The 118,253-nt window shown below is 59.3% G+C and overlaps 15 protein-coding genes across 15 annotated transcripts in view; 8 read left to right on the forward strand and 7 right to left on the reverse strand.

Annotated features, from left to right (window-relative positions):
• Window positions 1–3,041: 3,041 nt before the first annotated feature.
• BESB_001700 (uncharacterized protein) lies at window positions 3,042–8,053 on the reverse strand (the record flags this gene model as incomplete). Its single annotated transcript, XM_029358925.1, has 5 exons — window positions 3,042–3,060; window positions 3,467–3,594; window positions 4,089–4,193; window positions 4,703–4,770; window positions 5,146–8,053. The coding sequence occupies 5 exons, from the start codon at window positions 8,051–8,053 to the stop codon at window positions 3,042–3,044; spliced, it is 3,228 nt and encodes a 1,075-aa protein (XP_029221837.1).
• Window positions 8,054–12,442: 4,389 nt separating this feature from the next.
• On the forward strand, window positions 12,443–22,332 carry BESB_001710 (leucine rich repeat-containing protein; the record flags this gene model as incomplete). The annotated part of the gene is made up of 17 exons (XM_029358926.1): window positions 12,443–12,882; window positions 13,111–13,172; window positions 13,728–13,776; window positions 14,368–14,501; window positions 15,008–15,083; window positions 15,462–15,587; window positions 15,940–16,026; window positions 16,634–17,369; window positions 17,984–18,035; window positions 18,246–18,292; window positions 18,694–18,969; window positions 19,500–19,583; window positions 19,910–20,019; window positions 20,637–20,820; window positions 21,334–21,387; window positions 21,747–21,934; window positions 22,275–22,332. 17 exons carry the CDS (start codon window positions 12,443–12,445, stop codon window positions 22,330–22,332), a joined length of 2,763 nt encoding a protein of 920 aa, XP_029221838.1.
• Window positions 22,333–24,421: 2,089 nt separating this feature from the next.
• On the reverse strand, window positions 24,422–27,268 carry BESB_001720 (putative cyclophilin; the record flags this gene model as incomplete). The annotated part of the gene is made up of 5 exons (XM_029358927.1): window positions 24,422–24,537; window positions 24,963–25,048; window positions 25,485–25,534; window positions 26,008–26,185; window positions 26,667–27,268. 5 exons carry the CDS (start codon window positions 27,266–27,268, stop codon window positions 24,422–24,424), a joined length of 1,032 nt encoding a protein of 343 aa, XP_029221839.1.
• Window positions 27,269–28,734: 1,466 nt separating this feature from the next.
• Window positions 28,735–32,388, forward strand: BESB_001730 (putative GTP-binding protein engB; the record flags this gene model as incomplete). The annotated part of the gene is made up of 2 exons (XM_029358928.1): window positions 28,735–31,212; window positions 31,567–32,388. 2 exons carry the CDS (start codon window positions 28,735–28,737, stop codon window positions 32,386–32,388), a joined length of 3,300 nt encoding a protein of 1,099 aa, XP_029221840.1.
• Window positions 32,389–34,548: 2,160 nt separating this feature from the next.
• BESB_001740 (putative alpha/beta hydrolase) lies at window positions 34,549–36,244 on the reverse strand (the record flags this gene model as incomplete). The annotated part of the gene is made up of 5 exons (XM_029358929.1): window positions 34,549–34,758; window positions 35,062–35,276; window positions 35,523–35,651; window positions 35,825–35,946; window positions 36,120–36,244. 5 exons carry the CDS (start codon window positions 36,242–36,244, stop codon window positions 34,549–34,551), a joined length of 801 nt encoding a protein of 266 aa, XP_029221841.1.
• A 2,497-nt stretch (window positions 36,245–38,741) lies between these two features.
• Window positions 38,742–39,890, forward strand: BESB_001750 (putative dynein light chain roadblock-type 2; the record flags this gene model as incomplete). The annotated part of the gene is made up of 3 exons (XM_029358930.1): window positions 38,742–38,744; window positions 39,440–39,625; window positions 39,768–39,890. The coding sequence occupies 3 exons, from the start codon at window positions 38,742–38,744 to the stop codon at window positions 39,888–39,890; spliced, it is 312 nt and encodes a 103-aa protein (XP_029221842.1).
• Window positions 39,891–41,145: 1,255 nt separating this feature from the next.
• BESB_001760 (putative C protein immunoglobulin-A-binding beta antigen) lies at window positions 41,146–42,044 on the forward strand (the record flags this gene model as incomplete). The annotated part of the gene is made up of 2 exons (XM_029358931.1): window positions 41,146–41,721; window positions 41,949–42,044. 2 exons carry the CDS (start codon window positions 41,146–41,148, stop codon window positions 42,042–42,044), a joined length of 672 nt encoding a protein of 223 aa, XP_029221843.1.
• Window positions 42,045–43,146: 1,102 nt separating this feature from the next.
• BESB_001770 (uncharacterized protein) lies at window positions 43,147–53,702 on the forward strand (the record flags this gene model as incomplete). The annotated part of the gene is made up of 7 exons (XM_029358932.1): window positions 43,147–46,413; window positions 46,869–47,474; window positions 47,867–50,443; window positions 50,958–51,227; window positions 51,711–51,908; window positions 52,327–52,886; window positions 53,279–53,702. 7 exons carry the CDS (start codon window positions 43,147–43,149, stop codon window positions 53,700–53,702), a joined length of 7,902 nt encoding a protein of 2,633 aa, XP_029221844.1.
• Window positions 53,703–56,050: 2,348 nt separating this feature from the next.
• On the reverse strand, window positions 56,051–62,800 carry BESB_001780 (uncharacterized protein; the record flags this gene model as incomplete). The annotated part of the gene is made up of 8 exons (XM_029358933.1): window positions 56,051–56,206; window positions 56,397–56,585; window positions 56,908–57,658; window positions 57,980–58,069; window positions 58,211–58,308; window positions 58,652–58,874; window positions 59,170–59,875; window positions 60,118–62,800. The coding sequence occupies 8 exons, from the start codon at window positions 62,798–62,800 to the stop codon at window positions 56,051–56,053; spliced, it is 4,896 nt and encodes a 1,631-aa protein (XP_029221845.1).
• A 2,550-nt stretch (window positions 62,801–65,350) lies between these two features.
• On the reverse strand, window positions 65,351–69,184 carry BESB_001790 (uncharacterized protein; the record flags this gene model as incomplete). The annotated part of the gene is made up of 5 exons (XM_029358934.1): window positions 65,351–66,920; window positions 67,300–67,491; window positions 67,747–67,886; window positions 68,294–68,431; window positions 68,942–69,184. The coding sequence occupies 5 exons, from the start codon at window positions 69,182–69,184 to the stop codon at window positions 65,351–65,353; spliced, it is 2,283 nt and encodes a 760-aa protein (XP_029221846.1).
• Window positions 69,185–73,625: 4,441 nt separating this feature from the next.
• Window positions 73,626–74,975, forward strand: BESB_001800 (zinc finger, C3HC4 type (RING finger) domain-containing protein; the record flags this gene model as incomplete). The annotated part of the gene is made up of 1 exon (XM_029358935.1): window positions 73,626–74,975. The coding sequence occupies one exon, from the start codon at window positions 73,626–73,628 to the stop codon at window positions 74,973–74,975; it is 1,350 nt and encodes a 449-aa protein (XP_029221847.1).
• A 516-nt stretch (window positions 74,976–75,491) lies between these two features.
• BESB_001810 (4-hydroxy-3-methylbut-2-en-1-yl diphosphate synthase) lies at window positions 75,492–81,543 on the forward strand (the record flags this gene model as incomplete). Its single annotated transcript, XM_029358936.1, has 10 exons — window positions 75,492–75,554; window positions 75,960–76,258; window positions 76,681–76,913; window positions 77,572–78,173; window positions 78,576–79,091; window positions 79,369–79,662; window positions 79,973–80,107; window positions 80,445–80,519; window positions 80,789–80,923; window positions 81,388–81,543. 10 exons carry the CDS (start codon window positions 75,492–75,494, stop codon window positions 81,541–81,543), a joined length of 2,508 nt encoding a protein of 835 aa, XP_029221848.1.
• Window positions 81,544–84,582: 3,039 nt separating this feature from the next.
• BESB_001820 (AP2 domain transcription factor APVIIb-1/ADA2-B) lies at window positions 84,583–96,113 on the reverse strand (the record flags this gene model as incomplete). The annotated part of the gene is made up of 8 exons (XM_029358937.1): window positions 84,583–89,159; window positions 89,762–90,434; window positions 90,826–91,008; window positions 91,339–91,555; window positions 91,926–92,572; window positions 93,095–93,162; window positions 93,678–93,916; window positions 94,324–96,113. The coding sequence occupies 8 exons, from the start codon at window positions 96,111–96,113 to the stop codon at window positions 84,583–84,585; spliced, it is 8,394 nt and encodes a 2,797-aa protein (XP_029221849.1).
• A 3,241-nt stretch (window positions 96,114–99,354) lies between these two features.
• BESB_001830 (uncharacterized protein) lies at window positions 99,355–110,145 on the forward strand (the record flags this gene model as incomplete). Its single annotated transcript, XM_029358938.1, has 14 exons — window positions 99,355–99,430; window positions 100,293–100,401; window positions 100,553–100,644; window positions 101,053–101,120; window positions 101,414–101,857; window positions 102,145–102,425; window positions 102,699–103,535; window positions 104,275–104,403; window positions 104,921–107,498; window positions 107,950–108,056; window positions 108,502–108,617; window positions 109,059–109,201; window positions 109,567–109,670; window positions 110,076–110,145. 14 exons carry the CDS (start codon window positions 99,355–99,357, stop codon window positions 110,143–110,145), a joined length of 5,154 nt encoding a protein of 1,717 aa, XP_029221850.1.
• Window positions 110,146–112,532: 2,387 nt separating this feature from the next.
• The window catches only part of BESB_001840 (lipase), a gene marked incomplete at both ends in the record, with an annotated part of 6,924 nt that continues 1,203 nt past the window's right edge, over window positions 112,533–118,253 (reverse strand). Inside the window, 9 exons of the mRNA XM_029358939.1 lie at window positions 112,533–112,779; window positions 112,978–113,201; window positions 113,491–113,625; window positions 114,001–114,387; window positions 114,636–114,944; window positions 115,308–115,549; window positions 115,938–116,145; window positions 116,446–116,615; window positions 116,798–118,253. The exon at window positions 116,798–118,253 is cut by the window's right edge and continues 1,203 nt beyond it. Coding sequence (XP_029221851.1) covers window positions 112,533–112,779; window positions 112,978–113,201; window positions 113,491–113,625; window positions 114,001–114,387; window positions 114,636–114,944; window positions 115,308–115,549; window positions 115,938–116,145; window positions 116,446–116,615; window positions 116,798–118,253 — 3,378 coding nt within the window. The remainder of the gene's footprint in view (window positions 112,780–112,977; window positions 113,202–113,490; window positions 113,626–114,000; window positions 114,388–114,635; window positions 114,945–115,307; window positions 115,550–115,937; window positions 116,146–116,445; window positions 116,616–116,797) is intronic.

Genomic DNA, 118,253 nt, shown 5'->3' on the forward strand with positions numbered 1-118,253 from the left:
GGTATCATGTCCCCACAAGTCGTGCCGAGAGGGCGGCAACGTAGTCAGCACCCCCGTTGCCGCCACGTCTCGGCGCTGGAAAGAGTTGCGATCTTCACGAATCCATGCAAGCCTCGTTGCACTTGGGTCTTGGGATTTCGCCGATGACAAAACACTCTCTCAACTGTAGAGTGCAGCCACGAGCAGGTAAAGGCGTATCATCACAGCCCGATTTCATACAGAAATGGTGACGCAAGAGGTGACTCCTCTTACCTCCGCCGCTCAGTCTCTTCAAACTCGCTGAGCGACGCAGCCGCTTTCACGAGCTCTTCGGCACGTCCCGCCCACTGCACAACCCGCAGCACGATACGATATCTACGAAACATACAGTCAAACAAAGGAATATCCCTCCTAGCCAGTGACTCATCGATACGCGGGGACGCTCACGAATGACACTTCACGTAACACACAGAACGGAGCCGGTCATGCAAAACGCCCGAGGGTCGGCATGTCGAAAGCACGCAGACAGCAGACGTACCAGAAGTGCACATCTAGAAAACATGGTGAATCACACGAAAGAAACATCCCCCATGGAGATCTCCTGAGACCGGTGTCCACGGAAGATGCGGAGGAGGAAGGTGGCTATGGGGATTCCCGACACAAGCTTGGCTGAGTGCACTTTGCTGTTCTTCATGCGCAACTCTCACTCCAGCGCCCTTTTGAGAATGCGATCTGAATGAAGGAATTCGATCAATCCCAACCTGTGGCGCCAGGCCTTAGGTATGCAGCCTGCCATAGACGGGGAAACGTGCCGCAGAGCGTGCCCCGAATATTAACGCGCAGCCTCACACCTCTGTTAATTTTTCCGCTAGCCGAGCCCTAACGTGCAGAGATCCTAACGCAAGTTCTGTCCACAGTTCGACGGGACTCTCTCTTCTTCGAGGAAGGATGTCCTTCACCTAGCTGCAACCCTAGCGCCGCGCCATAAAAAACGGATCAGATGAGCCCACAAAAGCGACCAGAAAGCATATCCGGCATTCCGCTCAGCACATCTCGCGCAAAACCCAGTTCAATTCTGAAGCTGTTTTGCTTCACGCATGCTTCCCCGCTAACGTCCGCCGCGCGCTTCTCAGATGCCAAAGGACGGCGAGGCACGCGCATGCTAGCATCTGCATTAATTGACGTGTTCGCATTCCATCAGCTACGCAGACGTCACTTAACACGCGCGGCTTTTCTTGTTTCGCTCCTTATGGACCGCGGCTACGGCAGCATTCGTCCTGGCTTTCGAAACCGACAAAACACTCATTTTTTCGCCTCCGACAGTCAGCCTCTTGTCGCAGACTAGGCGAAACGCGACCACAGGATCCTTTCGCGTTCGAAAAGCTAGGGTGCCTCCGGACTCCAGCATGACTTCAAACTACTCGCCAGGTGCAAAATAGTGTTTCGTGAGGCGACACCTCGAGAACTCCTGTCGCTCAGGAGCCACAGCGGCGGGACGGGGCAGTGGGGAGCGGGAAGGGCGGCGCCCGCGCGAGACGGCGCCCCCCTCTTGCGGAGGAAGCCACACCGGAGAACGTTTCCCTCGGTGCGGTCGTTTTGTTCTTCGGCGCAAAATACAAGGGAACAATGGACGCATGGACGAGACGACGCATCAAGTCAAGCACTGAACAAACGAAAGTGGACGTTTTCGCGATCCAGCCCGGAGTCCTTCCGTCGATGCACCTTGAGGCATCTCCCAGCAGAGAAGCTTCACGGACAGCGGAATATCCCTCGAAAACTGCCGGAGAGGGAGACATGCGAGGGGGGGGAAGGGTAACCCGCAAACACAAAGGCGCTTGAAATTCTCAGGAAGAGCAGACGTCGTCGATCGTCCGCCGGTGTGCAGACACCTCGACGAGCACCTGGAAGATAGAATATCGTGCTCATCCTGCGTTCCTTGCATTTTACTACTCGAGGAACCAGCCCCGTTTCCCCGTCTCCGCCCGTATCAACACCTGCTCCACAGTCTCCGCCGGAAACAAAGTTGCTTCACGTTCCTGTTTCCCTTCCCGCCACGCTCCCTTCGTCCTCCACAGCAGGAGTTGAGGGCGACACCCCCTCCTGCCTCCTCTGTTTCACTCTGCGCGCGACACAAATAGACATGATGTGTGTGATAAATGGAGACACGAAACTTTCCTTCGACGCAGAGAAGACCACCGAAAAACTTCACGTGCTTTTTTCCCGGAGAAACAGCCAACAAATATCTTCCTTCTCACTCGCCGCCCGCGCCGCACCTGCGTAGCGGCGCAGTGTCTGCCGGCATCCGCAGACGTCGCGCCCACGCGCGCGTTTCTTCCCGCTTCTTCACTTCCGCCTCTCCAACTCTCGAAAAAGAAGAGCGGCGGCAAACTGGCGGCGAGGGTAGAGACTGACACCGGAGGGCGCCTCGCACACGCCCACACACGAGCCGCACCCGACCGCGCGTCTCAACTTTGCGGCCACGAGGAAGGTGAGAGAGAGGAGCTGCGGCTCCCTTAAAAATAACCGAAAAAAACGTCCGCAGCAAACAAGAATTCAGCCTACACCGTCTCGCGAAGGTGAACGCGAGACGGTGTAGGCTCGCCGGCGGGGCGGGGCTGCTGCAGTGTCTCAGCGTCCGCGATGGGATGGGCGCGCGGACGCAGCAAAAACTCAAACACAGCACGGACTCACACACCTCGCAACAGACTTGACTCGAAAGACTTCGTCAAACGCCGGTAGCAGCGGCCCTCGACTGAGAGCCGAGGGCAGGCTGAAACAAACGCAAACACAAAGCCTACATGCGCCTCCTCGCTTCTGCGCAACGACCGACAAGCGCACCAGCTCCTCGCTCTCTCACACTGCCCGCTCTTCTCCACCTCTTCCCACGCTTCTCTCATTTCCTTTCTTCAAAAACCCGCACACAGCCTCGCTTTTTTTTCGACAACGTGCACATAACTCTACTCGAGAGACAGAGAGAGACGGCGCGAAGACGACCAGGACGCGAACCGCGTGCGCCAAGGCGAAGAGCAGACCTGACGTGGAAGCGCGGTGCACGGCCGTCATCACCGGAAACCAGAGATCCTGTACACACAAAAGACAGAAAACACACCCGAAAAACATGACAGCGAGGAAAATGAAGCGAGAAAAGGGCTTTTTCCCTCTGACGCATAGGCGGCCTCCAAGGTGGTGAAACCCTGCAGCCCGAACGAGGCACCATTCGTTCCATTTCGTGAGTTCGCTTCTTTTCGCTCTGCTGAGGAGATACAGGGAGAGACTCTCAACAAGAGACACCCGAGTCATCTTCTCCCTCCGCAAGTGTTCCACGTTTCGTCCTTGAAGGCGCCGTCTGCCTCCTAGTGCGGCACTAGCTACTACGTGTGGCTTCATCTTTTAGAGCAGAGATACGTTCGGGGATCGTGGAAATCTTTTCGACCGCTCGTTTCCTTTCTAAGATTCTCGCGCGAAGGTCTCTTCATCGCCGCCTCACCAGGGGTGCACCAGGGCTTCGTCCGCAGTCATGCGGTTCCTAGGATTTCGAGTCAACAACCTGGCGATAAAGTCCTTCGCTTCGGCGCTGACGCAGCCCCAGTAGCGGTCGTCGAACTCCAACTCGCCCTGCGAAAAAACGGAAAAAAAAAGCGCGAACTGCCCTCGGATGAGAGACACAGGCAACGCACGAGCCGCCACAGAGAGGTTACGCGGCCACAGAGGGCGATGACACACTGGAGCAGAGGAACGTTCAAAGGAAAGAGAAATACTTTGCACGCATGCGCATGCAGACGACCTCATCGCTAGTCTATGGACAACATGCAGGGGCAGCACAGTCCGCGTCATATTTACAAATAATTATGCAGTTTCACTAATTTTTCAGCAGTTTATTACATTAAAAGATTCTCAGTTTGATTTTCCTTGAGCCCATAATTGTACGTAGATTTTTGTTTTTTAGTGATTCAGTTGAAAGAGGTCTCGACCAGATGTGGACGAGTTGCCCAGACGCCCGCCACCAGATATGCAGGCGCTCACACACTCACATTTGAGCAGCGCGATGAACATCAACCCAAAACGTGCGGAAAACGACAAATATTTGCCTGTGCACGAAGTGAACTTACGTTGATGCACTCGCTTGGAGGATAGAACGGCTCGTAGCCGCCAATCATCGTGTAGACGATGACGCCGACTGCCCAGAGATCGATTCGCTCGTCGTACGGCTCGCGCTGAAGAAAAAAAAGAAGCTTTGTAAGGCTAAGAAAAATCGCTTTCTGAGGCCAACTCAGCACACGATCGCGTGAACATACTTTCTACAGAAGCAGCTATCTCCACGCATATCTATATATGGACATATAGATACATACATATAAACATGCATGCACGCGCACGGATGGGTCGGAGAAGCGCTCATGGATATGTATCTCGCGGTTCGCAGAAACTTCTCCTTGCTTCGAAACCGTTTTCACAACATGCATTCACGAGATCTCAACCAGACCTATGCGAAACGGCAAAAAAGGGGAGAACTGCACTTCGCGCGGCGCCCACGCGAGAAAAGGCACATCATATATATGGGTGTGTAAATAAACATGTATGCACATGGACATGCAGCTACAGGATAACGGAAGAATCTAATTCCACCCCTCAAAAACCCAAGCGGGCACGTCCTCGGCTGCGTTCCTTTAAGATAGAAACACTCGCTTTTGGTCCCCCGCCTCGAGTTTTTTTTCTTCCATACCTGCAGGAGTTCCGGCGCGAGGTATCCGTGGCTGCCGCGAAGCTCGTCGCACCTGATCATCTGCCCGCCTGCGCCAAATGGAGATTCACACGGACGGCGGAGATCAAAGATCACCGCCCACTGATTTCACTTAATCAACGCGAAGACGATCACGACGCAGAGACGCCCGCGCGCCGAGAGTCCGCGCCCATAAAACCAAACACGCTCTGCCGCATAGCGAACAGGCGGTGTGTTGTCACGCTTCGTTCCCACGCAGATCCTAGGTTCCAACGTTATGGGAAGACGCCCAGGGAAGCAAGAACCCTGGGAGACGCGACCCAGGGCTACCGCAGACTACAAGAGGCGGAGACAGAGAGCCACGTGGCACGCCAGGCGGAGAAGCAGCGCAGGAAAATTTCTTGCATGCACAGAAGGGAGACGCGCGTGCGAGTGGAAAGACTTACGCTTGACGTGCTGCGCGAGGCCAAAGTCGCACACTTTGATGACGACTTTATCGAGCTCGTCGGGCACTTTGGCGAGCCCGTTGCTGCAATCGAGAACGGAGACCGCGGCGGGCGCCGACTGGGACTCTGCACAGCTCTCTTCTTCTTCCATCTCTTCTTCTCGCTCCGCTTTGCGGTCCTTGGCCACCTGCGGCGCGTCGCCGTCGTCGTGACTTGCACTGCGCCTTCCTTCTCGGCACGGAACGTCGACAGGCAGCGACCGGGTCGCGAGGGGGGGAGAAGGCACGGCGCGGAGAGGCTCTTCCGCCGGCGGGGTCCCGGGCGCGCCGGGCGACTCGGGGGCGGGGGTGCTGGGCGGTCGGAAGACGAGCAAGTTGTGGGGTTTGATGTCACAGTGAATGATGCCGTTGCCATGGATGTAGCGAAGCGCGCGGAGAATCTGGACGCAGATGTGGCGGACGACTTGCTCGTCGAACGCCTTCATCTTGGTGATGTTGTACAAGTCCCCGCACGTGGCGAAGTCGAAGAACATGAACATCTCGTGCTCATCTTCGCCCGCCAAAAGCAGCGGAAGCACGTTCGGATGCTCCAGCTCCTGCAGCAGAAGCACCTCGTGCCGCGCTCGCAAAAGTTCGACGGAGCTCGTAAGCCGGTCCTTGTGCGTCACCTTCACGACAAGCCGCTTCGCGTCTTCTTCTGCTTCTGCCTTCGCGGCGACTCGGTCTCCCTCCCCTTTCTCTCTCCTTCCTCGCTCCCGGCGCGCTCCCTCCTCCCCCTCCTCAGCAGCCGCACACGCGCTGCGGGGCGACCGCGGGGCGGGCGAGGGTGAGAAGGGCCGCGCCTCAGTCATCTCCGCGTCTTCTTCGCGCATGTCACCGATTCGCGCTTCCTCCGGCTCGGCGGCCAGGCGTTTGTTGCAGGCCTCCTGCTTCGCCGCGCGCGGCTTGGCGTCCGCCGCCACCTCCTCGTCGACGTCCACGCACATCTCTTCCTCTCTTGGGCGCCGCCTGTCGCGGAGCTCGCCGCGGTCTTCGGATCCTCCGCGGGCCCCCGCGAGCTGGCTGGGGAGAAGCAGGTGGCGATGGTTCACATACGACACCGAGAGCGGCAGTTGCGAGATGTCAATCGGCCGCTTCCAGCTGCAGAAGCAGACTGTGTTGCTGAATCCTCTGTGGAGGATCCTCCCAAAGTACAAACCCTCGAAAAGCAACACCCTCGTGCCAGACACGTCGATCAAACGCCGCTGCGCAAGCGCCGAGGCGACAGACACGTCCTGCGTCGCTCGCTCAGCCAAGGGCTCCAGGCAGGGCGACGAACGCGTCGCCGCTCGGCTTCCCGCCGTCTCCCCGCCAGCTGCGGCGCCGGTCGACTCCACGGCAGCCGAGGAGGACCCTGCGGAGCCTCCAGACCCCTGCGAGGCCCCGGGCCTCCCGGCTGCGGCGCCCGCCCCGCCTGCGAGAGGCAGAGGCGGAACGACCGGCGAGCAGAACGAGGTGGAGAGCGGCGGCGCAGGGGGGGGGGCGGCGTGGGAGGGGGTGGGAGAGAGGGCGCTGAAGGGCGAGGCGTCGGCGCGAGCTGGGTCGCAACCTAGCGCCGCGAAAGAGGCGGAGGGAGATACTCCGCGGACCTGCGAGGCAGCGTCCGCCGTCGCTGCTGACGCTCGCGCATGGAAGGCAGAAGTGGCAGCGGGAGAAGAAGAATGGAGAGCAGGAAGAGAAGCGGAAGCAAAAGCGGTCTTTGGTGGCTGCGCTGCCGCTCCATCTCGGCCGCCCAGCGGTGCCCCGGCGCCCCTCCCGAAGGGCGAGAAAGGCGACCTCGTGGAGAGAGGCGACACAGACGAGCCCGACGCATCCGTGGCCGCTCTCGCCTTCTCAGTCTCGGCCTGCAAGAGAAACGAAGACCGACTAGCAGTGGCCTTCGCGCTGAGTTTCCCTCGGTTCAGCCTACGCGCGCCACGCCACGAGGGAACGCGCACGTCACCGCTCGCGACGAGGCCGGCGCCTCCGCTCCCTGGCAGCGGCGGCGCGAGGCAGCTGAAGGGGCAGATTTGAGACGAGACGCCTGCGGGGCTCTCCCCGACGGGCGAGCAGAGCAGCGCACCGGGGAGGAAGAGTGTCGCAGATTTCCTCTCGCTCTCGGACGCGAGATCCAAGCCGAACTCCGCCGCGCCGCCGGGCGACGCCGCCGAGGCCGCTGACCACGCAGAGGTCTGGAAGGAGGAGACTGAGAAGGCCAGCGATGCGCCGAGGTCACCTTCCTCGCCGCCCTCAGGGTCGCGCCCGCCGAGCGGTACGCGGAGCCGATGCGAGAGCGGATACTCGAGCAGCGAAACGTGTGAGACGGGCGAGTCGCGGAGGCAGCAACAGGGCACTGGACAGAGCGCGCAGCTCCCCAGTTCGAGGCGACAGGTGCAGGTTGTCGGGTGACACGCGGGTAGAAAGCACGCCTCAGACGGGAGAGAAGACGCGCAGGAAGAAAACGCAGAGGCGAGCAGCGAAGACGGCGGGGAGAAGGAGTCGTCCGGCGGTCCGGGGGCGTGCGCAAGCGACGCATGCGAGGAGACGACTTCCATTATCTCCGCCCCGCTCTCTTCTCCTCGGGGAAACAAATCGCTGCGGCGAGCGGCCACAGACGCCCCGGACGGCGCCACCAGAGCGGCACGCGACGAGCGAGACGAAGAAGACCCGGAGAACCCGGCCGCAGACGCAGAAGGGGCGGCGGCGGTAGGGAGAGGAGAGGCCGAGACTGGAGACGGCAACGGCGAGCGAGAGACGGAGCGAGAGGCGCTGGGCGACGCAGCTCGCGGGGCTGCACCGGCCATGATCCTGCGCGTTCTCGTGGTCGAGGTCCAGCAGAAGCAGAAAGCAGACTCTAGAAGCAGCCAGAGAGAGTCGACTGAAGTCAGCATCAGGAGGGCGAGACGGACGCGACCTCAAGAAGAGTGCGGCGAAGCGCGAACAAGCGACGAAACGGTGAAGCAGAGAAAACCCCGCCCCCGGGGCACACCGCGAGCCTGCGCAGAACTTGGAATACCGGCGGCAGCATCCCTTCGCCCGTAGCGCGGCCCCGACGGACGCGAAGGCCGCAAAAAAAGATCCGATGCCTGGGCAAGGTCCGAGTTGCGGCGATCACATGTTAGGAAACGGCGAGCCCACCACCCGCTTCGCGAGTCCGCCCCCACGAAGTCGATTTTGTCTCGTGTGTCCCGCCGCCTGCCTGCCTATCTGCACAGAGCCTCACGAGGAAACAGGTGCCCAGGTGAACTCCGCACAGCAACCGCACTTCAAATGAACGGCGGCTGGGAGTGGGAAAAAACTCGAGCAGCGGCGCGCCGCGAGTCGGGGTTCTCCGGAGAGGAAAAAACACGTCACGTGTAGATCCCGCCTTCTCCGTGACAAATGCACTCCCACACTTGCACCACACAAATTGGCTCCGATCCTTCCAACGGCTGTGACGACTGAGGTAAACAGTGCCGAGGCCCCGCTAGAGTCGGCCCTCAGTCCAGATGCAAACGCGCCTCAGCGCACAGACACAGAGATACGATGCGTTCACGAATTCGAGACGAGAGACAGCATTCAGAGAGAGAACCGACACACCGTTGCGCCCAATCTACGTCGTGAGGCTGTCGTTCACACGCAGGGGAATGGGACAGCGTCGCGGCCGCAAGTCCAGCGGCTGTTTAGGCCGGCAGGCAAAGCAAGGAAGAAAAAGTCGCGCAGCGAGCAAGGCAGACCCCCGAGCAGAGAGAGCCCCGCGATTCGCCAGCGCGGAAGCAGATGCGCGGTGAGGAGCAGAAGGGCTCCGCGTTTCAGAAAGGACGCTCACACACTGCGTCGGCACACAGGGCGGTTGCAAATGGCGCACCAGCAGCAGCGGGGCGCGCGCGGCGCAGTGAGAGAGATAAGCATAGGTCAGTGGAGACGGGCACGTCCTTCAGACAGAAGCACGCATGGACGCGGGAAACTCAGAACACGATCGCTGTACGCCGGTTTCAACGGGAAGACATGCCCTCCCCAGGCTCGTCAGGTGGCCTCATACCGACCTAGAAGGCGAGGACTGAAGCAGCGCGTCGGGCGAGAGAAAAAATCGCTGAAAATAGACGGAAATGCTGCAACTGTGAGGAAAAATCGGCGGGCGCCAGACACATGGACGCCACTCCCTTCTCTTCGCTTCGGCTTTCACCGGAAGGAACAGAGGCATCGTACGCTCGCAAGAGGATCGGCATCCCCAATTTTTGGCAAACGAGAGGAGCAAAGGAGCGCAGTCCACGACGAGGCGTCCACTCTTGCATTCAGCCGATTCCCGCGAATTCGCGGTCTGCCCCGTTCGCGCCACAACGCGAAAACGAAACATGCGGAACTGGAGTTCTGGTTGAGAAACAACGTGGACGCTTCAGAGGACCGATCCAACCAACAAATCGACTTCCGCACATGCATCGCTGACAGTGTCCGGGACCTCTCGCGGGAACTCCACAGCGGTGCGGGGGCCGAGGGGAGTTCCTGTGGGTCCTTCCACGAGGCAACGCGAGCTCGAAATATGTACCAGTTCCTCGCAGATTGACGATTTGGCGAACAACGGAAATCCTGCACCACGACCGAGAAAGCGCGGGAGTGTGCCTTCCCGTGACTCGAAACGGCGAAATTCAAATATTCGGCAGGTCCGCGCACACTACGATCCTTTCCCGTCGGCCGTGGCCTCCGGGGCAGCCGACGGGAAAACATCAGCGCGCGTTCGTGGACCGAAACCCTTCCATTTCTCGCTAAAATCACCGTGAAATGTTGAAGAGCACCTCTGGGGACTCATGTGCAGGCGTGATGCCATTCTCCGTTCCTGCATCGGCTCAACGCGTCGACCTCTACGAACCCGAGCTCGGGGCTCTCGCGTTTCAGCCGCGGCCCTCCCGCTGAAGAGGCATTCACCAAGGCAAGTTTGCGCTGGCTGAATTGAGAACCGAAGCGGCGTTGCCAGCTACGGTTTCCGTAACGGAATTGACCTCAAGAAGATTCACCTGAAAGAAATTCCATCGTCTCAGCTCAAAACAGGGGCTTCCTGCCCAATGCGTTCGACGGGAAGCAGGGAAAGCACCGCCGGCTGCTGGAACGAATAGAAACAGGAAAACCGAGGAAGTCAGACGCTTCCTATAATGCCATACCGCCGGCTTGCTTTGCTAGCAACCTCGTCACAAGACACGCCATCCGCTGGACTTCATGAACAACGCCATACGAGAGAACACTACACCTGACTGCGCGGCTGAGACCTAGCGCGCCCGTGTACGGTTGACACTTCGTTCCCCAGAAATCCCATGCACGCCCTGCAGTGCGCTGGGAGAAGCTCCGGACAGTCGTGAATCCGTTCCAGAAAAGACTTGACGCCGCCTGCTATTCGTATGCATATGCTATACGAATCCAACTAAGGGACGTCACATATGCGAGCAGTCTCCACGAATTCACAAGTAAAGGCCCACCTCACTGAAAGCGTGCTGTCTGACAAGAAAACGTCAAACTAACCTAGTGCCAAACGCGTTGTTCACCCGATAGCATCCCCCTACATCAACGACGTCCGGCTGCCGTGAGCCCTGCTTATTCATCTGTCATCTCCGCTCACTTTACCACTGCTGGCTGAATTGACCGGTCTGAAGAGCTGTATGCCTCTCATTATTAAAGTAACAGGCTTCCCTGCGTTGCCCGTTCAGGGATGCGACAGCCAACGAAGTTGAATGCTGTTTCTTGAGGAGACGTCGCTGCAGACATACGGTGAGTGCCGACAGGGGCAGGTTTTGCTGTAGAATTCTGTCTCCACAGCTGTAATATGGGAACGCAGAGACCGTGAGCGTTACTTTATTGTCAAACCATGTGCAAGAGCTGCGCACAGCAGGCAGCGATGATGTCACTTGTTGGATGGTGCAGCGCAGGTGCACGATTTGGCTCGATGCCAACTTGAGCAGGCTATGCACAGTTGGAAGATCCAGAGGGCCTCACACGCGAGACGCGTACGCGGAACTCATGCTTCTGTGAAAATAGCTTTTGTCGGAAAGAACGCCCTGTAGACGGAGGGACCTCGCGAAGCAAGGTACCGTTTACGTGCGGCGAGGTCCTTCTTTCCCGCCGAGAAATATGCCTTATATTGCTCGTGCATCTTCACGCAGGGCCAGCACCCAGTTACCACGGTTTAGGTGTGTTAGCCGTATTCGGGTGCCCATGTCTTGCTGCGCCAGCTGTCTGAAAGGCGAACAACTCCATATCGGCGACAAGCCGCTAGCACTTTGAAGCACCGACCCTCCCAGCCGGGTACCCTGTTCCTGACCGGATTCGTCCAGCAGCGGCCCCCAGCACATTTTTCTGCAGCAAACAGTCGCGTTTGCTTGTACAGCAGCTCGATTTGTTGAGATAAAACGTGTTTCCGCGGAACCCAAATGGCTGCCAACGTGCACAAGTCGGTTATCGTCCGGCATGCAGCCTCAAGCGCATGCGCAGCATCTGTGCGAGTTGCCTTGCCGTCATGGCAAAGGAGAAACTTAAGACAAACGAAGTGACTCTCCCGTTTTTCGACTTGCTCAAACCAAGAGAAGTCTACTGTCAACTGTAGCTTTCCGTTGTGGGCTGTAAGCGCTTGCGGTACATTTCTGTCCGTTTCGACATACACACTTTTCAGGCAGCTGCCCAGACGTCGAGAAACAAGATTCGGGGTGAGAACCCGCCACTGCACTGCACATCTCTTCTCCGTTGTACTCAGAAGCTCCGAGTTTCACATGCCATGCTGTAGCCCGCCGTTTTTTCGTCCTCGCGCACGTGTCTGTCTTTCAATCGTGTGTTAGCTGTTTTACCTGACACCGTGCGGCACAAACGTGGTTGCCAACTTTTGAGGTGTACATACAGCTAAAGTACGAGCCTCCCGGCGTGCGCAAATACTCTCCGAGAAAGACCTCTACTCCACGGGCGCCTTTATTCGAGCCCCTCTGCGCGAGCGAGAAAGAGGAGAGTATCCTTGCTCGACAGCGCTGTTTACAGAGGGAGTTCAGGATCTGGTAAGGGGCCTGTGACGTGGCAGCTCTCACCGTTTTCCCTTCATCCATGGCCGTCCAGCGTTTCTTTCACGTGTCATACGGGTCCTAAGCGGGGCTTGGCGTTTGAAGGCAGAATGGAGGTCCGGCTGTCTCTGACACTTCGGCATCTTTCACGTTGGACTTGCATTCCGAATAGTAAGACCGACGAGAACTATTTGCCTGTGTGCTCTCGACGACCAAGCACGCATACGGCCTTGTCCTTTCCGCCTCATTCCTGCCTCATCGCGCTATCCAATGGTGAACTCTAGGCGGCGAGAGAAGGAGACTCTCGTCTGTACAGTTTCTTCCCGCGAAGAAATGGAGGGAGAAGGTTCCTGGGATCAATCCGCGGCGGAGAGGATTGATGCACTTCGTGGACAGCCTCACGACGAGGAAGGCTATTCGCCAGCCTCTTGTCCCCATCTGCATCTGTCGCCGCAGACAGTGTGCGGAGGGGAAACACGCTCAACTTCCCCCTTTTCGTCAGAAGGGAGATTCTCGAGCCTTTGCGGGGCCACCATAGAGGGCGGAGATGAGCAGGAGGCTGGAGCTCGAAAACGGCAGAAGACAGATGCAGGTGGCGCGTGTATACTCAGGAAACGGAAAGGCTTCTCCGAAGTTCCACAGGAAGTGCTGGAACTCATTTTCTCTTGCGTTGGCGTGGCCGACCTCGCCAGATGCCTTTGTGTAGCCAAGTAAGGAGACATCGGAGGAGAGGGCGGCAAAGAGAGCAGACGTGCTGGCAGCGGAGGGTCTCCAGATCTTGTTGATTGACCTTTGATGCCCAGGTCCTGATGTCTTGGTTTCAACTGGATCCGCTGGGGGGTGCTGGGACATGGCCCTTCGCGCCTCTATGCACTGGGTCGCCCTCCCGACCGCGACGAATCAGGCTCCTCTGCGTTTCGGCTCGGCCCCTTTCGCAGGTCCTGGCACCCGGCGCTCAATGCAACCCTCTCCAAAACAGTCCGTTCCCTGGGCACTTCGCGTAAGATGCTTTTCCTCTCGATCGAATTCTGCTGTCGTTTCGATCGGCACTGCATGTCTGTAGGGCAGTGAATGCGGCGCTGTGGCTAGCTTCGTGGCTGCCTGTGCAGCAACTACGCATTTCTCTGGCGGCTCGAAGCGGTGTAGAGGGGGGGTTTGTGATGCAAGAGCTCGACACGTACTGAAGTCAATTCCTTTCATGCGGTGGCCTTCACACAGTGCAGTCTTCGGGTGGACAAAGACTAGCACCACTGGGATCCCCAGGGACCTCAGGTAGGATAGGCTTCTGCAGAGTGCACCACTGCCTGTTCTAAACCCTTTTTGGCTCTAATGCTCGCTAATTTTCAGGTTTTTGAGCGCACGCAAGCTTTATCGCCACAGCCGTCTTGCATCCTGAGTCACTCGCGCAGATGACGGAGAGCCTCGCTGCGGCTGAAGTCTGGCTGCTTGTAGTCCCTGAATCGCGTAAAAAGAGTCACGTTCCGAGAGGCATTCAAGAAATCCCGGGCGGTATTCATATCATCTTTCGGTGTGTGCCGGATGTGCGTGCTCTCAGGCAGACTGCTGCCTACTGATGCGCAACTTGAGGCCCTTCTCAAACGATGGTGCGCTTTGAGGCGAGAGAAAGACTTGGCGTCTTCTTCTGAGAAGCGAGGAAGTGCCAGACACGGCAAGGGAACGAACGAAATCGAGTGTAGTCTTCCCATTCTTCTGCACCAACCGACGTGCACATGAACAGGACGCATGTGTGAATCCCGAGTCATCCATACCTGCGGTCGCTGTCTCGGCGGGTCGTCCACTTTCCTCGGGAAATCCCCCCACTTTCATATCTCTTCGTCTTCCTCTCTCCATGGCGGATTCGAACCTTGGTCTACCTGACCGGTCTTTTTCAATAAGCAAATGCAAACTTGAGCGTTGCTGCGACGCGCGAACGTGTGCAGCATTCGACTCTGTGCGCACGCGTTTTGAATCTCTGTCCCTTTTTCTTTTTCATTTCTGCATGTCTCCTTCTGGCGTATATTGAGCTGCAGCGTGATCTTGTATCTCTAGTTTTTGGCACCACCAGTCTCGATTCTCTCCACATCTGGCGTCATTTAGCCTCTCTCCTCGTGTGTGTAGACGCGCCCTCGCTCGTGCGCTGCTTCGATTTCGTGCGCTTCTCGCTCTTGCCGGTGCGATTTTTTCTCATCCCACAGCCCGAGCGTGGAGATCGCGGAGCTAGATTGCTTTCTGCTCACGCCAAAGGGTGCGAAGCTACTGCGCTCCCTGCCGAGCCTCAAGACGCTCGCCCTCACCTCTCTGGATCATCAGACCGATGAGTTCTTCTACGGTGTGTCGCCGTCGCCAAGAGGGAGGCCGGTCTTGACAGAAATGTCGCTGCGGATGTCCATAAGCGCGCCAGAGGCGCAGGATCTACGCGGGAGAGACGGCGAATTGCATTAACATATTCGTACAAAGACTTAGTGATATATAAGCATATCTACCTATATACATACATACATACATACATACATACATACATACATACATTCTTACATGCATACATACATAAATTCTTACATACATACGAACATATGCATGCACCTGTAGATGCATATCTGGCTATCCGTCCCCCCTGAAGTGTGACTGCACGTTCTGCCTCCATTCCAAGTCGATCTATCTGTGGATGTCTCAGTCTATTGGGCGACTTCCATGTCTTCAGCTGCCATCTTTACGCAGCCTTTTGCTGACCAGGCTCGTTCCGTCGAGGCCACGTCGCGGCATAAATGGTATTTGGGGCACGAAGTCGAGTTCTGTCTGTATTCATCCTCCTGGTTTTGTGTGCGGATTTCGCAGCGCTGGCTGAAGTCCTCACCGAGCTCGAGAGCTTCTCCATCGCGCTCTTCGAGAGGAGCAAAAGCATCACGAATGAGTCCGTTTTGTTCTGGACTGAGTCGCTCGAATCCATTTCAGTTTTCACTCCTCTACACGCGCAGCCAGTGCCTCCGTGCTTCGCGACAGAACCTCTTCCGCTGCGTCTTTTCTCCGTCTCTTTTCTTCTTTTCCTTCTTTCCGACCTCTATCTGAGAGTGAACCTTCTCAAACCCCGTTGCTTTGTGGACGGCTCTACACCGGGCACGGGGAGTGTTGTAGTTCTCTTTTTCATTCTCCGCTTGGCGGATATGCGGCGAGAAAACACGTGTGCGGCGTTTTAATGAATACCTCAGTCTCTCCTCCCCTGGAGCCGAGGTGATGCATTAAGACTCTTTTTCGTAGGCCCGGCACTCGGTGATTTTTCCTTTTTCTTCAGAGCGCTGGAGCATCTCGCGAGCAAGCTGTGCAAACTCCGGTCGTTTTCGGTGGAATTTTCGTTCCGGGAAAACCTGGATTTTTTCGTCCTCGCGCTTACGAAAGCCTCGAGGCAGACGCTGCGCCAGTAAGCCCGGCGGCGCGAGACTCCCCGCAGATCGCATGCAAGGATCTCCGCTTCTGAGTCGAGAAAACTTAAACCGAGACAGCAGAATCCGCCAAAAACGTGTCTGAAAACTTCAGTTCTTCTTGTTCTTCTTGCGAGCGCTGCGCAGAGCTGCAGCCCTCGCTGCGTCCTCACACATCATATATATATATGGAATGAATGGATATTTATCAATATATCTATTCATGATCGATTGGGCTTTATTCGTGCTTCCTGGGTATTATGCGCCCACGGTGTCTTGACTGAACTAACTATGGAACTCTTTCTAGGTGTTTTTCGTTTCTCTTATCGGTCCTCTCTCTTCGTGTTTCAGCGTCGCCCTTCACGACGTGAGCCAGGAGTGTCTCATCGAGCTCACTGGTGCCGTTGGAAAGAATCTGCTTTCTTTTTCGTACACCAAGTGAGTTCGAGTGTCTTTCTCGCGTCTGGGGACCAGCATTTCCTTTTCAGCTCCGCATCGATTCTTCCTTTCCTTCTCTGTCGGCGTTTTCCGCGTGCATGCAGCTCTATTATCTGTTGACCTTGTGTCTGAGGCGCCAACAGTCCAGTTGCTTCCCGCGACGTTGCATTTTAGTTGTGTTACACATCTTCCCTTTACATTTAACTAGCTCTAGTAATTCTGCAGATAGTAATTCGCCCTTAAAGACTTCTCAGTTCTTCGTTCCAGCTTCTTCGTCTTTCGTGGGACATGCGGTGGACTCTCGCCTCGCGTGAACCTTTTTCTTGTTTTTTGTCTCGTAATTCCAAGTGCGTGCTGCCTGGATTTTTCCGCCTTGGTCTCTGTGCGTTTTCTCTCTTTTCCTCTCGTTTTCTCTTGTTCTTTCTCCTTCTCTCTCCCTTCTTTTTTTCTCTCTCCTTCTGTCTCGTTGCTGCGCTTGATGCTCTGAGTTTCTGTCTGGGTCGCACTCGGTCCACGGGGTGTCTCCTGAGAGGAGACGCAGACTTTTCCGCGCGGGAGGTTGCTGTGTTTGAGCGGCGTGAGCGGCGCCTGGTGAACCTTTATGCAGGACATCGTCCACGTCGCTGCCGATCTCCGACTGGCTCCTGCAGTACGTGCCGCCGCGCATGCCTGCGCTCACCTCGCTGCGTCTGGTTGACGCTGTCACGCCGGGAGTCCTCGCGCAGGCCGCGTCGCCGCTTTCCTCCTTCCTCGTCGCGGGCAGGAGGCGCAGGCGACGGCGCGACACCGAAAACAGCCGAGCACGAGAGCGCGAGAGACTCGTGCGCCTCGAAGCGCGCGCGCGGGAACGCCAGAGAGAGCAAGAGAGAGAAGCGAGACAGGAAGACAGAGACGAAGAGCAAGAAGAGGCGCAAGAGGACGAGCGCGAAGAAGGAAGAGGGCGGCGAGAGGTAGCGAGGAGGCGGGATGAGGCGACCTGGCCCGAAGGAGACAGGCGAGCGGAGCGGTCGCCGCAGGGCGCCTCGGCAGACAGGGCTCGAGAGGCGGAGCGGAGCGGTGCTGCAGAGGCTCGCCGCGAGGAAGGACACGACAGAGCCGATGGAGGAGCGCGAAGGAGACTAGAGGAAGGCCGAGCACCACAGAGGGCAGTAGACGATGCCGTCGCAGAGGGCGACGGCGAAACACGTGGGGTCCGCAGCGAGGCGCCGCGAAACGTCGCCGCGGCGGAGGAGGAAGCCGCGGCCTTTGCGCGGCGCAGACAAGGTGAAGACGAACAAGAAGAGCTTCGTGCGCGAGGCGTCTACCCCGTGACCCGCGGCACACACCGTCTTCGCCTGGATCGGGTACGCCGATCAATAACCCTAAACCCTAAAGCCGAACGGGCTCCGCCGAGCTATCCAGACATACACATCTATATAGTTGTACATATAACTATATGTAGGTATGTGAATATGCATGCATGCATCGGCAGCGCATGCGGACAACTGTGTATGTGGATATAGACGCCATGTGTTTGTCGTGGTAGGCCGCTCATTCGTTTGAAGCCTCCCAGCATTCGGCCGTAGCAGCTCGCCGTACTCCTGTGCATAATGATGGAAAGGATGCACAAGAAAAATGGTTTTTTCTATCATAGGCGCAGGCGCGTAAGTACCCCCTTTTTCTGTACAGAACATCCTCGCACATACATTTGCATGCCTGCAGGACGATGACGGTGGGCGGCCACCCGACGGAGATTGCGATTTTCTGTTTTTGCTTTGTTTTCGTTTACGTTCGCGGACAAAAATTACGTTCCTTGTCGCGCTCGAGCATGCCTCTACCGTCCCGCCGCACTGTTCCATGTCTTCTGGTTTTCTCCGCCGTGACTTTTTGCTTCCTTCTGGCGTGCTTTTATATGCGTTATCGGGGCTTCAGCCTCTCTTTTCACGCGTTGGCCTTCTCCTTCTTTGCATGTGCGCAGGTACCGCCGCTGGTGTCGCCTGCGGCCTTGGGATTCCTGCGGCCTCTGTCAGGTGCGTGCGGCGCGTTGCTTCGCGTCCTCACTCCTCCCGCTCCACGGCGGTACCTTCCTCACACTCGCCTCGCTTCGCGCTGCCCTCAGGCGCACGCGGCTGCCTCTGTCGCTTCGTCTGTTGTGTCTCGCAGGCCAACTCGAGGTTCTGGCGCTCAGCCGCTCCTTCGGCCTGCCGTTCACCCACGCAACTGACGTCGACTTGATGCAGGTTTTCGCGGACTTCTCGCCTCGCCTGCGCGAGCTCGAGCTGAACGGGTAGGAGGGACAACTCGGGCGCCACCGCGTGAAAGAAAATGAGATTCGGGCGCGTCTTGCGCGCAGTTTCACTCTGAAGCCGCGTGCCCCAGCTACGGGCTCGTGTGTCTGCGCGCCGGCGGTTTCTGGCTGTCTCCCCACTTCGCGGTTTTCGCCGGTTTTTGATTCCTCGCGCTCCCCGCCCCGAAGTCTGTCTCTGCCTCATTCTGGCTCCAACCCCATATCCACATATCTTCGAGTACACACCGCACATCAATATATGTCTATATATACATATTTTTTGTATGTATATATGTATATTTATATCGGGGTGCGTAGTGTGTGAGTCGTCGTGTAGACAGGGGACCAGCGGTTGTTATTTCGCCGCGAGACTCGGTTTTCCTTTGTAAACTCCTCTGCAGATTCACGAAGATGTCAGACGGGTTCGTCCACGAAGTTTTGGTGGCCTGCGGCGGGTGCCTCGGGTCCCTCTCCCCGTGCGCTTCGCGCTCGGCGTCTTCCCCCTAGGCCTCTCATCGTTGTGCGCGTCTCCCTCGTCTTTTGCGTCGCCTTCGCTCTGTTTCTCTCCTTCGACTTTTTCTCCGTGCACTGGGCGATCCACGCTGAAGCTGCGCAAACTCTGCCTCGAGGCCGCGGACATCAGCGACCTCGGCCTGCAAGCGATCGCGGCGGCCCTGGTAAGCGAAACGCCATCCGTATTCTCGCAGCACTCATCTTGATTGTTTTGAGAGCTATAGGGTTTTTTTAGTGAACTTCGTCCGGCGAGCCTGGTGCCTGGGCCTGCCCTCTTCACTGCCGAGACACAGATTTGCATAGGCGCGTCTGCTGGCGTCGACTCATCAAGGAGGCGACTGCCAAAGTGAATGCCACGATGTTCGAACAATTGTATACACACGTTGGCTTTTCTAACGTACGCTGCAAATAAATGCACTTGCTGCACTTAACGTGGTGGCCATGAGGGGAAAGAGAATTTCTGTGAATGCAGCACACTCCACTGGACTGCTTAAGACAGCCGAAAGCATTGGATGACAGATCTGGCGGCGCGAAAACGCTCGCGATGCGCAGCTGCAGGCCGAGTGGCAGCGCTGCGCCGATCGCACCCCTCCTTTTTCGCTGCGCACAGAGGCCTACTCGCTTGTTGGGAGCGTTTTTTTTTCTCTTGCGTTTGAACGAGGAAGCGCTTTTTGGTGTGTGTGGGCGTTGGCAGGGGCGCGAGGCTGAGACGCTCAGCCTCAAGCGCTGCGCGAGTCTCTCCGAGGCGGGTCACGGCGCCATCGCCGACCACTGCCCAGTGAGCGTTCTTCGAGCATACAAAAACAGATGCGCAGAAGAAACTTCCACGATACGAATGTCCAGGAGGGGGCGGTCGATTCGGCGTCTCGAAAGCGTCTTTGTGTTAGATTGGTGGGGAGGGGGAGGCCAGGGGTGGTGAGGGGGAGGCCTGGGGCGGGCGGGAGGGGTGGGCGCGGGAGGCGCGCCGCCGCGGAGTCTTCGCGCTCGGATGACGCCGAGGCGTCTTCTGCCTGCTCAGTTTCTGCACTTTCCTTCGCGTTCCTGCCGCAGAAGGTCACGTCGGCGCGTGTGTGTGCTGCTGCGTCTCCTGGTTGCCTTTTTTAGAATTTAACGTCGCTGAATCTCGGATTCTGCTCAGGGGTCAACGACCTCAGCGTCTGCTCGCTCCTGTCCTGCTGCCCGATGCTGCGCACGCTGGTGCTGAACGACGCGCGGTAAGAAAAATATTCAGATAACGATCTGCTCCATTGCCGCCTTGCCCCGCGCAGAGCCCGGGCTTCTCGGCGCGGAGGATCAAGAACTCTTCCGGCGCGTCGCCTCTCCCTTCCCAAGAGACTCGCGCGGACGGGCGGTTGCACGGCATTAGAAGGCCTCTTCTCGTAGGGACGTTTGAGGCGTCTCTCACGAGGCCTCGCGCCCTGTCGAGTTGTGAAGCGCCTTCAGCAATTTTTTCTCGGATTGTTTTATCCCCCCTCGCATTTTTCAACCATGGCAGTTTGGCTTCCGCGTCGCTGTCTCCTCCCCTCTCCTCTGTCTGCGCCGCCTTGCTTGCATTCTTGCCCAGCTTGGAAGGCGCGGCTCGAGGTTCCCAGTGGGACCCAGCGAATACTGGAACATCTAGCATTTGTATACAAGCTGTACGAGTGCCATGGCATGCGGTTCGGGAGTCACGCTTGGAGGCTGGAAGACGGAGTCGTCATTAATCGCCAGGTGGTCTCCGACGCTGAATCCATAAGCCGTGGCGGTAGTTATCGTGCGACCTATTCAGAAGATCTCGTCGAGTTTGACTTCTTGGTCGATCAACTCGTGTCGCGTCTCTGATGTCGCGCAGCATTTCCGACGTCGCGTTGGAGGCGATTGGAAAGTGCCTCGGGGAGAATCTGTTTGAACTCGCTTTGCATCGCAGCGACCGCATCACGAATGAAGGCCTGAAGGCCCTCGCGAAGTTCTGCCCCAACCTCGCGCTCCTGTCGCTCTCCGCCTGCCCACAAATCACCGACGCGGGCGTCATTCACGTAAACGCGCGATGGAGGTCCTCAGGCTCGCCAAGGGACCTGCACATATATATGTATATCTCAATAAATATTTATATTGACATATTTATGTAGACGCATGTATCTACAGGTTTGGATGAATTTGCGTGTCTAGCCAGCGAGAGATGTATACATCTGCACTGATCCACACATACATGTATAAATGTATATATGTGTATGTGCGAGGCTGTCCTCTAGGACAAGAGCAGTATAAAAATATTTCTACTTTTTACACTTATTCGCGTGTGCACGCATTTGACTTGAGAGAGGCGCGTGTGGGTGTTAGGGCTTCGCCGATGCGAGTGCGAGCGCTCAGGCACGAGAAGCGCGTCAATCTCACAACTGTCTCATATGCAACGCTCCGAGTTTTGATGCGCATCTGTCTCCATGTATTTCCATCTGCCGAGTTTGCGTGACGCGGTGTGACTTTCATTCTGCCCTCGCGTTCAGCATTACTTGAGAGTTTCAAACCTCCAAAATCGCTTGTTTCTTCAGATTGCGCTGTCGTGCCGAAAGCTCCTCAAGCTCCGCCTGGACGGAACCCGCGTGGTAAGTGGGGCATGACCTTCTTTTTAGCGACCGTATGCCAGACACATTGTTGCTTTTTGCGCGGCGCATTCATCAAACGTCGCTCGTCTGCAGAGTCCTCCGCTCGTAGCGTTGTTCGTTTCCCACCGCTCCCTTCACGCGACGCATGCGAGCGGAGCGTTGACTCCACAGACGAGTTTTTTTTTCGCAGCGAAGGACGCCATGCAGATCGCGCGTGCGACTCGTTGTCGCGTTGGTTTTTTGCGCCCGCCGCCGCCCCTCTGCTTCGCCTTGGTCTTTTTTTGGCGAAATTCGTGTTTGCGTGATGAATTGAAAGGCATGAGGGCCTTTTGTTCCTTTTCTGTTCGCCTTCGCTGCAGACCGACTTGGCGATTCGCGCGGTTGCACAGAACCTCCACCGGCTGCGGTATCTTCATCTGCAGCGGTGCGGCTCGGTCTCCGGCGACAGTCTCCGCTGCTTCTCGGCGGAAACGCATCCTTGTCTAAAATGCATCGAGCTCTCTGACCCCCACCGCAAAATATCAAAAGAAGAAATTTGCGCGTTCAGGTAAACCTTCCGCGCCTCGCTGCTGTGTCGCTCTCTGTATTTGATAGTCTTCCATTGGGAGGGTGAGTGCATCTTCCATCCATATACAAACATATATCTACATATGTATGAGCATATATGCATCTAAACCGATATAGAAACTTGTAGATTTTCATAGATGGACTGTGTGTCTGCACCTCGCCGCAGTTTCTACGTAGTCTGGGTGCCAAAAAAAAAACTCGATAAAGAACGATCAAAGTCGTCGCGCTTCAGCGATCAGCCAAAAACTCTGCGCGGAAGAAAGCCCCGTCGCGAAGTAGAAAAAGTGCAACGCACACTCTCCCCTTTTTTGATTTTTCAGAGGGCGGAATCGACCGGCGACGGCGCTGCTGCTGGGCGACGCTGCCGGCGACGAGTGAGCCGCGGAGGAAGTTGGAGACACTGAAGGAGCTTTCCACACGCGCAAAAAATGAACAAAGATAAATGAGACAGGGGGAAGCAAAGCAAGGAACATCAGAGTGCAGAGACCGGCAAAGATCCGCTTCACCAGGCACCAGGCGACGCGAAGCACCCGAAAAGGGAGTGAAAGAGGAGAAGAACAGAAATCTGCGGACTCCAGAGGAGGAGTGCTGAGAAAGGAGAAAGACACATGCGGAAGGCGAACAACGCGAAGGGAGTGTTGAGTGCAGAAAGACGGAGGAAAACCGCCAGATTTTTCAAAGGGAGAGAGAGACACCCCAGGGCCGCAGTAGAAGCGAGGATAACGGCGAGATTGTCTCTTTTCTGGATATCTCATGTCTCAGCTTTTTTTTTCTTGCGTTTTCACGCACCTGTGACCAAAACGCGCCAAGACAAAGTGGACGTAGGGCTCGTTGGAATTCATTTTCAAAGCTTAGCGCATGCGTAAGCAGTACGCACATCTAGGCGCTCGTGTTTGTCTTTCTGAACCACTGTGGCATCGCATTCATCTGTATACATGCATATACGTATTTATTAATATATGTATCTGTTTTTTATATATTAATTTAGTCGATATATATACAGGAGCGTGCCTACTTATATATGTATATATTTATATAGAAGTAAATAGAAAAAAAATGTATATAGAGGGGCAAGCCAAGGTGCAGGGCAGCCACCTCGCTGGGTCTCTCCACGCCGCGCAGCACTCCCGACGCCTAGCCGGCAGAGGCAAGGTTGCGACTAAGCCGTGTAAATGCACTGCTTCTGAGTATGAGTACGCTAGAGGTCTGTGGCTTGAGGCAGGAGGATTTATGGCGACCGTTTTCCATTCTGAGACGGCGGAAAAGCAGTTTAAGTGCAGGGCAGCTACTTCTGATCTGTGCCGTGTAGGTCAACGTCCGTCCCAGTTAGCAAATGCACAAGAAGCTTTAGAGGCATATCAAAACGCGAGCAATACTGTAATGGTATGGAGAACAAATGTCGCTGCAGCTCAGAAGCCGAAGTAACGAGATGAATTGAGATTGAGCGCGGCGGGGGCATGCAGGCCAGCGCGCGTCTGGGCGGAAAGCGAACGCGTTCCAACACCGGCGCCTGCAAACTGCGAAGGCGTGAAAGCGAAACGACCTCTTCCTGTAGAAATACGCGCAGTCCAAGAGACCTGGATCTGTAGTTCTCCCTCGGCTACAGCACCCCACTCTGCGTGTGCGCCCCCTTCCTTCCATGTGCAGAGGAGCACCGCAGTTTGGCTGGCCGTTCGCTGAGTCGAAAATCTAAATGCTCCATCTTTTCTCTGTCCCGCACTCGAGCGAGTGCGTGCGCCGGTATGTAGCAATGCCTGTGCGCAAAGGCTGCGCCTCCGCCTGCGCACGCGCGTTCACTCAGAGCCTTTCTGTGCTCTTCGGCACTATGGCGCTCGCGTCTTTTCGCGAGGAGGAAAACAGAAAGCCTCAACAGCCGCAGAGCCGCTGCAGGAGTGAGCAGCGACCTCAACGCGATCTGTTACAAGAACACTTGTTTAAACATATCTGAAGAAGTACGTGAAGTTATCTGTAGGACTGCGTGGGTGACGATCGCAAAGTTGCTGAACAGAGGTCTCCCGCGAAACACCAGCCGACGGCACCTGCCGTGCGCAGTCTCGGCGGCGTCGCCAGCCATCTGCGTAGCCTCGAACTTTGAAGATTCCGAGTCGGGAAACCCACTGTCTGCGTGGGCATGCCGTCCGAGCTTGCCTCACAGAGCCGACAAAGGCTTCCAGAGGGAGCACACTGCCGCCGGCCTTTCGCCTCGGCTGACAGCCCCCAAGCCCCCGTTAGCAGGCCTCAACTCGAGTTCAGGCTGATGTTTCGCCGTCGTTCCCGAGTTGAAACGCTCCACCATCGCATGCAGACTAGGCGCGGGCACGTGCGCCGGCGTCAATGAGGCCTCGCAACGATCTCTGCGTCTCCAGCGACCGACTGGCTCCCTGCGTCGCCTCTCTCCATCCCCCTCCCCGTCGCGCCTCCCAAGGGCGGGGGGGCGACTCCAGTTCTTTTGTCTCGCTTCGCGCCCTCAGGCTCGCTGCGACGCCTTGCCGCGGGCGCCGCCGGCAGGGGCCTTCGACTCCTGGACAAGCTTCTCTTGCTCCGCGGGCTGCAGCGCCAGAAAGTCCTCCTCAGAAACGCGTGCTGCAGAGCCGCCAGCAACCCGAGAGACAGACAAAAGAGTGACCTCCAAGGCGGCAGCAGGATCGCGGCCATCCACGACGGCGGCCCTCTCGTGCTGCGAGTGCCTTTTTCTCTGCGCATTCGTGCACCGCGGAGGCGCTGCGACTGCGGGCGTCGCCCCATGCCTCGCACTGAAGCGGAGGGTTTTGCTCTATGAAGTCGCGTTTGTGTGCATTTTTACGCTTCTCCTTCCAAGCGGAGAAAGTGGCTTTCTTACCGAAGGCCGCGAACACCACCCTTTCTGCATGAGCTACCTGCAGACAACCCCCTGCGGGGATGACTCTCACGTCCCTCCTCTCCGCCGCGTGGCGCTACCCGTTCGTCTCTAAACGATGCGGAGGTTCTGGTCTCTGAAAACTGCTGGTTTCTTGTCTCTCGTGACTTACTTTCTTTGAAGCGTTCCAGCAGCTCGGAACTCGCGAAGTACGGCGGGCCGTCTTCCAAGCCGCGATACAGGCCGCAGTTGATGATCCTGCAAAGCAGAAAAAAAGCCAACTGAAAACCCGTACTGGAGCTTGCCTCCTCCTGAGATGAGACGGGCATCGAAAGCCGCGCGCCTCCCCCTCTCTCTATGAACTCGCGTTTAAAAAAGAAAACGCGCATGCAGGAGACGTCGATCAGAGAGAAAAAATAAAGCATCCCGCGTGTGTTGGAGGAATAGACGCCGCGGCTACAACGGGCCGCGCAGCGCAGAGAGAAGCTGGCGAAGAGGAAACTCCAGTTGCGCTTCAACAGAGGCGCGCCGCGGTTTTCTCTTGAGAAGTGAGGCACTGTAGCAGGGGCACTTGCATCCTCCCCGACGCAGAGGAGCGACGCAGGGAAGATGACCACATGAGAAGCAGGAGGGGATATCGAAGACGAACACCAGATGCCGAAGGAACTCAAGGCATGCCGCCGAAATCACTAACCTCACAGACTGCATGGGGGCGCCTGTTTTGCTCCCTGCCTCTTCTTCAATCTGATACAGTCACAAGAACAAAACAATTGGGAAGATGGGAGCTATTTCAGCGCGCAGGCGCAAGCATGGGCATGCATGCTTATGCATCTGCATATACGCGATGCATTATCTTGACTCGTTCAGATGAAATCTCCCGCCCCGCTGAAAATTCCAATACCAGCACTACTCAAACCGATGCACATACACACACCTGCGTGCATTCTGCGTGCGAGCGCATTGAGAAATCTAGAAAACCACCACAGGCTGCCCCAAAGGCAAGGGGCTGTTACCAATTTGAAAAACGAAGCGAAAAGTGCACGCATCCATATATATGTGTATATACGCCCTACAAGTCGAGTTTGCTGACACCCACCTGCTAAGGGTGAGGCCTCACTGCCTTCCATGTATGCATGTATATATACATGTATATATGTGTGATGCTTATCGGAGCCAGGTACGCCGACACTGGAGCTGAAGCGCTTCCCAGAAGGTACCTTTTTAATCACACGCATGCCTTTGAGGACAGTGCCGATGACGACGTAGTTGCGGCTGAGCGGCGTGAGGGCGTTGAATGTGATGAAGAATTGAGAGTTGTTCGTACTGGGTCCAGAGTTCATCAGCGCGACGTCTCCATCTTGAATGAACCGCATGTCAAAGTTCTCATCCGGAAACCTGAGAGCCCAGCCTCGCGCGTTCAACTACCTCCATATATATATATGAATATATATATGCACAAATATATATACTTACACGTTTGTATATGTGTAGGTCTACAGATGCATATATATGTTGATGCACAGATCTCTCTCGCTCTCTATGTATTTATATGTATACAAGTGTGAATATATGTATGCACACATACATATATGAACGTGTAGAAACGCTCTACGAGCAAGCACAGACATAGTCAGAGGCACGGATAGGAGATTCCCCTATTCCCGCGTCAGGCCACAGAGCGAAGTGGAGCTTCCTGCCGGCTATCTGCTTTTCAAAGCTGTATCCTTTTACCAAACTTGTTTCAGAAATAAAGTAAAAATCAAGTAAAAAAAGATTTCCCGGGTGAAAACTGCCTTATTAAACCGGTCTAGGACCACAAAAAGGGCTACGTATGGTGAGTTGAGCGCGGCAGTCGAGAGAAAAGAGTCCGCCTCACTCAGGCCCGTAGATGGAGAGCTTTCCAGCGCCCGTGCCTTGCACAACGTCGCCGGCAGTCATGTTGTATCCGCGCCTGATGAAATGGACCGGCGAGTTGCGGTAGCCGATGATCCTGTCCTGCACGCGGTACCCTTCGCAGAGCTGAATGAAGTTCTCCACGGAGAGCGGGACCTTGTCCGAATATAAGCCGATGAGCACGCGCCCGATGTACTGGTTGCCGAGAGCAAAGTCGAGGAAGACGCGGTCGCGGATCGCGCTACGGTGTGCCGAGGACAGCCGCCGGTCCTGGAAGAATCGGTAGAGAAAGTAGAGCGGAGGTGCCGTCGCCGCGAAGACGACTGCACCCCGCAGCCCTAAAGGCGCCCGCCGCCACCAGTCGTGCGGGCGCTCAAGCCACTCCCACAGCACGCCGTCGCGCGCAGGCGACGCCCGCGAGGATAAAAAGCGGCGCGAAAAGGAAAGGTGAAACGGGATGTGCGCGGGCGCAAGCGGAGACAAGGACGGCGCGGCACCGCGCAGGGCGCCCGCGTGAGGCGCAGAGGAGGAACCGAGACGCGCAGAGTGAGGCGAGAAAGAAGAGAAAAGGCAAAGACGCGACATCCTCAGCCGCCTAGTCACGACAGGGGAGGGGGGAAGAACGCGACAGGGGAGAGAGGAAGACGAAGGCTGAGGTGAGAGAGGCCTGGAAGAACGCGCTGAGCGGAAGGCGGCGCCGCGGCGGAGACTCAGGAGGCAAGCAGAGGGTGTGGGGCGCGCAGCACCACGAGGCTGAGAGCTGCTCGCCTGCGCGTGAAACTATGGAGATGAAGAAAATAAGAGGGGAAAACAAAGAGCCAGACAGAGGAAAGCGAGATCAGCGGGACGGAGACAATCGAGACAGGAGCAAGGTTCAAACGGCGAGGCGAGAGAGACTATCAAGGCCAGATTCAGACTGTAAGGCGGCGCAGCAGACACAGAGAGGCTGGCGCACCACAAGCAACTCAGAGTAGAGAGAAAGAAAGGACGCGCAGTCTGACTTCAAGTGAAAAGGACTGCTCACGGCCTCGCGCGGAGAAAGAGCCACGCGGCGGGACTACGACTCCCCCCCTGCGCCTGGGAGAATCCGATGAAATGCAGCTACGCAGGCGGGTCACCATGAAGATGCGAAGACACGAAAAAACGGAAAGAAGCAGGGACGAAAGACGTGCGAGAGACACGAAACGTGACGCACAAGGCAGGCGGAGACGCAGAGAAGAGACTAGCTGCGAAAGGGAGACAGAACCGCGGACGGCGCGACGCAGACGGCGTATGTGCGCCGCAGCGTAGACAGTTGAGAGGGAGAGGGCAGACGAAAGGCGAAGAACAACCTGGACAAAACAAATGCGAGTGAGAAGCCTCAACGAAGCCAGAAAATCCTGGCGAAGAACGCATGCAGGTGGGCCTCTCACGCTGGCACTTTCTCTATCGAGTAACGCAGAGTATCTTTCCAGGAAGAGGCGTTTTCTCTCTGCAGCCTCGCGAAGATCGTGTGTGTAGAGTTGCTGCTGTCACTCGGTTTCAGAGAAGCTATTTCATAGGTCACGGATTGGCTTCTTTCGGTTTTCTCCTCGCCGGGAGATGCATGCGCAGACACGCTGTTCACGATGTGCATGTACATCGAGGTCCCATTGCGCGGCGAAGACAGAAATAGAAAAGAGATGAACTCTACCAAAGAGATACCAAGGCGAGCTGGATTCTTTGTTTTCTGTTTTTTTTTTTCCCTCTGTTTGTCTCGTTATCTCATTCTTCTTCTGCCTTGCTCCCTCTTCATGGCTCGTTTTCTCTCCTGGCTGTCCCGGGCCTCGCCGTTGCTCGGGATTGTCTCTCTCGCTCTCATCGGCTGCGTGAGCGCTCCTTGTCGCCTCAGGAGTGTCTCGCTGCGGAGATTGCAACGCTCCAGAGGACACTCTGAGTGTCTCTCTGCGCTCTCTGAGCCGCGAGAATGACACACCGCCTTCCAGGGCCCCTCGCCTCGCGGTCTCTGCGCGGGCGCCCAAGGCCCACAGGGAGACGGTGTGCGCCACTTTTGCGGGCCTCGCCCTCCGACCATGCCACCCGTTCTGCGCATTCATTTCCTGCTCTCGGGGGCTCGTATCGACCTCCGGGAAGGCAAAGCAGCGTTCGGAATGCTCGCCCCCCTCCGCCGCTGTCTCCTCTGTGTCCTCTTTGTCTCGTGTGTCTGGTCCTGCGCCTCGTCTCATTTCCCTTGTCTACCGGCGCCCACCGCGTCCGCGTGTCTCTCCGCCCCTGCCTTGTCTTCCCCGCCTAGACCTGGTCGTCGTCTTTCTCCGTTCCCCCTTCTCTGCTCATCTTTTCCTTCTTCCTCTTCTCCCTCTTCTTCCCCGTGCTCTTCCTCCTCTCCTTCTTCGCTCGCGCCGTCTCGTTTGTCGCTTCCTACTCCGCCGGCGCTCACGCGTCGCTTGGGGAAGGGTGGGGCTTCCTCTGGGTTTTCCGTCTCTGGTTCGTTCTCTCCGTTTTCTCTGTCCGCGCTGCCGTTGGCTCCGTCGCAGGCCGCAGTTCGCTCTCATCTCCGCCTTCAGGACTCGAGTCCCTTCTTCCCTCCCTTGTTCGTCTGCTGCCCTGTGCTGTTCCTGGCGTCTCAGCGTGCATCATGGCGGAGCTGTGTCTCCGCCTTTTCTGATTTTCCTTCCTGTCAGTCCGCGCCTTGCGGCGGATGCCCCTCCCCAGCGCGGGCGCTGCTGTCTTCTTGCTTTTCACGGTTTTCTTCTGAGGCCTCCACATTCCCACGTGCCGCGTCCTCAGCACCGCGACCCTCTTTCTCTGCGCTTTCGGTGGCGTCGCGGGCTGCCCCGGTGTCTGTCTCTTCTCGTGTATCTCCATCTCTTCTGTCTTCTTCAGTTTTTCTTTCTTGTTCTTCTTCCGCGCTGCAGAGCTCCAGCAGCCGTCTGTCGCCGACGCACTCGATCGCAGGCCTCGCTTCGCCTGTGCGCGAGCGCAGCATCTGGAAGCGAAAGAAGGCCAGTTCTGGCGCTTCGCGAAAAATCAAGAAAAATAAAAAAAAACTGAAAAAAATTAATCCGCATCTGCCGGCACCGCCGCATCCCGCGGCGCCTTCCTCTGCATTGCAATCGCCCGCGTCGCCTTCTGTGCCCCCTTCATCCACTCCCTCCTTCCTCTCGCATCTTCCGTCCCCGTGGCTCCGCGCCGCGCTGCCGGCGTCAGCGGCCTCGGCACGGGCCCTCCCCCGCGAGGCCTTCGGCGCGTTGCCGCTTCCGCTCGGGCTGCCGATCGACGCGGCGCTGAGTGTGCTTCGCGGCAGCGCATGCATTCGTCTCCCAGCGGGGCTCCGCCCGTCGCTCGTCCGCGGCGTGCGGTTTCTGGGCTCCTTCGGCCTCGCGGCGCCGAGCGCCCCGTCCCCGCCCCCGTCCGCGGAGCAGGGCGAGGACGGCGACCGCGAGGAGTCAGCGGTCGCGCCTGCGGAGGGTGCGGAGACCAGAACGGGGGCCGCCCGTCGGGCCCGCGGGCAGCGCGGCTGCGGCTCGGACCTGATCGCCTCGGGCGACAGCAGGCGCGAGAGAGCCGCGGCGGCGCGCGCGAGACGTGAGCAGTGCGAAGGCACCGAGGGCGACGAGGAGCTCGCCGCCGGCGTTCAGATCGTCGATGTGTCTGAGGCGAATGCATGTGGAAAAAAGGAGGAAGACGAACAAGACGAGGAGGGCGAAGAAGATGAGGCTGAAGAGGAGGCGGAGGACGCCCGCCCAGACGAAGATGAGGGGGTGGTGGAGGGTGACCAGAGCCTGTGGGACGGCGGCGGCTGTGAAGCGCGAGCCAACCGCGCTGCGGCCCCGTCTTGTTCTTCGTCGGATGGCGGGAAGGCCCGTGGGCGCGACGGCGGAGGCCGCCGGGGGCCTGGTCGGCCCGCTGAGGCGGCTGACGACTCCGGTGTCTCGTCGCCTTCGGCGTCCGCGTCGTTTACGCGGCTCTCGCTGCGCTCGCGGCTGCTGCGGGAGCTGATGTTGCCGAGTTTGAATCTGCCGGAAGTTGCGTTCTTGGGGCGGAGCAACGCAGGCAAGTCGTCGCTGTTGAACGCGCTGTGCAGCTACGCGCAGCGGCGGCGCGCGGGCGCTGCGGATCGGGCGCGCGTCTCTCGGCGGCCGGGGAGCACGCGCAGCATCAATTTGTTTGAGGTCTTTGGGGGCGGCGGCGGTCCCCCCGGGCCTACGAAGACGGCGCGGAAGAGACGCTCGTGGGGCGAGAAGGGGGGGACAGGGGGGGCGGCGGCAGCTGCTGCGTCGGGGAGGCGCCGCGGGCTGCTGGTCTTCGCGGATCTGCCGGGGTACGGTCACGCGGAGGGCCTCCGCGTCCAGGAGACGAAGCTCCTGAGTCGCAACGTGCGTCTCTACGTGGAGAAGCGAAACGAACTGCGACTCTTTCTGCTCCTTGTCGACGGCCGACGCGGCCTCGGGGACTTCGACGCCGATCTCCTCCGCTGGCTGGTCGCGCAGGACATCCCGGCTCGCCTCGTCGTCACCAAGGCCGACGCGCTCACGGCGGCTCACCTCGATGTAAGCAGACGCCCCCCCGCGCCGCGAAAGCTGCCCAGCAGCAGAGTGACCGGCTGCGCCTCCGCTCCCCTCGCCAGCTGGCTGCGGCACCGCCTACGAGGCGCTGTGCCTTGAGGCTGTGCGGTGTCTGTGATGCAGTCGATGTCTGCGTGCGGGTCGCGGCGCGGAGGTTTAGGGTTTAAGGTTCAATCGGGATCAGTTCAGGTGACTGTGGCGAGAGGCCAAAGTGCTCGGGCCTGCGAACTTTCGTCGAGTCTTATCGTGAACGTGAGCTGCGGGTGATGCGCGCGCGTGCGGAGCGTAACAAAACTCCAGGTTGCACTCGATTGTGTGTTGCTCGCTGCCGATTTTCAGAATCTCCTGACTCAGCTTTCATTCTACCCGAAGCTGCTGGGTCTGCCGCCGATTTTGAAGCGCTTGAAAGCGACGCGCGGCGAGCCCGAGGCAGTAAAGAGTCACCACTATGTGTCGCCCGCGGTCCTCGCCTCCGCACGCTCATCAGCCGCCGCAGAAGAAGAACGCGACGACGAGACGGCGAACGAGGCAGGCCAGAAGCCGCCGAGTGCGGCTCCAGCGAGCGAACGCCACCGCGAGGAGGGAACCCCGGCGAGGGAGAGAGGCGATGCGCAGGGAACGAGCGAGGCAGCGCTGCAGTCGCAGGCCTTAGCGGATTCAGGAGATGTCGCACGAGGTGAGAAGCACGAAGGGGCGTTCCGTTCTACGTCGTCTGCCAGCGACAAGCGCGTTGGAGTTCTTCACGGCATGGAGGACGAAGAGGGCACGCGGATTCGCCGCCAGGAAGATGAAGCGAGAAAGGCGCTCGCTCAGCGCGTCTTGCCAGCAATCGAAGGGTTTCGCGTGCGAAAGCGAGCAGCGCAGACCGAGGAGGGAAGCGAGGAAGGACTCATAAAGGTCGTTTTCACTTCGTCGACTACGGGGCAAGGCATCGCAGAGCTGTGGACGCACATCTGCGAGGCTTGCAGCGCCCCGCTGGGGCCTTCCAGAGGCGAACGCGAAGAGGGGAAGGAGGAAGACGACGACGGAGACGACGAGGAAAGCGAAGGAGAGACGACTCAGGAGACACAAGAAACGAAGGAAGAAAGACGAGAGGAGGAACGGAAGAAGCAGCGAAAGAAAGAAGCGAAATACGAGCCTTTTTGGGGCTTCGGTCTCTGAGACCTGCTCAGCCTCGATCGGCACTCTGGCTTCTCTAGGGCGACGAACCAGCTTCTCAGAGTCACCCACTCTGCCGCAAGAAGTGTTTGATTTATTGCGAAATCCTCTGCGCTCCGCTTTTTTGCCAGAGGGACACGTTCGTGCATCGAAAGCAGGTGCAGTGGCGATTTTTATGTCACTTTTGAAAACTCTTTATGCCCGAAATGCGCTCGCCTCCGACTGCCTCTGGCCTCCCGCGGGGCCTCCTGTGACCGCGGCTTTTTTTCTTGTTGCGCCCGCCTTGACAGCTCTTGAACCGACGCGCGTGCTGCTAGACAGACCGCACCCATTCGTTTCAGTCTTGCTTCGCGACCCTCTTGCTTGGGGTAGAAATGAACATCTCGCCTGCTGCATGTCATGCTCGTCCGCATGGCGGCTCTGATGGTGTCAGTGCGTCTCAATACATATGCTCGCGGGTGCATGCATATACTTACACGAAAGTTCTACTTATCCAGCTGTTGGAAGTAATGGACCTCTACGCTCACAAGGTTCATGCTGCCCTACGGAACCAAAACCAAGTGCGTACGAATCCTGCGGCCAGGCAGAAGTTAGCTTCCTTGCCTGCTCTTGCCCGTATAGACAGGCACACAGTTGGTACGCGCCTAGATACACATCTATACATTTATATATGTATTTCCTATGCTTGTGCTGGTGTGAAATAGTTGCGCACTCTTCACCAATCCCCCGCAGGGGCATCAGGACGAGAGACGTCACCTCTGCGTCGATCTATATCCATAGTAACTCTATGTCACCATAAGCTATGTATATATATCTATATATACGTATATATATTTATATATTGTAACGTGCGTGACTTATCAACGCGCGAAAGAAGCCGAAAACAGGGAACGTCGGGAGGAGAGAGAGGCCGGCTGATTCTTGTTGGTTCAGTCGCGGAGACGCGTCCGCAGGATTCGATCAAGTGTTTGACTGACAACCTGTATGTTTTCGAAAACAAAGCACCGAGAGTTTTTCTCAGGCATGTTTACGGAAAAGCGGCTCGCAAGAGCGAGCCCCACAGCCACTACCTTTCACTACAGAACGCGTACGAGAGGCGACGGAATTTGACCTCTCGCAGAAGAAAACACAGCCTACAAAGCATATCTTCGCGAACAAAAACCCTTCGGAACGAGACGCCGCCTGGACTGCGCGCGCAATCGAATCATTGAAACTCAGCCTGCGCGACGCAAAGGGGGGGGGGGGGGAGGCAGTAGACCCCCTGGAACCATGCATGTGCATTGTCGCGGCGGCAGGCCGGCTGAAACGCGCAGATACGAACATCTGGACACATTAGCGGTGAAAAGAAGTCTGCGCTCCCGCTCCACGCAGACTTACAGAGCTCCACACCGGGGAATCGGCGCTTCGCACCTCTACAGAGGCGTGGAAAGAAACGGGGGCCCGGGAAGCGAGAGCCGAGGCCTCTCCATGCCTCACACGCATTCAAGTCAAACATCATGCGCGGCCGCTCGCGCCCCGCAACGGATCTCGAGGCACGCTCGAGATCCAAACAGCAGTCGCAGACCTCACACAGGTTTACTACGCACACGCCGGCACGCCAGCATGCAACCCCGGGCTTCAAGCGGCGCGCCTATCCTCGACACCGAGCTGATGACACGTGGACGCATAAGGATGTGTGTTCAGGGAGATAAGGTCAACAGTGACTGAAAAAAATGTCGGAATCGCCCTGCGCGATAGGAAGCGAGCTCAACTAGACAAGACAACGTGCAAAACTAAAAAACTCGGAAAAATGCCTTCTATGAAAGTTTGCATCCAATTTTGAACGCTCCTGGCTGAAAACAATAAAAACCCATACGTCTTCCTGAGCCCTATTCAGGCAGGAAGACCGAAAAAGCAAAGTCTCCTCGCCTCGCACACCGCAGCGTATGCATCCGCTGCATGCATCAATCTGCAACGAACGCGCCGAGCCCTGCAGAGAGGAGGCTGCTACCCCATGCGAGAAAAAATCAATCAGCACCATGCCATAGATGTGTATATAGATCTGCGTGTATAAATTTATGCAGATGTCGCAGAGTCACGAACAAAAGGGCGACGGCGGGAGACGTTTATACGAGAGTAAGCTCGGGGGGCCTCGCGGCGCATCCCACCGTAGCCGCATGTCGGCTACGCGGCGCCGGTGCTGACAGAAGAGAGGAAGGGCGTCCTGGACTGCGATCGCGTTTCTTCAGGCGGAGGCGTCCGAGACCGGACGAACTTGAGGAAGCGCGCGACGTTCTCGTAGAAGGAGCGGCGGCCGAGGAGCTCCAGGTTGTTGTGACCCCCGCCCTCAACCCAGTAAGGCGTCACGCTTGTGCGGCACTTGTTGTAGAGCTCCTGCGAGGAAAAACCATCCGACACGCAACCGAAGGCTTGAAAAAGGCCTGGAACACGCATGCTGGCTTGGGCCACAGTCGCCCTTCTCGCCCCGGTCTGACCACCGACACATCCCGACGCGGCTATTCACACGCATATATATATATATATATATATATGCATATCTCGATCTGCGAGAAGCATCGTGCGGGCGCAGCTCAGCTGGGGGCCTCGGGAGCATGCGAGCAAGTGTGGAGGCGCCTTATGCGTTTCGCTGTCTGGAGTTTTTGCGTGCGTTCAGCCTCTCGCGTTGCTTTCACTCACCATCCCGTGGTGAACGGGAACGATTTCGTCCTTGGTGCCGTGGATGACGAAGACAGGGCAGTCGACTTTGGTGATTTTGTCGATGTTGCAGAACATGTCGCCGGGGAGCGAGAATCGCGTGTTCAGCCCGACGCGGTGAATCGACGTCAAACCGCTCTGCAGAATCATCCCCGCGAGGCGGTGGCGAGAGGCCAAGTGACAGGACGCGCCGGTGCCTGAACACAACCAAGGCCACAGAGCCGCAGAAAGGTTACAGCAGGGGGGGGAGGAGCGTAGAATCGAAAAAAACCGTAAGCCTGAGAACGCAGCAGCTGCTCGAGTTGCGAGCGTGGGAAGGCGAAGACGCAGACACCGGGTGGAGAAGCAGAGGGCAGACTGGGAGATAAAGTGGCACTGCCTGGGTGGCTCAGCGTCTTGCGGTGTTTATCTCGCGGAGTCCACAGGAAAGGTCGCGTCCTCACCAAGCGACCGCCCATAGGCGACGAGAGACGTGGAAGGCAGCCCCAGTTGCTTCGTGAGGTAGTCGTAGGCGGCTTCAATCGAGTCGTAGACTCCTTGCTCCGAAGGTCTTCCCGAGCTTCGGCCATACCCTGCGACGCGCCGCAGCACAGCGGCAGAAGGGGAACTGTGAGCAGAGACTACACATGAGAAGACGCGCGCAAATCAGGGCGAAGCGAGCACACAGACAGTCGAGAGAGCTTCGGCGGCAGCGCAAGGACGACACAGGGAGTGAGGGCAGAGATGGAGGAGGGCGACGACTTACCGACGTATTCGTAGATGAAGAAATTGCAGTTCCAAAGGGTTGCAACCTCCGTGAAGTACTCGATGACCATTCCGATGTCTTCTGCGTTCCCGTGGCTGAAGATGACGGTGATGCTGGCGCCTCTGAAGGAACGCAGGACTGAGGGGAGAGCGAGAGTGGAAAAAGATCTCTGCACGCCGGATACGGCCGCAGGCAAAGCACGATGACGTCGCAGACACGTTTCCGACGCCGAGCGAATGACACACACCGAGGGCGCTCGCAGGGAAGTGGAGAAGACGAGGGAGTATCTGCTCACCGGTCGATGAAGAACGCAGGAATCCGCTGTTGCCTCCGTGTGGCGAGCCAGATGTACCGAGCGTCACACTCGTACGTCGGCTGCGATGGCGGCTGAAAAACCATACGCTTCAGTGCGTTCCCCATATTTGCTGAGAACTAGAGGCGATCGCAAAGTCGCGACAACCTGGAGGAAAGTGGGTGCGTCCTTCCTCAGTCAGGCCCTCTCCTGCGCCTCTCGCCTCCCAGAGGGTATCTGGGACTCTCCACAGTTGAGTCTGAGCTTCCTCTCGCAGCCTCTGCGCCGAAGGGAGCTCTGGCCGCTTCGCTCCAGGTCTAGACGGGATTCCCTCTTCAAGCCGCTGATGCATGAGCGGCGAAAAAGTCTCGAAACAGACGCTTGCCCCGACGACGAAAAACGTGAGAAAGGATCGCGAGAGAAAACACGTACGCAGGCAAACTGAAACACGTCTATAGACAAAGTAGATGCGCATCCGTGTGCACATACACAGTGGTAAACATACACGGACGCACACCGAGGGCACTGATGAGCAGCGAGCGACAAACGACTGTTTGACGGAAGTTGTTGACCCCGAATGGGGTGTCCAAACCAAAGACGAGACAGGAACAAGAAACGATTCAAAGCGTGACGTTACGGAACGAGACCAGAAGCTCAAAACAACATGGCAGTAGCGCCACAGGCGACTGGCATGGTTCTGATGTGAATGAAAATCGATGCCGCGTTTGTGACGCGGAATAAAACATTGAATAGCGAGCACGCCAGGTACGCTACGCTTATAGGATTAAGAGAATCATTGGAATACGTTTGTGGAAGCGCCGGCGAGAGAGGTTGCCGTCGACTGAAACACGACCCCAGCCGTGCGGAGGCGATCCGGTTGTTCACCTTGAGAACACACAGCGCCCGAACGAGGGTCTGTTACCTTGATGTGCTAAGCGGAGACCCAACTCGAGCCCGTCCTGCAGCACAGAGTAGATTTGTGTCGGAAAAAACGTGGGGTTCGGAGAAAAAATGGGTGAGTGGAAGACCCTCCGGCTGGCCCGAATGCTCGACGGCAGGAAAACCGACGGAAGGCGATTGTGTCGAGAGAAAAAAACGCAAGTAAGGGTGAGTCCCAGCGAAAACGCGACCGCGATTTGGTCAAGGCTGGTGGAAATCGCTTGGATAGGAGAAAAACCGGGAAGGATGCGTGGATGTCTTGTGTATGGGCAGTGCACCGCGGCACCGTAACAAGAAAGCCTCGGAGCGAGGCTGGCGAAACTGCGACAAAAAAGTTCGAGGGAAGCAATTGGGGAAGAGCGGAGTGACGGAGAGGATCGGAGGAAGCCTCCGTCTAAATGCTTCCCGAGCGTTCACTGTTGCGAATTCTAGGAAGACAATGGAAGAAACCACGACTCGCGGATAGCGAGAGGCCGCCGAGTGTACTGGCGGTTGAGAAAGCCGCAGCACTTACGAAACGGCAATGCGCGCTGTCCGCGAGGAAGGAACTCAGCAGTGAAGCCGCTGTCGGCCGCGCGAAAGGCTCCGCCCTACGGAAGCGTACGAGTCTAAAAGGCGAAGAAATCGACGCTTCACGCGTATCCTATTTATGTGTTAAAAAGCGTAGCTTGCAACAGTTGCTGGGGCAGCGACGCGTGCCCACCAACTCTGCGACACCACGAATTCCTAGCGCGCAATTTCTTGCCGACACGCTGGCTTCCCGAACAGGGTGGACAACGAGCGCTAGCAGCTGGCACAACATGTGTCCCTTCGTCCACAGCAAGCATTCAAACAGCAGACTTCCACTTCCACCTATTCCACTCGTGTCCGGCCATTCGACCTGTTGTGAGACTTCGGCTAACGAAGGCGAAAGATAGTTTTCGCTTAGAGAAACTGGAGAACGGATCGCCACATAGGGTTACCTCTAGAATCGCTGCGAGGGAGGGTGGCAGGACAATGACGGGCGGTGCAAAGATACCAATGGACGGCGGCCGATTTTTTGTTTTCGTGGATAAGCCGAATCTTGCGTAGCTTCCGATCAAGCAAACACGGCCGCGCGAGCAGCAACCGCGCCATGCAGTGCAAAGCTCCCGCGACGTTCGCCCCGTGCATCTTTTCTCCGTAGATTCGCTGGTCAAGAGCTGCCAGAGACGACGCATTCCGCTGTTGACTTGATTGCGAAATGTCACGAGAGCTTCCAGAGGGGAAGGCGCAGCTGCATTTTGCAGTTACCCTGCTGGCTGCTGTGAGCAGACTGCATGGAATCTGTTATGCCGACATGACAGGATAGTCCTTCATTCAACAGACGTGTACAGTTTTTCTGTGTGCAGTGGTTAGCCATTTAGAAGCACCTTCGCCACCGCCCTGACTACTTGTAGGCTGGGCCACATTCCTCAAGAAGTTCCGTTTTGGGAGACCCTGGCTTGCGTGACAGTGCTGTCCACAACTTTTGTCCTCCGAGCTTCGTGTGATAGTGTTAAATCACGGATGAGATTGTAGCGTCCAGAAGGGTCGGCCCGGATAGCGACGCTACGTGGCTTGTCTCATGACGCCGCTGCAACCTTACGTGCTTGGTACCGTTTTTGATCTCTGATCATCTGTTGCCCGCGCACGCGAACGGCAATCAGAGGCGGACTTCATTCCAAGATGGTGAGCGCTCGTCTGAGGTCTGATTAGCTGGACGGGTTTTCGTGGGTATCTGGGTACGTGTGTGAGATCTGCGCCCGCGCAAAATGAAGGCGGCTGGAGGGGCAACTGGCTGGCACCAAGATGACCTGGATCATTCAGCCGTGGTCGTTTGCTGAAAGCCTCAACTCTCGGCTGACAGGGTATTGTAGCAATATATGGCCTATTATAGGTGGTGGCCTACATCCATGTGAAACTCACCTTTGATGGAAGAAGTTCGTGTGGTGTTGCGGTGGAGGCGGAGTAACCATCACACGGTTTGGTCGTGAAGCTCCTACGTGTCGTGACAGCACTCGGCTTTTGGGAGAAGGGAATTGCTGGCGATGGTACCGTCAATACTTGCGTGGGTCCAGGTTCCAGTGGGCATGGAAGAAATATCGCGGCAGTGTGAGCACCTCCTGAAGTTTACGTTCGTATCTATGGCATCCGCAGGTTTTGCTAGGATTAGGCAAGTTAGATCGAGCGCCTTTCCTGAGATATTCACGGTGGTGCCGAATGTGTGTATCGCTGCATTCGCCTGGTTTCCACCATAGTATCACGATAGCAGTTTTGGAATGCACAGACTGGATCACTGCTGCTTCTATGTGTGGCGGTATTTCGGTGAGCTCGCGCAGCGTGTCAGTGTTGCGATATCTTACTGTGGGGTGTGCTCTTTGCAGTCAGAGGTAGAGGAAACTTTGAACCGAATCAAGACGCACAAGGGCGTCTGTGGCATCGTCATTGTTAACAGTGATGGTGTTCCAATCAGATCGACCCTCGACAGTCAGACCACTGCCCAGTATTCCGCTCTGATATCTCAGTTGGCTGCAAAGGCCAGATCCGTCATAAGAGATCTTGACCCTCAGGTGAGTGACATTTTGCCGCGACTCTCTTTCTAAGCTTTGCGGAGGAGAGGACCAAGAAGCAATGTTTTTCAGAGCTTCCGACATTGTGTAGCGCCGCTACTCAAGGGTCACTCTCGGCGTGAGTGCGTTCTGGTTTTTGCAGAATGACCTGACATTCTTGCGGGTTAGGTCTAAGAAACATGAGATTCTTGTTGCACCAGACAAGGACTACGTTCTTATTGTTATCCAAGACCCGAGTCTGGAACAGGGAGCTTCCGCAAACTGAGTTCTCCATGGAAATGCCAGGGCATCACTGAGCCACTGGTGTTGTTGAAGCCCACTATTTGTCTTTCTTTTCATGTCGTGGGGCCACATTCTTGTCACCAACCTTCTTTTTAATTCGTTTTCTCGAAGGCCAATGACGGTTGCAAAGTTAAGTCATGTTCCGTAGTCTTTCGAAAGGACACACGCTCTCCACTGCTGAGACGATGCCAGCGTGACTGAGGCAACCGAAGAGAACTGACTGAACTACGATGCTGAACGGGGTCGGGGAGTACCTGCAATGGCCACGATATTGTATTGTACACTTTTTCACCGGCAAACAAGCTGGAGAGCAAGGTATCTCCCCAAGTTTTGAGATGAGCAGCTTCTTCCAATGGAGAGGCAGACAGCGATGACTATATGCTCCATATATGATGTTGTGCACGGCGTAAGCGTCCCGGAAGGGGAGCGGCTGAGGGTGATCGGACTCAGAAGTGACATACCACACCCCTGTCAGAGCGTCATAATGTGCATCACGAAAAAACATGTCACCGGAACGCTCTTGAGGAGCAGCAACCTCTCCGGCGGCGGGTTATTGGTTGATGCGCGCGGATATCAGTGGATCAAAGGATATCAGCACGTTACGAGTACTCAGATGGACGCATGAACCGGTCCCGCGTATAGGAACCTGATGTTGAACTGAGGGAATACATGCCTCTAAACAAACGCATCAGCGCTGGTTGCTTGTGTACTTTTCGTCGCTTGACTATGCCACGGGTGGCCGCGAGTCTTCAGGCAACGAGTCTTGCACTGTGCTCCGCATCCGTACCAGGGCAGCTCACCTATTTCGCACAACTGTACAGACACCGCAGTGCAAGGTAATGTGCTGTGCTGCATCAACTCTACGCCACCGGCCGTAATTCACTCTCTCCTAAACGGCATTTTTGTTGTGTTGTCAGTGAGACGGAGTGTCTGCTGTATAGGCATTGGTAGTCTTTTGCGTTCGATTAGCATTCGTACTTGGCATTGCACTCTGTCATCTTTCTGATATTTGTTGGGTTTTACCACCATGGGACGTCTGGGTCACTTTTTCGTTGTTGCGACAGGCTGCGCGGCAGCTACAGCAGGGGCTAGAGGTATGCAACTTCGTCTTTATTTCCCGAGCGTCTCCTGCCTGAATTCATGCCTCTTCAGGAGCTGAAGTGCCCTCTGAGAGCGCAGTAAAAGCGACTGTAATGGATACGAGCGCACCAGTCAGGGAAACGGGCAAGCTTGCAGACATGCCAGCATTTGCAGATATCCCACCGCTGCCTGAAATGCCCAAACTGTCGGAGTTTGCTAAGATGCCGGACATGCCTACTATCGCAGACATGCCTAGAATCGCGGACATGCCGAAACTAGCAGACATGCCCAGAATCACGGATATGCCAAGGATTGCGGACATGCCCAAACTAGCCGACATGCCTAGAATCACAGACATGCCAAAACTCGCAGACATGCCCACGATTGCGGACATGCCAAAACTAGCCGACATGCCTAGAATAGTCGACATGCCGAGATTTACCGACATGCCTACGATCGCCGACATGCCCAAGATATCTGATATGCCAAAGTTCCCCAATAGCGACTTCATGGCAAAGATGCCACACTCCGGCGAGATGGATTCTGTCTTTTCCGGGCTCAAAGACCTGATTCCCGACATGAGCTCTTTCAGTCTCGACGATCTACCAAAGGTCGGGACGATGTTCCAGGCTTTCCCGGTCGCGGATATCCCGACTTCTATGTCTCAGGCAAGCGAGTTCTTATCTCCGCTCGCCGACCTCATCAAACCGGGAGCTGCTTCCCTGACAAGTCTGGTAAAACCCTCTGGTATTTTTTGAGTGCTTCCGTCCGTGTGCCGGCTGATGAATATTTGACGCGTGTCTCTCCCATGTATACGCGCATCTCGAAGGCGTCGCGTGAAGCCTAAACCTCACTGAACGACTCACACTTAATAATCGTCACCAGTTCGAACGGTCACTCACTCACTCGGAGCAATGTAGCTGGATTGCTGCCTCTTGCTTTTGAATATGCTGTCTTTCAGATTGTCGGATGTTGCGATCATCCAGTACTGCGTTTCAACTGCGAACTGGAACTTTTCCCGCTAATGGATTGCTTCCTTGCACCACCTCAGCCATGAGAAGATACAATAATGAAATTGACTCCTTCGTTCGCGTACCACATTTATGTGACATTCCATTGCCCTAGAGGATCCGCTTCTGCGAAAAGCGGACCCTGGTACAGTGCGGGCTTGGCGCGCTTGCACGCGTGGTGAGTTCTGCTGGAGACAAGGGCACATGCTGATAGAATACATTTCCATGCGTGATCTGGTAATATCCGTCCCTTGCATGCCTTCGGGATGCACTATTGTCGCGATGGTAGCTGTTTAAGCAAGAAAAATAGAGGTTCGGGCAAGCGTATCAGAGTGTTGTGTGGCCGACTTCTGGTGGGTGTCTCTTGAAGACCAGCGCTCGACGAGCTGTCAGTCAAAAACTGCATGCAGATAAACCATTGCAGGACCTTTGCAACGAATGGTACGCCTGTTTTGAATTAGCGATCATTTGTCTCCGGGCAAGTTCAGCGGGGTTGCTGTGCAGTTTCGGAGAGGCACCTCGTCACTGTGTATCTCTTCGAGAGTCTCTCGCGAGGAAGATGTGTCCCTGTCTCAGCAAGCACCGTGGAAGTTGCCGTCTTCGTGCTGTCCGGTTCGCATTTTATCTTGCTCCACACAAAGACATAAGCCAAGCTGCGATTGGAATTGTCGTCCCAGCAGCACCATGCTCTGGTTCCGTTCGCGCGGATGAAAGTGCCGCTCCAGCTGTCTCTCATGGTCACAACGGTGACTGTGCGCAACCTGCGTGGCAAAACGCAAAGGCTTTTTTGCCTTTGTCTCTTCCATATCGACGTGCTCCCTGATAAGCGTCATGCCGCACATGAAGCTAGCCTCTTGCCGCCCAGAAGGGCCCGGATGCTGCCAGTGTCGACTTCCGCTGAGGAATGGGAGCCCAGCGCTACCTGTGGACATTCACATACCAGTTATCTCTTCAGATCGTTCATTTGCGCGTAGTGGCGCCCTACAAAGTCTTCTTCGCTTGTGAAGCCCAACGGCGGTCGTGCAACTCAACTGGTGGGGGTTGCTTGCCGGTTTCGCCTGACTTCGACTGTGCGGGCTGTGTGGCTCTCTTTGTTTGAGCCCCGGCTTTCCCTCCGTTTTCAGATCTGTCGCGCCGCACCCAGCCAGAATGGACAGTCTACACGGAGCCCCCGCATACGCCGACGAGCGGGTGGATGTCGGCGACGAGCAAATGACAGGGCTCGTGGGGAACTTTTCGAGCAGGTCTCATCTCCACGAGTGCGGCACCCTCGGACTCGGCCAGCACATAGACGATGAGGCGCCCCTCCCTTTCGCTGTAACCATTCCACACGCGGAAGTTGTGAACCGCGGCGTGTGGATGACCCACATGTGTTACTTGGTTCAGTTTTCGGATATGGGCGTCGTCTGTACCGTTCGGCGTCGCTTCAGTGACTTCCAGCGTTTGGCTCAGGATCTAGATCGCCTCCTCTCGCATTCATGCACCCACATTTTGTGCGCGACGGCTTCGCCCCCCGCTTCGCCCCGTGGACTGCAGAAGAGATCCTCGGCTCTGGGGCTCATCTGTCCCTCTGTGAAGAGGCCTTCCGACCTCGTGGTGGTGCCTGGCAGCCAGGCTTCCTCTGAGTGTGCGCCTCCCGCGCATGAGGACCGAGGAGACAGGCACGCGAGGCAGCCTCTGGAAGGCGGCCCTGGCGGCCCCTCTGACGGCAGCCAGCCGTTCCAAGCGCCCTTGCGATTTCCCTCGCTGCTGTCGCGCCGCTGCGAGCATCATCGCCTTCGCTCACCGCGGTCTGAGGCGGATGGCGACCGCGCCCTGGGCGCCCGCGGCCCTCGGGACGCGTTGCTCCGCGCGCATGCGTCAGAGGCGCGCCTGTGGAGTCGAGACGACGGCCTTCCCGCCTGCAGGCGCTGCGTGGGGAAGGGCTCCATCGTGTCTGCGCTTCCGCCGAAGCGCGTGTTCGGCAACATGGATCCACTGTTCGTCGAAGACAGACGCTGGGAGCTCGAGCGCTTCCTCCATCGCCTTCTGCTCCGCGAAGAAGTGTTCCTCCTCGCGCCTTTCTGGGCCTTCTTCGAGGCGAGCCACGCGGCTGCGCTGATGGCGCGGTTCTTCGTCCTGACGGCGCCCGCGAGAAGACGCAGCGGCGCCTGCGACGTCTCAGTCCTCTTCGCCACGCAAGAGACTCTCTCGGGACTCAGAGACCTCGTCTGCACAGCACTGCGCGACGCCAGGGAGGCCGCGAGACAACGAGAAGGAGGCGAGGCGCCAGAGGGCGGGGTGGAGAGAGGTTTTGCGGCTGAGGGCTGCGAGCGAGGGTCGCTGGCGGCGGCGCTTCCACTCCCCCGAAATTTGACCTCATGCACGGATGCGGAGCTTTTTTCCGCCGATTCGGCGGCGGCCTTCTTCCCTTCGCCTTTCGCGTCACGGCCTTTGGCGAGCTTGAACGAGGCGCACCCGCCGGCGCACGCGCGGGAGACTGCTCCTGATGACCCCGGGGCGAGCGGCGCGGCCTCCCGCGGGCCGGCTGCGAGGCGATTCGATCCGGAGCTTTGGCGGCTGTGCCATCCACATTTCATTCTACGTCTCCTCTGCATGGTGAGCGACGGCCTGTACTTGCCTGCGTTCATGCAGCTGCAGGTCGTCGACTTACTCTCGTTGCTCCTCGCTCTCTCGCGCCCGCTCGTGCTTCCGCTGCTTATGCAGGCTCGCGCTTTCGTCTTGGTCTTTCGCCTCCTCGAGTACGCGGCGACTTCGGTCCACGCCGAGGCGACGCGACGCCTCAAGCGGCAGGCCAGCGTCCGAGGCGCTGCAGGCGGGCGCCTGCAGCGCCTCGGGCGCCAGGGCTGCTGGGAGGGCGGCTCGTGGAGGTCGCTCTCTCCCTCGTCTTCTTTTCTCGCTTCCGCCTCGTCCACTTCTTCTCGCTCGCAGTCTCCTTCAGAGGACGGAGACGCCGCGCGACGTCGGCGGAGAGATCGAGCCGTGGACTCGCCCGAGGAGCCGCCCGGCACAGATGCGCCTTCGAATTCTTGTCCAGAGGGAGCGTGCCTAGAGCGAAGCGGCGAGCGCCGGACGCCAAAAGGGAAACGGCGGTCGCGAGTGTTACCTCGTCCAGCTGGCGGTGGGGGGCGAGCCGGATGTGCGGAGCGAGGGAGACAGGCCGCCGGAGCCTCGGGCGACCACCTGCGCGTCCTCCTGGACGTCGCAGACGCCTGCATGCGTCTCTGTATCACGTTGGTGGAGGTGTGCCCGGAGGAATTTCTGTTTTTCTTGACCTCTTGCGAAGGCCTTCTGCGGCTGAGAGACCTCTTGCTCCTGCGGAAGCAGAGTGCGCCGACTCCTCTCGGCTCGCGCGACAGCCCCGAGGGGGGGGGCAGGGCGCGAGGCGGGAGCGGCCCAAGTGAAGAGAGAAGACGACGATCTCGCTCGTCGTCTTCTCGCTCGCCGCGAGCGTCAGCTGCGCCGGGAGGCGAAGCGAGCCCGACGCGGGGGGGAGGGAAGGATGGCGACAGACGATCGCGACAAAAACGCAGCGAACGGGCGGCGAGTGGCGACACGGGTCGCGAAGCCGAAGAAGAGCGGGAGGGAAACCTGTGCCAGACTCTGCATGGCGGCGTTGCACAGGGGGACGAGTCAGATGAGGAACTGAGCTCTGCCACCAGCGCGGGCAGCAGCTTGGGGAGCGACCTCTCCGCGGAGGAGGACGACAGCTCTCCGGCGCCGGCTGCGCTTCTCGCTGCGCTCCATCGACGCGCGAAACGCCAGATGCTCCTGTGCATGGTGCCTCTCTCGCCGCTGTCTCGCGTGGTCACGAGGGACGTCGTGGCGGCCGCTGTGCGCATCAAGAGAGACGAACTGGAGCACAAGTCGAGAGGAAGACGCAGGAGGTGCATCTCGCCGGCTTCGAGCGCCTCTTCTGGCTTCGAAGGGCCGATGCCCGAGGCTGCAGATGCCTCCAGGCGCGGCGGCGGGCGTCAGTCGCGAAGGAGTCGAGATGCCGAGGGCCGCGAGAGCGACTTTGGAGCCGAGATGCGGTTGGGCTGCGGACATGCAGGTCTCCCTCCGCCCCTTGACTCGCACGGGGATTTCGAATTGAAGCGCCGTGGTAGACACTCAGCCGGCCTCTCTCCCTCTTCTGCGTCTTCTGCTCCTTGCTCACTGGCGGGGGCGGGCTGCGGAGAAAGCTCCGGAAACACGGACACGAGCAGTGACGCAGAGATTTCGCGAAAGGGTAGCGGTCCATCCGGCGCGCGCGCGCCTCGACTTCGAAGGCCGCGGCCGCGCCGCTCTCGCTCGCCCTCGTTTTCTCTTTCGTTTTACGAGACCGAGGAGACTCGGAAGGCTCTGAAGGGGCGCCTGCACAGCTTCGTTGCGCTGCTGCTGTGGACCGCCCTGCCTTTGGTCGGCGTCGGGCGAGTAAGGAAACAACGCGAGACACACACTTCGGCTTCGGGTTTCTGCTCTCTCTTCTCGCTCACGAACTCGCTTTCTGTTGTCGCTGCAGTCGCAGGGGTTTGGTCGATCCGCGTCCTCGATGCTGCTTTCATCCCGTACCGCCATCCCGCGTTACGGCCTAACACGAGCTCGCCGGCCTTTCCCTCCCCTCCTCTAGAGGCTCGCTCTCGCACTTTCGCCACAGGCGTCTGCGTACGAGGCTCTCTCCAGCAACCTCGGCACGGAAAGACGCGCCCATCGCCAGCCGCGGTGTGGGCGGCGTGTGTCTTTTTCGAATTTTTGCGAGATTTGCGAGGTGTCGTATCTTCAATTCTCCCCACCCTGGGTTTGATGTTGACGCGCCGCGGCTTCTTTGTCTTTTTCGTGTGCACATTTTACACGCGGCGTTGCGTTTTGTGTTTCGCGCTGCCTCTCAGGCTCTGACCAGCCCGCAGTCGCTCGGCCTGGAGATTCTCTCCCTCCTTTACACCTCCCGGTGCGCGACATCCGCGCGAATTCTCTGTGCGCTGCTTCTGGCCTCGCTCCTCCGGTCGACGAGATCCTACTTCTTGCTGCAGCCGCAGGCGCCCTGCAGACGTCTCCGCGGGGCCCTTGTCTCTCCGCACTGGCGCGGAGACCGCAGCCTTCCGCCTTCGCAGGTTCCTCCTGCCCCCCCTGGCGCCCGCGGCGCGTCCGCCTCTGCACACCTTTCCCCTCTGTCAGCGCCAGCTACTCTTCCTCAGTCCGTCGCCTCGTCCTCTTCTCAGTCCCTCTGTGGGGTCTCCTCGCATCCCGAGCTTTCTCCTGCCGCTTCGGCCGGCGCGACTTCCGCGCTTTCTGCTTCCGCGGAGGCTGCGCTGGGCGCCTGCTCCGCTGCGCGCCCAGCTGCCGGCGCGGCGTGCGGCGGCTGGTCGCAGCCGGCCGCGAGAGAAGAAAAGGAAAAGCGCGGGAACGCTGCGCGCGCGAAACAAGCTGCCGAGGCGATTGGCGCCCTGCCTCTTCTGCTTCTCATGCGTTCGCTCAAGAAACCAGCTGAGGCGCAGGTAGGGCTTTTCAAGAGAGAAAATCGACGCACTCAAGGCGCAGAAGAGATAAAGCGGGGAAGAATCAGCTGATGATGAAGCCTAGCCGTAGCGGAGCGTGGCTGTAGAAAGGACTTAAGAGGAAATCAGCGGAGGAAAGGAAAAAGGAGAGGAAGAGCGGCTGAGAGAGAGGACGGAAGACGCGAGAGGAAGGGAGAGGTACGCAGGAATAGAGATAGGAGGAGGCAAAAACAAGAGTGGCAGGGATGTCCTGAATGGCTTCCCCCCGCCTTCCCACATGAGCATCCTTTCCATCAAACGTACGACGCTGTTTGAAGACAACCCGCCTGGCAGAGAGAAAGTGAATGCAGATGAGAGAGCGATGCGTTTGTGGTTTTTCTTTTATTTTTCAGCTGCCGAGCCGTGGCGTCAGTGCGGCGCTTCTCCACTACCTCCTGCAGCCGGGCATGTCCAGTCGTCTCCTGCCTCTGCTTTCTTCTTCTTTCTCTTCGCCTCTTCTGTCTCCTTCCACCTCTCCCTCAGAGTCTCGTCTCTCCTCTTCGGGCTCCGAGTCCCCCAGTTCGCGGCGCCGTCCGCACGGGCAGCCGCCGCCCTGTTTCGATTCTGCTCCAGGGCAGGGGGGGCCGCCCTCTTCTCGCTCGTCGCCCGCCTCTGCGGTGGCGTCGCCTGCGTCGGGTCCTGCGCGCTTTTCGTCTCCGTTCTCTCCCGAGCCTTCGCGGGGCGCGGAGACGCCGGAAGAGGTCAACGCCGACGACCAGAGCGGCGCGCGGGAGGCCTCGGCGATGGAAATCTCCTTCTTCGTTTGCTGGCTGCTGGCGGTCCTCGCGACGCGCGCGAATCCGTTATTCCACGCGCTCAAGCGCGAAGAACGCAGCCTCGCCGAAGAGGAACCCGCCACGCGGCCTCTAGTCCTCTCTCTGGAGGAACAGGACGCAGCCGTGCGCGAGGAAGAAGCGAGCAGTGGAGGGGGTCGCGGGCAAAGCGACGACTCGAACCCGGTCGGTGCATGCCGCGCTTCCTCACTGGCGAGTCCCGCGGAGGGTCAGAAAGCCTCCGGGCTGCCGGTCGCTTCTTCGGCTCCTCCTTCTGCGCCCGCGGGCTGCTTCCCCGGCGACCCTCCTCCGCCTGCCTGCGGGCGAGGTCAAGCGGGCGCTTCCTCCGAAGGGCCTCGGCTGCCGGCGCGAGTCCACGCGCTCGCCGACGCCGCAGAGCGCGGGAATCAGCGGATACGCCTGTCTGTCGAGGCGCTTCTTCCTGTGGCTAGTGTAGACGGGTCGCGGAAGTTCGATTTCAGCGGTGCACAGGCGTCTCTCGTCCCGCCGGTGCGATTGCCGTCTCCGTCCTCCTCTTCTTCGTCTCGCTTTTCGCAGCGGGCGCGGCGGGCGCGCCGCCCTTCTTCGCTGCAGCCGTTCATGGGATCCGGACTCCCATTCTTTTCTTCGCTCGGCCGTGCGCTCTCTGTGTGTTCGTCTGCCTCCGCGTCTTCGCCACCGACCTCGACACGCAAACACCCCTTTTCTGCGCATTTCGGCGCAGCGCCGTCGCTGCGGTTCGACGCAGCCGTCTCGCCGTCGGCCTTGTCTCGCGCGTTTCTGCGTTCAGGCCTTATTCCGCTGCTTTTCCGCCTCAGCCAGCAAAGCCCCAGCGTCGCGCTCCAGCGCCTCGCCGCCCTATCTCTGCTGTGGATCCCTGCGTGGCCCTGGAGCGCGGCAGTTCCTGCGGCGGGGCTTCCGGCGGCGTTTACGAACGGCGTCGGAGGCCGCGACCTCGCCGACGCCGCGCTCGGCGCTGGAAAGCCGCCAGGTGATGCGAGGCGGCAGGCCGCCGCTCCAGGAGAAGCCTCGAAGACCGCGCGCGGAGCCTCGAGACGCGGGCGGGACTCCCGCGAAGGAGGCGGCGGGCGAGGAGATGCTGCGGCTCAGGAGGAGAGCGAGCAAGAGGAGCCGAGACGCGAGGAGACAGGGCCGCCTGCGCAGAGCAGCGACCTGCACTGCTCGGCGCTCCCTCCTGGGACGCTTCATCTGTCCGCTGTTTCGTCCCCCGCGCGCGGGGAGTCCTCGAGTACGTCGCCAGCTGCGTCGTTGGAGGCGCAGAGTCCGGAAAGCGCCGGCGCAGGCGCGCCGTCACGTGAGCTCGTGATCCTGCGCGGGCGACTCGCCGTCATCCAGCTTTTGCTGCAGCAGGTTCAGGAGGAAGGCGAGAGTCAGCGCGGGCGCCTCCAGCGCGAAAAGGCGTTGATGCAGCTGCGCCAGAAACTCGTCGCGGCGCGCAGGAGTCCGCTTGTGTCGTGGGGGGGCGGCGCCCCTGGCGGGCCTCGAGGCCGCGAGGCGCGAGGGGCCGCCGCGTGGAGACAGACGTCGGAAGGGACTCACGAGCCGCGTCGGCGACTGGAGAGGCCCCTGTCGCAGGACCCGGCGCGCCTGCGAGGAGACTGTCGCCGCGGGAGCCTCTGCGGCTGTGCACGCTCGGCCTCCTCGCTGCCAGCGCTGCCTCAGGGGGGTGGGGCGACGCACGAAGAACGAAGAGAGAGACAGCGACAGTTTTCTTCTCTCTCGCTTCGCGACCATCCGAATGAAGTGGGGTGTCCGTTCGCCTGCGCGTCGCCGAGAGACGACCTCGCAGTCGAGTGGCGGCGCGGGAAAAACGGCGACGAGGCGGATGCTGCGACGCGGGGAGACGCCCGCACGTTAGCTAGTCTCCACTCGCAGGGCGAGGGAGAGGCCTGCGGCAGGGACTCTCTGGGGCGAGCCGAGGAGGCGGCAGGCGACTCCGAGCATGAAGCGCGTGCAAGTCGAAACACGGGCAAGAGAGAGAGAATGAACTCTGCAGGCGCGAGAGGCGGCGAGGACGATATGCTCGCAGTTCTGAAGAAACTGAGACATTTGCGGCGGAAAAGGCGAGAGATGAAGAGAGACGCTGCCCGAGCCACGGGTTTTCTCACGAAAACGCGCGTCAGACTCGAAAGCTTGGTATGCCAAAAACACACACACCTGGCGTGCCCGCTTTGGGACACACTTGAGTGTGTTGAAACGCGAGTCTGCCGATGTCGTAGCTGGGGTCGGGTTGTTTTTCTTCTCTTTTCGTGTGCGTTTCAGAGACTTTTTGTGTGGATCTGCATATAGTTGTAACGGTCCGTTTCCGTGGTGCGTCCTCCCGGCCGCCTGTTGGCGACTCTGCTTGCTGCTTCGTGGGGTATCCGCGCTTTTTTCTGAATCTGGTTCACTGTGAAAAATGCGTCTGTCCGTGAGGGCGCCTCTGTGTCGCGTTGCCGGCTGCTCCAGCGTGCACTCTCTCCTACGCGTTCGCTCTCTCTTCTCTGCTGTCTCTCTCTCCCCCGAGCCCCGAGCTCTCTGCGTAGATCTGCGGTCCGTCGCCGCCCGCCCCTTCTCGTTGCATCCACTTTCTGAGCACGCTAGAGTTGTTTTCTGGCTTCTGTGGCGCGTTCCATTCGGCTTCGGTTCGTGCGGGGCGCTGTATCTTCAGCACCTGCGGGCGAGCTCGCTGGAGCATCGTCTCGCGACTCAGCTGGCGTCGTTGTTTTCTTCTCTCTTGGCGCGGGACCGTCACGAACAGCTGCTCAGGGCTGCGCTGCTTGCGAAGGAGGCGCAGGAGGGAGAGGCGAAGCGCGCCGCAGACGAACAGAGCGAAGCGGAGCGCCGCGCGCATGCGCGACTTCAAGAGGCTGCGGAGAAGGCGACCGCACTCAAGCGCCAAGCGACACGGACGCGGAACAGGTGGATGGAGGTGGAGCAGGTGAGACGCGAAGATCTGGAGCGCGTTCTCGCGCGCGTCACGCATGCAGCCAAGCAGAGAGGAGGGAGGTATTCGCGCGTCGACTTCGCGCCCCAGTATCTCCATTTCATGCAAACACAGACGAGTCTATAGGCACGCAAAGCAGACACCTACATGCAAGAAGAGGCATGCTTCCGCAGCGGGAGTCTACGTAGGCAGTATGGGGAGTGCGAGTCTAGCGTGAGATCCGCGCTCTGATAAACAAGACAGACCTTTGTGATGCGTGCGTCTTCCTGGCCATCTACACACGTGCGTGCGCCTCTATCCATACATATATATGACTGTATATTCCACATATTTATACTTATTTTTTCTTTTTGTAATATTTGTATGTATGGGGAGGTGCCTTGCGAGAAAGCGTTGCACGCTTCATGGAGGGCGAGACCGTTTTGGAAGGATTTGTCGATGTATCGTCTCTGTTTGTGGTTTTGCTTGTCTCTCTAGCTGATTGCAGCTGCGCCCCAGCGGCGCCAGAAGCTCGAAGAGCAAGCAGATTTCCGCGAACAGGTGTTGAGGCATCTTCGCGAGGAACTGAGTCAAAAACGAAATCGCCTCGATCGCGCGCGGCTCGAGTACGAACTCAAACAGCAGGCGAGGCGAGAGCTGCAGATTGACGCGCGCCAAACCGAGGCAGCGCTTGAGGTGAGCTCAGAGGATGAAAAAAGTTTTTTTATCTCGTCTTCGCATCTCATCGATTCCCGACTGCGCCAGAGACTTGCTCACGCAGGCATGCAGAGGGGGTCGAACGGACGCATGCCGAGTAGCACTTGGCCGTCTGAAAGCGAGTGCGGAGCAAACATGACGCTTTAAGGAGCTCGTTGCGGCTTCAGAGAGACTGAGTATCCAGGCATCCTCGCGGGGATGTAGCTAAAATCCGCCAGACTCGCGCGCATGCACCCAGAGGTCTGCGCGCGAGTGCGAGGGCGGCAGACCTGTCATCGCGTGTGTTTTCTTGTGCGAGTGATTGTCGCCAAGCCTGTTAGAATCACTGCAGGCCAGTTGTGTCTTGTATGCATTCAAACTGGAGAAAAGGTAGACTTTTGGCTTCGCTCTCTCTCAGGTCTACACGCGTGCCTTGCAGCGGCGGCAAGCGGCGTTGGAAGCGGCGGGTTCGCTCGATGCGTCGAGTGCCGTTTCTGCGTCTTCGCCGGCGTGTGCGGCTGTTCTATCTCCGGGAGACGGCGGCGAAGAGGCGGGCGAGAGGGGGGGCGGGTTTTCCCTCGCGCCCTTCGTGCGCCTCCTGCCGCCTCGCCTGCAGTCTCTCCCCGAGGTTGTCGATGTGCTCTCGCGCGCCGAGGAGGAATCTGCGACGTCAGTCCCCGCGGCGCCGCTGCGTTTCCTTCGTCTTCTCGAGTCACTGGTGGCGGCGGAGCGCGAGGCGCTCGCCGCGGAGGGCGTAGCGAGGGACAGCGACAACGAGAGCGGCGGCGAGGAGAGCGACGAAGACGCCGAGAGCCTGCCGCGCGAGGCGCTGCAGCTGGAAGAGGAAGTCGATCGCAGAGCGGCGGAGGTGGCTAACCACGAGCGCCAACTCGCGCAGCTGCGACAGGCCATCGCCGAGCAAACGGACCGCGAAACTCTCCTCAAGAAAGCCGAGGAACTCCAGACCCACGTGCGGCTGTAAGTCCCCGCGTCTTGCCGTCTGCGCGTCTCACTGCTGAAGAGAAACCGCCGCTCGCCACCCTCCCTCCAAACCGTAGACCCTCCATCTCCGTGTCGCGATGCGACAGGAGGATTCGTCTGGCTGCGTGCGAGCCGCAGAAGCTCGCCGAGTCTTTTTCGTCTCGCCTCCTCTCCACGTCTCGCGTTCGGACGGCGGGTTGCCCACACGCCGCAACAACTTGTCTGGTGTCTCTTTTCCGCTGTCTTCGCGTCCGCGGCCTGTGCTGCCGCCGATTTTTCTGTGGAGGGCCCTTTCTCGGCGCGTGCGCCTCTTCGCTCTCGCCTTGCGCGTGGACTGGCTGCTTCCAAGAGTGAGGTTGTTGTTTTTTCGTGTCCTGCGGCTGCCTTAGGTGCGACGCGGAGGTGTCGCGGCTTGTCGAGGAGGAAAAGGCGCTTCGGCGAGTGTTTTTTCGTGAGAAGGAGGAAAATGAAAAGGCGCGCCGGGCTTTCCTCGCGCAGGCTGAAGAGCGGACGCGAGCATCCTTGGCGCTGGCTGCGCACACGCGGACGCACGACGCAGAAAGGCGACAAATGGAGACTTTGCTGCGTCGCGCCGAGCACGAGCTGCGCATCGCGTTTCTTCTCCTCCAGCACATCGAGGCGAGCCTGACGCAGATGAAGCAGGAACGAAGACGCGTCGAGACCGCCCTGCGGGAGGAACGACGCACGCGCGAAAACCTCGCCACGCAGATCGCCACAGCCATGAAGTGCATGCGAGACTTGCGCGCGGAACTGGCGGGCGTCGAGGGCGATGATGAAGTGAGGCAGTTTTAAAGCGAACCAAGAGACAGGAGGCGGTTTAAAGCGGACGAAGAGAAAGGAGCAGAAAGAAATAGAAGTAGAGAAAGACAATGAGAGAGAGTGGAGAGAAACGAAGACGGCGAGGCGAGCGCGCATGAATAAGGCGGGCGGAGCCAGCCAGAGGCAGAGGCAGAAGACCGGGAGCCTGGAGCTTCGTAAACCCTAAATCCTAGAGTTCGCCAGACTTGCAAAGGCGCGGCAGTTTTGCATTGAAGAGGATGCGAAGTGAAGGAGAAAAGCAGCAGAGCGGGGCAAATGTCTCTGCGCGAAGAGGCCTTGAGTGAGACGGCGGTGGCGTGCCGGCGTAGTCCAACGTGTGCGACTGAACATGTAGCATCGTAAATGTGTGTTTGCCTCGCTATCGACGCGTTCGTGATGTGAGACGAGGGTGAGACCGCAGGGATTCGATTCTGGGAAGGGTGGATGTCTGTAAGGTCCAAGGAATCCGTGTAGGACTTCGAAGCGCGCGAGGCTGCGTTCCCATGGCTGAATTTCTTTTTAATGAACTGCCTTTTCACGCCATGCTGGCGCCAGGCTCGCGTGCAGTCGCACTCAGAGCGAGGCGCGCGATGCTCCTTTTCTGGGAAGTCCTCGCCGCATGCGAGTCTCTGGATTCCTCGCATGCGTCTCCAAAACTCACCTATCCATGCAGGTAACGACACGATCGCGGCTGTGCATCATGCCCGCAGCATGACCAGAGTTGTTATAAATTCATATATATATATATATATATATATATATGGTAGCGCTACTGTCTGCAGATGCGCATGTAAATATGATATATATATATATATATATATGTATATACATATAGACTATATATACTTATTTTTTGACTTGGTCACTGCAGTTGTGCAGCAATAGTAGCAGGCGCGCGCAGATCCTTCCATCTTCGTCCGCGCGTGCTCACACATCAACCTCGCTCGGAATATATATATATATATATATATATATATATATATATATATAAAGGAACATCTACCTATCTCTGTAGCCATATATATATATATATATATATGTATATATATATATATGTAGCATGTAGTATGCGGGCCCTCGGGAGGAGCGTGCCTCTCAGGCAGAGTGCCACTCTCTCATTCGGAAAATCCGTTCGTCATCACACATATGTGAGTATATATAAATATATTTGCTTGCGTGCAAGTTTATGGTCTATTTCTTCAGAGCTCTCTGTGGGGGAAGAACTATTCACAGACGGCTGGCAGGATTCCTCCGGAGGAATCGCCGGAACCCCTTTCGAAGTCTCTCACTTCATCGGGGTCTCGGGGCGACCTGCGTGGCAACCCTGCGTAACCGACGTCTCGGAATATGCACACGACTGTAGATAAACATATATATATATATATATATGTTACTTTTGTATAGGTGTGAGTCCTTTGGCCTCGATAGGTGCATATCCATATATCCTGCGTTTGTCTGTACTATAGATGCAAGGGACACGCAGCTTGATTCTCAGAGTGGCGGAATTCCGCCCTATATATAGTCGGTCCTCTCCGAGATTGGGCAGATTTTTCTGTAAACGTTCACGCGAACTAGGCACCACAGCATGTATTCACCTTCGCCCTCTCTTCTGGGCACTTTCTCGCGACGAGGCTTACTTGCCTCGTCACGCGTCGCGGATCTACCATACAGAATCGCAGCGCATTCATACATATACATACATATACGTATACAAATATATACACATATATACATATATATATATATTTTTAGTAATAGATGCATACTGTGTATAGAGGAAGAGGTCGACGCATCTTGGCCCCAGATGTGTTTGCCATGGTTAGCGTTCGGCGACTGCAGAAAAACGCGTTGCTTCTTCGAGGGGAGACTCTCACATTCTTCGCTGAGGCTGCCTGACGGTCTGAGGCCTCCGCAAAGGCCAGTCTAACGGGGCAATTTTTATAGAGATTCTAGGGCCGCGTTCACTGGCGCATAAAGCAGACACAAAACGTAATTCGGATGCCGATCGACTGCGACGGCTCCTTCCCCGGCGCCGCCTCGAGGTTGAAGTTGTCTCTTAAAAATGTTTAGCGCATCACACATCACACACCCTCCTCCTAATCGCAGAGGCGCTCGCCTCTCTGAGCACCTTCCCTCTGCAGCCAGAAACTGCGACGCCTCCCGCGGGCCTGACTTCTGCAGCGCCGAGCGTCTCCCACGCGTCTCACGCGCGATTGTCAACGCGACGCCAGCCGAGGACGATCCCCCAAGGCACTTGCCGCACTCTCTTCAATAGGTCGCAATGAATCGCGAGAGAAGAGAGGGAGCCAATTTTTCGAGGCTCGCAGGGTGTCGGCGCCGCGTCAAAACACTGTCGCGGGCGCCGCTGCGCGATCCCAGCAGACGCGGTCGGGGAACAGCGCGTCGATGGAGCGCCAGACGAGCGGGAAGAAGAATGCCGAGGACTCCCAGCTCTCGGTGAAGTTGAGCTGCTCAGGTGCGCCGCATGCCAGGAAACTCTGAACGACGCACGCACAGAGTCAACCGCAGACAGACGCGATGAAGCAGGCCGCACAAGGAGGAAGATCTCGCGCGTTCGCGGTGTCATCTCGCGGCATGAAGAGGAAAAGATCTAAGCGAGGCGCACCATGAGGAGGGGGAAGCTTGACTCAGAGATTTCTCTAAAACGAAGACGTGCGCAGCACCTACCTCTCTCAGTCTCTCCATCTGGCGCTTCCGACCCTCCTCCCCCTGCGAAGTCTGCGACTCCTCTTCGGATTCGTTTTCAGATCGATACAGGAAAACCGGCATCTGCTGCAGCGGGTAGAAACTCCGGTCTCGACTCGGCGGCGGGATTTTCGCCGCGACCTGTTCCACGACGCGCCGACTCGTCTCGCCCTGAAAAAGGATGAAAATACGCACCAAAACGGGGTCTCCAACTCCACAGGGGACGCGTGAAGGAAAGGGAAAAACCTAGACTGGAGACGAAACGGGGAGCTATATATAAACCGCACGCATGCACGAAGATTGGAGAAGGAGGGCCTTCGCTCTCCTGTCTCGCTTTCGAGAAGAAACGCGTCTTACTTCTCCCTCAGCGCCCAACTCTTCCTCATCATCCAAATCTCTTGCCTGACATTCACGTCCGCCCCGCTGGCCGTTCTCCTCCCCACAAAGAGGCGCCTCGCATTTTGAGAAGTTTCACAAAGTGTAGCAGACTCACGTCTTCCTCCACAGCGGTTCCCTCGCGGAACGCGTCCTCGATGGAAGCGGTGAAGAGCTGAACAAGGTCGACGAGAAGGCGCAGCTCGTTGCCAAGGAGCAAGCTGACTCGCGTCGCAACCAGCCGGTGCGTCTCAGACATCGACGTCCGCGGCATTTGTGCGGCTACCTCGCCTTCTGCCTTTGCTCGTGCCGCCGCCTCGCCGCGCTCACCAGGAGAGGCAAGCGACAGCGTGGAAGCGTGGGAAGAGAAGGACGCGCAGGCGAGGCGCCTCTCGCAGGCGCCCTCCGCGTCGGCTGAGGGCAGATGACGACTCGCCCCCAGAGACCTCCACGCGTCTGCGAAGCGATTGAGAAGCTCCTTCGCCGTCGACGTCGGGAAGAGGCGGAGGACTGCGTAGAGCAGCGGGAGATTCCGACTCAGCAGTGGCGGCCGCAGCGCCACCGCAAGGAACTGAACGACGCTGCGGCACGCCAGCAACAGCAGCTCGAGGCCGTCGAACTCGCTCAGGAAGCGGCTGCTGTTGCGCGCGCGCGTCTCGCGCCGCGTTTGCGTTTTCTGTGCGAAAGCCTCGCGCGAAGCGGCTTCATCCTTCTCGGCGCGCGCGCTACACAGCGCGGCCTCCCCGCCGCCCTCCACTCTGCCGAGGGCGTCCTCACCCGTCGGAAACGCAGCCGAGAGAGAAGAAAGGCGACGCGCAAACTGACGCAGGAGCCCCGCTGCGCAATCTGCCAGGCGGTCCGCCACGTACCTGAGAAGAAAAAGGCGACTCAGAGAAGATGTGCATTCAAGCACCGTCTCCCGCTTCCATGATCGACGAGAAAAAGATGGAACGAAAAAAAGAGAAGATATAAAGACTCCAAAACGTAAGACGCGTCTCTGCCGATGATGACTCCGAATCATGAGGAGAATCCCTGTCCAGACGCCTCGCAACTTCCTTTCCACGATGCGCGATATCTCTGCAGCGCCTCCACCAAAAACGGTTTACGGCCTGCGGGAGCCAGGTGAATGTCTTTCAGATCGCGTTTCCAATTTCTTGCATGCCTTCGTTCCGAGTGAAGCCGCAATTTACCAGTGGAGTTGCTCGACAGACGACGCGACGTTCAACAGGCAGGAAGAGCAAAGAAGAAGAAAGAAGACGTCGCCGCATCGCCGAATGTTCCTGCGAGACAAAAGCAGGCACGGACGGCGGCACGCTGTGAAAAGCAAGGCGCTGTCGAGGAAGAACAAAGAAAAAAGAAGGGAAATCGCCACAAAGAAAGAAGAGAGCTGACCGGCAAAAAGAGGTATTCGAGACGCTTACCATGAGATCACGCGCAGCAAAACGAGGACGACGAGGCTTCCAAGCGACGCATCCGCCACCACTTTCTTCTTCTCATCCCAGGGAAGCTGCCCGACGACCTGCGAACGGTGGCACAGAAATCGAGACACTGCGTCAAAAAAAAGCAGAGAAACACGCGCAGAACAAAAGCTCCGCACAGCAACCGCGCGCCACCGCTGAAGATGCGTCAGACACCGAGAAAAAAAATCTGAAGAAAAAGTCGATGCGCAAGAAAAGTCCGCGGTTTGTGAGGTCTCACGAAACCGGCATAAAACGTCCTGTCTCTGTTTCCTCTTTTCTTCTGCGCGAGCGTTCGCGAACCCAGCGCAGGCCCCCAGGCGCCCTCCCCCTTCCCTTCCCCTCCCGCGGCAGCGTCCGTCGAGGCGTGTATTTTCGTCCGCGAATGCAGCGGTTTTGTCTCACCTTCTTTTGCAGCTCTTGGCAGAAGGATTTGTCCTTGGTGAGCGTCATGAGGGATATCGCGCAGATGATCGCGAGCGGGGGGGCGGCGCCCATTGGCGAGCTCCTCCTGCCGTCCTCTTTCTCCCGCGGCGTTTGCTCAGGAGAGAATCGCGAGAGCGCATTCAACAGCTGCAGCAGGGGAATCACTAAGCGCTCGCCGTCGCTGCGTGAGAGGCAGAAGAGTCTGCAGACAGACAGACACACCTCCACGCTGCAGCAGATGAGAGGAGGATTCGAAACCGAGCGAACGCCTCGACACAGCGACATACAACACGCGACCAAAAACGCGGAAAAAGGCACCATCCTCACGCGGAAGGCCCCGCCCTCTGAGGAGCCAGACGACTAGGCGCAGCGGAAAGACGCGAACTCGTCTGCATCCGAACGACTACGCGGCGGGGCATGTGCAGTTCGACTCGAAGCCGCTGGGATCCTTTCTCCGAGTTCTCGTTCTCTCTGCGAGTTCAACTGCGATTTCTCACCGGAAGCATCTATTTCGGCAGAGGAGAAGATAGAGGAGAAGGGATTTGAGGGGGTGGCTCAGGGACGACGGCGAGCAGAGTTGCAGAAGAAGGCCGTCGAAGTTGAGCGACGCCAGGGGAGGAAGCGCGAGAGAAAGGGCCTCAGTGGAGTCCCCCGGACTGCGCAGTCCGCCCGCGTGCTGCGCGTGACCGGTTTTCTTATCCGAGGAAAAGTGCGAGGCGTCGTAGAGCGCGGAAAAGGCGAGAGCGAAGACGTTTGCCTCTGGAGTCGATGCGCGCCGCGGCAGGAAGCCCGCCTCCTCGAAAACGGCGGAATACACGCGAGCGTGAGAGAAAGACGACGGCGAAGGCGCTAGCGGACTCGCGCACGCCTCGGACGCATGCAGCGGCGGCGGCGCAGGCTTGGCGGCAGACGGCGCGAAGGAAGGAGACCACAAGGAGTTCGCGAGAGAGAGGTCTGTTCCGCTCGCGCCGGCGTCCAGGGGCTGGTGCTTCGCACCGAAAAGGCGGCGCGGAGGCAGCCGCGCGAGAAGCAGGGACATGCGCGTCCGCGGATGAGGATAGAAGGTGAGAAGAAGCACAGCCGAGAGGGCGCAGTGTGCCAGCGCTGGAGGGACGCTCACAAACGACGGCGGCGCAGAGGCGGACGCAGGCGCGAGCAGCGCAGACGAAGGCCACATCATGCTCAGTAGGTACGCCGCGAACTCTGAGAACAAAAACGACTTGCACATCCTCTCTGCTTGATGGGGCAGGGGCGAAAGTAGGGCCGCTAGAAAGACAAAAAATCGAGACGAAACAAAACGACAACAACGCGACAAGGGATTAGTCTGCTGACTACGCAGGCGTCGTGCGACGCGTCACCGCTTGTCGGGTGCGGCCGCGCTCACGAATCGCTCTTCGCACCACACTGGAAAAATGCCGAAGTTTTTTTCGTGTCTCTTCGCTTACCTTTTGCGCGCGTTTCGCCACGCCTCTTATCTTGCTCCCATCGACTCAGCATAATCTCCATGAAGCACAGATCCGGCAGAAGCGAGGCCGCCGCAACGGGGAGGAAAGGTCTTCCGCCTGCAACTTCGAGGTCCGCCGCGAGGCTTCCCCCCCGTTCAGCCGCTGCGGTGTACATACACCGTCGGTACCTCTGTCTCTGGGCCTCTTGCTGCCACACGTAGAGCGCCGGTGCGAGTTTCGCGTGTGGCGACCTCAGAGGAGGAATCAGGAGACCGTCGAACAGTGGCCTGTTGGTTGAGAAGGCTCCCTCGTTTCTCTGGCCGGCCTCTTCTCCTTCCTCCCTCGATCGCATGCCGCCCTCTCTCCCCAGCGCGTGTGCCCGTGGAAGTCCCCGCGGGGCGTTTCCTCCCTGCGGCAGCTGCGAGGGCGCGCCAGCGCATGCGTTTGCTTCTCCGTCACACTCGGAGGCGGCGTGTGCCTCGTCAGCGGCCACGGGCGGCCGCAGAGGTCGCTTCCGGTGCGGCGACGGGAGAGGACGCCGAGGCAGACACGACGCCGTCAGCTGGAGCGGGCAGACGACGGCGAAGAGCGCGAGAAGAAGCTCCAACAGGTGCTGGTGAGCCCTCATCAGGTGCGGCGAGCAGCACGGCGACGGAGGCTGCGCGACGGTGAGGAACTTCACGATGGCGTCCAGCAACGAGCCCACAGCCGACGGCGAAGGCGACGCGGCAGGCGACGCAGCGCGAGACGCAGAAGATTCGGGAGAAAGAGGAATCCACAGCGGAATCAGAGTTAGCTCGGCAACCAGCACCTTCGCGCTGGCCTTCGACGTGAGCGCGACGCCTTCAGTCGAGGCGGATGCACAGCTGCGCTCACGCACCGTGCACATGTCAGCTCCGTCCGGAACCCCTCTGGCGGCTCTCGCCTCGCTCTCGGGCTCCATGGCGTAGGCAGCGCTGTCTCCCTCCGAGGCACCTCCTCGCCCCGCTTCGTCGGGCACGTCTCCGGTCTTGGCTCTTGGTTCCTCGGTCGGCGGCGGGCTGCGGCACTCGCATCGGCCGCCGCAGGCTTTGTTCGCGTTCCCTCCGCCTTCAGCTCGTTCCTTCTGTCTGTTCAGACGCACGGGCGTCAGGACGGCGCCCAGCGTGCGCACCGAAGCCAAGTCGTTGACCGAGAGGAACACCTCGCGGCTGCCTTCTGCGCTGGCGCAGGCCTCTCCTTCCTGCGCAGCTCTGCGGGGGGAGGTCGCGGCGCCTCGCGCGGTTGTGCGGAAGAGGAAACCCCGCGCCCGCGCCGCGACCGCGTCCTCCGGAAAGGCCTCCGCGAGCCACGTGAGGACGTCCGCGTGCAGCTGCTCTGGAGAGCGCAGCGGCGACGCGGAGAGGACTTTGCTTTCGCCGCGGTAGCTGAGGAGGAAGGCGCAGAAGGTCGGAGACGCGCCCGCGGCGCCCCCCGCGACGGGAGACGCCGCTTGCCCCGAAGCGTCTTCGGGGCGGAAGCCACGTGCGGCCTTCTTGCTCGCCTCGCTGCTTGAGCAGCTGTCCACTGTCGCAGTAGTAGCAGGCGTGGCTGTCGAGTCGATCGCGCCGACCGAAGGCGAGTGGGACGACAGCGACGACGCAGAGGAAGAAGCACGGGCAGACCCAGAGAGCACGCTGCCGTGGAGCGCGGTCGGCGGAGACGGCGCCGCGTCGGACGTCGAGTCGTCGTCGCTCAAGTCGAGGCTCTCGCGCGTCTGGCGCTTGGAAGAAAGCGACGAAGTCTGCAGCGAGAGACGCCGCGGCGTCTCGCCGTGCCCCTCCGCGGCGCCGCCCTTTGCGTCTGGGATCGGTGACGCAGAGTCGAGCGACTCTGCGTCGGCGGATGGGAGGGAAAGGCCGTTGGGGAGCGCCACAGAGTCGCGGGCGTCTTCGCCCGGAGCGTGCGCGTACGAGGCAGAAGATCGCTGGCGCTTGGAGACGTAGGCCGCCGAGAAGGCTGTGGCGAGGGACAGGAGCTCCTCCTGCACGCGGAGGGAGGTCGCGGTGACGTCCGCGGAGGCGGCCTCGGCGTACTCGAGGTGATAGAGAATCTGCGGGAGAGAGAGCCGACTGCAGAGGGCCTTGGTGAGGATTCGCAAGAGAAGAGCGAGCTCTGCGAGGGAGAGATCCGAGCAGGGGAAGGGCGCAGAGTCCGCAGGGGGCTGTTCGCTCTCTGAGTCAGCGGCTGGAGACGCCGCGGACTGGCACCTCCGATGCACAGACTCGACTGCCTCGCCGTAGCGGAAGAGCGTGCGCGCGAAGAAAAGGAACAGCGCCTTCAACTGGCCGTTGTGCGCGTTGCCTTGCAGTAGCGGCAGAAGCAGCTCATTCCAGAGAAAGGGCGTCGAGAGCGCCGCCGTGCGGACTGCGCCTTCGCCGAGAGACAGCAACAGATCCTCCCACTGCGGCAGCGCGCCCTCGACACTCGCGCGCGACGAAGGCGAAGGACACCGAGACGCCACACCGAGCGCGTCTGCCGACGCAAAAATGGCCTCTGAGGCGAGGCAGGCGCTGCGGCCCTCGCTCAGTCCCCCTGGGGAAGAAGCCGCGAGCCGCTGCACTGCGGACACCAAAGCCTCCACTTGCCTCGTAGCCTCTCCCGCGCCGCCGAGTGGCTGACGCGCCTCATCCGCGCCGGCGACTCGCGACGAGCTCGACCCCATGGCGCCGCGAGGGGGAGACACGGAAACGCGAGGATGAAGGCTGTTCGCAGACGAAAAAAGCGCAGGGGACTTCTCTTCAGCGAGGGAGACCTTAACCCCCTTTGAGGGTGTCCGCAGAGGGGCGGGGGGCTACCCGCACTCCGGAAGGATGAGCAGAAGCAAGAAGTCGGCGAGATAGAGACTAGGCCGGCGGGGCGAGACGAAGGAAAATACGGCGACAGAGAGCGGGAGAAACTCAGGTGACGTGGTCGGCCATGACACCTATCCTCGAAACGCGGAGGCACCCGGTAGCCAGCGTGTAATGCGCAGCTCCCTCAGCACAGAAGCCGGCAAAAAGGTTTGAAAACGGCAGGAAAAGCGGAGCGACTCGCGAGAAAAGTGTGAAAACGAGACTGGATGGACACGGGAACCTGCCCGCCGCCGAGTGACTCTGTGGAACCCGCAGGCGGACGGCGGGATTCCCTATCTGTGATGCAGAATCGAGCTGCACCACGCGAAAAACAGCGTACCACGCGGTTCACCTTGCGTCCACGGGTTTCGCCTGCGCCGCAGAAAAACAGAAATCACTTCGTGCCCGCAATTCGCGCGCCGGCTCTGTTCCTCATTCCGCCTGCATTTCCCGTCAGCACACCAAGGTTCCACAGCGCGCGCATGTAAGCGTTTCCGAGAGGCAAGACGCTGGCGTCGTGCAGAGTCGTCACCTGGTTTTTTGGACCTCGACACGTCTGCACTGCACGCTAGAGTTGACAGAAGAAGGGAATGTTGGCAGGTAAAAAGACAACAGGAGAAATCGTGGAGAAAAGGTGTCTCGTGCTCCTCGGTTGGAGCAGGGGAAGGCGGAGTGCAGAACCCGTCCGTACACCGAGCGAATTTCGAGATCTCGCTTCGGGAGAAGGTTTTACTAAGCAGACGCAGGATACAAACGTTTTCCAGTGAAGTCGCAGGAGAAAGGTTCCCTCGACGCACTGGAGACACGAGCTTTTACCCGCCGCCGCCGAGGTAATGGGGAAGTGAAGACCGGGCACGCGCCTTGTCTTTTCTGCCGAGTGTATTTCGCAAGACGATATGGAAAAAGGGTGACTGCAGTTAAACGCCGTTGCGTAAAACTGTACGCAACCGGCCCGTATCTGCTGAAGACTTGAACGACACGAAAGGGCAGTAAAGAGGCATCCAAAAAAGCTGTGTTTTCCGCCACAAACTCGGAAGACTTCTGTCGGCTGCTGCAACAGGTGACGCGGGCATGGCGGGGGAGGAGGGGGGGGGACTGGTGGTGTGTCTGCGCGCGTCGGGGGATCCATGTGCGTCCTTTGAGACGAAAAATCGCCTTGTCTTCTGTGTGTCTTTCTCTGTCTTGTATCATTTCGCCTAGAGACCGGACGCGCACGGCAGTCCGGCCCTTTCGAGGGCCAGAAACACAAAAAATAGCGTAGGGGTGGATCACCCATGTCTGTCGAGAAGTGTGCACGCCACTCGGCGATGCTCCAACGTGTCTATTCCCGTTTCTATCTTCCTGTCCTGCGGCCGCGGGTAACGCGGCGGAGTGGGAACCCTAAACCCTAGCTGAAATTTGTCGTGATCAGTGTCTCCAGTTCATCCGGCGGCATTCTGCCTGGGGAGAAGCGGATACAGATGGAAAAAGCGCGAGCTACAGGCTGCAGGCGCCGATGTGCCGCCGCCCCGGAAGTTCGCTGCTGCGGAGAGGGAGACTTGAACGCAAGCTGGCGTGACAGCGCTCTGATTGGTGCGCCAGAAAAGCAGACGCACACCCAAACACTCGAGAAACTCTGTCCGTCTTCGAAAGCCCAGCGTGCCTTCCTGCGAGTCTCCTTCATCTCCGTCGATTGTGCTCGGCGCTGCATACGGGGTGCATCGACGCGCTCGACGCGCTCTAGAATGTCTATCGAGACTTTCTCCACTAGCCAGCGGGGAGAGTCTCGATGACCTTCCCGATGCGTGGCGGATCGGAAGGCTCGCTTGCCTGGCTAGACAACGGAGGGCATAGTTTCCGAACTGGCGCCGTGAAAGGTGTTTTTCCGGCTTCCGTGTGTGTTCTGTAGCTATAAAAACTGTCGCGCAGCGGCTTGTCTGAAGCAGAAAACTGCTGAAGGTAAGAGCCACCCCTATACAGAGCTGAACTCAACGTGTTGCTTCTGCCAGGAAATTTTAAGCTGGAGCCGGGGTTCAGACGACTTGAGAGCTTGCCACATATTTCTGCGCAGGTCTCGTGGGTCGCTTGAAGGGGCTGTCGGACATGACGCCGGAGGCCGTCACGCCACAAACGCCCTGGTGTTGCTAAGAAAGGTGTGACTAGGATTGCCTCAGGACAGCAAGGGACAGGAGTAGTGAAGAAAGTCAGTGTGTCTCACGCGAGCACGCTCACCCGAACGCCACATCCCTTTTGTTTGTTTACACCATGCGTGCGTTCAACCGGCATCGAGCTGACTCATGTGCGCGCTTGCCGCTAGGGTAGACTTGCCGCGAACGGCAGTAGGCGAGTACGGGAGTAGCGTCGGCGAGATGCGTGTTAAAGAGTTGACTGGTTTGGTACTTTTAGGACGGTAACAAATGCTCAAGCCTCGGAGGGGGCCATCCCCGGCCTACTACATGCACACGAGCTCTAATTTTCTCCTCCTCCGGTCGCGGCTCTTCCCAAATACTCTGTTTCTCGCTTTTATACGTAATTGTCACGGGTGGGCACGGCGGCTGCGGTGGCAAAAGTCGCAAGGAATGCGCCACGCATTCCTTGCCGTCAGTGGGGAAGCCCTGGCTGGGGCGCAGGTGTTCCAAGGGGGCTGAAGGATCGAGAGGACGTGGCCGCGGCAAGCCGTTTGGAAGATAGTCACTTTCCTCTGCCGGTTTAGCCACGTAAGCCGCAACCTGGAGAGCTGTGTTGCTGAAGAATGGAGAGGCCTGCGTGGCGTTCAAGGTCAAGTCAAAGTCGCCCTGAGACACTGTGGTAGGCGCCCCGCCTTCTGAACACGCGCCTATGGACACACCCCGGTTCTCGCTGGAGGAGTGTCGGAATAGATGTGCTTCTCGTTCAGACGACTTTGAGAGGCGCGCAGCTGCGCGCTCGGCGCTTCCGCCGCCACGTCCCGAGAGGCCGTCGCTTTCCAGACTTCCCGCAATCGAGCTAGAAGCGCCCGTCTCACTTTCGCAATACCCGAAATCACGCGTACAGCCACCAAAGCTATGGCCGTGCGCTCGCCTGTTCCGTACCGAGTCTAAGCTCCCTGCAGGTGAGGCATCCACTGAAAACGCTCCTCCTCCGCGGCGGCCGCGGGATGTGCGTACGCTTTTGATGCACATCTGGGGAGTCTCGCATGGGCTGCAGCAGTTTCCTGTCGCATATGAACTGCCGACCGGGAAGTCCTCAGCGCCAGACTCTGTCTTCGCGTGTCGGCGGGCGGTGTGGCAAACCGGAGTGACACAGGGCGCTTCCTCTGTCTGTGGCTCATGAAACCGCGATGTAAGCTGACATATCGGGTCGGATATATTTCCGTCGTCCGCCACAGTCGGCGATCTCGGTGGCGAGCGCCAAGGCAGTCGTCTCACGGGAGAGGGAGACGTGTGGCTCCTGCGTGGGGGCTGTGGCTTTCGACTGCCGCATGCTGAGGAATGCCCAATCGGCTGACCGCTCGCCCTGCGGCGAATGAAGATCCCTGGGCGGTCGTATGCAACCGACGAACTCGGTACAAGTCGATTTTTTGATGACGCCTTTTTCAAAGATGCCATAGGTGCATCGAGGAGCGTTGCAGCGCAGCGCTGCTCGTGACAGCTGCAGGCCTCCACCGGCAGCCGAGCCCCCGAGCTCTCGCGGTGTTCCACTGTGTAGGAATCTGTATGGGAGCCTGCGCGTTCACAGGCGCGCGGGTAGCTCCCGCGGAGGCGTACCGGAAGAATTCGCGCCGAGGAATCGTTCTCATATGATGCACCCGCATCTGCTCTCTTTAGCTTTTCGGTCTCCTGAACGCGTTTTATTGTGGCGCTGCATGCAGCCCTCTCATCCTCCACTGCTCTCACGGCCCAGGAATAATACCGAAGCAGAGAGAATGCGTCGGACTTCAGGCGCCGACTATGGCTTCGAAGCAGACACTGCAACGCCGTCAGCCCTCTTTGCCTGTGAGGAAACACGAGGGAAGGCATGACATGCCAGTGACTTACCGATCAAGCTGCATGCGGCCTCGCAAACATGAAAGGGGATGCAATGCAGACGCCGTCAGCCTTGGTGCCCTTTGCATTAGCTGCCTTACGTATAAAGATCGGTATTGTCAGATCCCGCTATTAGGGGAGACGTGATCCGTGATCACCATCACGGGACTGTCACATAAGACAGACGCCGCTGTTTTCTGTGTTTGTAGGTGGCTCCCCCATTACTTGAACACTACTCCAGAGAAGGACATCCTTCACTTACACATTATTGGATGCGCGTCACATGACACACGAAAAGAACTCACAGTACGGGACTTTTCTGCAGGCAAAATTATCTTCAAACGGACCTATCGTAGGAGGTTTCGTAGAACTCTGCAACGCGCCTCGTGCGCTCCTCGGTGTCCAGGCGGTGAAGACAGTACATGTCGCGCAAGTTTGTGAGATGCAATCTCGTGGGCTCAACGAGGTGTAGGTATTCGTTCTTCAGGAGATTCGCCTGTCGCGCAGCATCTAGGTCCTTCCAGGCAAACGGTACAAACCTAAAAGAGGAAAAACAGCAAATCAGGAACAGTTTGTGCTATTCTACATGTCGCAAGTTCAGAGTGATGGACGACTAACAAAGAAGCGCATTTGTGATTCCACGCGGCGCAAGGAATCACAAATGTGTTTGGAGTATCGAACGCGGATCGAGACGCGAGGACATCGGCAGCTTTTTGAGGAATATGGTCAGCTGGTTTACTCTTCGGGGCTTGATTGCATGGCAGGGAAGGAAGTCCACCCAGGGCCGCGCTTACTTTGGGAGCATTTGGATGGCAAGGTGCAGAATGTCGTTCTCCGTCATGAGGTTGCTTCGAAGGGCAAGCATCGAAAAAGTTTGGAGCTCGGTTTGGATGCGCTTAACCGCATGCCCGAGGAGAAGCGCGCCAAGAGTCACCTGAGAACTAAGGCACATGACGAAAACCAGGTTCTCTTCGGCAGCGAGTCGTTTCCAATTCCTAGATGCACTCACGGCAACATCGGAAAGGACTCTCTCCCATGCATGTGCATGGGTGCGTAAAGAGTCCATCGAGTTTCGGTCCGTCTTGCTGGGGTACACGGAGTTTAGTTATTTCGTCCTTCTCCTCCCTCTCTGCTCAGACCCTCGGGTGCAGAGGTGACATTCGCTCACTGATGTGGCTCTCCGTACGGCGGTCAGTTTCCGAAACGGCCACTTCATCCGGTGGCGTTGCCCTTCTGGTTCACTCAGCGTAATCAGGATCTCTCTTTGTGGTTGATGCTCGCACCTGTTGCAACTGCTGCGAGCGAAAGTGCTTGTGCTGGACTCGTCGCTCCATTTCTCACCCCGCGCTTGAGCTTGCATCGACTGATGCGATCCCTCTGCTCCTCCGCGGACCGGTGCTGCTCGTTCAAGACTTCCTCCTGCTCAGCTTCTAGCTCGAGAAGATCCCCTGTCTTCTCAGTGAGCGCTTGACTCGTACCCTGCGGATATGGATATTATAAACGATAAATTCTCCCCGTTTGCGAATTTAGGGATGAAAGCGTCCGCCCGGCAAGTTCACGGTCGCGTCTCCCTATGTCATACAAGGAGGGCTTACAACCAGTGTCTGTTTCCTTTCTCTTGCCGAAGGCCGCGTGAAACTGAACGGAATGAGTAGGCTGGAACTTCTGGTGCCTGTTGCGTGAAACCCTGCAGAGAGAGCTGTGCCACTCCGCTACTGCCCGTCAAAAGCTCTATGGAGACTGACAGCGACAGCTTCTCGACCAAAGCAGCATGCAAAGAAGGCAACTTTGATAGAGAACCCAAAGGTCTTTTCCGCAGTCCTTTGCACACCGAAAAATCAGAGGACGCCACAGGGAATGCTATTTATCAAATGCCTCTTTGGTATTCCCTCGGATCTCTGGAACCTGGAAGTTTGGATGGTGCTTAGAGTATCCGTGACAAACGGGCAGAATGCATTCCCGTCACCAGCCCACCTCGAGTTTGCTTACAGATTGCCTCCGAGACACCTCTGCTGCGAAGCTCTGCTGAGTCTTCTCTGCTTGAGCGAGTAACCGCTTGAGATGCCCGATCTCTTTGGCAACCTTAGTATCCCACAGTTGCTTTGCAATCGGATATCTGCACAGGCGGGCGAAAATACCAGCAGAGAACGGCATGCGTCCCCGGCAAACGGGCCACAGGAACGGCAGGCTGACCACAGGATACAAATTCTTGTGCGCGTAGAGTACGCTCATTGAGACTCCGGCAGCGGTGCTACATCGCCATTGGCGCTCACCTGTGATTCAGGACCCAGTGCGAGAAAGCTCGGCTCTTCATTCCTTGAAGACGACGCTGTGATAGCGTCTCCAGCCGTCGTGCGCTGTCCAACAAATACAGCTCAGTGAGGTATAAGCCGGGATCGAAGTTTATGGGGCCACGAGGATCCGGAATGGGCTGCGGCCAGTTGCCGATTCGTACCAGTCTATTGCCTACAGGAAAGGCGTTGACTGGTAAGGCCGCCGGGGGGAAGGAAGCACCGGACATGTGGCAGCGCCGCGCAGCAGTTTTGGCGCCAGCCGAAAGAGCGGGTGCCACACGCGCGAGTGGGCGTCTTGCGACAGCATACTGTGCATTTATGTGTCTCCATTTCGGATGTCGTGCAGCAGGCGATGGCCTGCAACCCCTCGGCGTGTCGCCCTCGGCATGGATTGGAGGACCGTGGGTTTCAATAACGGGTAACAGCGCGCGCTGACGACGCTTCTGGGTTAACGCCCCTGCACTACTGCTCCGCGGAAGGAATGAGGATTGATCGGGATGCTGCGCGCTGTGGGAAGGTCTCGTCATTTGGTGCAGGCATTTCGTGTCTTCCATAGGCGAAGGCGGGTGCACCTGGGCCGTCGCCTGTTGTGTGAACGCTGGCTTCGAGCGTTCGAGCGGCGAGCCTCTTCGAGAGTGTGGAGCCGGTGGCGTGGTATCAGACGAACAGCGCATTGGGCGGTGTGGGTGTAAGGGCTCCCGCACCGCCGGTGACACTGCGGAATCGCCTTCATACGGTTGTGCTGACAGAGGCGAACTCTTGCTGCTTGCTGCTCTGCTGCGAGTCCCTAGCTCACAGCACTCTTCGGAGGTCATATGGAGCTGGCACCTCTTGCCCAGCAGTGGTGTGCCGGGTATACAGTCAGAGGGACCACAATTCGTGGCAGCACTAGCAGTCAAAGATCGCTTTGCACAACAGTCCGAGCTCCTGTGAGGAGCCCCCAGCTCCTCGCATGAAAAAGGATGGCACACCGGCGGCGAGCGGCGGGCGCAACGAGCGGTAGTCGACCAGCGACGAGGAAGGTCCTCGTCGCTCTCGTAAGACTGAGGCTGAGTCAGCGACCACACGCGCGGACGAATCCTGGGACTCCCATCTTCATTGAAAACACTGCTGCAGGATCCGCTACACGGGGCGGCAGCAGATTTGCGCACCGAAGACGGAGGCGCGCCTGTTGCTGAGAAGCTGTGGACGCTCTGCAGTAGGCTTTCGAAACTCCGGCGACCAGGCCGTGATCGCGACATGGTGAGCTGTGCAAGATAAATACCATCACAACTGTGAATCACGCTGGCAGGAGAGGACTCAACATTCGACGAGTTGCAAATTGCGCCTGAGTCTACGCAGGACGTGACCCATATCAGCGGACCAGAGGAGTAGCCACGCAACGCGTGTATCTTGGTCTGCGAATAGGTAAGAAGCCACTCAGAAGATTTTCGCAAGTCTGCGGTGAAAGTGGACGTCGCTGGTGAGAAGACGCTTTCGGCTCAAGGCCGGGCCCCCGGAGCTACGCTGTCAGCCAGCAACCTAACATGCCATATGCCACCTCCGAAGGGTAAAGTGGTAAGATGAGCTCTGGCACCTTGTTCTGAGTTTTCTTGTGAATTTTCAGGAGTTCACTGACCGCGCAACAACACACAGAATGCTGCGCAGGGAGGCCCTGCCGAAAAGAATGTATAAGTGGGGACCCACGTGGAGCCGCGATGGCGCGAGTTCTGCAGCTGTTCTGTGGCTGCAGCCTACCGAGACGACCAGCGATCAGGCATTTCCGCCAGCAGAAGCGGTCCATTGCCAGTAGGTGCAATGAAAGATTCTCAGGAGCGCAAAACGCTGATCCTGCGTTTGTTTCTAATGCTTTCGTGGGAGACCGACCATTTTTAGCGGAATCCAACTCCCAGCCCCGCACTGCAAGCAAACTGCTTTACGACTCTGGCTTCCCGAATTATAGCTTTTCAAGCTGCAATTATTCGATACTGTTCTTTACATTGTTATAGATAAATATCTGAGGCTCTTTGGGCCACTCCACAATTAACGGCATATCGATCTTGGCGACCAACGATGCGAGGGGCCGCGCGACGAGTCCGCGAGCTCTCTGTGCATGAACATTTTGCCAAACTCATATCGGAGACTCTTGCCAAGCCGGACACCTGGATGGTCTTGCCAAATCTACGCAGTGCCTGTTCAGTGGCTTCGGGCGGTAGCCCTTGGTAGAACACTTGTCACCCGACCATCCCCGGGTACAAAGTAGTTCACTCGGCCAGACAAGTCTGGTGCCTCGTGCCTGATCTACGCCCCGTGGGTCGCAGCCGAATGCGGCCCGTTTCACTAGTGGTGAAGAGTTCGACGTCTGTGCAGGCACTGTAACATGATATGTAAGACACACAACAGGAATTTTCAGTGCATAAATGCTTGCACTGAAAACAAGCACTGGTCTGACAGATCCCCTTTGCGCGCGCTGGCTCACGCAAAACCCAGGAACACTCCGCATGAACAAATGGCGCATTAATCTATCGTTAACAGGTCTCGTCCGGACAAACGAGGTTTTGCATGCGCCTTTGGCAGGCCTTCTTTCAACGCTGCCATAGTGACGTTCCGCCGTTTAACCTCAGGGCGTTGTGCACGTTCTTCAAGTCGTTTCTGTTTAGCGGCATCCGCCCAACACATTCTCGTTTTGTGGAGCCGATTCTCGAAGCCGGGCCTCAGATAGCGACATCCTCATGGCGCCAACGATGGGGCTTCGTGTCGCTGCAATCAGGAGGTTTTGACTTCACCCTGCCACCGCTGCCGCACCACAGTTTCTCTTGATAGAATACCCCCATTAACACTAGAAGCACAACGAGAGATCTACCATCCTTGCCTCGGAGGCAACGGATGAAATGCCTACTAGTTGATCGTCTCGGTCAGTATTCCGTTGCAGCATGAACTGCGGCAGACGTCAGAGTAGGGGATACTATTATGCGTCGCCCTAGTCCTCGACGCCCTGGCGCATTTCCGTGTCGAACAATCCTAGCTCGCTAGTCGTGACCCTGCATTGCGGGGGTGGGGTCTGCCAACTTCATGCTGCCGGGAACGGCCCAGTGGCAGCAAGTGTAGTCAGACTACCAGTAAACAGTGCGGCGGTACAAATCGGTGACCTCGGAATTGTGCATGGCGCATCGAATGACGCCAGCCACTTCAGTTTTTGTGTCGCCGGCGAACACTATCCTGTCGGGCAGCCGGATCGCCGCCACGGTCTTTCGTTGCAATGCCACTGACAAACTCGCGGGGGTACGTTTCCTCTAGCGCGCTCCAAGATAAAAAAAATTGCGCGCCACCGCCGTCTCACCCTGCTACATGCGTGTGCGGATTCCGCAAAGATTACCACTGCGCTAAGATGGCTGGTACTTGTGCGCGACTTAGACACAGCTCGACCTGTGCTTGCACATCGCAACGGCCTACAACAGAAGACAAGATTCTGTCGGAAGACGCATGGCGCTTGTCTCCGCCAGAAATATGGCACGACACGCCTTGAAAAAGCCACCCTGTCCGCCGTACCGTAGGCTGAGGAGTCGGGCACAATATACGGGCACCGGGAAAAAAGGAAACAATTGCAAATGTGCGCTACACTCTACGCGCCGCATGCACACCTCGATCTGCTCAGTGTGTCATCGGGTGTGCATACACAAGACACCGCTAATGGATGGCTTCATAGTTTTCCAGAGACGAGGCATACGACTTTTCGAATTGTCTTCTTTTTGCGGCGCTCCCAACAGAGAAGTGGATGGTCATGACTTCGTCGATCTGTGCCACTTTGCGGCAGGGCCCGCTTCGCGTTGTCTCCGACTGCATGCCTGTAGTCCTGTCTTCATGAGCAGAAAGCCCCAAAGACAACCGCAGTCCCACGTCGACTTCGTAGCATTATCTCCTCTTTTGCTCAGCATCGCACGTGATAGCTCGCTGTTTCAGGTGTAAGGTTCGGGCCCGATGAGCCCCTCCGTGCCGGAATAGGGCCTAGACGTAAAAAAAAACCCAGTTCGCTGGCGCCCCGTACCGCACAAAGTCGGCCTCCACCGCTGTCTGCGTCCGTCTTTCTTTTTGTCCAAGCCTCGGCACCTTGTTTTCCTGTGATACCCAAGTGCCTCGGTTGCGCGGCGCCTTCTGCCTCGCGGCAGGGTTGCGTCCGCTAAGTCAGCAAAGTGAATCAGCCTTCGCGAGTGAGTGCGTGGCTCCTTTTCAGAATACGCTGCGTGTCGCGCAAACATCGCTCGCCCCTCTCCACGTACATCTCTCTCAGTTCTGGCGCGAATTTTGCCCTTTGCGCGTCTTCCGCGGAGGGCGGGGAGTTCGTCGTTCTCTCTCTCTCGTCGCGCTCGACGCGTGGCTGCTGGGGAATTGACTTGCGCACGATGAAGGCTGAGCAACGGCCGATTCGTTTCCCGTCGCCTCGCTGTCGAGGCGACACGGGGAGAGAGTGCGCGTCAGGTTGTCCGCGGCTAGATTTAGCGGGGGAGCGGGAGCGAAAGGGCCGCATCCACGACGAAGCCCCGACTGCCTCGCCTGGGAGTCGGCTGAACCCTCGCGTCCGCTGGCTGTCTCAGCGGCAACCAGACAGGACCGTAGCAGGAGAATGCGAGGGACGCCGAGAAGAAAGTGGAAAGAGCGCGGGGCTCCCGCTTGTGCCTTCGAAGAAGAGCCCCTTCCCCCGGCCGTGCCCGTCTTTCCTCCGTCGTCTTCTTTCACCATGCCTTGCACCCTCTCTTTTTTCTGTCTTTGTGCTTCTCTCCCTCGCGTTTCCATATTTTTCTCCCCGGCCGTCGTGTCTTCATCACACGGCGGCCAGCGAGCCTCCGCGGTCTTCTCCTCTAGACTTTCCTGCCTCGGTGCCGCCATGGGCGCCTTCTGCCGGTCAACCGCTCTCGCTGGGCACTGCGCATTTGCCGGTCGTGTTGGCTTCGCTTCAGATGGGCTTGAAGGCCCCCGCTTCTCTCCTTGTTCTCTTCTCGTTCACTCCTGTCTTGGAGCGCGTGGACGCCGTGCTGGTCGGCCGCCGCCCTGCGCCCTGGGGCGTGGGAAGCAGCGCCCATCCCCTTGCCGCCGATCGCTCCTCCTCCTCCTCTGCAGCCTCGCCTTTTTCAGCGGATTCGGCCCTCTCGTCTTCTGCCTTCTCGGCTTCCGCCGCGCCTTTGCCTCCCGGGAGCCCCGCGCGCCTGCCTCCTTCGCCGCCAGAAGAGATCTCGCCGTCCAGCGAGCTCGCACGGATGCGTAAGAGAGCGCTTCCTGCGGCCGGTTTTCTGCTTCCTGTCTCGCTCTCCAGCGGCGCCCAGAACGCTGCCGCTTCTCTTTCAGGCGGCGCGGACACGCTTCTTGGGGCCAGCTCGAGCGCGCCTGCGAAGAAGCAGTCTTCTTATGCCTCCGAGTCGCGGCTCTTTTCGTCTTGCGAGTCCTCGCCCTACTGCGTCTCTGTCTCGGCGACCGAGCGCCTGCCGACGCGAACAATGGTCGTCGGCCGCGGCGCGCACGCGGCGCCCCTCCACGAGTTCTACTCGTCTGCTTGCGCCCCTGCCGCGAGCCAGGCGGCGGCCTCGAAGGCCCTCGGATCCTGGCGAGAAGGGTATCCAGTGCTGATTGGCGGAGCGCATCCGCTCGTCGTCCAAACCATGACCAACTCAGACACGCGCGACGTCAACGCGACGGTTGAACAGGCACGTCGAAGGAGAAAGCCAAAACGCTTTCGGATCTCAAGTCAAGCCTTGTGACAGCGCTCGACAGGCGCCTCGCGACTTCAGCGAAATCTCTACAGTGCTCCCTATGTCCACATATATGTATGTTTATCTCAATATATCACCATCTACATCGTTATCTAAGTCTCTGTCTCCATATGAATACGAAGATTTATCTGTATTTCTTGTGTCCAGGAACTCGTGTGTGTGTGCACGCGCTTGTGCATATGCAGACTCATATATATATATATATATATATATCCATAGTAGCTCGAGCATTGACAGAATATTCACGCGCAGATAACTACGTAGACGTGTGCGTGCAACCTATTATATAAAAATATACATATGTACCTACCCACGCTGAGGCGTCCTCCACTCCAGTACTTTCTCTCACGGTCGACCTGAGGGGCTGCGTCGCGGCGCCTGTTCCCGGCGCGTCTTCCGGCCTTTCTTCTTCACTTCGGTTCTTGCTCATTCGCCCCGGTGCTGTGGTTGTCTGGTAATCTCCAGATTCGCAGGTGCGCGGACGCCGGAGCCTCGATGATTCGCATGACCGTGCAAGGCATGAAGGAGGTGGAAGCCTCGAAATTCATCAAAGAAAAACTTGATCAGGTGCGCAGAGACTGGCGCTTTCTAGCGCACTGCATTGGATTTTTCGGGAATTTTGCATCTCGAGCGGTTAATGTTTAGGGTCCCCTCTGCATCCCACACGCCAGAGCGAGAGAGTCACGGGCGACTCATCAGCTTACACGCAGGTCTTCAAGGCATAGCGCAGCGTCGGGGAGCTGCCACCTGCGGCGCCCAATCGCATGCGTTGCCGGGGTGAGAGCCTGCCACTTTGTGCCGCCAAGAATATCCGCAGACGGCCCAATGCAGCATCATCAGTGTACAGAGGTAGACCCAAGTATGCGATACAAGCACCGTTCATCTCGCTGTCTGCCTCCTACTTGCGCCGCGCTCTGTACGGTTCGAGTAAGGCTCGGACGCGTGCCTGCTTCCGCTGCGCGTTGCCTTCAGATCGACTTGCCCATCCCCCTGGTGGCGGACGTCCACTTCCAGCCGCGCGTCGGGCTCGCCGCGGCGGAGATCTTCGACAAAGTCCGCGTCAATCCGGGGAACTTCGCGGACGGAGCCAAGAAGTGGGATGACGACGCGCAGACGGAGCGCACCGGCGCCGAGGACGGCGACCCAGCGCAGAAAGACCGCGAAGACAGACGCTTCGACGATGGGCACAAGCGCATCGAAGAGCTCCTCGTCCCCCTCATTGAACGCTGCAAGACGTTCAACACAGCTCTGCGGATCGGCACGAATCACGGGTGAGATCAACGGCGGAAAAACGATGAAAAAGGAGACACACGAGCCAGTTACCAAACGCCCAGCGCCGAGGCGCGAGGCTGAACAGAGGGCACCAACACCGAGACGAAACAGGGATGGCGGAAAGATTTGAACAAGAAGGGGGGCCGCGGCCTCAAGGCACGTATGCCGCTCACGGATACGGACAGCAGGGCAGATGCTACTTCGATGGAATATTGAGGACAGGAAAGACGCTCGCCCCTCCCCCTTTCTTGAGAGGCATTCGCTTGAGCGACCTCTCGAATATCTTGCTCGAATTTTGCTCTTGGACGCGCGACGTGATGGAAATGCGTTGCCTTTTCATATCGGAGACGAATGTGGGCGTGCCTGCGTGCCTGTCTAGCTTGCCGCATGCGGTCTTTGGTCTTCTCGTGTTTTCTCGCAGTTCGCTCTCCGCGCGCATCCTGCGGCGGTACGGTGACACGCCGCTCGGAATGGTGGAGTCTGCTTTCGAGTTCGCGGACATTTGCACGCGCGAGAACTTCCGGAATTTCTGCTTTTCGATGAAGTCTTCCAACCCGATCGTCATGGTGAATGCGTATCGACTGCTCGCCAGCGAGATGCTGCGCCGCGGCGAGCTCTTCCCGCTGCACCTAGGCGTCACGGAAGCCGGCGAAGGTACGGACAGGAGCGAGGGGAAACCGACTAAGGGCCGCTTCAGGACAGCGGCTGCCCTCTGCGCGATAGGACGGACCCGTAAACCCCTGAACCCCAATTTCTTCGTTGCCGAGGATCTGCCTCATTCTCTGCCTCCTCTGTGTCCGCTTCGTTATCCTCCGTGCTCGCTTCTGTCAGCTCATCTCTCCTGTCCTTTTCTCTCCGTCGCACCCGTGGGCGGCCTCTTACCTAGGGTTTAGGATTAGGGTTTATCATTTGCCCGTTTTCCTGTTCGATGGCCGCTGTGCAGGTCTCTGTCGGGGTACCCCCGTCCGGACCCAGAAATGAGTCCAGAGCATTTGCAGGTCTATTATCTTCAGAGCAGCTCTTCGTGTTTGCTGTCCCTTCCATTTCGACCTTTTTCCATCTGGGAAATCGACTTCTCTCCTTTTGCTTGTCCGCACTGCGGCCTGCGAGGCCTGCCTTCTGGGCGTCGCGAAGCACCTTGGCGATTGACTTGTCGAAGAGATAGTTGGGTTTCTCGTCTGATGCCTGTCTCGAGGCTAAGGCCTGTTCCTCCGCCACTCTTCGGCGGACGCGTGGCGTCCCTCGCGCGTTGGCGTGCCAGGCTTCACTTCTCATGTGACGGCGCCTAGGCTCGATATTTTTTTCTTTGCAGGCGAAGACGGTCGCCTCAAGTCCGCTGTTGGGATCGGGTCGCTGCTGCAGGACGGCATCGGCGACACGCTCCGCGTCTCTCTGACAGAGCCGCCGTGGATGGAAATCCCCGTCGCGGCCTCGATCGCGCGCATGCAGACTCGAAAAGCCGCCTCGCCGCAGCCTGCCGGCGCGAGGAGGGAGAGCCCAGGCACCCAGGAGACGCCGCACGCGAACAAACAAGGCGCGGAGAGGCTCCCTACGCGCGAGGGCGACAGAGAGGGGGATGGTTGCAGCCCACTGTCTGCACAGGCGGGCGGCGCAGGAGAGAGGTCCGAGGGCGCCGAGGGCGAGCAGCGGCGGAGCGACGAAGAGAGGAACGTGAGCGGCGAAATTGCCAGCAACGCGCCCTTCCGCGCAGGGTCCCTGCGGTCACCAGTGCCGCTGTTCAAGGAGGAAACGCGGAACTTCGAAAGCATCGAAAAAAGGAAGCTTCGCCCGCTGTTTTGCGCGAGGCGAGCACACGGAGAGAAGAGCGACGAGACAGGAAAGGAGCGACAACGTATTCTGCACGAAAACGGGACGGTCATGGTCGCTGTCAGTCCCGAGTGGCTCGAGATCCCGGTAAGCAGAGACTGTTGTCCCCTTACCAGGTGCTTTTGCTTCCATCGCGTCTCCTGTGCGTGCGTCGGCCTCGGCGGCCGCCAGTGCCTTAGGCTCTGTGTCTGGGCGCATCTTTTGCCTGGACCAGCTTGTTCTTCAACTCTTGCGTCTCTTCTCACCTCGCAGTCTCTGTGCCTCGCCTTAACCTGCTTTGCGTCTCTCGCCTCTGAGCCGGAAGTGTCGTCGGCGCAAAGATGTACAGAACGGGCTGCGCGGAAAGATGAAACACCAAAACGGAGTCAACAACAGTCTTCTCGTAAAAAGGAGCTCCGCGTCGCAGATCCAGTAAACCGGCTGATCTGTCGCCCAAACCTCCATTTCGAGTTTTCTGCGTGTGTGCTGGCTTGTGCGGATGCGCTTCAGGAAGTGCTTTACAGAGCGCTTGGCTGCAAAGTCGTTGGCGGCGAGCCTCTGAAGGGTATCACAGCGGCTGACTCGATCTACGTCCCCTCGCTTTCGCTCGCCTCGTCCTCACCTCAGTCTCCACAGGACGCCGACTTGCTCCTTGCACGCACTGCGCGGGCGCGCGACGCGCTGGCGAAGCTTCAAGAGGCCGGCGTCGGCGTACTCGTTCCCTTCCAAGAACTTTCCTACTTGCTGATGCTCCAGCGGCAACAGGAAGTCACACAGAAGCTCCGCGCAGGCAGCGCTGGCAGCGAGAGCCCCACGCTGGATGCGGAGGCGTCGCGGGAGAAGCGCGTCCTCGAGACCTCGCTGCTGCCCTCACGCAAAAACCTGGTCGGCGTCATGCGCCTCCGAGACGCGGCGGCTGTGCGCGGCGTCCTCTCGCCTTATATTCGGGAGAGAATCGAGGGCGTCGCGCTGCTCGTGGACGGCCAGGAGACGGAAGAAGAAATCGACGCAGTGCTCGACATGGAGGTGAGGAAAAGGCGCAGAATCCAACATGTGAACAAAGCCTAAAAGCCTGGCTTTCCATGCAGCGGCGTCGAAGGCCAGGGCCACCCGAAGGCGAGAGACAAGCACAGACAACGCTCCATCGCAGCTGATCTTCGTAGGAAGCAGAAAAGCGTGACTAAATGTTAGAAAGATTGGCTGATAGCTGTTTCCCTCTGCTGCTCCGATGCTTCCTTCGCGCGCTTTCTGGTCTCTTGCTTGCGCATGCATGTCGGGTTTCTTTTTCTGTGTCTCTCCGTAGTCGCTGCTGTTCTTCTTGCTTCGTCCCGAAGACCGGACTTTACAAGGCGTGCCTGCTGCACGCCGCTTTTTAGACATCTTGAAGCGCCGAGAAGCGAAGGCGGCGCAGAAAGCGCGAGAGGCAAAAGCGAAGTCGCTGGCTTCCGCCGATGCAGCAAAGGAAGACCGCGAAGACGTCGGAGGAATCCCAGTCATTCACTGGCTATATCGCTCCCCACCCTCTGGCGTCGCGGAGAAGGAGGCAAGCCCCGAGGGACAGGACGAGGAGGTAAGCAGCTCGAGAGAATTCAAAGAGGCGATGAAACGTTCCGTTTTTTCAAACGAGCAGGGGCGACTAGCGGCTGGAATCGGGAACGTCTGACCGAGAAAACGGCGCATCAACCGAGGCCTTGAAACGAACACCGCAATTCCTTTCTTCCCTCCACGAGTGGAGTTCGCTCCCCGCCGGCCGGCGAAACGAGCCGCGGAGCGCAGGGGGGGCTCGAGGCCGTCTTTCGGCGGTGCCGTGGTCTCCGCGTGAGTCGCTTCTTCGAAAGCTAGACGCGCGCTTCCTTCGGTGTTGCTTTCTTTCTGTCGTTTTGCCGCAGGCGCGGCGGCAGGAGGAGGAACGCGAGAGCGCGATCTACGCAGGGTGGGAGGCCGGGAGCCTCCTCCTTGACCGGCTTGGAGAAGGCGTGCTGGTCGACTTGCCGGCGCTCCCCGTGCAGCGGCAAGTTCTCCTGGGCTTCAATCTCCTGCAGGTGAGAGCGGGGGGAGGGAGGGGGGTGGGGGACGGCAGGCCTGGGCAGGCGCTCGGGAGGACTGTCGCAGCTTGAGCAGACGAAATGCGACAATGAGAGATAGAGCACGGGCCCTGTAGCGCCGCCGCCTGGAGAGGCTTCAGATGGTGGAGCGGGGGAGTCGGCTGCTCGAGGGCGCGTTCGAGTTCGCTCTGGCGGCTTGGCAGCGGCACCGCCCGCCTGGGCACTGCTAGAGGGTCGCGCGGCCGTCGAGAGGCTCACGCAAGCAAGCAGCCGCGGCTCGCCCCTCGCCTCCGTCGGAATCTGGGGCTCGTGCGGCGTGTGTCGTTCGCTGCAGGCCTGCCGCCTCAGGAACTCCAAGACGGAGTTCATCTCGTGCCCCTCTTGCGGGCGCACCTTGTTCGATATCCAGGTGAGAGCCGAAAGGCGTGGTGGGCGCTGGCAGGATGAACGGAGTGCGGTCCGAGGGATGCATGCCGCGTCACGCGCGATTTTGACTTGTGTGGAGTGCGCGTGAGGGCGAGCTCTCACCGTCGTCGAAGCGCTTTCCTCGTACGCGCAACCGGCTGTGTATCGAACATACGTCCACATCTACCTATATCCATATAGGTCTCTGTCAGTCAGTTTGTCGCGTTCCGCGCCTACTCACCCTGGACGAGTTTCTGTCTCTCGTGTCTCCAGAAAGTTTCAGCGGAGATTCGCGCGCGCACGGGTCACCTGCCTGGAGTCACCGTCGCCGTGATGGGCTGCATCGTCAACGGCGTCGGCGAAATGGCTGATGCAGACTTTGGCTACGTCGGCGGCGCACCCGGGAAGGTAGGAAGCTGCAGAAGTTGCTGTACCACCGAAACTAAATAAGTCTGCGGCACAGCGCACGAAGCAAATTCCCGCAGTTCTGTGCGCTGCTCGTGTCGCGCGTTCGGTCCTGAGCAGCTGCCCCTCGGCGGCTCTGCCCTACAATGTGCATCCACACGCATGAAGGCAACTGCCGCTCCCTGCGCTTTTAGCGTTTCTTCTCTCTGGCTGTGCGTGCTGGGTGTTTTCTAGTCTCTGTGCCTCGCTGACACGGTGCTTCAGGCTTTTATCCTACGCGGTCACTGCTGCACGGGTGTTCTCGTCGCAGATGTGCCTCTCGCTTGTGTCACACGTGAGCAACGGGTGATCTGTTTCCGTTTTTCGGGGTGTTTGCCGGTATTTTCTGCATGCGGTTGCGTGTCGTTTCTTCTTTCTCTCGTACTGGTTTGGCCTGTGTTCGTCGCGCTCTGTTTTTCTCCTCTCAGGTCGACTTGTACGTAAAGAAGAAAGTCGTGAAGCGAGGCATTCCGGGCTCCGAAGCGTGTGATGCACTCGTCGAGCTGATCAAGCAGCACGGGAAGTGGGTCGACCCTCCCACGGAAGGCTCAGAGAAAGAGACCGCAAAACAGAAAAGAACGTAAAATAACGAGAAGCGGATCGGACTACGCACACCCAGTCTGCATGCGTCTTGCTCGCAGCAGGGACGTGCACACATGCCCATATGAATGTGTATACTAAGTTACGCGACAGCGGAGGAAGGCCTCGCGCCAGCAGGCTGGGGGATGGGGTGGGTTCTTGCGGAGAGAGCTCGCGAGGAACGGGGGAGAGGGGGAGCGGGAGGGGGAGGAGGGTCGGCGCGCTGACACTGACGAGAATGGAAATGCGAGACCGAGGAAAGCGGACGCAAAGTCGGTGGCGCTCTCCATCTGCTTGAGAGACACAGGGCCAGAAAGCGAGCGAGGCGAGAAGGGCAATAAAGAGAGTGGACGGAGATGTGCAAAGAAGAGCGAAAGGAACACAGACCAAGAGGAAAAGGGAGATATAGCGCAGCGGAAGAAAAGGCAGCAGGAAGTTGACAAGACGCAGTCCACGAGACTCAGGAGCGCAGGACCGGCAGTCAAGAGGAAAAACAGAGCCACCAAGCCGCTGTAAAAATGAACAGTGGCGGAAGAGAAGCGAGTGAAGCACACGGCCAGTGCGCGCGTGCATCCTAACTCGGCTACGCGGGGCCTCGAGAATGCGGTCAAATGAAGAATGGCTAACCGAGCGGAGCCCGTCTGTGAGTCGCTACACCACCAGTTGAGGCGACAGCAGATGTGCTTGTGGCGTGGAGTGCACATATCAAACAGTGGACGTATTTAGGTTTTATTTGTCCATCCATCCGCGCGAGAAGAGGGCATCCATGTGTGTAGGCAAAACGCCTGGATCTCTTCCAATTTTGGGAACCGTTCGAAGCGAGTTCGCTTGAAACTCCGATTGAGAGCACCTGACGATGTACAGAAACTGTGCGAGCTCGTCGCACCGCTGTGTGTGGTGTAAGGCCACCACCGAAAACCCCAGGGTGGAGACTCTCTAGGACGGCAGACGTTCTCGGGACTACCACAGTTGTGGTGGTTTTCACCTCACTTTAATTGAGGGTGTCACCTCCCGCAACAGCTTTGGCAAGGAATGCTGAATGTCGCTAGACAGCCGCTTCATCAAGCTCGGGTACTCTAAAAGGCATGTGCGAGGCAAGACAAAGCGGAAGCATCGCTCTGCCCCCCTGGTGAAACGGGTGCTACAGATAAATATCGCTCGGACGACCGTGCCGCAGAAGCAGCTGTAGGCCATCTGATCGGTATTGCATGCCCTGACTGCGTAAGGAAAAGGAAGGTGCCCATCCACTGATTGCACTTCGACTCAGAAAATGCAGCACCTCGTGTGCCAAACTGAAACGCGGACTGTATGTGGAAAGGCACTGTGAGTGCGGTATACGGAAGCGCGGGAAACACTCGTTGAGGAAGACATCAGAGGAGAGGCCGGGAGGGCCTCGAGCGAAGACAAGAGAAAGAGGAGCTATGTAGAGAATCCAGCGAGGAGGGATAAAAGGCCATGCGGCGGCGTAGTGAAAGAAGGCACTTCGTTTTACAAGGGAAAAAACGCGTTCGTCTCGACGCGTGCGCGCCTGGCGCAAGCACACACGCATGGCGGAATGCACGCGACAGCAAGGACAGCAACAGAACGATGAAATTAAACAAGTATCCTTCAAATGACCTTTCACCAATCGAGAACCCACGATATCCTCCTGACAAAAGAAGACGTGCTGCGCCAACTGGAAACTCGGGCGCGTCGCCACCGGAATACATATATATATCTATCTATCCGTATGAGTGTATCTATATGTGTATATATACATATATATCTGTACAATACGAGCTGCACACAGACGTGGGCGTCGCAAACTGACTCGTTCATTCCTATCTCAAATCATGACAGCCAGCAGCGCGTGTGTGCAATGGACATGTGGAAAGGCACACGGAGGGCAGCACCGGCGACGCATGTGCCTGGCTTCGTTGCGCGCACATCGAGGAAAACCCAGTTGCCTCTCTCTTTTTCGAGCTCCGTAGACTCAAAGGGCTAGAGACACATGCGTGTCTGCGTGCGCTGACACGCAAGCTAGCTGCGTAGCCATTCGTTCCACTACACATAGCTACTTGGCTAGATGCACGTAAGCAGATACGGCGCTGCCACGCCTCCGTAAACGCGCGCCGAAACCAGAGGCACGAATCGGCGCCGACTCGAGTCGTGACGCAACACTCTTGAGCCTCTACAGAGACAAAAATAGGCATGCGTGCACATATACTTTATACACGTAAATATGTGACGCATAAGACGCCGAGAGGCGTTGCTCACTGCGATCTTCATGCCCTGGCGCTCAAGCCGCTCCGCGGCTTCTTGCCACCACTCTTCATTCGCCAGCCTCGGTCGGATGGCGCTTCACGCCCTCACCTCACTGCGCATGGTACATGCGGAGGCAAATTTCTTTCAGGCCTCGCTGTCTCTTTCTTTCTCCGTCGTTTAGCTGGCGGCTCACGTTCATGCCTTCCCGCGTCTGCTTTCGCTGCGTTTGCACATCGCGACCTCTGCGTTGAAGACCGGAAAGCGTCCACTTCGACCCACAACGAGACAGTGGAAGCCGCCCGAGCCCCTGGTGCCGCCGCAGGCCGCACTTCATTTCTTCCTCCCCGCGCCTCACCCTGGCCGCGAGAGAAAGAGAGATCCGCCACCGCCCTCTCTCCCAGCGGAACAATTCTGAAGCGACCCTCGCAAATCGTCACGATAACGCGAGGATGTCCTGAGGCGCCACGCTTAAAGGCGGAGAAAAGGCCTCGAGTTGAGCGTGGTCTGCCACCCTCGCTCCCTTCCACCCCGCAGCATCGACATCCAGGCCTCGGAAGAACCGGAGGAAGAGGGGGGGGCGGCGTCTCGCCCCTGCTCCCACATACCTCTAAATCTCGCGCATGTGCCTGAAGTCGCTGCGCTGGCGTCCCCTACGCGTCGCCAACGCCCCTGTCGCTTTCTTTGCCCAAGAGGAGCGGCAGGACCCGCGCCACTGCGTCCTCCTCTAAGCCTCGCCCTTCCTTCTGCTGCCTACGTCGGTGTCGTTTCTGAAGACGCCTTCGCAGCGGTCGGCGCCGCGCTCATCTCTCTTTCGCTGCTTGGAGTCGCGTCCCAGGAGGGGCAAGTCGCCTGAGACACCAGCGCGTCGCCCCTTCCTCACTCGCGTCTGGCTCTCTCCTGATCGGCGGTGAAGCACGGCTCGCGCAAGTGATGCGCGGTCGCCTCGTCGCACGCCTAGTCGTCAGCCCCCCCGGCACCGAACGGCTCCGCGTCCTCGCTGCCCTCGCCTCCAGTCGGCCCCCCTCCTCCAGGCGTCGCGCAAGCAGCGGCCTCTGGAGGCCGCAGGTGGAGTCCAGCCAAGAGGACGGAGACACAGGCGGGCGCAGCGACGACGACGACGCCTGCGCGTCACCTTCGCCTGTCCCAGTTCCGTTCATGCGGCTCGGCATGAACACTTGCGCACCTGCGGCGGCTGCGAGACTTGCCTCGTCGCCCCGACCCCCCGCACCTTCTCCGACGTGTCTCGGCGAGTGCGGCTGCGCCGAGGGCCTCGGGTCTCTCTCAGCGGCTCCACCGCTCGCGGGCGTCCGGGCGCGAGAGGAGGGTCCGTCGTCGTCGTCGCTCCAGGCCAGAAGCGGCTCAGACCGTGCAGAATGTCCTTCTCGCTCCATCGCGGACTCGACAGCCGCGGAGCTGTTTCCGCCCGGTCTTCGGTCTCCAGGGCCTGTGCCTGACGCGCCCGCCTCACATTGGGGGTGCGCCGGTATCCCTCCGCCTCGCGGACCGCACGTCAGGCCTCCTCGCACCCTCCCTCCTCCGCTTGGCGGCGGAGCCGGAGACAAGGCGGTTGCGCTGCGTGAAGCACTTGGCGCGGAGCCGTTTACCAACGTGCCTTGCGTGTCCTCTGCCTTGCGGAGGAGCACCGGAAAGTCTCCGTCTGCCGAAAAGGCTTGCAGCACGTCCCTGGCAGTAAGCCCTGCGTGGCGCGAAGGCATGCCCGCTCTTAAAAGAGTCCCGCGCCTCTCGCCGTCGTCGCCATGCACAAGAAGGCCTCCTGCAGATGCCAGGGCCTTCCCCGTCTGACCCTCCGCCGCCGGCAACGCGCCCGGCGCGAGAGACGCGTGAGGCGGCATCAGCGACCGGAGCCCCACCAGCGAGACCCCGACCGCGGGCGCGCCACCCCTGCCTCCCCACGGCCCCAGGCACGGTCCGCCCTGCGGCCGGTCGCCGACACCGTGCGTGTGGAACGGGCTGGGAACGCCAGATTGCCGATCGAGTCCCGCCTGAAGGCAGCGGCGGGCCCCGGAGCCGCACATAGCCGACGGAAGCAGAAGGGAGTGTGGGTTCTGCTGCGCCGGCGCTTCCCCGGGTGCAGCGCTGGCGCCGTACGGTCCGCTGCCGATCTCCAGCAGTCCCTTGCCGTGTGCCCTGAGGTCGGAGGCCCCGTGGGACAGTCCCCCGTGGCCAGGCCACGCTGCTCGCAGCGGCAGCAGCCCGTCTGGGCGTGTTCGCAGCGTCTCCTCAGCTGCGCGCGAGGGCTGGTCGCTCTGCTTCAAGGAAACGGAGGAGTCTCCCTTCGTTCGCGTGAGAGCCTCGCCGTCCTGCATGAGCACAGTCGCACCTGCGCGCAAGCCACGAATGGTCCGGGGCTCGACAAGGTCGCCGTCGTTCCCTGCGTCGTCCGCAGCCAGACGGGAGTGGCTGTGCGGCTCCCGTTTCTCTTCGCAGCCACGCCCGTCGCCCCTCTTCTGCAGGCCGAAGGGTGTCGGCAGGCCGCAGGGCTCGCTGGAGTGCCGCGCTGCGCCTCCATTCAGTCCCCCAGAGGGGACGCCCGCGAAGACGCTGGCGAGGTCGCTCGAGGAGAATGGCAGCGAGGGCAGCTCGTCCTGGAGCGCGGCGAAGATGGAAGGCGCCGATGTTTCCGCGGTGCGAATTTCGGCAACCAGAGCCAAGTCCTGCATGCGTTCAGCCTCCTTCCGCCGCGCCTCGCAGGCTTTGAACCATGCGCCTTCGAACCCCAGGCGCTTCACTGAAAAGGCGAGCGACAGCGTGTTGCCGTCCCTTGTCTCCTGCCGCCCAGGCCCGGAGGAGACAACTCTCTCGGGCACGCCCGAGACACCCCCTGACGCGCCGGCGGGGCCCGAGCCGGGCACAGTCGAGGCCGGCGCAGGCCAGTGTGCGACCCACTGATGGGCGGCGGAGTCGTAGTGGATGCCGCGGACGCGAGGCAGGAGACGGTGGAGCACAAACTCTTTCCAGCTTTCGCGTTCCAGCGTCTGCGCGTACTCCCGAGGTGGCTCGCGCGCCTCGCCTGACCTCCTCCTCGCGCCGTCCTCTGCACCCGTCGCCGCCCCGCCGGGTTCGCAGGTGGGTGCAGAAGAGGAAGGGAGTGAGGAGCGAGCCGCAGCGCATGCAGATGCTCGCGAGCTCTCGGACTCGCCTGTCGCCGGGGCGCCCTCGCGCGCGACGCCTTCGGGCTTCTTCCCGCGTCGCCCTTCCTCTCCGCTGACGTCGCATTCTGCGTCAGTCTCTGGGCCTCCTCCGTTCCCCGGCAGAGGCGCCGCCCCCACCTCGCCGCCCCCGGCGCCGTCTTCATCGCCTGCGCTCCAGGTCTGCGCCTCGCTCTCTCGCAGTCTCTCTGTGTACGCAGCGTCCCTGTCGCCGCCATTCGAGGGCTGGATGATGTCCGCCGCTCCGGACGCCCAGGTGCTCGGGCAGCAGCTCCCCATGTGGCTCTCGCGCTGGAAGAGCCGCGCTGCCGCGGGAACGGCCGTCTCCTGTCGCTTGCTCGCTGCGACCAGGCCCCGGCCGTCGATCAAACTCTCCGCGTCCGCTGCAGCCGCATCTCTTCCGCGCGGGTACGCGGCGCCGCTTTGAGACGACAAAGCGTGCGCCCCTCCCCCGGAGAGCCAGGACGAAGCAGCGTGTGGCAGGCCACTCTGGTGCGCGGCGAGCGGCAAACCGCTGAATGCGGAGTGCCGAGCAGGCACGCCGGGGCCTGCCGCAGATCCGTAGCCCCCAAGCGACGAAGAAGAGAGAGAAGACGGGTGTCCATACCCCGTGAAAAAAGGCGAAGGCGCCTGGGCGTACGGGCCTCCTTCGCCTCCTGCATGCGGCGGAAGCGAAGAAGAGGAGCCCGGAAAGCCAAGTCCGCCGCCCTCCACTCCTGGGGCCCTGAGCGCCCCCGCACTCGGGAACGAGCCGCTCAGGACCGCCGCGCCTGCGTGAGACAACATGTTGTAGGAACCTGCGGAAGTCCCCAAACCTGCACGCTCCCCTTGTGCCACAAGATTCTGCTGCTGCTGGTAGTGTTGCAGCCGCTGCAGCGCCGCGGAGCCCGCGGCCGCCGGAGAAGCGGTCGGAGGCCCGAAGGCCCCCGCGCCCGCGTACGGGCCGTAGCCCCTGGAGCCGTACCGCTCGTAGGCGGCGGCGCCAGCCATGTGAGGGGGAGGTCCTCTGGTGGTGCCGTAGAAGCCCATGCGGGCGACTGAGCCTCCCGCAGGCCCCAGCGTGGCGGCGCCGTAGGCCGACAGCGACGACGCCACGTCCAGCGCTGCGCCGCCCTGAGCGAGGTAGGGCGACGAGTGCAGATGGTGCGGAGAGACACCAGGGGGGGGCAGCCGCTCGTTGCCGCCCGAGGTCCAGGGTGAGAAGGCGGCTTGCTGGGGCGCCATGCCTCGCCGCGAGAACTGCAGATACGTCTGCGAGAGGGGCATTTGAGCCTCCCCAGCGGCCGCCCCGGCGAACGGGGTCCTTCCAGTTGGCGCACGTGCGAAAGCGAAGGGCGACGGAGTCGGAGGCGCCGCAGGGGACGCCAGGGGGAAGAGCGCGTCTGGGGCGGACGACGTGACCAGCGACGACGGAGGGCGCGACGGATATCCCTGTGGCGAGAGCGAGAAGACCTGCGAAGTCCTGTCCTGCGGATACGCGCTCCCGCCGGCCGCTGCCGCCCCCTGTCGCTGCAGCAGATGCCTCTGGAACTCCAGCTGCGAAGGCACTTGAGCCGCCCCAAACGCGTTCAGCGCTCCCACGCCTGGCGCAGACGCCCCGGCTGCGAAAAACGCACAGGGGTGGGCTTGCGAACAGGGCTCCGGAACTGCGGGCGCGTTTCTGGCCGCTGCGGAAGCGCCCTGCCACAGCGCCGGAGATCCGCGACGAGACGCGGCGGCCGCTGCGTTGAAAGCCGCTGCACTCCGTGGACCCGGCAGTGGAGCTCGCGACGCAGAGGAAGGCGGCGAGCTGCAGGACTCGTGCCGCCGCACCGCGCCCGCTTGTTGCAGCGGCAGCGAGCCGGACTCTGCCAAAGCCGTGTCCCCTGCGAACTCGCGCGACGCGGGCCCCGTGAGCGTCTGAGCAGCGACCGAGGCGGCGCGCTCAGCGTCCCCCGCCGCAACTCGCTGCGACGACGCGCCTGCGGCCTCGCTCGGCTCTCTGTCCGACGCGGCAAAGACGCCTGCAGCCCGCGGGGGGCCGCCCGCCGCAGCTCCCGGTGTCGCGGACGCGAACGCAGGCGCGAAGGGCGAGGCCGTACGCTCCCCTGCGCCGGCGCCGACACGTGACGGCGCGAGGGAGCCGCCCACAGGACCTTCCACGCCGCTGGACACGCCGCTCTTCTGCTCAACGTCCAGCCGCACGTCGAAGTCCCACAAGCTTCCAACTGAAGAGGCAATGCGCACAACGCAAAAAAAGACGCTATCAAAGGGCCCGTCAGAGTGCCCGACAGACACGCAGTCGACGGGTGCAACGGAAAGCAGACAGGAGCTGAGTCGCGCTCTTCCGCTGCCGATTCGCCGTTGGCAGACGCGCACACTCGAAAGCGGTGGGAGCGGACGAGACGAAAGGTCACGTTTTCTCTCTGTGATCTGTGGCGCTTTCTGTCACGCGTAGAAGGCAGGGTTGACCAAGAAGTTATAGAAGCAGACGACGAGGCGTCGAACACCTGCACGCCGATTCGCGTGGAGACTCTCACCACGCAGACGAAGCAGCCGCTCTCGAGCTGTTACAGCACGAGGGCGAATAAGACCAGACGGAAGCGCGAGAAGAGCTCCTCCTTCATAAATTAGAAAGCTTTGCTGTCACACTATCAGGCGTGTGGCGGCCCGACTGAGCCGCGGCGCAGGTGCATGCAAGTGACTTTTTCCACTGTAGCGTCGCTCGCTTTTCTGCGTCTGCTTCGCTCAGGGGCCTTCCGCCCGCCCTTGCCGGCGCCGAGTTGGGATTGCCGGTCGTTGCGGCCGAATCTCTTGCTCTCTCTCTCACCGGTGCCGACTTTTTTCCGTTTTTTTCTCAGCACGCCTCGGTGCACGGCAGGGAGCACCTGCGCCTGCGCCGCGAGCGCTCGCAGCACGAGGTCGAAGAGCAGCGGCGGCAGCCGCAGGGCGTTGCAAAGCTCGACTTCGGGCGGTTCGCTGCACGCCTTGTGAGCGTCCGCGTCTCCGTCCGTCTCGTTCCGATCTCTCTTTTTATGACTACGGACGCGGCTCGTTGCCTCTCCGGCGTTCTCCGCCCTGTCTGCGACGCTGTGCTCGCTTCCGTCTTTGTCCCCCGTCGCCTCTTCGCTACCCTCCTCGGAGGTCGACGGCGAGGGCGAGGCGCCGAGCGCCAGCCGTGTCTTCCTGTCTCGGGGACGCGGGCCCTCTGGCGACGCCGAGACACTCTGCAAGTCGTCGGAAGGCGGAGGAGACGGACTTCCGTTGGCGCGCAACGCCGCCTCCCTCGCGCCCGAGGGCATCGCGCGCGCGTCGCCGGTCTCGCGCCTCCTCGGCGACTGCCGCAGAAGGCCCGCGCGCTCGCCGTCGCCCCCCGCGCCGAGCGACGGAGAGGCGAGCGAAGCTGAGCTGCCGCCAGTTGCGGCCGACGCGGCGGGGAACAGGGCCGCCCAGGCGCCTGAGGCCTGCGAGGCGCTTCGCCGCTGCTTCTCGGCCTCGTACGCCTGCGTGAATCCGCAGAAAATACGGCACGGCCCCACACACGGCAGCACGTCGCGAAGGGTCGAAGACGAACGCAGAAAGAGACAGTCGAGAGGGAGTCTGCAGAGGCGACATCCAGCTGCCGAATGCCTGCAGCAGGACCGGCGCAGGGGCGAAGGCGAGATGGGGTCTCCACTCCAGCAGCGTGACGAAGAGAGACCGGTGAATCGAGGCAGACGCCCTTCCGCCTCGATGTGCTGAAGATTCAAGAAGCGCTCGTGTCAGAGCGGCCGGCAGACAACGGCGCAGAGAACGGCGCCACAGGTGAGGCACGGCTGAGGCGGCGACTCCTAGGATGCCAGCGCGGGGAACGCGCAAGCACTCATAACGCGGAAAACATGAAAGGGAGCCTACCATCACGTGTTGGAGCGTGCGCAAGTCGAGACTGCGCCACTCTTTGAGGAGGCGGCAGCGCTCCATCGCCTCGGCGTACGTCGCCAGCGAGCGGACGAGGGCAGTGTGTTCGGAATCGTTGTGGAAGCGCTGCACAGGCCTCAGCTGCTGCCAGTAGACGCGCTCAAGCAGAGACAGACTCCTCTGAAAATAAAGACACGCGCGCCTGCAAAGGCCGTCTTGTGCGCCGACGAGCTCGCACGCGACGCAGAATGTATGCAGTCGCCAGGCCAGTGGACATCGAAGAGTCCATCCCATGCTCAGGGCGAAGAAGAAAGAGACACGGGACACACCGGCGACGCCAGCCGCAGTCGAGCGCCTCCCCGCTGCTTCACAGCACAAACTACATCTTTCCACAGCCCTAAATGTGCGTTTGGATCAACGTGAGCGCACCCATACGCATGCGCACATGTCTGTCGATGTATGCCGAATGTCATCACTGTAAATGCACGCAGCACGCGGCGCGCCTCTCACCTCTTTGTTTGCGACTTTTGGGTCGTCCCAGTGCCTCCACAGCACCGTTCGCTTCCGGTAGATGCGCTCGTCGAGGCGGCAGTTATACGCCTCCACGACGCTGAGCTTGAGCGCCTTGTCGGCCGGCGGCTCCTGAGGCTCGATCGCCATGTCGGCTAAGAGCGCCTCGGCGTTGTTGTCGTGCTCGACGTCGAAGTCGCCTCGTAGCGGCAGGTACCTGAAACATACAAGACACGCGGCTCGCGGTGGCGGGTGACGCACAGGCCGACAGCCTCACGCGCCTCCACGAGGCGCGGGGATCTCACCGACGGGCGGGTCGCAGGACTGGCAGACAAGGCGGGCGTCGCGCACGCTTTAACTGAACCGAAGATGTTTACCCCCCCCGCCCCCCCCTGGTAACCGGCTGCCGATTATAAAACCCACGCGACACCTCTCGACGACACAGAGCCGCGGCGGAACCCCGCCAAGTAGAGCGATATATGTCGAGGCCGCTTTTGAAGCCAACGCTTCGAGGACTGGATGCAGCTTCACAAACAGCGGGCAGGCGTCTAGAGGAGTTCACACTCCTGACTTGCGTAGGGCCTCACCCCTGGATGTTGTTGTGGTGCGGCTGAGGAGGCACGGGCTTTGCGATCCACGGCGGATGCCAAGAGGTGCTTTCCTCCTGAAGTTCCTGCAGGGTCAGCTCTTCTTCGGATTCGATTTCATCCGTCGCGCGCGTGCTGTCGCTTTCCTTCGCGGCCGCTCCTCTTCGCTCGGAGGTGACTGTCACGCCCTCGCCACCAGGTCCGCCTGCGCGCCGTGTCAGGGCACCCAGGCCCGCGAGCGCCCCGCCGCCCCTCGTGTCCCCTTGCGTGGAGCCCAAGGCGGCGCGAGTCGCGGCGGGAGTCGCGGTGACACCCTCGCCGCCCGTGCTGTTCGTCTGGGGCCCCTTTTCGGTATCTTTGCCGCCGCAGCCGGCCTTCGCCACAGCTCCCTCGAGACGCGGGGCGAGCGTCTCGCCGTCGCTGCGTGCGGAGGCGTCGCTCCGTCTGAGGGCGGGAGAGAAAACAAGGCTGGAAGGCGCGCTCTCGGCTGCTGTGCCACCGGCTTCCGGAGAGGCCGCTGACGAGCGCGGCTCGCCCCGAGAGTCTGGGACGCCCCCCGAGTCGATGTAGACGCTCATGTAGTGCTGCTCGCACTGCTGCTTCGTCTTGGTGCGAAGCGCCACCCGATTAACCAAGTTCGCGACTTCCTGCATGCAAAAGGGAGAGGATATCGAGCGTCCCGTGAGCGGTCGCGCGGCAGCTTGACACCAGAGACACGCACTAGCCAGACAGCCACATGCATCCCTTATTGCAGACACGCCGGTCTTCAAGGAGAGGCCGAGAGAGGGTCGTTCGATAAATGCACGAAGTGCGAACGAGGCGGACGATGCGGAAGAAAAGGTGGCAGGCGGCGGCAGGGAGGAATCTGTGTGCCGATCCACGCATAAGCCTTTACGAGGAAACGGACCCAAGCTGTCGCGAGTTGCAAGGGGCATGAGGCGACACGACCCCCCCCCTCCCCCGTCAGGGCGGCACGTCAAGGTAGCTGCGCGCGGCTCAAGGCGAGCGAAACGCAGAGAAGGCGCGTCACCACAGACGGTCTCAAACTCAGTCACACGGCGGGGGGACCCTGACTACCGGACGCGGAAAGATGTGATACAGGCTTGCTCCTAGCTCCAAAGGGAGGTGATGGCACTGCGGTCCAGTCTGGTGCATGCCCTGGGACGCACATTCCAGTTGCCGAGGCCGAAGCGGCTGACGCCTTCCAGCAGCATCTGCTCTTCGTCTGCCGTCCAGTCTGCAGACGCACAAATGCGAAAACAGACAACAGCCCGTCGCATGCGGCGACAGAGGCGACGGCCAGCCACACCCCACACTCCCAACTCGCATCCGCTCCTGCGAAATGCTTTTCCTCTCTCGCTTGCAGCCGCCTCCTCGGCGCGCGTCTACCTCCCCGCGTACTGCCCACGCTGCACTCGCATCCAGTTCGCGGTCTTCGCACAGATAACCTCCTCTCTCTCACGCCAACTGCGACAGCACGCCACACTGCATGCGGCACCTCGCTTCCCATACGCAGCATACAAAGTTGTATACCTGTATATATATATATATATATATATATATATATATATATATATATATATGTATATATATGTATATGCAGATAAATGTATGCACATATATATATGCATATGTATATGTATGTACGAAGATATATGCATATATATGTTTTTGCATTGAGTTATTCTCGTTTGCAGCACCCGTCAGCGTCCACTATGCCTTTTCCTCGGCGTTTGCGCGTTGCTTTCCTACTTGGAGCGAAGATTTCTTCCCGGTTCGGCGGGACAGGCCGGTAGGCGTGTGTGTTCAGATGCGTCCCGGTTTCGCGGCCGCGCGCAAAGCAGAAGAGACACAAATCGAAGTCGTCGCACTCTGCGCACCGCACGCGCCACTGCCCAACGCTCACGTCGCGGCCGCAAACGTTGCAGTGGAAGTCCACGCCGAGCAGCTCGGGATCTAATTCCTTCAAACCCGTCTGCACGTTAATGCGCCTAAACAGAGACAGAGTGGCACAGACACACACAGACGCAGATACACACGCATGAGGGAGAGCACGAGCTGGGCTTCGTACGCTGGATGCCGCCACGTCCCTCGCAGGCCAGCCGCGGACGTAGAGCCCAACGTGCTCAAAGCCGAGAAGAGACTCGCCCGACGATTCACGCTTCACCTAAGACACGACACGCAGCACCGAAGACGCACGCAAAATGCGAACGACGAGCCAACTAGCCAAAGCTGAAAATGGCGCTACCCCCGCGCGACCAGGAAAGGAGCAGGGCGACGATTAGACGCGCAAGCAGGACGACAGAGATGACATATGCAAGACAGGTCACAAAGGCGATGGGAAGGCGTGAGGACAGCACGCACGCGAGGGCGGCCGCAGCAGGCGATGACAGCCTACCATCTGGCGCCGAAGAGACGGGCATTGTCGGCTTCCGGTTGTTTCTTGCGCGCGGGCGACGAGGGCGAGAACGAGAGGACGGGGCGCGTGGCGCCCTGGGTCGGCGTTTCGCCTCTGGCGTCTTCGGCGTCGCCGCGTGGCGGTTTCTCCGTGTCCTCTCCGTCGCCACGGTGCTTTCCGCGCCTCGTGTGAGGGGCTCGCGCCTCGTCTTCTGGAGCGTCGCTGTGGAGCGAAGAGACACGGGCGGGGGGAGGGACTGGCGACGACGACCTGGCGAGGGCTGAACGAGACGCGCGCGAGGAGCCGGAGGAGGACAGCTCGAGTGTCTCTCGTTCGCCTCTCCGCATCGAAGACAGAGACGCGCCAGCTGTCGCGGCCGGCGCGGGGGTCGAGGCGAGCACCATGGGAGAGGACGGCGCATTGCCCGCAGGCGCGGCGGCGGAGGATGCGGCGATCGAAGACGAGCGCGTGACAACGCCGGCGCGCGAGGGCGCTCGCGGGGGGTTGCCCTCGGCACGTCGGTTTCTCTCGCTTTCCTCGACTTCTTCTCGGTCCTCTGCGCCGCTGTCTTCCTCGTCGGGTGCAGCGGCGTGGGCGCGCGAAAGCAAGGTGCGTCTTCTGCGCGCACCGTCGCCACCTCGGGAGCCGGTAGTTCGCATCCGCGCGCGCAGGCCGCGCGCAGCTGCCGACGACGCAGAGGGCAACGAGCCAAAAACGGGGGGCGAGCAGGAAGACGAAGAGACCGGGGGAGGCGAGGACGCAGAGAGCGGAGACGACGGCGAGGAGGAGCACGCCAGCGACGGCGACGCGTCCTCCGCGCCCTGGCGCTTCACAAACCGGCCGTTCTCTCGCGGGCGCGCCCTCGCCCAGTTTTGCCTACCGTGCGCTGCCGCCCGCGACGAGGGCCCTCTGCTGCCGTTGACGGCCGCAGCAGAGAGCGACGGAGGCGAGGAGAAGGCGGAGGGCGCGGCGGGCGTCTCCGCCGGCAGAGCAGGCGCCTTCTCGTCGCAGGGAGACGCCGCGCGTTCAGCTTCATCGCCCCTTCCTCTCCCCCCCTGACGCTTTGGCGGCTCGAACCACGCCTTCGAAGAAGCTCCTGGAGTCGTAGGTGCCAGCGCGCGGGACGGCGGCGACTCCTGCGAGAGCGGACTGAGTCGGTCTCGCTCAGAGGCCGCGCACGCCGCCAACGAAGGTAACGGCGGCACAGGCGACCTTGCGTCTTCCGAGCAGGGCGACGCAGTGGGCGGGGAGGCGGCGAGCAGAGACTGCCGCGTGCCTCTCGGCGAGGCAGCTTGCCCCCGCGGGGGCTCTGCAGATGCCGCAGACCCCGAAGCACTTCGCACGGGTTGCCCGTTCGGCGGCGACAGCGAAGAAGTAGGCGAGAAGAAGAGACAAGAGGAACCCTCACTTCTGCTGCCGCACGCGGGCAGGTTGCTGGCGGGCGAATGCGTCCTCGCGCCCCCTGGAGCGCCGACGAGCTCGCTCAGGTCGTCTCGCTCGCGCGCCTCACTGTCGCCGACCGCACGCAAGTCGAGACGGACTGCGACGCGCGGCTTCCTCGTGGCGCGCGCGCCAGGTCGCCGTCCCGCCTGTCCTTCCTCCTCGGCTCCTGCATCGCTGCCGTCTTCGTGCGCGTGTTTCCGGCCGCTCGCGCTCTCTGGCAGCGCGTCATTTTCCTCCTCTTCGCCGCTGACTCTCTCGCGGTCTCGCTGCGAACCGTCCCGCGCCCCTCTGCGTCTGTCGCCTTCGGCCCTGCTCTCCTTGCCCTCGCGCTCTGCGCGCGTGCGCATCTTTGAGACGTAGAGAACGAGGCCGCGCGAAGGCGACGCCGAGAAGTGAGAGGGAGTGGTAAAGAGGCCAGAAGGCGCGAGCGGCGAGTCCGAGGAGAGGACAGAGGAGACGAGCTGGCGAAGGAGTGCCCCGGGGGAGGCGCAGAGGGAGAGCCGCAGGACGAGCAGAGAAAGGCCGCACGACTACGGGGGAAGAGAGAGAAGACGAGTGCAGAGGCGCCGGCCGCGAGGGCGCAGGAGGAGGCCCCGCGCTCACCGAGCTCAGACGGCGGCGGAGGGATGCCGGCGAGATGCGACCTTTATGGGGGGGGTGTAAAGATATGAAGGGGGCGAAGAGAGGAGAGAAGAAGAAAGGGAGGGAACCGAAGCAGAAAACCGTCGTGAGCAAATGGAGCATAGCGACCCCATGAGACAACCGGGACGGTGGATGGGCTCGAGGCCGGACTTCGAGGCGGCTCGCGAACTGAAAATCGCCGGTGCGAGGCGCACGAGAGGCCAAACGCGGCAGAAAACGTAAAGAGAACGTCGCGAAAGCGGAAGCACCTCTTTCAACGGAGGAACGGAAGCCCAGCAGAAGAGAACGAGTGCTCTCCTGGCGTTAACTGCCGAAAAAGCCGGAGAGAATGGTGCCTTACAACCGCTAGTGGCCTACGATGTACCCCAGAACTACCGCACGGGTGTGTATGGGAAGCAATGAACTGCCGCAGGGATTTCTACTTGCACATCTATAGAGAAAAAACGAGAATAAAGAGGAAGCAGACAAAGCGGGCGACAAAAAAGGCAGCGGACGGAGATCGGGCAGCGCGCGAGCCCCGGTCGTTTTCAGATGTCCTTTCCGGGTTTCTCCCAGTGCCTCAAAGGCGTTTAACGAGAGCGTTTACCCGTTAAAAAGAAGGTGTTATGTTGAGGAAAGTCCAGTTTTTTGCCGTTTTTCCTCAGCCACGTGTCGCTCGCACGAGGAACCTCCGCAGGACGTACACACGGCATTCTTCGTCCCGGACACCTTCTGAGTGTGCGCGCGGTCACGAGAGCGATTCCAACTGCCCGCCTTCGTCCCGAGCGCTACGCGCTTCTTTTCTGCCGAAGAGCCTTGAAGAACTGTGCCTAACTGCGAGGAATGCCAAGCTTCGCTTCATTCCAAGTTTTAAGCCGACTTACGCCTCGAGGGGATCGCCACCGGCGTGGGTGTGCATGACAGGCCTGCCGGCCCGTGCTCTCAAGCTACGCGCGCGCGGAGCTCTGACTGTGTCAAGCGATACTCTTCCCCGCCGTGCTTTGACTAGTACAGCGACATCTGTGTCACCACGTGGTCATCTACCCACGCGAGTTGACGCAGAGCAACCTGTTGGCAGACACATTTCAAAGGGATTCTCGAGGAATTTGTTCATCGTTCTCCGTGCGCTCGGTGACGGCGGCTGACTGTGCCTGACGCGACAGCGTTTGGCGCTTCGTTGCACTCGCCAGCGATATTCGCTCTCCCAATCTAGATGCCTGTTTGACGCGAACTGGCGCACATTAGCACCGACGTAGGGGCTCAGAAGCGCTGTCGAGGAACAAAGAAGCTACAGGGTGCTCCGCCGTGTCTGCGCAAACGTCGCTGGCACACTCTGCAGAGAGCCTGGTTTACGTGCCCGCCCAGCGTTGCCTCCGCCACGCGCCGCTGGAGGGGCCACGACGCCAGTTGGCAGACAGATCGTGGGGAGGAACGTCGCAGGGGCAAAGCGGCAAGTGCGGATGAGATGTCAGCTTCTCGGATGAATTCCGGTTGAGGCAGACAAAACGATTTTGTAAGTATGCGGAGGGTGGCATCGCGCAGGAGGTGCCTTGAATTCCGGTGTACATACAGCGCACACCACCCGGCACGGACGAAGTTCCGCGTGTCTGGGGCGCCGCGCGTTTCTTGAGACAGTGACGGTTCGCGTCTCGCGTCGATGATTTTGCCGCATAGATTGTCCTGCAACGCTGAAAGCTAGGGGGCTCTTCGATAAGAGTTGTGAAAGAGTCCGCTTCACGCGTGCTGGAGCTTGCAAGGGTCAGCGAAGTCTGCGGCAGCCGGCTAATAGACGGGGTTCCGACAAGCAGAACTCGGGAGACTGTGCACAGCATCTTTCGCTCTTCTGTTGTTTGAATCGACGAGTTCGCGTGTTTCGGTGTTGGCGCCGATCTCGCGAATAACGCGAAATTTTTCTCGAAGAAAAGGAGGGAGGAAAGGCATGACGGGCCCCGGGAGCGCTCTCCGGATCGATTTTCGAATCGCGCGGCGCCGCGCCTCGCATTCTTCCTCGATTGTTGGGCAACTTCCAGTTTGTTCTGCCGTCCAGAGCGTCGTCGTCCAGCATTTGTCTGAGGCAGCTGAAAAAAATCTAGACTCGAGTATCAGCAACGCGACATGCTGCCTGGAGGGTGCCCATGCACTTGAATCGGACGAGATCTTCGTGTGTGTTGCCATCTCCCTCCGTCCCGATGCCACGCGTTTTTTTTTCTACAGCTGTTCACGCGCATCGCTCTTCCCGTTCCTGCGCAAAGTTTTGAGATCTTCTCTTTCTAGTGTGCCGTCTAGCATATCTTCCGGTGTGCAACCTCTGAAGCGAGCGCTGGAAACATCGCGACATTCAGTGCTGTCTGTGCGAGGTAGCTCGCCAGAGCCAAGGTTTGAGAGCGGAGACCTCTCTGCTTCTCGTGAGTGTTGTCGGCTTCGTCTCCCCTCTCAAACTTTTGGTCGAGGCGGAAGGGGCAACCCTCGATTTGTTTCAAACTAAGGGCAAACTGCGGCGGAGGACCCTGCGGCGCCTGACTTGAAATCGAAAGGAAGCGGAAACCAGAAGGGCGAGCGCAGATCCTTGCTGTGCGAAAGCGCCGCTCCGACGCAAAGCGACAGAGGACGGAAGTCGCTCAGGCGAAGGAGCCTCGCGAGCGAGAGGCAAGAGGACCTAGGGAGGGGGCAGAGGAGGCGGCCTCGCATGTGTTCGCGAAAATGGAAAAAAATCTCCTCTGCGAAGAACGCAGGGCTAAGGCCCGCCCCCGGCTCGGCAGCGCGAGCCACTCGCAGTCCGAGGCCTTTCTGGCACGCCTCTCAGACCGACGGAATCTCTCAGGTACAGATATAGAAATTTCTCCCATTTCATCCATATATATATATATATATATATATATATATATATATATATATATTACATATATAAATATATATATGATATTTTGTGCACATACTCGACGAGAAACCTGGTGGTATGAGCCAAGTATGTGTCCACTTTTTGGGGGTATAATTTGGTTTTTAACGATAATCAGGGATGGATCTCCGATCTACAGCTGGACATGTATGCGTACATGCGAGTGGCAGGGAGTGGTACAAGTTTTTGTGGCTCAGTCTGCATCGGCCTCCGGTCATGAAACAAGCAGCCTGTGTCTTCTGCCATCTCTCGCAGAAGGACAGGCACCATTTCACGGATAGGTAGACAGATGGATGGATAGACAGAGAGAAATAGATAGATATAGATAGGTAGATATAGACAGACATGTAGTTACCGATATAGATATTGACGCAGACATGCATGCGGATCGATAGCTACTGTTAAATAAACATTCAGACATATGTATATAGGTGTATATATATTTGAATGTTTGTTCTGTAGACGGGTGTTAGCGAAGAGGGCGAGACGATTTCCGGATATGGGACGAAAACCGGTTTGTTTGTAGGCCACAGCGGCTGTGTGAATCGCCTGGCATGGCATGAGGAGGGTCAGCTGCTCGCCTCCGTCAGCGACGATCGCCAGTGTCTCATTTGGGATCTAGCGTCAGAAAAAAAACGCGCCAGCGGCAATCATCAACACGGGTGAGCTTTTCTTTTCTTGATTTCTGTCCCTGGCGCGATCGTTTTCTTGCCGCTTTCTCGCTTTTTTCCGTGCTATCTGGTTGCATCCTCCGCTCAAGCGCCTCTGTGCAATGCCGCTCGAGTCTTCGTTCTCTTGGCTATCTTATAGCCTTGTGCTCAGGCGCGTGGATGCCTTGCGCCTCCTTCTCCGGATCACGCGGGTGCCCACACAAATGCTTCCATGGGTGGAGATGGATTTATGGATGTCTTTCCATGCTCTCGAAAAACGCCGCTGCTGCCGCGCGTGGAATCCTGTTGCGGTGGCCGCCTACCTCAACACGCAGGGCATTGAATTCTTTTTCGAACAGGGCATTCGCTGAACATCTTTGGCGTCGGGTTTCTGGGCGACTCTCACGTGGCGACAGGCGCCATGGACCGGGAAGTCCGCCTCTGCTCGGTTCGCGAAGGAAACTCGAGGTGAGTTCGCAGACCCCAGCCCGCTTCGTCTTCGCCTTTCGCGGCTTTTTGCTGGGAAGGCTTCGCGTTCGGGGTTTTCCTCTTTTGGGCAGGGCGCCCTGTCGTCTTCTCTCTGATCTTTGTGTTTGAAACATTTGCCGCGTGTGCGCAGCTTCGCGTGCTACTGCCACAGTGGGCGTGTAAAGCACGTCGCCACGCTGCCGCGGGACTCGCGGCATCTCTGGTGGACAGCCGCGGAAGACGGTGAGCGTGTGGCGGCGCAGAACGAAGACAGACCAAACCCGGCGCGGAAAGCGGGCGTCAGCTGGCAGGCGATGCGGCGTCCTGACTTTGGAAGCTCAAAACGCAGCGAGGGCGCGGTCGCAGACAGACGCGCTGAGGAGAGGCGAGACTCAGCCAGCAGGCTCTCATACAGCAGGCGCCTCCGAAGAACGGCCGAAAGAAGGGGCTGCATAGAAGGAGAGACGAGAGAGAGAGGCCAGTGGGGTTTCCTGCAGTCACAGAGAGCTCGATTTTCTGCATCTCATAACTGGAGTCATATTCAGTAATGTAGAAGCTGTAGTGTCCGATGTGAATCAGACACGTGTTCAGGGAAGCAGAAAGCCAAAAACGGCCGCGTACTTCTGCGGGTGTCTGCCGTCCTCTCCTCAGGGACAGTCAGACAATACGACAGCCGCGAGCTGCATGCCTGCGCCCCGGGTGGCGTCCACGCTCCCAACGTAAGTTCTCTTCCTTCCGAGTCTTCCTTATTTCCTATACATATATATATATATATATATATATATGTGCAACGAGCTCGGCTTCCTCCTTGCTTTCGTTTGCCCAAGAGAGGTGCCAGGCTTCGCCACGTAAGGGTTCGCGGCGGCGATCCGCCGCTCTGGGGCACGACGTCGGCAGTTGTTTTGGCCTCTCAGCGCAGATTCCTCTCACACCGTTCGACGCTTTGCCCCCTCACGAGGCGGCTGTCTGCGCACAGGCCTCCGTTCTTTTGTCCTTTCTTTTTTCTTCCCAGGTTCTCATCAGTCTCCATCCGCGACCGCGGCAAGCTGCTGCGGCCCGCGTGCGCCTCGCCTTCACGCCGTCGCCGTCTTCTGTCTCCTCTTCCTCTGCTTCTGCCTCTGCTTCTGCCTCTGCCTCCGCTTCTTCTTTCTCGCGGCCTTCTCTGCGGCTGTCTCTGGGCGCTGCGCGTGACGGTGCGGGAGCGTCTCCTCAGGGGTATCGCGCGCGGCGCGCTGGAGACTCGCCTGTCGCTGCTTCTCCGCCTGCGCAGCCGAGCGGCCGCAGGCGCAGCAGCTCAGCCAGTGGGCGCAAGGGAGCCGACCACCTCGACTTGCTAAATCGGAGAATGTTCCTGCGCGACCCCCGCTCGGTGCTCACGAAAGACAGGCGACTCCTGCGAGAGGCGTATTACGAAGCTCAGTTTGCGCAGCGCGGCGGCGGCCGCGCAGCGCCTCAGGTAAGCGCGCGGCGGTCGACTCCTCGCCTCCTCCTCCTCTCGAGCGCGCATTTCCGCGCCGACTCCACCCGGCTGTCGCGGGGCTTGTCTCGGCTGCAGGCGTCGTTGCACGGGGGGACAGGAGGGGAGGGAGAGGAGAGGGGGGGAAAGGTAGAGGTAGGGGTTGTGTGTGCGCGGTGCCGCTCGGTCGCAGCATGACTGCGTGGAGCAGTCATCTTCTCTGAGACAGGATTATTGATCTGCTTTTTCTGGTAACGCGTCGGGGCTTGGCGCGCGCGTGTGTGCAGGTGAAAGCCGTCGCGGTGAATCCGCAGCAGCCCGAGTACATCGCGATCGCCGCGAACGACCCTCTCTTGCGCGTTTACGACCGGCGCATGCTGTCGCTGGGGAGCGGCCTCGAGGGAGGCGGCGAAGGCGACGGCGCGGACAGGCGAAGCCGCGGCAGAGACCTCCGACACGTCATGCCCTGCGACACGTTTCTGCCTGCGACGCTCTGGAGCGTCCCCTTCGAGTTCGACCCGAACTGGGAGAGACGCTTCGCGCGCCTCCTCACGGTCACGCATCTCAGGTGAGCCGTCGCCCCAGCGTTCAGGGCTTAGAGTGAAAACTGCATCCGAACGAACCCGCCAGAGGCGGCAGAGGCGCGAGGCAAACCACGAAACGAACTAGTCGCCGGGGAGGGGTGAGGGAGAGGGGGGAGCACGCTACGCCTTCTGCGCTCGATTTGTTGGGAGAAATACGTAGCCGGTAGAATGCGTTGTCTCGGCCCTTGCGCGTGAGGGCTTCCGCCTGTCATTTGAAACCGTGTGTGCGCCACTGACTTTCCGCTCTCGGTGCGCAGCTGGTCCCCCGACGGGCGGCGCCTGGGTGCGACGTACAGCGGCGAGCAGGTCTACGTGTTCCCGTTCCTCGACGTGACCTCGCGGCAGGCCCAGCCCTCGTTGCCTGTCTCCTACGACTGGCGCCGCGTGCGAGGCGTGGAGCGTCGCCGCGGCAGGCGCACGCGAGCGCGCGGCGACAAGCCTGCGAGGCGAGCGCCGCCCGCCGCGGCGTCTGCGTCAGTGCAGAAGGACGCGAAGCCGGAGGCCTCCGCCGTCGTCGACGGCGCACCCAGCGACGCGCCAGTCGAGGCGGAGCTGCGGAGGGCGCGCTACGCGTGCGCGGGCATCTTGACGCGACAGGACCGCGAAGCTCTGCCGTCGCACACGCCTGCCGAGGCCGTTAAGGAGATGCAAGCGCGCGCGAACCAACACCGTAAGGCAAATGGGAAACGCGACGCGCGGCGAGTCCGATGCAGAGGGTGGGGAGAGGCCACGCAGGTCGCAGGCACGCGAGAGACGCGCAGAAAGCAGAGACTGAACGGCCAGCAAAGACCTGGGGGGGGCGGGGGGCGGCTCTTTCTCTCTCCCGTGTTGTCTGAGCTTTCGCGTGGTTGGAGGCGTTTCTTCTTTTTTCTGTTTCTTTTGCCTGCAGTGCGAAATGGGGAGTACGTGCAGGCCATCGTCCTTCTCACGCGAGCTTTGAACGAAGCGACAGACGCAGACCTGCGCGTGCCGCTTCTCTGCAACCGCGCGCATGCGTTCATCAAGCGCGCGGCGCGAGGCGACGACCTCGCAGCCGAGCGCGACGCCGTGGAAGCCGCCTGTCTCGCCCCGCAGAACCCGAAGACGTTCTACAGGTGTGGCCTCTGTGAACTTCTCGGCAGAGCCCCTGCATGCACAACTCACATGCGCAAGTGCTTGGTGGTATATAGAAATATACCAATATATAAAAATACTATATTCTTTATGTATTTCAGTGCGTTGGCCTTTGAGCGGCAGAAGTCCCCGCCTCAGGCTTCCTTGTCGCCCTCCTCAGAGGCTGGTCGTCACGCGCACACGCGGACATGGATTAATCTACACATACCACAAAGGCCGCGTCCCCACAAAAATATCAACGTATATGTGAATGTTTGTATGTATGCATTTGACTGTAGTTAGGATATCTGTATGATGTATTTATGTATATGTATGTACGTATGTATGTATATGATTGTATATGTATGTATGCATATGAATGTATGTATGTGGGAGCGTGTTTGTAGCGCCCCATGCCTTGCGTGTCGTTCAGGGTTGCCAGAATCGGTTCGCGTTCTGGCTGTATCACCAACAAGTCTTATCTGGAGGGCGTTTCTATGTGTCGCCATGAACGTCCCTGATTTGGCGTAGCATTTGTTTTCTGCGCTCGCCTCGCGTCGTTTTTTCACTTTTTTCGCTCGCTCTGTGGGGGACTGCGTCCGTACACTGAGCTCGGCGGCGTCGAGGCGGCCCCAGGTCGCTTTTCGCCCGTGTGCCCCCGCTGTCTTGGCGGAGGTCTCAATTTCTTCCTGTCGTTCTTTTTCATGTCTCTTGCGCTCGAGTTTTTCTTTCTTTGAGCAGACGCATCCAGGCGCTGCGACAAACCCGTCGCCCGATTGTCGCGTTTCGCGTCGCTCGAGACTGCCAAAAGCGGTTCCCTAACGTGCCGGATTTTAGCCGCGTCATGAAGGAGATCAGCAAAGAACTCTGGTGAGGCTGAAACCAGCTGCGGTTCCATCCCCCCTCGTTTGCACGTTCAAACTGGTAGCAGGCAGCGCAAAATAGTTGCTCCGTATACCTGTATCTGTATATGTATATATATATAAATATATATATATATATATATCTAGGTAGGTATATATGCATATATGCTTGTTTGTGGCGGGTGGTAGGGACGCAAGGGAATGTCGCCACAAAGCTCTCCGTCCGAGGTCATCACTCGGGGCTGTGACTATCCGCAGACGGCGAAGGCGACAGACAGGCAACGAAGGCAATTGGGGTTTAGCATTTGAGGTTGGGCAGACTATTCGCGTCGCCAGCCGGTGCGACGAGCACGTGTCGTGTGCGAAAACATGCATATTTCCTTGTGTGTTAATCTGCTTGCGCGTGGAGATACCCGACGTCATGCGGACGCTCCACAAGGCGCCCAAACTCTCCAAAGTCGCGCGGCCGTGTTGCACGCTTCCCGCGGCTCGTCCTTTCTTTTTCCTTTTTTCTTCTTTTTCAGTCGGCAGCGACCTGCTCCACGCGTTCTGGGCGGGTCGGGGATTCGTCCCTTCCCGGCAGCGCTCTCGCCGTCGCCTGTGCACAGTCCGCGGTACTACCGCTCTGCGTCAGGTCGCGAGAAGGCGAACGCGGCGTCGGGCTCCGGCGGACGACTCGGGAGACGCACCGAGGCTCCGACCGCTGCCGCCGCTCTGGGGGGGAGGCCGGCTACGGCGGAGCCTGCGCCGGTGGCCTCCGCCGCCGGCAGGCCTGCGCCGCGCGCCGCGAGCCGCGAAGCGGAAGACGAGGCGGTGCGCGACGCGGCGGAGGAAAGGCGATCTGAGCGCGAGACGCGTCCGGAGAAAGCGCCGCTCACACGCAGCCTCGGGATGTGCTGTGCGTACGCCGCGCTTGAGAGCAAGCCGGCTGACGCGGACGCTGATCCGCCAGAAGCGGATTCGGAGTCCATTTCTGCCAAACCGCCTTCGCAAAGCGATAAAGCAGACAAGCTTCCTGGCACAGGTCAACCAAACATAAGTCACAACCCCACGACCCAGTCTGCTTCCTCGTCTTCCTCCTCTTCTTCTTCTCCGTCCGCCTCCTCTTCTCCCTCTGCTTCTTCTACCTGCTCGTCCTCTGTTGCCGCGTGTTCTTCATCTTCTTCGTCCGCTTCTTCCTCTTCGTCGGCGCGGGAGACGAGGAAGGAGCTGCGGGCGGAGACACCTGAGGAAGCGATGGAGCGGACGCTGGAGGCCTCCACGTTGTTCGTCGAGCACTCGGAAGAGGCGTCGCGGCCTCTCTGGCTGCATCCGGCTGTCGGCTACGCGTACCGCTGTCGCGTGCCATCCTGGCAGGGCTGGCCTCCGCTCGTCTTCCTCAAGCGCCTCCTCCGCAGCAAACTGCGCACATGGTTCCGCAGGCGCCGCCCGCCGAAAGACATTGAGGAGGGCGGCGACTCCGACGCCGACGCCGACTCCGACGCCGACGCCGACGCAGCGCGGGGCGGCGGCGCTCGCGGCAGCGGGCAGGGTGCGCGCCGCGAAAGTTCAGCATCGAAGGAGTCGGGGGCGAACCCTAGAAGGAGGGAACTTGTAGACTCTGAGAAACTCAGCGCGCGAAAGAGCGAAGCCGAGAAAGCCGCAGACGGGCCGCAGAGCGGAGACCGAGCGGCGGCGCCGCCGAGGACTCTGCGCGACACAGGTCACGGGGCTTCGCCCCGGCTCTCCCCCTTGCCGCCTGCCTGCAGCGCCGCCGCGGCGGAAGTGAGGAAAGGCCGCGCGGAGGAAGGGAAACACCCGGGCAGGAGCCACGGGACTCCGAGTTTCCTCGCGAAGCGGAAGACAGCGCGCGACAGCGGACGCGAGCACCCCTCCTGCGCGCGCCGGCTCTCGAAGCGCCTCCGCCGCGCCGCGGCCGCCTCCTCGCCATCCGCGTCGTCTGCCGCCTCGTCTCCCTCCTCCTTCGCCTCTTCTTCCTCCTCTTCGGGCTCGCCGACCGCCGCCACGTTCGCTGCGTCGTCTGCTTCCGGCGTTGTGGTCTCAGCGGGCGCCGCGCCGCAGGCTCGGGGACCGCGAGGGCGCACGGCGGTCCGCAGCGGCGGCGACTCAGATCGAGAGTCTTCTTCGGGGGTGCGCGCACTCCATTCTTTCTCACTGTTTCGGCGGCGCGACGAGGAGTCGTTCAGCGAGTCCTCCGCTGACGACGAGGCGGCGGAGCGACGCGGAGAGAACTACAACTCCGACGTCGCCCTGGAAGAGTACTGCCGCCTCTGCTCTGACGGCGCAGAGGACTACGACGCCGCCTTGGCGCGCATGCGTGAAGCAGGTGAATCCGAGATCTCCTCGGATCACATTTCTCACACGGAGGGCTCCATGAGCGACAGAAGCGAAGACGACGAGGAACCCAGTCTGCGCGTGGAGCAGCTCCAGGGGCGATCGATGCGGGGCGGAGACGCCGGCGAGGGCGGAGGAGGAGGCCGCCCTGGAGGGGGTTCCGCAGCGACGCACGCCGACGCACTCGAGGCGAATGCAGATGCGGATGCGGAAGCAGATGCGGATGCGAGTGAAGTTGAGCCCAGGAGCCAGGCGGGCGCCGCCGACTCTCTCGACACCTCCAGGCGGTGGCGAAGGGACAGGGAGAAGGATTCTTGCGCGGCGGACGCCGAGGGGGGCGGCCTGCGCGGCGCGCGCGCTGCGGCAGAAGGTCACGCGCGCGGAGAGGAAAGCGGCGCGGGCCGGGCGCGCCGCCGGGTTCAGCCGGAAGAGCTCCCGCGCGACAAAAAGGGCAGTAGCGGCGCTCGCGCAGACGCCGCGGAAGAGCTCGACTCGAATGCAGAGGGGCGCAGGCGCGACGAGGAAGGCGAGCGGCCTCTCGACAGAGACCTCATAGCAGCGCCCGACGGAGGTCCCGAGGACGGAGGTCCCGAGGACGGAGATCCCGAGGATGAAGACGACGACTCCTCGTTCTGGTCACGAGACAGCTCTTGGCCGTCCTTCTCGGAAGGGGAAGAAGACGACGAACTTCTGCCGCGCGAAGTGGAGCGGCGATACTTTTGGGACGATGACGAAGAAGACACTTGGCCTACCGTCGACGTGCTGGAGGTTCGTGCCCGCTCCGTCTTCCATTCTGTCTTGCACCCTCTCTGTTTTCGTTTCTCTCTCTCGTTCTGTTTTCGTGTTTCACTCTCTCGGTCTCTGTTTTCAAGTTCCACAAACTAATAACAGCCTACCGTGGGCGATGCCAGTTGCGGTTTCTGCTCTCCACGCGAATGCTGGCGTTGTTCAGTTTCTGGACAGTTTCCTTTCTCGGTTTTTTGGCCTTCCACCTCGGCGGCGGTTTTCGTCTCCCGGTGCTTCTGAGTCAGTCTGCGAAGCGTCTGCGTGTACCTCTTGGTGCGCATTGAACTCTTGCGCCAGTCGGTTGCCGGGCGCAGCGCTGGCGGGTGCGAGTCTTTTACGTTCCTCGGTCTTTCAAATTGCTCTCTGCGGCTCCGCCTGCCGCTCTTGAATGCCAGAGTCGTCGTGGCTTCCTGCTTTTCTTTTTTTCCCTTAGAAGCACGGCTTCGCACCTGGGTCGTGGCGCTGGACCTTTGCGACTGCGCGCGAGGCCGAGCAGCACTTTTTGAACGCGAATTGGGCGCCGACTGTCGACGTCGGAAGGTATGCCAAACCGGAGAAAGAAGGCGGGGCGGCTCTCCCCTCCAGGCCCGCCGCAGCTCGGGAGTTCGTTTCACACGAAAAAGCGCAGGGGACTTTGGGAAAATGCCGTCGCGAGGATACGCCGGCGTCCGTGGGCTCGCCAGTGACCGCCGCCCCGCGAGTGCGCGGAGTGCACATGCGGCAGACGGCGCACGCAGAAACGAAAGTCATATCGCCTCCAGAGCCTGCAGCAAAGCGCATGTGTCCTAAATAAATAAAGCTATCTACGTTTCTATACATGTACATACTTGTATTCTACATATATATATATATATATATATATATATATATATATATGTATATGTATATGTGTATACACGTGTTTCCGCGAGTGTATTGGCGTGCACGAGAGCCGCAGGCGTCGAAATCGGCGTTTCGTCAGGCGCGTGTCGGCTGTGGTCGCCAGGTTCGTGGGGCACTGCAACGCGGCGACGGACATCAAGGAAGTTGCTTTCTGGGGCGACGGCCACGTGCTCGCCGGCAGCGACGACGCATCCGTCTTTGCGTGGCGCTTGAACGACGGTAGGGCAAGTTCCCCTAGAAGCCAGTCTGCTGGAGTGTGTGGTGCAGGGATGGTGGCCCTGTGTAAAGGTCGCTGTGTGAAGGTCGCTGTGTGAAGGTCGTGTCGCAGGCCACTGAGCCTGCGAAGTTAGGTCCTGAGCGAGGCGGCTCTCTGACGCGCGGGATCGTCTCTGCGTTCTCCGAGGCCGCCGCCGCAACCGGTGCTCGCTCGAGTGCGAAGACGCCCAGTCGCGGAGGCGCGGGCGTCCCCTGAGGCGACTTTGGACGACGAGGCGAGTCAGCGCGGCTCGCGCGTGTGTGAGCTGCGGCGCGTCCATCTGCCTACGTGTCTGTCTTTCCTCCGAGATTCTGTTCTCTTGGAAACGCGACGTCTTCCGACCGCCTCCCACGCGACGCGGCGCGCGTTTAAGCAGGCGTTTCGTGTCTCAAATTTCCTTTCAGGTGAGGTCGTGAACATCCTCCGCGGCCACGAGAGCCACGTGAACTGCGTCGCTGTCCACCCCCGCGGCGCATGCATCGCCACGAGCGGCATCGACGATTTCATCAAAGTTTGGTCGCCGACCGCTGAAGCTCCTTTCGCACTCGTACGCGTAGCTCCTCGATGCAGTCACGGAGGCGCGACCACGCTTATCAAAGGAGGGGACTGCGAGCGAGAAAGAAAGATCTACAAATTCAGAGAGCTAGAGACACGAAGCGAGAGCGGCGTACGGCGCGGCTAGGTGTAGTTCGCTTCGATGTTTGCGTCATCGACTGTGTGTTCGTGTTGCGCATGCGGCTAGACGCTCGACGCTGTTTTTACACTCCCTAAACCCTAGAATCCGCCGTTTACACGTGCATGCGTCTCTGAGTCTCCGCGCGCCGCGGGTGAGAGCGTCGACCACGGTGGAGCTTCCTTTCCGCAGCTGCGTGGAGACAAAAGATTCGTGGACTGCTTCCCAATGTTGCTCAGGATGAGAAGGCGTTGAAGATTTTGAAAAACAACCAAGCCCTCATGGACGAAGAGACGGTCTCGTCGACGGGCATCTTCACAGGTTTCCGCCCTGAAATCATTCGGTACGCTGCCTTTCGGCTCGCGCTGCCTTCTCTGCGGACACGCGCGCCTCCGCCTTCCCACTCTCTGCCGTGAGGCTCTGTCGCTTCGCCGTCGGCTCTCGCCGTGTCTGCTTTCTTTCTCGCTGCGGAGCTGCGCGTGTACCTGTCCACTGAATCTCCTCGTCCTTTCGTCTCGTGTGCCACAGACACATAGAGATAGATATATTTAGATAGGTAGGTATGGATGGATAGATAGATCAAGATAGACAGATCTAGATAGACAGATATATCTATAGATAGACAGAGTTTTTTGCACGGTCACATATGGATGCGCAGGCGTAGGTGTTTCTTGATGTGAAAACGCTCTGGAGTCGCTGGTGCATGCTCTGAGTGCGCGGCGATGTTTTGCTTCTTTCCTTTTTGCAGGCACTTCCTTGGTAGGATGGGAGGTCGCCCCAGCGAAGGTGACCGCGAAACCTACTGCAACATCCAGTAACAGAAAAACCGCTCATCGCTGCTCGTGGCTTTCAATCTCCATCATCTGGAAGCGGTAGTCCCTGTGTGTTATGCGTGCACACACATACATACACATATACGACTATATATATATATATACATGCGCATATGCAATACATATATATATATATATATATATATATATATATATATATATATATATATATATATATATATATATATATATATATATATGCATAACCAAGATAGAGCGAGGGTCGGAGCGGAGGAGATGTCGCCGTCTTGACATCTTCCGTAAGCGGCGCACGTGTGTGAAAGTGCTATGCGCCTGCGGACATTATGCGTTAGAGGGAGAAGATGAAAGAAGACACGTTCTGGCGGGTAGCAAAACAGACTCGAAAGCTGCACCAGCAAAGTTTTTTCGGGAGGAAGGGAAAAGGAGATCGGCCGGCACCTCGAAGAAGGTAACACCAAGAAAGAGGCATACTATCGTATATCTGACTATCGGATTGGTTATATGCTTATACTGAATCAACAATTATAATTACTACAGCTTCCAAGCGAACGAGAACGAAGGGGCGATATTTCTTGCCTGCGGAATGCGCAGAGCCGCGGAGCGTTTGGCGCGGCATCTCGCGAAAATTAAAAAAGGCGCTAAGAGGACTCCTCCTCTCTCGCTCAAAGTCCCGTTCGCTGGCTTCCGTTGCTCCCGGGGGTTTGTTTGTGCTCACTCGAGCTCTGCGCCCATGAGATATCCTAGGTGCTTCGGGCGCAAGATCCGCGACTTACGCCTTATCTTACGCAAAGCAGGCAACTAGCAGGTTTCACAAGCATACACAGAGCTTACAGGCGCGCATGCGCGCTGTGGAGAGGTGACTGCAGTTAGAGATATGGATTATACAGAGTTCTGATGTGTAGAAGAGGACAGATGTGGGTTGACAGCTGGAGGTTGAAAGAGACACACACATGAATGTGCATACGTACATAAGCGCTGCAACGCGAATGTTGGTTTTCACCGCCGGAAGTAGCCCCCGCAGTCGTCTGCGGCATTCATGAAGTCTGCTGTCCCCTGCACCGCAGAGCACGACCCAGATATATATATATATATATATATATATATATATATATATATATATATATATATATATATATATATCCATCACCCATATATTTATTACGGATACGTGGAGAATGGCCTGTGGGTGACTTCTGTCGAAACCGACTGCGGGTCACTGCGTACGTACATAGATGCATGCATATATGTATATGTATGACACGCTGATATTGCTTGGCCACGATGAGAGTGTAGCGAACTCTAACCCGCTGCCCAGAAACGAACGATCGGGACAAACCACGACAGTCCCCGGTCGGGAGCGGGTGTGTAGGCAGAGAAACTACTGAGGCGACCCTCGTCTGAGGTTCTACACATACACATATGTTAATACAGATATATATGTATATACATGTAATGTGTGCTATGCATGTGGATAACAGCATTCATGCAAGGTGATGTGGCTCTACACAGCCGCTATGAAGGACGCGCAACCCGCCGCCGTCGGCACGCGGGCCGTTGCCGCAGTGTCTGTCTCTAGCGCGGCGGACGCGCGCGCGATGGACGGGAAACAATTAAGCCTTCACTCAGTGAGTCCCTTGAGACCCCTGTCGTGAAGCTGAGTTCGCATGGAAACAGTCTACAACGCCACCAGAGTGGCGTATCTGCGAGGCACATGACACTGCAAACCTGGGCGGGTTGCGCGCTGAGACGTTGCAGCACGACAAATGCCGCTGTGGAGGAAAACGGGCATCGACGCCGATGCCGTTCTCTATGCACTCAACGCTCATGACACCCGCGGAAAAACACACGATAGCTTGGCTAGGCGGCGGTGAACAACGACCTTCGCCATCTACAATCCCCAGGGGCTGTGCTCCCACTGCATGCAGGGGCACGCTACATCCCAAAATCGAAGACAAAGACCTATCCGAAGCGAACACGGACAAAACCCTGTCAACTGTCGCGCGCGCAGCACCCCGGCACCTAAGCGTCTGCCATCAGCACGAACAAGCTCTTCGTAGCCGACTCTGCGTCTGCGCCAGTTCTTCTTACAGAGCACCTGCACACCTTCCACACGCGCCCCGAGAAAACTGGCATCTGAAGTCAGCCAGTCCGCGCGCCGGATGGCTTCCCCCCCCCCTACTGCGACTCACAAATCCGCAGCCTGGCCTCCCCCGCCCTACTGTCTGCCAACCCTTCCCCTCTGCCTCGGCGGCCCGTGGCGCGTCCCCTGTCTCCTCGCAGTCGCGCGCGCCACGTTCAGCCACCTCAGTTCCTCCTCGGGCGCCTCTGAAGTCACGCGCGCCAAGGCCCTCCTCCCCCCCCTTCTCAGACCTGGTCGTCTTCCCCGGAGCTCATCTCCTCCCTCGCGGGCTCCATGGGGCCCGGGGGAGAGTGGGACCGCGGGCTTTATTCTTGTGGTGGAGGCTCTTGAGCAACTTGAGTCCGCGCGCGAACGGAGTATCATGCGGCCGCAGGACGCCTTGCCCGTCGAGCAGCAGCCGGTGACCCTCGCGCAGTCCTTGCATGCCTTCGGGGACGTGCGGAGGCGTCGTCTGGAGATGCGGCGGGACTAACGGGAAACCTAAAAAGCTCATCCACCTGAACCACGCATCGGAGACACAGAGCGAGAAAGGTTTGAATGCTACGTCTATGTGTCGCTCGAGTCCTCCAGGCCTCCTTCCTCGCCTCAGCTGCGCGTTATACGCCGGCGAGCACACGTGCTGCCTTTCTTGAGCGCCAGCGAAGACTACGCGATACCTCCTGCTGCTGCAGGGAAACGCCTTCAGAGTCACTTACCCTATATCCTTGTATCTTTGACTAAGGAGCCCCAGGGCAGCGGCGTAGAAGTGAGAGTGCGTGAGACCAAAGTTCACAGCGGGGTCTACCAGCGGCTCGATGCGGAGCGTGGCCCGGATGAGGTGCGTCTTCCGGTCGACTTTCCGCCTCGGGTACTTCCAGATCAGGCCCTCGAACGGGAATGGGTCTCGAAACGAAACTTTATACATGTCCTCAAGCTTGAACTGCGCACAGAAAACGGCACAGACACGCGCCAACTGTGACAAAAGAACGAATCCTGCAAAGACGCAGAGACACTCGCACAGCGGGAAACGCACACTGGACGGCGTGCTTCTCCCCAAGCCCTTCCTCAGAACTACGCACACGCGCATACGCATGCACACACGCGGGCGCTTTTTTGCGCACGCCACCACGCTCATTCATGTGGAAAAAAGAAAGTCCTACGCACTGTTCAGACTAACAGCAAGGCGGCGACAGAACATCCCCCCCGCGGCGGACGTCCCATTTGCTTACGGAAACGATATTTCTGTCCTGCGCCAGGCCGTGAGTCGTCGCGAGGAGAACAGGGACCGGGTCGATGTTGGAGGCAATCTCGTGAATGATGACGCCGCTCTGTCGCATCTCGTCGTACATGGCCTGGGTGCACCACTGCGGAAAAAAGAAGACACACACAAAGCCCTACGCATGCAGCAGCTTGCCGTCCTCGCGGGCGGACCCACGATACGCCAAATTGCTACCAAGAGAAAGAGAGAAAAGAGATGCATCTACGAGCTCAGTGCAGCAGACAGAGTGAGCGCAACACGCTGACCTCACAGTGCTGCGAATCTGCTACATTGACCTTTGACATCTCTCTCACTTAGAGGATGTATCATATATACGCGCACGCAGCGCACAACATGGTGGAAAAAAACTTTTCAGGCACGATACGGAGCGGAATCGACAACCGCTTCACTTGCGTGAGTTAGAAGATGATCGATGAGTCTCGAGCCTCTCGGCGAGGCGTGAGCTCGGAGTCTCGCTTACCACGGGCATTCCAAAAACGACGACATAGACTCGGACGGTGCCGTCCTGAATGACTTCCCGCATTTGTTTCGCGAAGAAGAACGCAGACATTTGCGCAGCGACGCCGCCCTGCGAGTGTCCGCTGAAGACGATCGTCACGGGGTGCTTCTTGGAGCGGTGACGGTACGCCAACCAAAGAGCGTGAAGGCCCGCCGCGGCTGGGGAGACGAAGGAGGAAGAAGGCGTCGGCGGCGAGGACGCGGTGAGCTGCGAAATGAACTGTTCCACGCGCGGTTTGTAGGAAGTCGTGAAAAGCAGGTGGTAGCCGCGATGCACGCGCGCCTCCGGATTCGCGCTAAGCAGCGGCTCGGACACCATCGGCCTCACAGTGCGATTAATCAGCCACATCTGCGAAACACAAACACCCCACAGACGGCGAACCGTGCAGCCGCCACTAGCGACTCCGCGTCTCCGGCAGAGGAAAAGGCCGCGCCGCGCCTCGCCACTAAGCACGAAACGAAATCTGACGTCAAAAAGGCCGCAGGCCCAAACCCTCAAAGAGCAGTGAGGAGGGGGAGGGGTTCGACTGCGGAGGCGCATTTGGGCGAGGAGAGCCTGTTCAGAGTCCGGGGCCGAGGGTGCGAGGAGGAGCTTACTTTTGGCATCGAAGTGGGTTTGAAGGCCCAGACGGCATCCACGAGGTTGCCGTAGACGCTCTCATCGGCCTTGATGCGGCACGAGTCTCCCCCGCCTCGGCGCTGAGGTTTTTCCTGTTCGTCTGCGATGCGCGTGTACACGCGCTCAGGCAGGTCCGCGGGGGTCATCAGAAACGAAAACGGCGCATCGTAGGCGTACGTGAACGTCGCGTCTTCTCCGCACTGGTCAGGATAAATCGTGAGCGCCTTGTTCCCGTAATAAAACGTCCGAGGCTTCACCGGATCCGCATTGTCCTCCACAGTCTCCGGCTGAAAAACCAGATACACAAGCAACCGCACGGGTGAGAGACGAAACTGGAAACACAACACCGCGCGTAGGAGCCCTCTCCGTGCCGGGGCAACACGCTCTAAAACGCCGGAAAGGGGTATTCAGACCCGATCCCACAGACTGCGCTCCGCCTCACGCAGCCACTCCGCGCTCTCTCTCTCTATCTCTGTCTCTCTGTAGGTGCTTCCCAACCGCTGCAGTGGACTGCTTCGCCGCACGCAGACAGACGGCCCGGAGGCGAAGGCGGCTCTCTGCGGAGCCGCATCGAGGTCGGCGCCCTCAACTCCTCACGCCCTCAAGCGCCTTCTCTTTCCTCGCGAGCGCGGCAGTCTGCGGCTGCGTACCGTGGCGCCGCCGCGCGCGATGTTCGCGTAGAGGCTCTCGGCGATGAAGCTCCACGGGCTCTGGTTGACTCCGCCAGTCGTGGCCAGGTTGTCATCGAGGTTAACTTGGTCGACGTGTTGCCGCGGCGGCGGGAGGACTTCAAACGGATTGGTCTCGACGCCGTCCGCGCGCGGAATCACCTCGAGTGTCACGGGGTCGATGTTGCGGAAGCGCCAGACGCCGTTCGCGTATCGCACCGGGCCTGCACAGGGCGCAGGGCAGAAAAAAATGGGGAAAGGCGACAGTCGCGCGAGAGCTGAAGGCGAGACGCACGACGCGGCGGCGGCGCAAGGAGCTCCGCGCGACAAGGAGGCACGTTTCAAAGAAAAGAGGTGTGCAGCCGGGAAGGCGGCGGCTGAAATATACAACCGACAACCTCAACCCCAGATGGAGGTCAGTCATCCTTGTACAGGGCGACGCCGCACGCCATCTTCTCACCCGTATACCCCACACAGCGGCTGACACCACGACCGAGAGAGACAGGTTTGTGTTCGAGATCGGCGACTCTCCGCAGGGACCTTCGCTCTACGAAAAGCGTGCGTCCACTCCCCCGCTGTGGATTGAAAAAGGACTGCAAAGGAGGAACTTACGCCGCTCTGTGACGCGGTGAACGCCGACGGTAGTGATGGTCCAGCCGGGGAAGACGTGCTGGACGTCCTTGCGTTTGATCCACGTCCACAAGAAGTCCGATCGCGTGACTTCGACGATCATGAACCAGAGTGTATGCCACATTTCGTAGAGCGCGAGGCGGGCGCCGCGGTTCCCCACGTCCGCCGGCATCGTCGGCGTAATCTTGACCTGCCCGCGGACACGCGCACGAGACCGCACTCCAGTCACGCCCGCGCAAAGCACATCCACCGCCAAGAAGCTCAACGCCCCCACGCAACCGCTGCAACCGCGGCCGCACCGCACATGCACGCATGATGCACGCAGCGAGGCACGCATCTCTGTCTCTTTTCTGGGAAAGAATCGCAGCTTCCTGTGCGCCGTTCGAGGGGCGAGCCTTCACGCGAAGCCGCGAGCGCGCCTCTTCCTGCTCTAGGCATACACACATACAGATCCGCGTTGGAGCCCCTGTCTTGGGTCTGTGAGTCTCACCGTCAGCTGCGCGGGAACAGCCGCCGGCAGCAGCATCTCCGCGTGGGCCTTCCGCTTGAGCAGCCAGGCGAAGAACGGGTTCTCCGGCCAACTCGCGGGGTCCGTGGGAACCACATCGTATCCCTCCGCGTAGAGCTCGCTGTAGTGCATGTGCGCCTTGCATCCAGTCGCTGAAGAGGCAAGACGCAGGCGCCATAGGATGCACGACGCTCAAGCAGCTCCTTTGCGAGACGCGCAGCCTACCCCCTCGCCCCCTCTCTCCTCTCTGCGTGGCTCATCAGAGGCGCGCGCACGCGCTTTTGAGGCCAACAGCTTTTCGAGTCTTCGCAGGTGTCTGCTGCCAGGCACTCACCAAGATACATGGCGGATTCGAGAGGCTCGGTATCCTTGACGCCTTCCGCGGCGAGAACCGAGTTGACGGCGCGGCCCAGATTCATGACGCCCTCGCCCTCCTTCTTCTGCTTCCTGAGCTCGCCCGCGAGCTTCTGAATCAGCACCCAGGCGAAGCTGGTCAGCGGGCTCCCGAGGAGGCGACGCGTTTGACTGAAGAGCGCGTGACCCTTTCGCAGGAGACCGAGGGTGAGTCGGAGAGGCCCCGAGGCGAGGACCGCCTTCGCCCCCTGAACCGCCAAGTCCTCCTTCCTGTTGGCGTCATTGCTGCCCAGCGCAGACCAGAGGCTGCTGGTGAAAATGGAGTCGCCGTCTGCTTGTCTGCGTCGCGAAGACAGCCCCTCGTACGCGCTGCCCAAGTCCGCGCCCAAACTCCGCTCTGCCGCGTCGCGCGTCTTTTCCTCGGCGTCTCCTAAGCTCCGCGAGGAGTGTCGCGCCGAAGCGGACCTCTCCGCCTCCTCTGCGCCCGTCCGCAAAAAGTTCCCTCCGTTTTCCTCATCTCTCGAGTGCCCTCGATCCCTGCTCGCCTCTTCTGCCTCCTCTTCCTCCTCGCTCGCCTCTCTGGATTCTTCCTCCCCTTTCCCCGCCTCCTCCACGTGTGCGCTATCCTTCTCGATAGCGTGACCCCATCCCTCAGCCTTGTCTGCCGACTCCGCCGCTTCTTCCGCAGCAGGCGGCTCTCCCTCTTTCGCCTCCTTCTCGTCTTTCTGCGCGTCGGCGTCCGCGGTATGGGGGGTGGGCGCCTTACTCCTGGGCTTCCGTTCCAGCGGCTTGTTGCTGTGTTTGAAGCGCAAGTTGCTGAAGAGACGGTTCACGGCGTCCACCGCCTTGAACGTGAGACCTTGCGAGCGGAAGGCCAGCGGCACAGAGTCGGCGAACTTCTTGGCGAACGTGCTGGAGTAGCGATCCCACGCGCAGCTCAGCGACGCAGCCCCCTTCGGGCTGCGTCGCCAGTGGAAAAGGCCTCCGCAGATCTCCTGGTGGCTGTACGCCTCCTCGCCGAAGCTGGGGTCCTCTCCCAGGCGTCGCAGGTCGCTCACTTCGGAAATGCCCTCCAGCGTCATGCGCTGCTGAGGGGCCGCCGCGGGGGTCGCAGACATCTCCCGCCGGGCGGTCGAGTCCCACTGGAGGCGCCACGGCAGCGGCGACGCGAGCGCCGGCGCCGGCGCGTAGCTAGAAGGCGGTGCAGAGACGAGCCGCGAAGACTGGCGCAACGCCGCCGCGGCATACGGGCCCTGCGAGGCGAGGCGAGACGGCGCCTCTTCGCGAGGAGGCAGAGGCGCGGCGGGGGCTGCAGAGAGCGAAAACGCGTAGTAGGAAGGAGTCGGGGGGTGGAACCTGTACAGGCCGTCGGTGCGCGGCAGCAGAGGCAGGGAAGCGAAGGGAGTCTTTGAGATGCTTGTAGCAAAGGCGTGCTG

Source organism: Besnoitia besnoiti, chromosome I (assembly GCF_002563875.1).
Source record: "Besnoitia besnoiti strain Bb-Ger1 chromosome I, whole genome shotgun sequence".
Taxonomy (NCBI): Eukaryota; Apicomplexa; class Conoidasida; order Eucoccidiorida; family Sarcocystidae; genus Besnoitia; species Besnoitia besnoiti.